Source organism: Anopheles ziemanni, chromosome 2 (genome assembly GCF_943734765.1).
Source record: "Anopheles ziemanni chromosome 2, idAnoZiCoDA_A2_x.2, whole genome shotgun sequence".
Classification (NCBI taxonomy): Eukaryota; Metazoa; Arthropoda; class Insecta; order Diptera; family Culicidae; genus Anopheles; species Anopheles ziemanni.
In genome coordinates this window covers 56812154-56956332 of record NC_080705.1, presented here as the reverse complement: position 1 = coordinate 56956332, position 144179 = coordinate 56812154, and the positions used below count along the sequence as shown (strand labels likewise).

Below are 144179 nucleotides of genomic sequence, written 5' to 3'. Positions count from 1 at the left end.
GTAAAATTTTCAGCAATAGTTAGTCCAATTTCGTTTTTCAAGCATTAAATGAAATCTTAACATAGGAAACGCATCAAAATTATGTTATTTAAGATGATTATCAAACATATTTTATTTGAATTAATATTTCAAAGTAACTTCTCGCGATTAAATTCATTACAATATCTATGCATGGTATTCATAGCAATCAATTTTGCCATCGACTTAAAGTTTTCTACACTAACTCTTACTATAATGGTGTTAAGTAAGATCCAGTGTTCATCTACAAAACGTGTTGAAAGTTACAGTTCAGTATGTAAGTTAACCGGATATTCTCAATCATTACGATTCTTAGCTGCTCTGCAACACATCGCCATAGTTAATCGTGTTTTATCACATAATTTTTACATGTGCAGAAAGAACGGAACAGCACGTTGGTCTAGGATGGTTTAAGCAAACCGAAGCTATTACGTATTTTATCCCAACAACGTGCCAAACCAAGCCATCAGTACTATCTACGGACTGACCAAAGGTTGTTTTGTTCAAATGTTGGTTAAAAATTTTGCACAATACACTGCACTAAATAAGTTGGCAGTGATTCCAATTATTATTACCATCCTTTCCAATTATCAACTTTCAAACTTGTTACTGTAATGGCAATTAATATGAAACTCAGTTTACGTGTGGTATCATTTTCACCATTTGTTTCATTTTTAATGATGCCATAGACGCGACACATTATAAGCTTAATTAGCTCAACAGCATGCTAAGATGCCATGATCAGCAAAGAAGACATTACAAATCATTGGACTCCTTTCTGGAAACATGGAGCCGTCAGTCAGCGTTTCGCTATCATATGCTCTTACGGGGTTGAGTAACTGACGAGTGGGATAATATTTATGGGTCAGTGCGTTGGAAGAAGAGATAATGTTCGGTTTCAGTTACTCATCTACGCTACAGAAGTTGTCGGAGGGATATTTGAAACCATGTAGTCTGGTTATGCTCTGATAATACTTTTTAACATCGAAAACCAAAAAGGCACATTGTTTTAATATCACACTCCACCAATTGAGAGCATTTGCAGTAAATATAAGTAGATCTAATTATGAAAAGCAAATATCTTTTACCTTTCACAAAACTGAAAAAAAACAAATGGAATGGATTAATCAAGATAACATGCGTTTAAATGTAGATCGAACATTAAAAACCTAAAATTGTAGAATTCAAAGCAAATTACATTTAGTCATGTATGCTTTGCATGAAGATAATAAAAAGCCGGTTTATCGATAGGATTTTTATAATAGATTATTAACAGTTTATGTCGAAAAGTTCCAAATCCTTGGAATTTTTAAAGTAATCCATTCGCCCATGTCAATAAAATAATACAGTTGTTGATATCTTGATATAGTTGTTTCTTTTGTACTGGTAATCTAAGTCCAACTTGACTTTTCTTGCTGAACGGTTTTCAACCAAATAAATAATATTTTACATTTTTTTCTTTTGAAAATTTGACAAAACCAGAACATCGCACCCTGTAAATTTTACGGTGACAGGAATAGCTGTTAATTCTTCTATCAAATATCTTTGGGTTCCCGGTAAAAAGTTCTCTCTTCCCGGCACATTTTGCACTACAGCCTACATTTTATGTTTCAATACCATTTTTCCTCAACGTCGCATTAGCAGAATTCCCGCTAACGGATGGAACGCAGCTTCTCGACCAACTTTCTCGCGTTTCACGGACGAAATAAGCGGGTACACCAGGAGGTATTCTCTTCCACGGGACAAGACAGGTTTCGGTGACAGCAACAAACAGGACGGTGGCTTTTTCGCTAAATAGTGCTCAGGTCGGATATCTTTCGGCAACACCGTTGACCGCACACTCAACGCTGAGTTTTGCGGTGCTAGCGGATGATTTATCATGCAGCTCACCATTTGTTATGTCATATTTATGTAAGCTGGCAAATTATGAGCACCGTTCATGACGGAGAATAATTGCCCACCAAACGGTGGTAGTTCCAAAGGACCTCTGGGGCAATGCATTCTCGTTGGAAATGTGACAAAGTCGGTGTCTACTAAGGAAACGAAACAGTGACACTGATGGCAAAAGCAATTGCTGCAATGATCAACTGGTAAAAGTATACCTCATAGCAATTTGATAAATGTCTTATTAGAACTAAAGTTGCAGCCGACAAATGTTGTTTAAAATTTAAGAAGTTTCGTCTGGCAAGTTTTTACTCGAGCATTCTCCATTCATCGATTTCCAGAAAATAATGTGAGGATGAAAAAAATAGAAATCCTTTTTTCACACACTCACCGTGGGTGAAAACTCCGCCATTTGCCAAAAACTTACGAATGCCATCCACCACAGCCATCCTTTCCGGTTGAAACGAATGTCTTTCATCTTTATTTTTACAAATCACCATACATCCTCGTTTCCTTCGGGCATAATTTTCTGCTTAACGTGGCAGTTCTCCAGAGGTTGATTTGCATCATTACAATGCAAAACACATAACACGTTCAGGCTTTGAAGTGATTCCCGAGGGAGTGTTCTACAACGATATTTTAATATTTCTAAATGGCTTGGGGGTCCGCGACAGCCGAGCGGTAGCGCCGGTTAGAACATCGGCCCATGAGCGCCGGGGCTCACCACCTCGACGGCGTGGGTTCGAATCCCAACCGAGACCGGACCCTCCCCTGTACGAGAGGACTGACTATCCACGTACAACAGGGAAACAAGTCTTGTAAGCCCTTAACGGGCAGGCATGACCAAGAGTTCGTTACGCCAAGAAGAAGAAGAAATGGCTGTACTTTTATGTTTCCTTTTCTTGTCAAAAGCTAAAATACCACTCATACAGAATTTTCAGAAATGTATATTGAAAAGCATTGGATGATCCACCAAATTTAAGATTATTGTCGGTAAACAAGAGATTCTTATTTGCATGGAGCATGCCATCATCAAATTAGTGTTTTATTGGATTTTAGCGAATTTTATTTTTATTTGTTTGGTACTTTGTTTGTCCATCACTTCCATATTACCAGTCTTATGTGTGCTGTAGAGTGAACCCCGATGCGAGCTTTATAATCAGCAACTTGATAAATGCAAAAAGGCACAAAATTTTCTTAACATGGATCAAATCACGCCAAGGTTATTTAATGTTGGGAAATATTCATTTTGACTATTTATTTTTTCTTGCTGCTGAAATCAAGCACTGTCAAGGAGCTTGTTGTATAATTGCTTTGGATCATAAGCATGATATTACATCTGATATCAACAAGAAAAGTCAGGATTTGTGACAAACATTTGAACAATATTATTATTAATATCAAACGTATAATTGCACGGTGTAGGTATATACTTTTATTTTTGAAAAAGTGTCGTTAACACAAAAGTATTGTTCATACAGTCAAACACTTAAAACCTCCGTAGGCACTGTAAGGCTCCAACGAAGCTCAGGTAAAAAACATCGTCATAGCAGTACAGGACGATTGTTTAGCACTTCAAAATGATCGAATGAAGCGCCTGCGGTTTCTTTTAATTAGTACCAAAAAATTTTAAACGCCAAACAAGTTTTTATCAACACTTAACTCCTATCTGTTAACTAAATTTCATTCAATAAATAAAACAATTTTAGTTTTAATCTCCAGTTATTGAAGAGAAGCGAGCTATACTTATTACTAGCAACTCATAGATTAAAAATATATTTCGAAGGTTTTGTTGGTCAAATAATTGCCTGTGAAAATGTAATTGAAATTATTATCTGAATGAAATAGTACCATTATTCCAAAGTACAAACTCCAAGCTCATTTATTATGATGCGTCGCTGACGGTTATCGTTTGATGAACGTGTATGGTTCGTTTCGTTTCGACTTGACGTGACACCATTTTGAGACCATGAAAATCACACAAACAAAACTAAACATTCGTAAACAAGGCTGAACATTTTTTGATATACTTGGTTTTGCTTTCAGTTGCTACCACTTTCGCAATAGTAGAAAATTTTTGTGTGGTTTTGAACCACCATTTTCAAGAGAATTTGACATTCATTTAGATTGACTTGGGTAATGCTGCAAACGAACTTTTATTTACAGATACTATTTTTTCTTTTCCTCACATTTCACAACCGTCTGTAAGTTACTTGTCCACAGAGGTAAGAAACGGCCAGCGGTAGAGAAAACTGTCACCCTTAGTGGAAAATATGGTCATGTTTATGCGCAATAATAATATTTTACGAGGAGAGAAAATGGGGCAAGATATGATAAAACTTCCCGCATACCAGCTGGAAAAGGGTTCTCTGGTAGCTGCCCGACATGTGGTTCGTTAGCACGGAGAGTACTACCTAACGAAAAGAGATAGTAACGAGTCTTCCGGGTAGGCGAGGAATGCGTGTCCACATGAAAGATGGCCACGGTGCACAGTTTTATTTTCCATTTCCTACGTTGCTTTAAGCTTCGTCGTCTGGAGCGACACACAAAGGTATTATTATTATTTTTTTCAATGAAGCTTTAACATCCACGAACAACTCAACCCAAAGGGCGATCTTGTAGCGCAAAAGGAACACTATAGTGTTTACCGCGCCTTCTACAGTGCACACTGGAGAAGAATTGAAGCCTTTGGTTTAGTGGAGAACGGAGGTGGGTGGAAAGTGTAACCGAATCTAACCATCGAACTGAAAACTCGGAAAAGCTATTCAGCGATGGTTGCTCCACTCCGGGAGATAATAATGGTCTTGCCATAAAAATTTTAGAAAAAGATGAGTGAAAATTGTTCCTAAAGAAAAAAAGGGAATGAATGAATATGTATGGAAAATTCGTGCCAGTGTGGTAACCTACTTCCCAGTGGACGCCCTTAAAATGAAGACGAGCACTTGGAACCGGAAAGACTCTCGAGAGATTCGGCTTTGGCTTACCAGCGGGAGGTTTGTCCTAGGGCCTTGCCGGGAACTCGAAGAATTTGCCGGAAAGTTTCTCAGGCTGCCAATGCACACTGATCCTGATTTATGATCCAAAAGCTCCCAAATCGGTTTCCCCTAGTGGTTCCTTCATTCACCCGTCTGCTTTCTTTTACATTCGTGCTCAATCGGTACAGTTTGCCGCAGTGAGCACATTATACATAGCAGCGACTTGTTGCTGCAGGCGGGCGTCTCTAGCGAATGCAGAAATCCGAAAAAGAAAAATGTAAAACATGCCTGGTTGAAAAAGAAAGCGCCATCGAACGTTGAATAAAACATGAATACTGCTTTCAAATGGGAAAATGATCAACACGCGCGTTTTCGCGCCGGAAAGGGTTCATCCATTTTCAGTTTCCAGTTAAACTGTCGCTGGAAAGTATCTCGGAATGATAGAATAAACCACCAACGATACAATAAACAACACATCAAAACCATGCTGTGCTACTCCAAACATACTTCTTACAAACCGTGTTTTTCGATCGATAAAAATTCACACAAAGATCTATGTGAAGGAATAGTGGAACACTGTCGAAAATCTATAAAATTTAAAGAGCATCTTATTTCTACATTTACATCTTATCAGATGCAAGCAGTAAAGCTAACAGTATTAAAAAACGTTCAAAAAAGAAAACAAATAACACGCCACAGCATTTCTCTTTAAACTTATTTGATTGCACTGGTAACAGTGAGAAAGGTTGTTAGGGATCTGGTTGGTACACGAGCGTCTATCCTGACTTGTTAACGGTTGGAAAATTATATTTCTGCTTCATGGTGCAGAACGGAAAACCTGCTTTGTAGGTGTACCCGATTGAAAATGTTTATAACAAGTTTATGTGTGGCAAGTTTAAGTTATATTTCTTTGTCCTTTTCATGTTTGCAAGTCATGTAGAAAGAACACGTATCGTTACTTCACATTCAAATTCGTTTTCGATAAAAAATTTACAAACTCTTGAAAATTCACGGCATTCCGAGCCGGGAGGAGAAGTTTATCTTTATTAGCTGCAGTGTTTTACGATAATCAAAGCGATTTAATTTTGTTTTAATTTAACACACCTTATGAAAAATTCCACCGATTTGTCTTTCGATCGGAGTTGAGGTTTTGATCTAAGCAACACAACAAAACTAAGTAAAAATCATTAATAAAACGCTATTATCCCAGTGCAAACTGCAACTCTGTCATTGCAGACCGGTATGTATGGTGCTTATCGCTTTCTTAATGGCACCATAAATTCATCCTTTTCACCGCCCTAATTGCGGGGCTGAAACAATTTCGTTGTTCTTCTCATTATCTAGCAACCATGGTGGGTTTTTCTTCCGGTTGGCACAACTAGAACTTCCAGATTCTCTTTTTTTATTATTTTTTTTCGTATTTCAACTTTTTGCTCGGACCGGACGTTTCAGTTTCTCTGCAAACGAACTTTTTTTTTAGTTTTATCAAGAGTAACCAAATACCATGGAAAAAATATTAACAATCATTTCATTTAATTTTGTATTCTTTCTTAAAGTTATATGCAAATTTATTATTTTTAGCGATTTGGTTTAGACTAGAAAAATATAACACAAACAGTTTGTAAAGCAATTTTTAGAGCAACATCAACAAAAATTTGTTGACTCAGTTTTGATTTGAATGGATGTACTGAATTGAAGAGACAAAACATTGAAGGTCTTTTGAACTTCTAGCAGTAGAAGAAATGGTGGCAGGGTGGAATTAAATGCACCTGCACTTTTAAAGCTGATTTAACCCATTTAAATCATAATGAAGTTAAAGAACATGTTCATTTGTGTACCTAGTAAATCATATGTGCATTTTACGCCACAACAATATGGTTTAATGGAGAAAACGTTAAGCATGCCTGAAACCATGTAAAATATCCCTAACATATTCCAATCAACCAAATATTCATGTAGTACCACAATATGTTACTAAACAACTGCTATTTTACTGATCAAAATATCCATGCACGAAGATTGCGTAGGGCAAAATACACTGCTGCAAATGTTAGTAAAACATTCAAGCTTTTTATACTTATTCAATATGGCACTGTCCCAACTATATAAACTCAACGTTGATCGTATTTTGCAGCCGCAACTAACAAATTATGCGTTTTAGATATTTCATTTTGAAACATATTGTTTTAAATGAATCGCATAACACCGATCTATCAAAATTTGGGGTATTTTCCAGTAAAGATCTGCGAGAAATTAAAAATAAAGTTGCAACGAAGATAGATACATGTATTCGAATGCGTTGTGTATCATTTGACGAAGTGAAGGCTAAGGACACAAACTATACTGACCAAACTTCAAAGAATTGTTTGTCACCGTATTTGGATTACTACTAGAATATAATAATGTGAAGTAATGCTCCATGGAAACAATAAAAAAGAAAAGCTTTTGAATTATAATAATGCAAAATGTGGTGTTATCAACACAGTAGCTATTAAATGTCAGTCTTCTATATTAAATGTTTTATGAATTCGTTTTCAATTAGTTGAAAGTTAAACATAATAAAAAGATATACAAGAAAAAATATAAGGGTTTCTATTAAATAATAAATGACATTTCAAAGTTTATGTTAGTGCAGACACCTGTGCCTTTACCCCTTACAACCAAGGGTGCTAAAATCAATACATTTCATGTCAAAAAGATTCACAACAATCACGTATTACTTTGCTGAAATATTAAAACCATTTTTTTGAAAAACCTTCTCTGTTAAACTCAGTCACGATTTTCCGAACACTGTATGATAACGGATCGTGTACTAAACCATGCAAGCTGGCTCTGCAAGATTTCTGATTTTACTGTTCCAATCGCCATTTATTAGGAGCTAAAACACGCCTTGTATTGGTCCGTTCTGGTTGTTCTCAGAATACCATGCACTTTGTACACGGATTCAGTACGTGTCTATTTCTGGAATTGGGGCGTGACTTAGCAGAAATAGTCGTTGTAGGTTGAACCACCATCACCGTTGTAGATTCCGCGATGCACCGGCGGCTACTGCTACGTGGCGGAGCGTTTAATATGTTTCCGGGCATCTGGGTCACATGGTCCGGCCGGAAATTTCCACGATGAGTGCTGACCTGATACCGCTGAGCGGTTTAGCTTCACACAGCTGGTTACGAGCCGCTTATCATGAGGGTAATTTGTTCAAACAAAGCAGTTGCAACTTTGTTGAATTAACTATTCACCTAGTTCTTTTGTGAACATTTCTTTTTTGTCTATTTTCAATATTTTGTACAGAAGCAGATCAGGAATTTTCAATAGAATTCACTTCTTCAAAACATTTTAAATAAATCAATAGGTAGGAAATTACGAAACCGTATAAAATAAATCACATGCTTAACTATTCATTTGTATTACTATTCTTGGTCAAAGTGCCAAATTTTCAAAGTAATTATAAAGTACTACAAACACCACTTATTTTAAAATGAAAATAAAAAAACCAAATAAATCTATGCAATTTGATGAAACAAGTGCGTCCAAGTGAAACTTTAACCATTTTTACAGGAAAAAATATAGAATGCGAAGCCTAATGGCTGTCTGCCAACTCATGCTGCACTGGTGATCTCGTTGGAATTCCGTCTCCGTTGATAAAAAAAAAACTGTCTGAAATATTAAGAATCGTTTCACAGTGCGAGTTTTTTTTCATAATATTGATGGTGACAGGAAAAACCTCTCACTAAACAGATCCTTGGCTTCGAGCCAGAGACATAAGAGATCCGGTGTGGCTCTTCTCACATTTCAACAACTATGATGAAGTGACATACCAACCAATCTTGCTAGTGACGATATGTACAGCCTTTCAACCATAGCAGAAGAAATATACTTTCGTTTAAAGAAGCAGATCTTCGGTTTTCTTTTCTCTCTGTACTTAGGTATTATTGATCACATTCATACGTTCTGATGCTTTAAATAAAATGACATATGCTCTCGCCTTACAGAACTGCTGTAACATGTAAGCAATGAAAAACATTTCCCGTTGATAAACAAATGCCAGAGATAAAAACAATTTAATCTCCTTTAAGTACTTTGTTATTGACTCACTGATAAGGCACGGAAGGTCTGCAGATTCAAGGCACAGGGTGTGAAAATAAAACCACACATGCCTCAGAAACATGGGCGGTCCGAAATAATGGAAAAAGTTTACTGAACACCGAGAGGATTCAGTTTATTAGCTTGTTTTCCGTGATCGGATTGATTTGTTTTCAAAATATGTCTAATTGCACTTATTATTAGTACGGTGAAACTATATTTTAAGCACGATTTGTTTGTAACAAACCTTTGCTTGAATTGGAACACCGTTGAGTTATTTTAGACACAGATTTTTTTAATTTCTTGCAACATATATTTTGAAGAAGCAATCTTTGCTGAGAAACTTTAACAGAAATTGTTTCAATATTGCACTTCCACCAGCTAAATGGTAGTAGCTCATAATTTACCCTGTGAAAGTGGCTCATAATTTATAAAAATACTTACTTATAGAAATTATGTAGCCAAAAGATTGCCTTTCCATATGCATATGTGTATCACGAAAATGTTTATCATGAGAGGAAATTCATGAACTAAGAACAGCAACCATGAAAAAATGTTTAAAAATTAGCATAGCACCACTATGTGTCAACTGTTGGAACACGCACTCGGAGCAGCATTGTCGCAGTGCCCGGATGTCCCTTCATACGACAAAGAGTCCGGACCGGAAGCTCCATCTGTTTTCCCAGACGATAGAAAACGTTAGTCCCCTTCGGCGGCGCAGTGCGGAGTCAGCACCGGAATTGCACTTGTTGAACCTTATGCTGCTTCTGCTGAGGTTGTTCTTTGAAGGCCTGGTGGAAGCCGCATGCAGCATCGGTTTGGTCGCCTACACGTCCGGTTCCTGTTGCAGCTGTGCAAGCATACCGAAGACAAAAAGAAGGCATCCGAGTCCACCATGGCGTCCAATTATTCGTCCACCGCATTGTGCTTCCACCCTTTATTTGGCGTAGTGTTCACACCCAACCGATCGCCAAAAGATTTCTGAATTCATTTCAGCACATCAGTGCCTGTATGTGAGACCCGAAAGAAAAACTAAACCGAATAAAGTTTTCTGCATCCGTAGACCATTAAACAATACCCGCTACTGGGTGTATGGTTTGCTTACGTAGGAGTCACATGTGATATCTTAGGTTTGGCTTTTGCTCTTAAACTTGGATAGTACCTCTGAATTTGTGGTGTAACAAAACTTGTTTTGCATGAAACTCACAATGCAATTACATTAGAACGTCTTTTGAAAACCTTTTGTACTCCGCAACACTACAACATACGGCTGACGGCACGTAAGTTTAATGCTCACGACCCTTTAATGTTGCGAAACTGTTACCTTTTTTATAAGTAAGTGTGAGCAAGTTACTGTCCTGTGTTTTTTGCTTCAAAGGGATATAATTGTAAAGCATTTACCAACACGTTAATAACACATTAGCAATATTATTTAACGGACACTAAAGACAAATTATTTCGACCCGTTAAATTTTCCAGGGTGTTCAATCTAAAGTTATTCTATTTCTTTCAAAACTGAACTTAATTCTTAACTTGCTGAAAAAAAAAATCAAAGTTTGAGCAACTGATACTCGAGCTGCCATCATCGCGTTGTTGCAAGCCTCTTTTATTCAAATAGCTGATAAATGAATACTATAACTTATTAAATTCCTCTACTAGACATCAGCTATTTGTCACGGTTCAAAAAGATGTCAGAGATTCTTCAAATTATATTAATACTTAAAATCCTTAAGTTGTAAAGCCATATCTAGATCTAGCAAAACTGAAAAAAATAATAATTTTTACTTTTACTCTGAAAACTTCAGTAGAATCATGTTACCATTTATGGAGGATTATAATTACACTGAATGACGTGCTTTCAGTAAATTTCAATCATAATACTGGTTTTAATAAAACCGAATAGTTTCACACAATAATGAGTACAGCCATATTTTAAAGCTACCAGGGAAAACGTAGGGAAAACACCCGTTGGCGCATAATGTCTCATTAAAAAGAGCTGTCTGGGAACCATGGCAGCTGCATTTAATCATCGAGGATTACAATCATCTTCATGAATATGCCACCGATTGATTGATACGCGGTCGGATATGGACGGTTAAAAAGCTGCAAGGCGACCAGACGGCAGCAGCCGCCGTTTCCAATTAATGAAAAAATATGATAATCAATACGGTTGGCACAACGGTATGGAAATCCAGCACTATTTACCTGAGCTTACCATATGGCAAGAGCAATGTTGGATACCACAATTTGATTTCGCTCGATGAGTGTCACAGCTTTTCTGGTTTGACTTAAAGCAGAGCTGTATGTAAATATCGTACGAAAATTTGATCTCACAGTACAGTCTTGGCCAAAGGATGGTGGAAGCTATTGGACATCCATTTTGTCGGAACAACCGATAGCATCCTTTCGTCTAGATAAGCAAAGATATTTTCGCTATTGAAGTCTTGAAGATTTCCCAGACCGCACAATACACGTAGGAAAACAAATGTTCATATCAAAGTTAGTCCCAGCTTATCAGTGGCGCATCGCGCTGTAAGCCGTAATCCAAATCCACCGAGTGTCCGGTTGGAGTAGATATGAACCGAGGCATGAAATATTTTAATAAACAAAACCACCTCCGCGAACAACGAAAAACTTTCCCAACGTAATCTACTGCACAAACACTCCATTGTGAGCAGCCCGACATCCGAAAACAACCCCTGGGCAAAGCGCAACATGGTCTTTATCTGCCCAACCCCCGACTACCGGCAACAAGCAGGCTGACCAAACAGAAAGGCAACCCTTGTCAGGCATTATGCCGGCAGAACCAGAATGCAAATCCGGCGCGTCAACAAATCAGCCTATCACTCAAAACCAGCTGGGGAGGAAAAACTCTGAAGGACTTTGATAGATTCTTCGTCCCTTCGGCGATGCCAACCATGTTCACACTTCTAGTTTTTGTTGGGTTTGGTCCGTGTCTCATAGCACCCGTCATCCAATCGTTTTGGCTGGCACAATATTCAGCGCATATGCAGAAGGTTGGATTTGGAGAGATTTCTGATGATTAATAACCTCAATCAAAACTAAAATAAACATTGGTTGTAAAGAAAAGCCAGCCAAAGGACAATTGTATCATCATGCTTGGCTAGCTGTTGATCGTACATTTTAATTCTCGTCATCAAAACATGTTGTATGCTGGAGAAAGAATTTTGGTATAAAGTATCAGTAAGTAGTAACTTATATTTTTAGTACGATTTTGTCCTGCCATTACCGGAAAGGCCATCTGTCGGTTTCGCCCAGACACACCACATTCTTCCAGGCAATGATCACTGATATCGATTGAAATGGATTTATCCAAGCTGCGTTGCCTTCACAGCCCATGAAGGGGGCATTTTCATTCATTTTTCCCTGTATTATCATACAAATTAGATTTCCACATCAAAACCATGCTCGCACCAAGTAACAGAGTAAGCAATGTTTCCCATTACTTGTTATAGCAACGAGGCCATGGACATGCACATAGCAAGTAACAATTATTCTTCGATTTGCTTTCGGTATTCCGTCGATGAGGGTTGCTTCTCCTTCTTTGCAAAGAAAAGTAAGAAATGGCGATGGTACGATTGTGAGTTTTTACTACTAGCATACATACATTCTCTCCGAGCTGATGGCACTGCTGCCATCGAATGATGTCATTGCCATTTCTATTGGCATGGAAGATGGTCGCATGATGGAAGAAAAATATTTTTCACACCAGCATATCAATATTTATGAAACCTGATGCATTTTCTCACATATACATGTAACGTGCGTGGTGCATGTGCAAGGGGAATGTTATATAAATCAACAAACCGTCATAACTTTGCTTCTAGTTTTTTATGCTTTTCAAACAACAGACTTTACCCATATTTAGGAAAACAGTCTAGATAGAACTTATGTTATTGGTATAGTATGGTGCTGAAACATTTAATTAGTGTTGAAAAATCAACAACAAAATTAACTCAATTTGTGCTCATTACGCGAATCCCGTTCCGTTGTTTTCTAAAACCCGTGCTGGATAGTATGTAATGATTTTCCGGTTACATCCGTCCGGCGTACACTTTGTTTGCCTTATTTTATTTTCTCTCGCCCGCTTGAAATCGTTTCAATTTTATCCACCGTAATTAACATCGCCAGGCGAGCGATGCAATTACGTCATGTGTGCAATCAAATCGATACTGCATTACTGCAGCCCGATTCCGCTGCAGTGATTTTCAATCACACAATTTCGGTCTCATTTGCACTTCCGCCCGCCTGATCATTACGCAAATGTGTTTTCCGGAAGCAGGAAATACTATCCATCGACCCATCGGGTTGATGCCGGCAATTGTTGGTGATTAAGCGGGAAACTGTGTGGAGCGGACCGAGCCGTAACTTTCTGCAGGCCAAACGTGACTAATGCTGCGGGTTGCGCGTGGTTAGCCATCGACTGTTTGGCGTTTGGGAAATGGGGTTCAATTTAATTCAACCAGTGAAAATGCTGTTCCCATTGCTTTGGCAATCGCAACTGACCCCAGTTTGATTTGGCTGTGAATGTTGTGTTCAAATGAGCGTAGTTTCAATTCGTCTACCACTTACAATGTTACTCTAATTTTCTGCGCTCTGAAACGATCAAGCCCTTTCAGTTGAATTAAAATAGACAATTGTAATTTTAGTCAAAAGAATCATTCCGATCCAGAGACTGTTTTTCAAAATCCCTTAAAACAATAAACAACATACAAACCAAATTTAAAACGATCACTCGCATCAGGAAGCTTTCGAAGTTGGCTGTGGCGACACGTCCAAGAATATGCAGAGTCAAAACAAACCAGTTCAATTTACGAACGAATTTTGAAAAGTTTTGTTTTAATTCTACTCGCATCAATAATTGAATTTAGGTAAATTTTCATACACATACACGAAAATTTATTGTCTTTCATCATTTCATCAGGCTGCCACGAATTGGAACGTGATGATGGTGATGTCTCTCGAATGATGTGAGCCTTTATTCTACGCGCACATTTGATGCATGGTGTCTTTTTCTCAAATGACAGTGGCAATTGATTTCTAAACATTTCCGCCCATTAATTAATGGCTCGAAAACGTGATTGATTGCTGAGCTACGATTTGTTCCACCATTTTCATTTTGCCACATCGTACAGATCTGACTTGCGTGGGCCGTGTTGGTGTACCAATGCCGATTTGCCGACATTCGTTCCGAATGCGATACTGCATCTTGTATCCAGTTTCGGATCTACTATTTACAAACATTTCGCACGCTACGCAACTCTAATGCCGTTTGCAATCACGATTGTCACCAAGTTCCAATTTTGTCAGGAAGGTAGCCGAGTTTAGTTATGCAGCCATCGACGCGTTTCAGTGCACTTCCGATTCAGTGCATATTCCTTTTTTTCACGATAGAGGCCAGTAAATTATTTCGTACGTTCTCTGGACTGCTGGTGAATCTGAGCATAGAACGGATCGACAATAAAGACTAAGCTCTTTTCAATGCTACTTTAGGATTGTTCCCAAGTAGCACTATGTTTGCCAGGATGTGCTGTTCTTGATTTTGTAAGACAGAATTTAGTTCACCATTTACAAGTTTAAACTCCTTTTGTTTGATGTACATTCGCAAACAATTCTTATATACACAATCTGACCACAATAAAGTCAACATTAAAGAAGTATCATTACATTGTCTCGGAAACATATTTAAGCTAAATGAATTCAAATTTTTCTGCGAAATCATCCCTTTAAACCACGAGTGAAATTTAAAAAAATTGGAAATTCCAGCCATCCCCAAGAGCTTTTGTGTGCTCAATTTTTTATTTGTTCATCGGGTTTCGGTTGATTCCACTGAAGGACACAAAAATTGCTGACACTTCTTTGTGAAGTGTTGTACTTTTGATCGACAATCTGATAGCAGAGGTATTAAATTGCCATTTCTTTGCACTGGCTCGTTGAAAGCAGGTGTAGCGTGTCGGAATCACTTTGTACAATCGTTTTTCTATGGAAGAAAGGGTGAGGGGTATGGTGGCGAAGGGAGGAGGGAAGGGTAGAATATCGATCTACTATTGGTAAAAGTATGTACTGGTAAACAGACTCGGCGCTGAATTCGTATCATTTCTGTGTACGCACACGAATGTCGTTGCGCTTACGAATATCGGTACACAGGGAAAAGGATAACGTTGAACCTTAGTGGTTGCAGTGCACAAATGTTTGTATGATAGTGATTTCTTTGTGGTACCCGTGTAATGTTCATTCGTTCGTCTACTGTTTTGTTTTGTTTACATAAATGTTTGAGCAAAATGTTGCATACCTGTTTTTGCATGCCATTTACTTTTTTCTATGAAGCTAATTTATTTTTATTAAAACAAACTGTGAAGTTGCAAACTAACAGTGCGAAAAAGAGCGATGAAAAAGTTTTCCACTGCCATGATACAAATTTTCATGCCTATCCCCTAGCCACAACGAACAAAATTCATATCCATGAAGCATACGAGATCTTTCTCAATGTGCTAGAATGAAAATATGGGCTTGTTGCAGGGTAAGTTTGTTCGTATTGAGAATTCTGCCGCATGAAAAAAAAGAAAAGTGGACGACAGATAGAAGAGCGAGGTAAACGCTGTACATCGTTTTCATTGTGCAAATATTTTATTGCCTTTGTTCACGAAATTACTTGCATAAATTCCACTTTGTTGGTGGTGTTCTCTTTTCGGTTCCGGTTCGAGAGAAAAGTAGGAATCCCAAAAAAAAGTCAAATAAACAAAACTGCACACATCACATCGCCTTGGGCTGAAAAGTCCCACAGGGCGCTCCTCCGTGGCGAGGATGTGGGTGAAAAGTTTTTGGCTGGTTCGAAACTGCAATCTGTCTGACATAGGACACTTGGGTGGTCGGAGGGACCCATCGGACAAAAGTGAGTTTGTGGTTTTATTTTAAGCGTGAGGTTACGAAAGAGGCGATGGTTGGAAAAGTTTTTCTTTTCGCCCCGCGGGGTTCGACTTGCTCTGAACGGTCATATATTGTGCCGCTGTTTTGAGGTTTTGAAATGCACTATGTTCATTGTCTTCTTTCCAGTGTGATGTCCGCGTTACATTACGCTAGGTAGGTCAGTGTTTGTGTGCATGTGTGAGACACTGGTGTTTGTATCTGACTTTTCCCTAAGACTCCTTTTAACGGCTATAAAACGTTTCAGCTTCCTGCAACACACTTCAAAAGCAGTTATGATGTTTGTATTTTCTGAGAACAGTGGAAATTTAGAGTTGAAAATGCGTAAAAAGTAATGGACATCATCACAAGGCGTTACTAAAAATGTTATGACGTGATTCAACTGGAAAAATTATTAAATCTTCAGGTAGGGACCCAGTTTAGGATGAGTTTGTAAAAACTTTAAAATCAATATGTTCCGCTGAATGTTAAAAACCTTAAGCATTGAGAACAACTTAATTTCATTAGTCTTAGAGGCATAAAAAGCAAAATACCCCATCAATGGTTCATAAACAAAACTGGAAAAATCATGTGTTTTGTGTTATACTTATTAAACAATGACAAAACTCTCAAACTTTGAGTTTTTCAATGTTACTCAATAGCTTACCGCGAGTTAGTGCAACCGTGTGCTTGGTTTAATCATTTAAATTAGTGTTGTGCTTAATGAATCTTTTGGCGAGATTTATTGAAATAAATCTTTCACCTAAGGTTCATTCAGATGGATTCATGAATCTTTTGGGATTCGAATCTTTAATCCTTAATGAATCTTTCGAAACCTTAATTATTTATTATTAATCTCTACTCATTTTTGGCCCATCACTTTTCACCAGTTGATGTCTTTTTGGGATTCATGACTATCTCAACAAAAGATTTTTGTATCTTTAAACCGTAAAGAATCATTCAGATTCATGAATCTGAATTACACAACTATAGTTTAAATTCAAACTCGCTCGTTGATCAACACTGTTTCAAAGGTTAATGACTAGCAGCAATACATACCTTAAGTAACCGTTCTTGGTCTAATCTTTTGATTTGAATGAAACTATTCCTGCAAGGTCCGACCTGATCTTTTCACAAGTTTTTACGAGCTTCCGATGTAAAACATGTGCTGTATGTTGTCCTTAGTAAAGGTTTGAACTAAGCCTATACCTCAGCAGCCAGAGTATCTCGAGAAGTTTCATTCATCGGATAAGAAGCACGAAATATATCGGGAGCTTTTGTTTGGAATCGAACAAAACGGAAACTTTTTGGCCGACGTGACTTTGCACTCAGCTTAATCCTTCTTAGAAATCAGCGGCGAAAGGTAATGGAATTACTTTCCCTAGCACCCGAATGCGAATTGACATTTCGTAGAACGCAGCAGCGTTCGCTTCACTGCTTCACTTTACTAACAAGACGTAAAGACTGTGCCAAAAGATGGATTATGTTTGAATATTCAAAGATTTTGTCTTTAAAAAAAATTCAAAAGCCTGTCGCCTAGGTCCCAAGGTGTTGTTGTTGTTTCTGGGCATTATGATGTCCTTGGGCTATTCAGGTTCTTAAGCCAACGGAATTTCAAATGGAGTTGAAGTTATGAGGTATGTCGTCGAATTGATTCAATTTATCGTGATTCCTACTAAAAGAAAATAACTTGTTCTTGAAATGTATTCTCCCTTTTGCTTTGAAATTACAATTTCGAGTCTGTAACAAAACCTACGTTGTAGACTATGTCATGCAAGCTAATGTATCAAGAACATCGTCTTCTTTAAAATTGACACAATGCATCTTGTTGTTATATTTTATTAAAAACAATTGACTGTTTTACTTGTGTTCTGAAAAATTTTCAATGAGGATCTGAAAAAAACTACAACAAAATCATCAACAGCTATATGTTTATTATCTTATGTCGACTCTAAAATCTCACTAGATGTAATGTGTTCTTCCGCGAACAGCGAAACAGAATCTCCATAAGCTGTGAAAAAAGTTAAGAAAAGACATGGTTGACGTTTACTCCCAGAGAGAAATGAAGCTTTAGAAGCTGGCGTATGCGATGATACCTAACTGCCAACAACGGGCCGGAGGAAGCGATGTGAAGTGATGAAGATGAAGTGGTGAAGAACTGCTTTCATTTCCTCGCCAGGCCGGAAGAGCGAATGAAAAATGATATGAATGCCAAAGTAGAGGAAATGAGAAAATTTCGTCACGTTTCCATAATCAGTCGATTGAAACTTCGGTGCTAGCTTCTGGGATGAAGTCAGTTTTCTTCGGAATGAAAAATCCAGAGAACTCATTCTGGCGGAGGTCCATGCACATGTCCATGAACCGTCTGGAAATAGACTTTGCCACATGCCTTGAGCGATTTTTTACTGTATACCATCCTTATTATATAACCAACCTAAAAATCCATTAAGTAACGCCAAACTTACTATCAAAACGCAGGTTATGAAAAAATGAATGGTGGTTTCCAGGCTGAGATGAATTTTACATCAATGGATGGTGAAGATTAGAACACCTAGCGTGCTTAACGGGTAAAAATAAAAAATATGTACAACAATCGAGGAAACAACAAACCTAAATTTCGAAGTGCAAAGAACGGTGAAACGCTGAAAACATCAACATTTTTAATGAAAAATAGAAGCTTGTTCAAATCTATCAAATATATTTTTGTATTGGTTGATAATTCTTAAGGAGATGAATTATACCTCCAATTTTTGATTATAATTTTGTTTTTGAGGAAGGAGCTTATGATTGTTACATGGGATCGTTTTAGCTATGCAAAGGTTCTATGAAATTATCAATCAACTTAAACTTCTGTGAGCATAAAATAAAAGTGAGTCAACTTTTCTTCGTTCGTGGGCCTTTATTGCAAATGGCAAATTTATTGTTTCGGTGCACTGGATGCTGGAGATAAACTCAATTCCATGAATGGCACTGTCTTGTCTACCAGATATTGGTTGGGAAGGAATAGCATTTTTCCAACCCATCGAATAATAAAATTGGCGTAAAAGGGCTCTAGCTATCAAAATAGTGGTAGTCCTGCGCAGACAACTTCATCATAGTAATAACCTCACGAGTCTTTCGAAAGGTTTAGATAAATAAGGGGTAATTATTGAGTGTTTGATGGGCTCGAAATAATCCATCCAATCATCTGCCAAATCCATCAACCCTCATTTGATACCAGACGCATTTTAGTAGATCATCGTGGTAATTAAACTCTGGGTGATTGTGTATTTATTGCCAACCTTGAGATTTCATCGTTCCTGTTGGCAAGAGAATGAGGTGCGTTTTATTTTGATGCTGCATAAAAAAATTCGGCAAGCATAGCCGAATATGGAAGTTGATCTATTGATCATAAAAATAAACGACACCAGCAGAGCCCGATGAAATGATCCGATAGTGAGCACTTTTGGCCATTAGGTGCATTAATCAACAATCAATATCATGAGCATTAAGTTTTCTCTGCAGCATAGTTTTTGTTTATGAATATAATATTTGTATGCAGCTGATTGCAAATTCTGTATTTATTTTTCTGATATTAAATAACCTTCATATAATATAAAAGCACTAAGAGAAACAGCTCAAACCTTAGAATTCTTGCTGCCAGAATTTCAAATAGAAAATTCCCTGCAGCGAACTGTTAAGCATTATATCTGGCAGTTATGGTTATGTGAATCGTTGGTCAGCATGGCAGTGTGGAAAGATGGTTTAAAAAACGAAATTTTCTACCGCCCACTCGTTAGGAGTACCTTAGAAGATTCTTGAAACCAGCACTTACGCAGGTCGTATACAAAAATAATGTACCATAACGATAGCTTCTGGCTGGTCGTTTCACTGTTGAATGGATCGGAATCATTAAAAATCCATTTGTGATGTTATCATAACATTTCACATAACACATTGAAAAAGTATTATTATCTGCTCAAGAAGATGATTTTATGATGAAAAATGGTGATGGCCTTCATTGTCTTTATTGAAAGAAAAAAACAATACTTAGGATCATGTTACCAATAGTGGCGTGTTTAGTCACATAACTAATAATATGTGGTTATTTATGATTGTCAAAAACTTCAAACATCCCCGTACACCGTTCCTTTCTAGCCGAATGTTTCTATAATGGTGGTTTATATATCCAGTACATATAGTGGTGGTAATACAGACAAAATGGAAATGACTGAATTTATTTCGCTATAATTTATGTTTAACACGTTGACTGCCATAGGAATATTTTTTGATAGCCATCTGTCATTAGTTTTAAGAAGTTTTTGGCCCATAAACAATTGAAAATGGAACATAAAAATTATCGTAATATTTAATATCAATTCTTTGGGAAGCTAATCCTTTGTTTAGCTTTTAAAACCCGTCGGTTTAATAAATGTTATGACAAATTTTTTTTAAAAGATAGTACCAACAAGTGTGCCAAAAACGCTTGGCAGCCAACGTGTTAAAGCACATTTCGAACACCAAATTACTCATCGACCAATACATTGTCATGATCAAAGACCAAAGCATTGGTCTCATAGAATCCAGCATATTAGTGCAACCTGGTTTGATGATATGAACATTCGAGCCTCCACATTACGGAGTGGTAAGGTTTATCTTTTGAACACTCCATAGAAGATCAAAGAGCAGTTCATACTAGGACAAATAACACTATTGTATGTGATTGCCAAACAACCAATATTAGTGTTGTGCCTTATGAATCTTTTGGCGTGATTCATTTATATGAAGCTTTCGCAGAAAACCTGAATTCATAATTTATTAAAACTTGCACTGCAGGAAATTTAAATTTTATTTGTTCAATAAACAAACAAAACTAGATTTAAAACCAACATTTCATTCTTTAAACTTGGGCTCAACCAGGGTTGCTCGCTCACTGCAAGCGCTTTAATTAAATTAAAACCAATAATGCACCGAATCACCATTAACTTGAGGTTTTCAGATTTTGTAAAGGTGCTTTTATTGGATGTGCATCGATAAATAGGATAATGAAGGTGAAACATAATTATGTTGTCTGATGTCTGCGCGTGGCAAAATAAAACAGCATTTAAATTACAATATCCCTTTTGAATGTTATCATCAGGCGGTTACGACTTCATCCCATTTCATATCAGATGATTGCGATGCTGTAGGTAGCTGGAATATCTTTTAATTTTAATTTATGACCTTGCATCATGTGAATCAACGGTGGATAATATTTACTATCTTGCTTCTTTTACATGGTAATGATAAATAAAATGTAATGTATGTTCAAAAATGCAACACAAGTAGCCTTGACTATGCGAAAATGACGGTAAAAGCGAGCCGCATAATTGATAAGACATTGAATTTATGTATGGGCTTAAGAACTACTATAAAATCAGAAGTGTAAATTTCTATCGTAATTGCCTTCGATTTCTCCAAATTTCAGAGCATGAACAATAAAAAAAACCCGAAATATGTACAGGGTGGCATCGTAGAAGTGATACACTTTGTTTATGTGATAAAATTGAAACCAGGTACGATATCTCTTCGAAATTGATTTAAATAACTTCTATTACTACTTAACTTGCATTTGACTCAATTTATTTCAAATCTTTCACCTATGAACTTGATAACGGCCCGTAGACGCTTTTGGAAGTCATTGAAGGCCGCACGCACAACTTCATCCGACATTTCTTCCCATATCTTTAGCAACCGTCTCTTGATTCCGGCCAAATTCAAACGTTTGACGTCGCCTAACTTCCCAAGCATGTATTCCTATATGCTGAAGTCCAACGGATTCAAATCTGGAGAGGCAGCAGGCCATTCCGATGCGTTGATGAAACATGGCAAATGTTCCTTGCACCACTCCTGAACGATTGAAGCTTTATGGGATGGAGCTGAATCCTGTTGGAAGCAAAAGCTGTCTTTGCCAAAAAGCTTCATAGCGTATGGTTTCAAGTGGCCTTGGAGAACGTGTTCTAAATAATACTCCTTGTTTATCTTCACGCCTTTGTCGATAAATAACAACGGCAACTTCCCTTTGGTCGAGATAGCTCTCCAAACCATTACCGCTGACGTATTTTGATACCGCTCGACTGCTCTTTTATCGCCTGGTATATCCCGAATAGATGCTCCATAGACTCGATCATTCTGCTTATTTAAGGGAGCCTCCAGAGTGAACAGTTTTTCATCCGAAAAGATGATGTTGTGGCCTGCGTGCGTCTTCAGTAGCAAGCGAGATCTGGTAACCCTGTCGGCAATATTGTTGGAGGTTAAGCCGTGAATTTTCTGCTTTTTAAAGGCTTCGTAACCAAGGTCCTTTTTCAAAATGCATTGCATGGCAAAGTGACTCATGTTCATGTCACGCGCCATTTTTTTCCCGAGCGAGCTGGATTCCGCCGGACACGTTCCTTTACCGCTTTAATCACCGCTGGAATCCGGACACTCCGTTTTTTACCCGGTTTCTTCTTTGGAACAACTGTCCCTGTCTCCTCGTATCGCTTGATGGTCCGGTAGACAAATAATCGACTTAAATTGAGATGAGACAGTTTTTGCCAAATCTGAATGTTTGTCAAACCTTGCATATGCAAAATTTTTACTTGCTCGCGACTTGAATTCATAGTAGTTACTAGAAAACTGAACTGAACACTGAGTGTACGTTTTGAACATAAATAGTAAACAAGTAAATCTGTCGAAATATACCCATTTGTTTAACATACTGGGTACAGGGGTTTGGCAGCAACCGCTCGAATAAGTGTATCACTTCTACGATGCCACCCTGTACGTTTGAAGTTCCAATTAGATGCGAATGAACAAGTTGACTGAATTTAATAAACTCTTTCTTCTACGCTTTGTACATCCCGAACCCATTGTCCATTACCAACACTTTTACTGTCACCCCACGTAGTCCATTCATTGACGCCATCAAGTTACCACTTAGGGCATGTGCAGTTTAAACGAATGCATTGTCCCTGGGCGGAAAAATATGATTATGTTTATGTTTGAACAATAATAGTATTTTACGTTACAACGGGTGGAACCAGCAATGATAGTGGAAGTTATAAAAACTCATTCGCCCAGGCGCTTGGTGATGGCCGGTTTAGTTGCCGTTCCTCTCCGCTGGGTCGTAGTTAACTTTTCACTTTTTCTTTTATTATGTTTTTATTCTTTGTTTTCACTACTTTACTCCAGAAAGCGATGAGTATGACTCACACTTTCAGTTCCCATTTTCCATTCAGCATCGAAATAACAAAAAACTGAAGTAAAACAACAAGTCAAAGCCTGGTTGAAATAGAAATAATCCAATTTCAACCAATGTGGTTTCCCAGCGGACCATGTGGCATTCCACAAGTTGCTGCTCTGCTCGCTGCATTGTGACGTTTTGTTCGTTTTTGTGGCGTAGTGGTGGTGCTGGTTGTTGTTATTATTCTCACTGTTATATTTGTTGAGGATGCGCATCCCAGCAGCGTTCGGAAGGAGCAAAATAAAAAATATATACAAGAACTCCGAACGTCCATACGTGTAGGTGGCAATCAGAGCGGAACGTAAAAACCATCCTCAAATTAAGAGCATCCAAGGGAAGAAGCGGATGAACAGCGAACCACTAACTGAAACCACCGGACGGGCACATCCGGCCCCGGAAGGATACGACGAGCTTCGTCGCTCCAGCGCAACGGAGTAGACGTATGAAAGAAATAAATTGGTTTTCCTGCGGTCAGAGGAAGTTGAATATGCATTAGTTTCGTTAAATTTGCTTTTAACCAAACAAGGCGTTGCTGCTTGCGGATCGGAAATTAATATGAACGGTTAAAGAACACAAATCCTGTGTAGACGTTTTTTTTAAACGTAGTAAACGATTTTTAATTAGGTTCACACGGTTGACAAACACACACATACTTAATACGAGTTTGGTAAGAAAAGAAATCTCGGCTAAGATTTTATTGAATGCAATACGAATTCCAATGCAGTAAACCATGGGTCGTCAGGCAGCACGAAGTGAACAAACCTGTTTTTTACTTCATATCTACTCAATAGCGATATCATGTTTTGGTTTGAATCATTTTTAGTCCCACTATCAGCAATGTTAGTGTTATTATAACAATGGTAAATCATCAAGAGCCTTGTTTCTGTGGCGCTTAAGTAGCTCATATCCCTTTTCGGCACGAATTGTACATCAACTCATTTCATAACAGCTGGTTGTTGCACCTTTTCTCTGCCGGTTCTTCTTATCTACCCAATCTCGTTCAAATATCAGGGTTACACTTTTACTGCTGCTATGTCCATGAAACACGTACCCTATGTCAATCCTTTTTTCTACAGCACAATCAAATTTTTGGATCTTAATTACTATCAGTTTCTTTAGTTACTGGTGGGCCACAGTTTTATGAACCTTAAAATATGATGATCAGAATAGCAACTAGCTGCAATACTTCAAAGATCTGTTGAACCCAATAGGTCGGTGCAGTGTTACTTTGTTTTGGCTCACAAGTCAACTGAGATTTGTACCTTCTTTTGGACACGTTTTTGAATTTTTTTCATCACGATGAGATGAAAATGACAATAGATTTGGTAATATTTAACACAGCATATCACCTAACATTAAGAAGATGTTAGATATGTAAATCAGCTAGGTAAATTCTATATAACTTATACAAAAAGTGGAAAATGTAATAAAAAATTTAATGTTTTTCTTAAACAAATGCTCTTGATTAGAGATTTTGGAAAGGTGGTTATATTCTTTCCCGTCATTAATTTTGTTTTTTGCTCTTCAGCAACTGCTCTGCTTCTATTCACGCAATAAAACGGCATTCGAACTTACTCTTGTTTTTGTTTGCTTAACTGAGTTACTCATCGCCTTGGTCTATGTTTTCATTGCATCCTAACAACTCCAACCAATTTATGAAAAAAGCTGCTGATTTGGCTAGGCACTTGTTTGCTAGCTGGCATTCCTCAACAGCTAATGTCCACAGAACATTATTGAGCACCTTGTATGCTGAAAATTAAAAGGGCTGAATACATACGAATAAACGGGGTAAAAAAGTCGGAAAGTATCTTTGATGGGAAGAAAAAATTAGGCATTTGTCATTAAAAACTGTTTTAATGAATTGTTTAAATGAAACATGATGATAAAAACATCACCCATCAACAATACGACAAAACCGGTTTCATCAAGTTAAACCCTACCAAATAAATAAACTCAACTCATCCTTTTATCTATGCTTGTTTTGTTCTCTAGTTGTTCAAATGTTTTCACAAATTCTTGTTCAACCGAAAGTAGTGAGGTTTTTTTTAAATTAATGTGACAATCTATGTTGTACGTATCATCCGATTTGTCACAGACGTGATGTGGATAACCATTTTTTTGCGAAGCGCGCACAAAAGTATGCCAATCTCTATTCAATACTGTCTCAATTTGGCCACGAGAATCGAAAAATAGATCTCAAAAGATGATTTGTAAAAAAATAAACAGAATGACAACTAGTGAAGTAAGTTGAATATTAGAGATATACAAATGAGTGCAGGAAATGATTAAAAGAACTAAAGCAAAGTATTCTTCTGGATAGTAATCTGGGTACTACTCTACTCTATCTACTTGAATCGACAGAAAAAAATTGTTTGCCAAAAAGACTCTATTCTAAACCAAAAATTTTAACGACTACTGAAGCAGTTCAAAAACGTCACTCTTTCTCGCGATTTTCTTTTTTTTTTTTATCAAATACCAACGATTTAGCGAGCATGTTTGCTGCACCGCTTCTTGTACATCAAATGGTTTGACATATATGTTCACCGTTACAAAAGCGTCTCTATTAGATGTCAGCAGTTCCCATGTACTCAAATGCATTTTTCATTATGCTCGTCCAGTATCAAAATTGAATGCACGCTTCGAATAAACACGCATGATGTAATTCTGTGACTAACATCTGACATCTTAGGAAGATAACGTTCTCAATGCCTCTCGAGTATGATTGTGCTGTTTCTAGAAAGGATTTATGCACTGCAGATTCGGAATGGAGTATGAAATTTTGACATGAAATGTACAATCGAAACCATCCTTCAAAACCACGGTAAAGGTAGTATTGTTAAGAACCTGTATCCAGTACTTTGTATGTATACACATTACCGTATGATAAGAAGGCAGAACAAGAAAAGAAAAAAAAGAGCTAATTATTTCCTCTAACTAACTAAACCCAATTCTAGTGCTTCTCGTTTCCAGCTACTTGCAGTTGAAACAAGAGTGTTAGATTCTCCGCTTGCCAACTATACCCTTTAATTTTTTTTGCCAACGTTTTATGGCCCGAAATCAAAACATCACCACAAAGTGATTTCATGCTAGCAAGAAAAAAAAAACAAACTCATGCAAAGTGGTTCGAACTTATCAGAATAACATGAATATGAAAATGAAATATTGTGGCGATACGAGATAAAAAGTGTGGCGGAAGATAAAAATGCAAATGTACGAACGTGCTACCATTCGATGTCTTTTCCTTGGTGATGGAATCGAGCCGTACACGTAATTTATATTTCCAGATCCACCTCGACGTATGTATGTACCTCGACTCTTTCTGCCAGCATCCCTTTGATGGTATCCATTGCTCGTTGACGATTCCTATTCGTTCTATGAGATCGCGTATGATGAAGTTTTCCATAACTTCCGGAGCCGGAACTTTTTTTCTATCCTACTCGGTATTCGGCACGGAAACGTTTTTATTTCTACCTTTTTCTATAGCGCGAGCAACTCAAGGCGTTTGTGTAACCGTTCAGAAAAAAGTGGAAAAGATTGCTCGGCACAGATTCTACTCATCATGGTGAACTTTTTCCGTTTCTTACCTATCGTACCATTCCATCTTTGGTTCCGGTAAATTATTGCTTTCGGTCTTTTACGGATAGCGAACAACGTTCCCGCTTTTCGGGAAAATATTGAAAGAAAAAGACATAGGTGTGATCTCACTGATCAACAACAGATCAGATGCAGGAGGGATTGGCCTTGAATCGGTGTGGTATCGAGTATTTCATGAAACCAATAATATTTTTCTCATTACCTTTGTTTGGTTAAGCTGAAAAATGTTTGAATCCCGTTTGAAAACGGCAAAACATATCCGCTAAGTGCGCAAGCCCTATAGATAGATCGAAAACAAAAACAAACAAAAATCTGAAAAACATCTTTTTCAATCAGTCATAACCAAATGTTTGTTGCCGATTGGTAGGTATTTTAAAAATAGCACTTACCTTACCTGCTGCTAATTGTTAGATGTTTAAAGACGGGTTTTAATTATTATTCATCGGAAAATGGTAAATTAAACATACATGTAAAAGTTTTCTTATTGTAGTACAAAATTGGACATGCACACGTGGTAAATTCAAACCCCAAAGCTGGAGTTCAAATTGTCCTTCCAACGCCATCTATCGGGACCACTCACACATGCACAGGTGATATGGGATGTTTGTTTAGCCACTGGTTACACTTTTCCAAAGGTTTCTGATTCCTTTTTGCTATGTTTCCCATCAGCTTTCCATCCCAAATCCCTGAGATCCTTGAAAAGGAGAAAAATCCGTTGTGATAACTCACATCTCACCATTCGCCCCGTAGTGTGAGCATCCTCCGGATCGCTCTCTCGACGCACTGTTGGATGCTGCGTCGTGACTCGGCATCGAAAATCGACGCGCCAGGACCGAAGCAGGCTGTGGTTTTAGTACAACACCCGAAGATACTGCTAGGAAGCACTGACGGTGGCGATGATGATAGCGTCTGCGGGTCGCAAGCTGCTCGGCTGAAATCGACTGCCTTAGTACTAAAGTAGACGTCAGCCGTGATGGGCGCGTAGGCACGTACGCTCTCGTTTGCTGAAGAGAAGCTTCATCATAGTAGGTGAAAAACTGTTATCCTTGTGCAGCGTCCGTGAATACAACAGTTGTACTGGCTGAAGCGAACACGCCCTGGCGTGCGATTGGCGCTTACCGCTGCAGATCCAATTAACTGTGTTTAGTATCCTTATTAAAAAGTTTCGAACGCACATAGTGAGCCACTACCCGGTGGGCGCTATCTAGCCAGAGAAAGAGTGAGAATGTGCGTAGGTTTGTGAGCGCGCGATGAAATAGATGCCACCGCGAGCAGCAATCCTCAAAAAAGCCCGCAACGGTTTCTATGTGTGCTTCGTTTGTTTGTGTATGTGCTCCCAAAACCACCGGAATGTAACGTTCGGTGCGCGGTGCGAGGTAAACAAATGGAAGTGAGAAAATTCGTTGCTTGAAAGCGGCAGCTTTTCGGGTTGACGAAAACGTACGCTGCGTGATGCGGTAGGGAAAAGTTACGCATCGTGAAAAAACATGGAAAGGAAACCCCAACGACCAACGTGGTAAAGGAAAAGTTGGTGGATCATTTTTCATGGCCCTGCCCTCGTGCAACGCGCGTCAAGTCGCTTTGTGGCAAGTGTCAACCCAGTACCGAGTGCCATGGGCCAGAAATTCGGCAAATAACTGCCAACATCGAACAGGCAAAGCAATTTCAAATTTTGCACTCTGAAAAAGAAAATAAATCATTTCCTTTCTACCGCCCCTTGCCTTTACCGCCTGCGACGTGCCAGTGTTTAGGTGTGTGTGTATTGGAGTGCAAGGATGTTGGCACGGTGAGCTTCGATTTCCCAAATGAATTAAATCAAACCGGAGCCCAAAACTACTACCGCACAAAAGAAAAAAAACCGAAATCAAACCAACATCCGGCCAAGCCATAGTCTAACGGTCACCCGGTGGAATAGCAGGCAGTCGCTGGAAAAGTTTTTCATCCCGAGTTGGCGAACCGAGCGCGAAAGGCTTTGAAAACTTTTCCACCTTTCTCTGTTGAAGTGATTGAATACTGTGGGTGTCGCGAGCCACCTTCGGTTTGGGAATTTGTGACTTGGGAAACCCCGGGTGGTTTGGTGTGTTAATTGAATTTTATTGAATGGAGCCGATCGTGAAGCATATGAAGTGACGTGAGTGCGGTTGTTTACGAAAATTTATCATTTAAATTTATAGTGCAACTGGAAATGAAAATTTTACTATGAAACATGAAAAAACAACAACTTAGCTAAGAGATAAATTTCAGACAATTTAATGTAAACTAAAGTAAAATGGAACAAATCCAGTGGAAGTGGAAAAGGTATCTACATAGAAACAAATAAATCAATCCACGATCGAACTCAAGAGAGTGTAAAAATAAAATCCTTGTTCGCAGAACACTCTCGGAAGTCGCAATTCGCTTGACTTCAACGATGCGGGCTGTTTAAAAAGGAAGAACAACAACCAGAACGCCAAAAAATGAAAATAAAAAAATAAGTACGCACAAACAACATTACGCTGCTTCCGACTCGTCACGGCGTCTTTCGAGGGAAGTAAAGCGAAAGAAAAACTGTGGCAAGCACAGTAGAAAACTTCCCACGCACGTTGGGTATTGCGCGGTGTGTGCACTTGAATGCTGTCGTTTTTGAGCCCGCTACTGCCTTCTTGAAAGTCAACGACTGCTAGAATTGTCTCTAAAGCCTGACAGCTCGCAGTAGGGTTCGATATTCAAATCAATGTGTCATGCTAGTAACAATTTATTGCGCCAGCAGCATTATTGATGGCGCCTGTGTGAGTGTGTTTGGATGTGGGTGCTTTTTATACACGTGATGGAATAATAGATTTGTTTTCAATGTTTGACACTTTGAGTCGTGGACAAGAGATCCGGTTGAAGAAACATATTTAATAATATGAATTAGTTTAGAATGAAAGTAACAATTATCGAATGACATTCAATACGCTTAATAAACAACTTTTCTATGTATAAAGTAGTAAAAATGTTGACCAAGAAGGATTCTGCAAAACTTAAGCTAGAACAATTTAATGTGTGAAATTGGAAATTTTCCTTTTACAACCAAATAAATCAAGCAAAAGGCAAAATGTTAGCTCAATGAAGAGTTGATGGAGAAGTTCAAAATTAAATTGTTTCTTTCCCTCTCCAGCTTCAGTGGTGAACTAAATGTCCTGTTAGAGCAATTATCGTCCTAGATATAACGAGCATTAATCGTTGCACGCGAGAGAGCAAAAACGGGTTGCGAAGTTGTTAAGCCGCTTCGCCGCAACGCATGTGTGCAGGTGTCTGTGTGTCTGTTAGTGTGTAAGTGAAAGTTGGAAATGTTTTCAGTTCACAACAAACGAGAAAAGAAGAACAAGTGCAAGCAATGTTTTATACTGCAAATGTCATCTAAGTGTGTCACTCGTATTCGGCTTCCTTCCTGTGTTGTGAGTGCTGCAATTTACTTAAATTGAGATGATGGCGATTGCAAATTTATGAAAAACAAGTGTTTAAAAGAAAAGTAAAGCGTAGGCTAAAGCGGGAAGCAGCCGCGTCTGATTGTTTGAATTTACCCGAGCGTCAGTCCCCGGGGACGCACGAAAATCGGAATCCTTGGAAAACCGGAAAGCGAATGCAAAACGAGCGATAATTATGGGATTAATCACAACAGTTGCCACGCCGACAAGAACGAGTAGTAGGAGTTCGCAGGGCAGCAGGAGTACCGCTCGGAGACCGCCCGCAATTATGCAGCCATTAGCCGGAGTGCTGTTGGCGGCGATGGTGTACTTTGGCCACATGCAAACATCGGTTCTAGCCAACGCACAACCACCAACCGAGAAGATCCCATTAGGTAAGTGAAGCATCCTTTTCCGTGTCGGTCGATTAGTATTATTTTCCTCCCATGCCCAAACGCCCAAGGGTCACCCTAAAGTCTTGATGCCATTTGCCAAGAAACATCGAGCAAGGCAAGAAAACCAGCCTGTCCCAACAAAGCCTTGGGCCGGAGCGGATTGGCAAACTGATCTGTCAACTGATTTGTCCGAATGACGAATGACTAGCGTACGATTTTCCTTGGCCAAAGTAACGACATAATACCGTCCGCATGATTCACTGTGGTGGAACCGAAGTCGACGGATTTCTTTTCTTCTATTCTGATAGCAATCGAGATCGCCTTCATAGAGCTATATAGGATTTTTTTGTGATAGCTCCTCCTTGTGCAACACTTATATCACTCGTACTCAGTATTTTCAGGCTTCAAAAGCTTCTAGCTTTTCTCTCACTCATTCTGTCCTTTACTACTGAGAAAGTATATGTGCTTGCCTGCACGATTTGGGATTTGATCCCTGTTTCTTCGTTTCCTTTTTTCTGCCGATCCCTGAAGGGGAAGTAGAAGCTAAATAGACGCTAACCAAAAAAGTAAGAAGAATTACCATTTTATGCAAAACAAAAAGATTGTCCCAAATACTATAAATTTAAAAATACAACTTTAAAAATATTAAGAAATACATCTATACACTAATTTTTAAACAAAAATGGGTTTTCAAGATAACTTCTATGGCTCTACACGCTATATAATATAATGTCTCGGGCTTAAATGTCTAAGAATCCACTGAGTAAAATATTTTCGATGAGTTGCTGGATACGCATTATATCAGACCTTTGATAAATGTACATGAGCTCGTTATATCATATGTTGACTCTTGTACGGTCTATTTTGTTCGACTACTGCATAATACCACAGTTTCCTTTACATTCGTTAGTTTATCATTCATTCTGTCTTCTTTTAATGGCAATTGGAATGGTCCGGATAGCCACACAATGGAAAACTGGTGATGACGGCAACGATGATGATAGATATGATGATGACGAGAGTTTTCTTCACCCGGGACCTACAATGTTTCAAGCGGTGGACAAATAAATTGCCTCTACGTGAATCGATGAGCCATGGTTGAACCCTTCTTTAGGAAGGGAGGAACCTCACTTGTATTAGTCCCTCCATCATCCATAATACTTTATAGAATTACTTGTTTAAAGGAACTGGATATATGTGGTATTCTGGTCCAAAAGGGTACAACATTTTGATTAAGCAACATCTTGTTTTTTGAAATTTAATGTAGTTCATGGGTAGAAAAATAGTCTGAATCGAAAAGATTGAAAGCAAGCTATTTTACTTTAAGCGTGTAAACAGTTGTAAAATGAACAATGACTTATCGATAGAATCTATATCGGTTGTACTGCTAACGTACATAAGTTGATATTGTCACACGATTATTATTTTAAAATAGGATAACCTCAGAGTTTTGAGCCCATTTAACTCAGCATCAAATTTGTTTAGAGTGTGTTATCAATCTTTATGGAGACGCCTAGTACTTCACGAGCAATATCAAAGCATGGAAGAGTCAAATTTTAAGGTGCGAAATGAAATAACAATTTATAAGCACTTTACTTAATATTTATTCACATTAGCATTTTTAACTGCCTCGATAGGGACAGGTGGTTGCTAAAAAGAATAAAATCTCTTTTGAAAACGATGACCAAAGTTTACTTCGCCATTATCTTTCAGACAGTACGTGCGCAAGTTCTTGTTTTGGAACTGCTTCCTGGAGCTGTAGCTTTTACCTATTTCAAAACTGCTTGAATTCTAGATTTTGACATTTTAGATTCATCATTCGTTTCAAGTACCACGTTTTGTACTATCCCATGATATGAAAGAGTCATCCATAAAAATCTCACTTCGCGGTAGCAACAATCACCTGCAAAAAGCACAACTCTGAACATCGCCACGGTGCGATAGGTTTCATTGTGTGCAATAAATGGTCCGCTAGTGCAGGAAGCCATTTTTAGCCATAGGCGCAACAAAACCGGGTCACATAAAGCAAGCGTGCGAACGGAAGCACCGAAACTTGCGGCCGTCAAAAGAGTTTCCGTTTTTGTATGCGTATTTGGCATTCTGTATCGATCACCGATTCATCACACGGCAATTCGTCATAGGCGCAGTTGGTTTTTGCCTTTCAATTTTCAATGATTTTCCCACTACCGTCACATCAGTATTCGAAGCAAGTATTCTTTCATCCCGACATTAACCAGACTTTTGACCGATTTCCAAAAGGATTTTTGGACCTTTCACATCGAATGCCGAGCATCCTTTATCGGATTCGTTCACGAAGAAATGGAGATGTGCGTGTGTGTGTGTAGTTTTTTCTGTACAGTCTGAATCTCGTTCTACTGAATAGAACGGGTATAGATCAACTGCATGTTGATTGGGAGCTACATTCATGAAAACTGAAAAAATGGAGCTATACGTGCCTCCTTATCTTGCTGTGCAGTGAGGTTCGTCAATGTCAAATCGATGCTACTTTTCAGTCCACTTGTGCACAGATGTCTTCTGGCTGACTTTTATTCGGCGGCAAGCTTCCGATGTTGTTTTTGTACCCGGTTGCACTTTCTTCTAATTGCAAAGGGAGTTTTGCCAACTAGTGCGCTTCGACGAATCGTTAAACCGTGTGGAAAACGCTCGATGAAGTGTTGAAAGGAGGTCTACATCCAACGTCCATCTGTTACGGGGAATACGCGTCATTTTCGAGCCTCTCTCTGAATATGAGTGAGATGCACAAAAGCTCGTGTGACTGAACCGATCGTTTGGACAATTACGTACCATAATGAAAGTTGGTCATTCGTAAACAATAAAAACTAAATGATAAAAGCTGTATTATTCACAACAAACATATTTTGAAAAACATCAAACAAAAATAAAAACGCAATAGATTCTTCGTTTAAAGTTATGATATAATATTCAGTGGGTAATTACTTAACCTTGGAAATCCACAAGAAACCATTTTCAATGCGAGTTTCCCGTTATGATAAATTATCGAAATCAGTAGAAACGCGACAAGGCAATACATCTTTAAGCCATGCTATGAAGAAGTTTTTTGAGATTCTTGAAATGGACTATACATTTTAATTCCATCATAAATCTATTGTTGAAGTGCAAAACAAGCATATTATCTGTATCTTCAGAATCTGTCTGATCTCTTCTGCATGCATCAGATGTAGGAAGAACTAAATTTTTTATCGAGTTTTTTCTTTTTTTCTAAAAACAAGCCAAAACTCACATGCTACAGAGTTAAAGAGTTTTTCTAAAAACTCACAGCAGCAAAAACCAATCTTTAAATCTTATTGCATTCAAAAGATAATGTTAAACTCTTCCTTCATTTAGTTTTACTTAAGTATTGGATAAATCTATAAGCACAAGAAAAGTGTAAAAGGAAGGTCAAACAGATAAAAGCCAATTCAAGTTGCTGATGATATTATTGAAGTTTCAAAATTAATGCTATTCCGCTGTTTGGGTCATGCATGGCGATGAACAATAAATAGAACAAGATAGCGGAAATATCTAAAAAGTTTTTTATAATTTCATGCAAGTACAATCGAAATCGATGGGTATTTTGATCATTATTGGAATGATCAGATCAACTAAGAATTAATCGGATGGAATAATACTGCCTTAGGAAAAAACATGAAAATTGATGGTGAAAGAAAATACGACCGTCTGAAATAGATTCCAAGTTTTGAAAAGTATGTTTGAAAGTTAACAGAAGCTGCTTATTCTTTCTAAGCGAAGTGCCTCTGTCAGGCATACCCTGATTTGGTAGCTCTGTAAATTTAGCGGAAACTCAACTTATCTGTGGGAGAACAGTTTGCATTGAGTTTCGTTAATTATCGTTGATTGCCAGGAAATTCTGAAAGCCTACCCTTTATTTGTCCTCCCCTGAATAACAGTTAGCAAAGGAAATTCGATTGAATTCAACATCTTGATGTGATTAAAAACTTCCTCGCTTCTTGAGGATTCATATCTAAAGGAACTGAAATGGTAATGCCACACAGGAAGTTCTCGAAATACGTCTGTGTAAGCTTCTACAATCGTGTGTATGTTTATCACATCTCATGCTGGCGTCGGAAAGGATGTCAAGAATGTCGAATTGATTGTTTATAATTAATTTTCAAACCGTTCTTGACGCTCGTACAGCAGCAAAGTGATGCCTCCGGTGTAATTTACATACTCAACTTGACTTGGCTGAAGTCAAATTCTCATTTGATGAAAAGGAAGCGACAAATGTTACCAGTCTAATTACATCCATTTTGAAAGAAACTCAACCTACACCAACTCAAGATATGCTTATTCAGTTCTTCTCATCCATGAAATAGTGTAAGTTTATTGAGACAGATTTAGAACACTTGAGAAAACATTTGTATTCGAAGTGAATTGTAAACTGCAGACCACATTAGCTATTCCAATGTAAGTCTGTCTATTTATACCTCAATCAAATGATTATATGCAAACGACTTGTGTAAAATATTCGATGGATCATTTTTTCATTTTTAAAAAAGCGTTCTTCTAAAATGGCAATTTATTGATGTCCTTTTGAGAAGTGTTCTAACGCAATGCATTTGTATCGTAGGCGGATTTCAAGTCCCAACAAGAGAAGTATACTTGATTTACATTTGAATTACTTCAGCTGCGTTGTTTTACTCTACATTTTTCTTTCTTCTCAAGGCATTTGTCTGTTTTACATTTCCATTTCAATTTACTTATGTAGGGTAAATGCATATTCTATCGAAAGCTGTGGAATATTCACCAAACCAAGCATCCTGTACACCACACATTTTGAGAACTTGCTCGGTGTGACTCTCGGGAAGTTTCTAAGGACTTTTTTTTTTATCTCAAACCGCTTTGCGGAACCGAAAGCTGGAACTTTCCTGCTGTTGAAAGTGCTTATTTACATTATACACCACAAACCACCACTGCAGATTCTCTCTGCACGACTACAGATTTGTGATACTTTTAGCCAAACAATATAAAGTTCAGCCCTTTTCTGCTTGTCGAGTTTTTACCAGAGAAATACGTAAAAGCGACCAAAAACTGCCACAAATAAGTGGCTTCTTCCGCGCAGGAATCGTTGTCCGTGCGAGAATAATCGGCCGAGGCGGTAGATAAGAAAAACTCCCCCGGAAATTTGTTCCCACTCCAACGGAGTAAAAACTGTGCAGAGCAGTGATAGCACAAGCACCGGAAATCTGCAAGGCTAAGTTTTGAAAATGGTTAAAGCGGTGTGACCTACAGTGTAAAAAGCCATCATGCGAAAAAGGGACGTCCAAGAAAAACCTAGGAATATCCAACAGGAGGTGAGTGGATATAAGAAGCTGTAGGAAAACACAGACATTCACACGCACAAATTGTAGATTGTGTAAAGATAAATATCGGACCAATTAAGATAAAAATTTGAAGCTGACGGTAGCAGCCTTCGGTTGTTCTAAATTAGAAAAGATTGTTAGTTAAGAGCTCGATAGATGACTAAGTCGAACTGTATACCCACGACACTTTCTTTGCATTTTCAAGGCAGAAATTTGTTGGACGGTCGGGAATAGATACAATTTTAAAATGCAGTAAAGAAACACTTTCTGTGATGCAAACATTTTACAGGGTTTTTTTAGATTTAAACTTTGAGAAGTATCGTGATAGGGAATTTATTATATTTATATGAATTTATTTTACTAGGGTAAAGGTACCAATAGTGGTTCACTTAGTAATGTAAATAACAATATGATGTAATTTATAAGTGTTAAGAACATTGTGTTTACATATTTGCACCAAATATGATCGAAACACGACGTTTCTTTTGGAAAACATCTATTTTCACTGAAAAACATTAAAAATAGACGAAAAAAGCGTATATATCTTCCCAGTTGGTTGCTCCTTTAATTGTGGTATTCCTATAGTGGGGGTAGTACTTGGAAATGATTGAATATATTTTGACTGTGACTTATTTTTTTAAGCAAATTTAAAACAAAATGTCCAAATTACTTAGGCCAATGCATTTTCTTGGTCATAGACCAATGGATTGGCCTCAACCAATGGTTTTTGCAGCGATTTATAGCCCTAAGGAAATCGTGGCATACCTGATAAATTCTTAAGAAATCCAGCATATTAGTACCACTTGTTTGGAAAACATCAATTTTGGAGCCTTAGTTTATTACAAAATGGGAAGGTTTATCGTTTAAACTCTTCGCAGAAGATCAAATAACATTTCATAGAAGAACAAATGTCTCCATTGTATTTATTTCGTCGTAGAGCTGGGATTTTGTTCCACTACAACCAGTGGCGTCTCGTCCACCTGAGCAACCTGTGCACTGCACAGTCATGAATTTTTAAAATGAATCACAAAAACATTTGTTTAGTTATGGTTTTGTAATTTCCTCCCACAACAGTTGCGTTCAAAATCTTCTTAACGCTTTACAACGTTGCGCTGGGCACTTCTGCTGGTACACTGCTGTTACAAACGAGCATCTTTAATCAAATAAGAACAGTTCTCTTAACCACAGTTTCATTATACCATTCTCATTACGAACGGCGAAGAAGCGCTAGTTTTCTTATTAGCAAGAATCAAAATCCAGTTGAAAAGTCGATCGGTTTAGTTTTCGGATGGGCACTTCTGCCAGTGCACTAGCTAATCGTATATGTATACATTAGTTCTCTCGTGCATGTGTTGAATGCGTCCATGTGAAATTGTCGATGTATAGGTGCCTTTCCTGTGCACCTGTGTGTCTGGCTTGCCAAATAAGAATTTGATTTACAGACATTGACTAACCGCGGATATATTTATCGAGTAGGTAATGTCGTTCGTCCGCGACAGCCGAGCGGTAGCGCCGGTTAGAAAATCGGCCCATGAGCGCCGGGGCTCACCACCTCGACGACGTGGGTTCGAATCCCAACCGAGACCGGACCCTCCCCTGTCGTGTGTCGTGTCGTTCTGGTTATAATAAACCACGTTATATGGTTTACCTAAGAAGGTATTACTTTTTTTGAAGGTCCACAACCATCTCATTTTCTCACGAGACGCCACTGACTACAACCACTATTGGTACTAGTACTAGTATAGGAGCACTTACCCTACTTTGTTATTATTTAAATATGTTTTTAATTTAATTTATAATGTACTAAACTTTTTTATAATAGTCTGTACACCGGTGTATAGCTCATATGCGGGAAAATTATTTCAAACGTTAGGTATGAGAATACAGTTTAACTACATCTCATGCCTAGCGGCTTCATTATTTTTGAATAAATGATGTCTTTCCCATTTCATATTTAGCTTTTTAAATCTATATTTATCGCGTATAGTAACTTTGTGATAAGAAATGTTATAATGTAAAGGGGCTTCGTGACAGCCGAGCGGTAGCGTCGGTAAGAAAATCGGCCCATGAGCGCCGGGGCTCACCACCTCGACGGCGTGGGTTCGAATCCCAAACGAGACCGGACCCTCCCCTGTACGAGAGGATTGACTATCCACGTACACATAGGGTAAAAAGTCTCGTAAGCCCTTAACGAGGCAGGCATGACCAACAAGGTCGTTACGCCAAGAAGAAGAGAAGAAGAAGTATAATGGAAAAATAAGTTAACCGAGCTATCACGCATTCTAAAAATGATGATGATGATTGTCCACCTCAAGATTATTGTACAAGATTGAAATTAGACGTTTTATCATAATAATATAAAGTGTTATACAAAAATGATCATAAAACATTTTTCGAATGAATGATTTGAGAGTCACACTACAAAGTCCTCGTAAGTGTGACCATCTTAAAACAAATCCTTACAAGGTGAGTGACATACAATTCCATTTGGCGCTCGCATGTATCAATTCTGTTCAACCTGTTACAGTAAGAAAAGTATCATAAAAGTAAAAATAAGTCAAAGTGAATTGTTAATAAGGTAAAAGCCCATCTCATACCGCACCACTAGGTTGATTGAGTTGCCGAAACCGAGAGAATAGATTTACGCTAATTACTAACATACTCTATCCAAAACCAAATTACTCCTAATATACATCGCACACAATTTATCTAAATCTGGTAGTGTGCTCGCACTGCCAATAGTTTTTTTAAATTTCTTGTAATATTGAACACCTTTAAATACTATTCAGTTTTTGTGTTCCTGTCACAAATCGTGGTATTGTTTGGCACGAGGAAAGTGAAAGCTTTCTTTTGCAACTTTTGAAGCCTAACTGGGTTTTGGAAGGCAGAAACAGGATTGACTAACAAAAGACAAACTAAGGCATAATCGATGAATTATGTAACTGAGTCCTACCAACGAAGCTTAGGTCACCCTTATTCTTCCCAAGACACCACACCACTTTGTCATTCTCTTTCTCCAATTATCGATGTGGACTGTAAGCTTGATTTTCTCGTCAATGAGAACTCCTAGGTACTTCATCCCTTTTACAACCTGAACCGAAGCACCACCTATGCTTACCGATGACAAAGATACTTCTGGCCTTCAAGAAATCCCCAACATAATAGTCTTTGACATATTGCTTTTTGTTTTAGCCTTTTGGTCCTCGTTGCGACGTGAAACCGCTTAAATTTTAGATTGATTATCGTTAAATATCACTGTATCGGCTATAATAGATTTATATCACAGTGTATTTTCTTTGTACACAGTGCTACTCTGCAGAAATAAAGCTCCCAAACATGGTTCTCTGGGTTCTTCCCCAAAGGTATTTTTAGAACCAATAGAATTCCTTTCCTCTTATTCAAAACTTCTTTAAACACCCCAACAATAGAGGGCGTGATATAGTTCTTTTGAAAACCAAAAAGACAGCAAGAATAACGTGTTCACGATTCATAACATGTTTACACTTTGCTTATAGCACATTCACAGTGGTATTGTATCAGTGGCCTTCCCAGTATCCCGACTGGTCCGATATCAGCAACTGGATACTGGGCAAGTATTTGATGAGTCGTTCTTGAACTACGTCCAGAGCCTTTTTAAGTATTATCAACATGTTAATGGGCCAGAACTTGTCTGCAGCGACGGCTCTAGGCACTTTGGAAATATATACTATCACCGATTTTTCAACGTGATTGAAAAAATATCACTCATGATCATCACAGATACACTTAGCTCATGATCCCAGGACGTCGAACTTTTCCACAATTCATGCCAGAAGTTCACTATTTTGTAAAGGGATGCAATAGTATAACAGGACGCCAACAGAGATTACCGAGGCTGCAAACGTTTTAACGGCTGCTAACTGCTCTATAGTCGAGTGCTGACTGGTCTTTTTTGTGTAGGGTCACGTTGATACCACCACCTCGTTTATTTGTTTATTGCTTACAAATACCTTAAGATAACCCGGCAATCTCAAACTTATGTTGGGTTAAGAGGTGTGGTTCATCATCATCATCAGCGACTCATTCACCATGCTAAGTAATTCCGTTCCGATGACATCAAAATTGTCCTGTACAATTAGAGAATTAACATTACACAGTCCAGCCGTCCTTCTCAAGCCAAAGCATACCGTTTGCTGAAACCAATCAGAGGAAAAAGAAACTAATATTCTGTAGAAGTATCGTTACTTAGTTCGACCGACTCGAGCTCATGGCTGTAGTAATGTTTTTAGCAACTTCCAAAGCTCTTTACTTTTATATCTATTTTCATAAATTTTGGAGGCGTAATATTATGTACTGTAAAATACTCACTTGAATACCTGTTTCTGAATTGTCTATATACTCCTCAATCTGTGGGACTATTGCTTCTCAAAAATTGTTTATAATTTTAGTTCCAATTACTTTTTATTTGATCCAACCGTTTTGAATACCACTTTTTATTAACGTTAATATTTATCTCTTTTTCATAAATCAATTACTGCATACTTTTTTAAAGAGCATGAACTATTCTATGAGCTCTCTCTTCAAAGCTGTGAGCTTCAAAATCTAGGCCCTGGAACGCTAGCATTTGGAGATTAGTTGTGGGATATATGCCACAGTATTTTTTACGCTTTATACTGGACGTGAACTGACTACCCACAAACCTCCAATCAACAGTCTATTATGATCGGATATCCTAAGTTCAGGATGCATAAAAGTATTTACAGACTCGTCGCATCTGAAAACATAGTCGATTAATCATCGTTGCAGCTGAATAGATACAGACGCATTCAGCCAGTTGATATTAAAGCCTCCGACTATAATATTCAGTTTATCCAATTCCAGAAATTCATTCAGCTACGTTTCAAGCACTTGCAAAGACCGCACATTTTTAAGCTACGAGAATCATAAACCAAACCATATCGCCCAGCCTTAACCGAGTATAAATATTAGTATCAGGCATAAAAAAAGTCGATGATACAAAACATTTCCAAACTGCCCACAGTTTACGTTGAAGGGCTTGTTTAAAGTGCTTCTCTGGGATGAACGTGATTTATGCTGAGATAATCGGCTTATTTTTTTCTCACTTCGTGCACACTTCAATCCTTTAAATCGCTCCACTCGCGCAGTGCATCACAATACCATCTGCACTTCACATTTCCCACTTTCCAGCAAATTCTGCATCATACGATTCGAAAGCTAGCAGAACACGAACCACAACATACACATGAAACTGTTAGTGAGCTTTTATTTGAACATTACATCTCGAGAGGAAAGTCTACATGCTTTCCACTCGTAGGAAGCTGTGCACCAATGTGTAACTTGGAATTATCTTCGTTTTTGTCTTTCGCTCCAAACAAGTTTGATGGAATTGATGTAGTTTTCGACAGCACTCTTACCCTTCGATTTCGTTCATTGTACATACTGACGGTTGTTGTACGTAACATTATCCACTCTCACCGATTTTGCATTGAAAAGATTTATCAAATAAATAAATAATACTGACATAATTTCAGTGTTTTGTGTAAATAATTCAGCCCGGAAATATGACGACTCACGAAATGTTATTTATTCAATCGTTTCTTTAGACATCGGGCTATGAGTCTAAATAACGACTTAAGATGTAAATGTTACACATATATTGCACAGTTCGACGGCGTGGGTTCGAATCCCAACCGAGACCGGACCCTCCCCTGTACGAGAGGACTGACTATCCACGTACAACAGGGAAACAAGTATCGTAAGCCCGTAACGGGCAGGCACGCCAAGAAGAAGAAGATATTGCACAGTAAAGACGCCAAACTAAAACGTAGGATCTAACGTAACCGAGATACACACACGTGTAAATCAACGGAATACCTTATCTTATTATGTGCATGCAAACATTAGGTAAGTTGATCGCTGGTGCTAAATTTACTATGAGCTATATACAATACTCCACAATACTTATGCATGTATAATTTTCGGAAAATGTTGTGCAATACAAAAAAGAAATTGCAGATTCAGGCATGCAACAAAGTAACTGGCTTGAATGTTCATATGGCTCCTTAAATTTCTTTGACTTTTTAAAATATTGCGACCCATAAACGTACGCAAGCGGCAATGCCATAAATCATGACAGGGCATTGATAAATTTCTATGCTTGATGAAAGCCAAAACGCCAACCCATAACGTTTCTTCCTTGGAAATGGTTTAATCCTCGTGTTAGCTAAAATCCATCAATCTTGCAATAACCGTAGCCGTAACGTGATTAACGATACCATAAAATTGTTTTTCAATACACTTTTTCTCTGGTAAAAACAGGCCGGAAGAAATGTCCCAACCCAAACAATAACATCCGTGATCTGGATTCCCACGAATAGCATGTAGGACCACACGGATATGCACGAAAATAAATAATTCAATATAGGAAGCGTCCAATTGTTCGCGCCTGCCGGGAAAGCGTATGCCTGGAAGGAGGAAAAAATATTCAAATATCAGGCTTGTCGTTACACGTCAGCAGGAAAAAGGAAATCAACGGCACAAGCGTCACGTTCACAATCGGTTTCCAATCGTTTGAAGATCGACGAAAATAGAGGGGCAAAATAATGCGCAGAGTACCCCGCGGCGCACAATTTTCCACCTCTTTGTATCACTCTTTTACTCTCTTTTTTATGGATCGGTTAAGATGGATGTCCTATCCGAACCGTAGGTGATGAACTTTTTTTTCATCTTTGCATCATGGATGGAGCAAAAATTTCCATTTAAGCGATTTTTATCACGCCTCAGTGACAAACATCAATCAATTTTGATCAAGTTTAACGCCGATAAACGGTAAGGTTGGTCGCCTCTTTCGAGCGGTTATCATTATTTGTTTTGTTTTACTTTGCCTTCTACCTCAACGCTTTCCTCATGCGTAAGTGCTTCATTTGTTTTAGGGGTCTTTGTTAAGCTTTTTGCATCACTTTAGGATATTAAAGGGTTTTACGAACAATGTATACCAGTGTCTCTCAAACGAAAAGAAAAAAACACTAGTCGTGCCATTTATGCACGTTATTGTTGTTTCCAACATAATACAAGAAAGCTTCCTCTCCAAAGAGAAGAATGTGTTCCGCTTGAAATGAAATCATTCCTTTGAGTCTTGTTCTACAGCTTGCTCACAATCGAAAATATTTCGGATTTATTGGAACAACAATAATTTCATGTGCTCCATGTTCTAGTGTTTGTTGGATTTACATCGTCCAGCAATGTTCCAGAGTTTGCCGGGAGAGGAGAAGATGCGTTTAACGAAAGATTAAAGAAAATGAAATAGTTTGCAAAATTAATTGAAATCTTCGAATCCAAGGGACTATTTGAAACTAATAGGAAAACAAAGAATTTTTTGACGTGAAAAAAATGTGCCCCTTCTTGGACATGGTCAAAAGTACACTCTGGAAAACACTGTTGATTAGTATGATGTATTGACATTCACCGATTAATTGAACCTCGTAAAAAAGCCACTAAACAGGATTTTAACATAATTCAACAATTATATGGATATTTTCAAACTTTGTACAACTTTCTTATGGAGTCAAAAACACCCTATCGGGTTGTTCACATCTACCTGCATTTTTTCCATGCTAAATCCATTGAGCTTGACTGACAAATTAATTACGTTTCGGGTTCTTTACGACAGAAAAAGTCCTACCGGGAACACATTGTCGAATGATCGTATTGTGCCAAAAAGTTGTTCCCTTAATATCAATCTTCTAAATGCGTCCTCGATTCGGAAGAGCCGAATGAGTACAATACCGCGGTTGGAGCTGTACGTGATGAAAAATAACGCCACCGTACCGTGCACGTCTCACAAATTACCGATCGATCAGCGCAATTGACTCAATTAAATTTTCACCACCATCGAACCGACATAAAAGCGCCTTGGTGCGGATCTCAGAGAGAGGAATTTGAAATGCCGGGGTCAGAATGATGAGATTTGCCAAACCGTGCTTCCAATCCGCGTGACTTTGACGCGAACCTCAGTTGTCGAGATAAGGGAATGAGTGTGGGAAGTGCCGGTAGCGGAAAAGCGGTGGCCCCATGAAAATCAGTGATCTGAAAGGCAGAATCCAGCAGGGCCAAAAACTGATAGCATAGTACGAGCACGTGATCCAAAGCAGAACGAAAATAAATCAACATTCCGTCGGAGCAATTTTATCAACATTCGTCGTACTTCCTGCTTGAGATTCGCAGCAGTAAAAAGTTCTCCGCATGAAGCGGTTTATTTTATGATTGTTTATATTCCGTTTATTCGTCGTGCTGCCTTCGAGCCTCTTGATTTCGTTTCACTCCTTTGCCATTGATCGAGCTGCTGCTGGATTTCGTTGAATGCTGTCGGAAATCTTCTAGAACGAACAAAATTTCGCTTGCGTTTCACTCATTTCCAGCATTTTCAAGTACAACTTCCTTTTTTCCATTTTGCATTGTTGGAATTTAAAAACCCCGCCTCCATTCGGCAGATTTGCGCTCGGAGACATTTATAAATAAAAGTTCCGGAGTGGTGAAGTTGAAAACTTTCTGAATTGCTGCAAGGCAACGACAACCTTTCGGCGATCGTGAAATTGATTTCACTCCACCCACCGAAACAAACACAACACGCTGTTCGACAAGCGATCTGCGTAGATTTGTACAAATGCCTCTTTCCGGCGGAACAATCGTAAGAGACGGCCTGCGTTTCAACGAAAGCGAGCCGAAAAAACTAATTGTTCAACTTTTAATCGCTTTTATTTTTCCAATTAATGTCTCTGGCGGATTTCTGAGGGCTGGTGTGATATTTTTGGGTTTTCTTATTCTCGTTCATTTTTCTGCAAAATTATCATTCAGGAAACTTGAGTATCGAAAAAATGCAAAAATGTATACATCTTATTTTAAACATTTGGAAAATTGCGTTTTTCGGCAAACACATATTTCACAAACAGTAGTTTTTTTTGACATGATAATCATCGATTTATTTTTTCTAAACGGCTTCTAGAAAATGCAGATTGAAGTAAACAAATTCCGCAATTAAATGCGTGTCTTGTGAACAACACCTGGATTTAATTGCAAAGGAACTCAAGAAATGTATTTAAATCTGTTATAAGTATTTTTTACCTTTTACGATTATTTCTGGTCAAACCAACTTTGAACGTTTCAATCCAGTTTTCTAAATAAATAGCATCCTTACAATTCAGTTATGTATAATATCTGAAAACTCTTTTTGATGATTCAATTCCATGAAACAAAAATAACACAGCTTGAAAAATGTTTTTAAAAGGTCCCGTCGCTCCTCAAGAGGAATAAATTTGCCACAAAACAAACAGGAGCTGAAGCGTCACATATTCCGGCCAATCACATGTTCGATCCCTACGCTTTTGGATAATCCGACACCATGAACTTGCAAGAGTCACTTCCCATGCCGCTATCGTGGTCGGGGTCACCGGCACGACCGCGTTCGGATCGATTTCCACCTCCAATCAAACGCCCACCATGCAGGAAAACCACGCTAAGCAAATTATCCTCCATTAATCATTCCGAATCGGTTGCTCCCGAACCGGCAGGATCCCACATGTTGTGTTTCGGACAAATACAGCTTTCGGCAGCCCCCCCATCTGCCTTGTAAACCCCCCTTCCCTAGCGTCAATGGGTTCCGCAGCTCCGTCACAATCCTGCATCTCGAAAAGCTACCGACACTGGGATCATCGTCACTATCATTATCGTCAGCAGCTGGCCGGTGTGCGAGCGTTCGAGCGTATGGAACTAATTAAATATCATCAATCTAAATTAGGATCTACTGAGCTTATTTTTCTTTTACATACTGCCTTCGAGTAGGAACAGCTAGGCTAACGACGTTTGGACACATTTTGTCGCCAAGGGTTCGGGAGTGTGCGACAACACTTCCCGAAAAAGAAACAAACTATGTGCTTTGGTTAGGTTACTGCCATTTGCACTGTGAGAGCAGTTCCGCTTTTCCTCCACATGCTTTACAGTTCCACAAGCCTTCTTTTTTTGTTTTCGGCAAAACTTCCCTCATACCCCCTTCCAGCCAACAGTCAGCAGAGGAGTCGAGTACGTGCTGTTGTTGATGAGGCAAGCTCGCGAATTTCGCCCCCGACGACGAGTGACTCGCCTAAATATTTCATGAGCCTCCGGTGTCCACCAAACGCTTGGGCGCTCTCTCAACAAATCACCTTCAATTAGATGACGCCATCCAGCTCGGTCACGAGCCGGCTGGTCCCGGGTCACCGGCCACTCTGCGCTGTGATCCAGGCACATCCGGCGGAACATAATCGAATAATGTTGCCACGGAACGGAAGGTGAAATTGGATGGAATGTTGGCCTTTTAGAACACCACCAGGTTCGTAAGGCCCCCAATTTGGGGTTCATCGGTGGCCAACGGTGGCCGTTTGAAGCGCATCGATCCAGGTGGAGTCCAATTTTGTGATGTCGCACAAATTAGATTTCGTCCAGAGTACACGTTCGTATGCTTTGTTTCCTATTGCGTGCTGGAGAGCTTCAAAACTGAAAAAAAAACTTGTTAATTAAAAACACGCTAAGTAGAAGTCTAATGATGTTGCTTTTTAAATCCGCTTAATTTCTCCTCTGTGGTATCAATATTTGCTTCTAACTTAACAGTTTTTGCCAAGCAATGTGAGTGTCCTAGTAAATGCCTTTTGCTATTAAATCATGCTCCGTGGTACCACATTGAGGATATGAAACGTAATGAAAATTACAAGCATCTTACGTGTTTTCAAACATGAAATGACAACATACAAGAACCTGCTCATAGCGAAAATACATGCAAACTGATGAAAATATATTTGGCTAACTGTTTATAGTTACAGACAAAGCGCAGACTGTAAACCATATTTCCGGGCTGTCCGCTAAATAAAACAATCAAAGGAGAATTTTGTTGGCTCCGGAAAGTCACCTAAGAGAGACGTATTTTTGTATCTCAGCTATTTATTTTAATTTTAAAGAAGTTACGTTTCGCTACTATAATCAATTTTACCCTGACCACAGTTGAACACAAAATAATTGGCATCACTGTTTATGATCGTCAAAAGAAAAAATGCAATTACCTAAATGATCCTCTTATGTTTATAATGACGAACCGACTAAGAAAACACACTTACCCCACGTCAAAATTTCCGTGGTAAAGTTAAACATTGTTAATGACTTTTAAATTAGAAGTGTAAGAGCCAATCTTGAGCCCTCATTTACGTATAAATGTGAAAAGCACATTTGACTATCGCACTGTTTAAAATATTGTAGAAGAAGGAATCTATAATAAATTGAACAATATTTTATTTTTCATTCAATTTTAAGCCTGAACCAATAAAGCCTCTACGATCGGTTTTCAAGGCTTTAGTTATAATTTACTTACAAAATTATTATTTATACCAACCAAACGTTGAACAACACTCCATGTTAAGCCGGTACAAGGATGGTCGTAAATTAAACAGCTCGTTTTAATCGATATTACTCATTCTATAAACACTCACCACCCACCGTCCACAAGCTGGTTTGGCGCGACACAAAATGTTTGACTAGCTAAAAGGTCCTCAAGAGCTCCAGCTCGAGGAGAAGCCGGAGCTAAGTAAAACAGTCCTGGACATGAGAGTCGAAAGTCTGTGAGGAAATAATACTCACCCGGTCAATAGTCGTTCCATTAACGGATGCCCCGTTCTTCCGTTGAACGAAGGGCGAAGCGAGAACGATGTTTGAAATAGCAGTCGCTTTCGTGTTTTCTGCTGGTGGTAATTGTAAAATTAATTGTTATTCTGCTAACTGCTGCTTAAGCTCCCCATTTTGTTTACATTCAACCCTTAATAAAAGGTTTATCACTCTAATTCCGAAACAAATACAGCCTCGCAAATGAAGCTGTCTTGCTTACGGAGAATGTAAACCCCTAGGATCGGCCGGCAGTTCGAAATTATTCGAATGATAATGGTAATGGCTTAGGTATTTAACTGTTTGCCCTCGACTCAGCTCCTGGTCGCCTCCTTTAGCTCGCCGAGATGATCAAATTATCTTCTGCAAGGTCTGTACAGCGGTAATTATCCTGGAACGGGCTCATACTAAATGAAGCTACTGAGGAATACTTACAGAAATTTAACAAAGAGATTCACGGTGTATTAGCTACAGGGAGGAAAGTTTATATGAATTGTTAAGGAAATCTAGTCGTAGACCATTGTGCTACCAACCAAAACTACATGAACGACTTATTAACGCTGCATTGAAACTATTTTGTTTTTTGTTTGCTATCTTTGTTCGTTATAATGAGAAAATAATGGTATCTTTTTATTTTACGCCGTGTTTTGCTTGGACACTCAAATCAACGGAAGCACTTCGTCGTCAACACTTGCCCCGATAGTAACATATTTGATTGCTCATCGGAAGTGTATCATCACCGCTGTGTGCTATTCATAATTCAGTAGTCAATAAAAGATTCCGCACTGGCGTGGAGTGCTAACCGCAATTTCATCGTCTTCGTGCTCCCATATCCGACGCCCTGCCCGTTGGCAGCATCTCGTCAAAGTCAATCGAACCAAGCCAACCCGCTACATGCATACATTAATTAAATTCTTCTCACGGCGCGCAATAATCGAGTAGTGTTAGCACTTAATGGTGGCTTAATTGCGAAATTATTATTCGGCGCCTACACACTTAGTGAACCTGTTTAAATTTTCATAACCAATGCTCGGTTTTTGGTTTTTCATGGAAAACACTCGCCTGCCATCCCGTTCAGGCGTGCCTTTTCAGCTTGATCGTATTTTGCCCGACTTTTCAATGCCCTGTGCGCGTCCTCCGTCATCTCTCGCTGGCCCTCGGACGGATGGTGATGGCTTTTGCAAAATTCATCATTCAGAAGCGTCCACCAGCACCGAACAAGAAGACACTCTACGCTCTCTAGCCGAACTGATGCACGGATAGCAGAATTCTTTGGTCGCGGCGGGGAGTGGGATGAAATTTTAATTAATTTTTATCCGTTCCATGAATAGATCGTTTTAAAGCAAGCGATAAGCTGTGGTATTTTTTTATGTATTCCTCCCCACGCGTTCTGGTTCCCACAAAAGGCGGAAAGACAATTGTGTAGTCCCAAGCTTTGGCGAGGGCCCAACATTCCTGATGCTTATGTTTTATCGAGTGATTTTTTTATCTTTTGAATTACCATCGTTTTCACCAGCGGCCCTCACCATAATCCCAATTTTTCGCCGTTAGCAGAACTTTAACTGAGCCGGGTGCTTCAATGCTGTGAATTTCAATTTCGGTCCCAAAATTTGCACAACGCGAATAAATCTGCTCGCCACACCCCAGCGCTGAAGAACGCCTCGGCACCGGAAAGTGACCTCAGAGAACCTGGTTCTGAGAGATCTTGCCTTGCCGCCGGTAGAACGGAAGATTAAACGAACGTACTTAGCATATTTTGAAAGCTAATCAATTAACCAAACAGAACAGCTTATCAACGTCACGGTTTTCCGGGTGATGACCGTTGGTCCATCAAAACACCGGAGTCCATTCAAGGTGTTTTCGGCGCAACACGATAAGCAACTGCCCTCGAAACTGCCGTCCGGGAACCAGTTTGCTTCTTTGATGAAGTTATAATTAACTTTCGAGGGGCGTATAACTCATGGTGTCGGGGTTTGAATCTAATTGCCCGCATGTGTCCTTTTGAGTGAAGCATAAATTTGTAACTACTTTGCAGTCAAAAGGTGCCTCATTATTGATATTAATCACGCTGTGAATATCAAGTATTACAGCCTTTGAACAGATAGCCTTATAATTGACCGATTGTTTGATGGAAAAAATGAAAATGTGTATTTTACAGACTACAGGCAATTAAACTATACCGTAATTCAGCAACAAAATATTTGACTGCTTTAAGATCGGTTTGTTGAACTTTACCACATGCCAACAGACCAAACAAGTATAAAATTATTTGTTATTTGTTATTTTGTTATTTTTGTGTTGTTATGAACTGTTTAAAACGACTAGTGTGAGAAACTGGCTGCGTTATTGCTTTATAAATTGCTCAAAAAATTTCCAGGAGTGTAATAGTCAAAAAGTATTAAAAGTGATATCGTGTAACATAGCGGATTACTCATAGTTTTCATGATCTTAAACTATTAAACGATAGTGAATATTTATCTGATTTTGTTTATTTTGCTTTGAAAGCAGAAGAAAATTTTACGTCAAATTAAACCAAAACAGTTTTCAAATTAAGTGTTGTAAATTTTTTTGACAGCTGCTGCATTACGGTTTGTACTATGGCCTTAACTTTCTACAATCCGTATCATCATTCCTGCTAGCTGTTGTTTCAGTCAACAGTTTGAGATGGAACAAACACCGTTCGTACCGGATCAACTAGAAGTTAACTGTGTACCAGTCAACATATTGTTTATTTCCGTCCCTTCCACTCACACACATCTCGCCCTGGAAAGCCCTTACCTTCGTCCCTGTAGGTTGTAGGAGCCATGCTCAAAATGAAGTCGGGAAATAAAATACGGTACGAATCAACGCGTGGCGTAAACAAGGTATACCGTGTGGTTCGTTAGTCACGCAACAATGTACATCACCTTCGGATGAGCGATTGTGACAATAAGCATCGACCGGCATGAAAACTCTGCTTACCCATAACTGCTCCAACCACCCCTCTTTACATCCCGAGGAGAAAGCAATCCCGGGCCGCACCTCAAATCATAGTCCGGAAATTGTTTTCTGAGCAGTTGAGCTGAGCCGATTTTCCGCTGCGAAATGTGCGTGGCGTGGTTTTTGTAATTTCCTTTTGTTTAACATCTCCGTTCCAGAAGCACCGGTTTCGGTCCCGGCGTGCCCGAAGCTAGCCGAAAGAAACGAAATGGCAAATCAAATGACGTTTGAAAGGCACTTTTTTACCCGACGAATTGCCAGCATTTTGCGTCCCATGCAAAGCAGATTGGAATGGAAATGAGTTCGCTGATGAATGAAATCATGGTTGGCCACATTTGGGAAGCCCGTTTCAGCTTCCGACCGTTTCCACCGAGCGCGAGGGGGCAGGTGCGCCGCTTGGGGGCGGAAACCGGCATCAAATTAGCTGTCGGCCCAATTTGCGTCCCCGGTTAAGCTGGCGGATGATGTTCCGTTGTTACGCTACTGCCGCTTCTTTTGCCTCTAGCCGGCTGGAGAAGCAATTTCATTTCCACCAGTTAACCACAAATAGCTTATGATCTTTCGTTACCGGTAAATGATTGTCTGACTGCTTCACTTTTACCATCTTCCGTTCAATTAGGGTATTGTTTGTATGTTTGCAGATTTCGTTTTCCCATTTTCCCACCACTAATGATCGCTTTCGCGTTGGGTTTTCTCATTTCAGGAGCAATATTCGAACAGGGCACCGACGAGATCCAGTCGGCATTCAAGTTTGCGATGCTCAACCACAACCTGAATGTCACCGCGAGACGTTTTGAGTTGCAGGCGTATGTCGACGTGATCAACACGGCCGACGCCTTCAAGCTCTCCAGACTGAGTAAGTATAGGATGACGCTTCCGCCGTCAACCGTTAAATGTCAGGAATGAAAAGATTGCTGTACTCCTGTGACATCCTGAGACAACGTTTGAAGGGTTTGAGATTTTTAATGGACGCTTATAAACGCATTTTTATTGGATACATATTTGATCAAGTTTATCAAGTAAAAATTGTGTAACAGACACGCGTTCTGTTAGAACTTAGAACGCGCCCTTTACCTTTGACTGTAGCCTGCTTTAGCGTTTTACATAACCCGTTCATTCCGCGTGTTGGAAAAGTTTTCCTTCTCAAGACTTGATTTATACTTTATGGCTATTCCAAGAAAAAAAGTCTCCTGATACAAGAATCAAATGGTTGGTGGCCGTTGATCCATATAAATGTGTTTTTCATCCTGGTTCAACTACATTTTTGTTATACAATTGAATTCAAACGTTGGTTACGAATTTTTGTTTAAATTATTATAAATTCAAAGCTAGCGCTATGTTTACCTGTTAAATCGTTCGATGTGACTCAACCTTAGGAATAACCTTGTTTGTAACGCTATAAATTATGTTTGACATAGAAAACCACAGTTATTTTCAAACAAAGTTTATCGAAATTTTTTACGCCGAAACGCTTTTAACCGATCATTTTGTACCAACTTTATTGGAAACAGCACTTTTCATCCTTTATTTTTAAAAATAAATTACCTAACCAGGACCCATTTCGCGCTTATATTAAAAGTGTATACCGTCAAACAGAAATGTTTAAACACGTTCCAAGCTAACCGTGCGCTTGAGAAGTGTGTTTACAAAAAAGGAAGGTTCAAGTTGATTCTAGGCCTACATTGCGAAATTGTTTACGGCTGTGCACTCAATTTAATGACACACTGTATATTTGTTTTGAATGTTTCATTGGAAGAAAATTTTATTCATTCTCTTCCGCGCCGCGCATCACACACGCACGCCTGCACGCTTTCCAACATCAAATGGAATATTATGCCTACCAGGCGCAAAGTACAGCGCCGTAAAGAAACGCAAAATATCACGCCGGCATACTCGCGGAGATATTTAAATATTTGCCCTTTGAATCGGAATTTCAGATCAAATTGAAATTGCAGCTGACTCATTTCGTTTTTCTATTACAAGTCGCGCGACCAACTTTGGGGAAGAAAAACTTTGAATAAAAATCAACACTGCACACTGGCAGTGAACCTTGGGCCCCGTGTCGAGATCGCTTTGGCGCTGCAAGCTTGTCTACTCATCGATGGTTCGACAGCAACATCCACTCGCAGCTGCTTCCATCGCCCTCCGCCATTTGCTCATACGCTTTTCGCGGCCCGTTTTCCCTTTTGTCTTTGAACTGCTCTTCCGCGGCAGGCGGCAGACAATCAACAGAACTAATTTTATTTGAAGTGCCTGTCTCAAATACACTCTAATGAAAGCGCTTTTGCTGTTCTTGGGCAAACTTCGTCGGCAGCTCCTCCCATCAGCATGCATCACAACTTGCCCTCGCAAGAGCAGAAGGAGCGAAGTCACCGCGCCTCATCATTCTCGACAGCCCTAACCAGCCGCTAATAAATATAGATATGCGTTTTCTTGTGCTCCAGGCGTGTTAGGTGGGGCGCCTTGCAATACAATAACCCTCCTATGGGTTGCTTATTTGTTATGTGTTGCTGTGCGTGCGTGTGTGAGCCACAAAGGAACCGAATTTCAGCATCGCACAACGAAGTCGCCTAACAGGCATCTTGTTCCATTCCGATGCTGCCGCACAGCAAACCAATTCCAAGCCTTCTCGACGCTGTCTTCCGCTGGATAAATACAACTCCCGCTATGGCAAGGAATTGCCTGCGGATGCCCCCGCCCCGCTGCCACCCACCCGGGTGCAAGCTGGCGATGAATGGTAGTATCATTTTATGCGCCGAATGTTTGAAGCCGGCTGACAAACAAAACAGTACTAAATAATGGAAGCATTGGTGGCATTCGCAATTTTCTGCTCGGCAATGCGGACGCGGAATACAACGAAAAGGAAACGCTTTGCCACCATTTTTTGTCTACTTTTCTGGTTTCCTTCCACTCAGAATGTTCTTGGGCGTGCGAGGAAAACTCCTTCCCGTGTGCACATATTTTGAGCAAATGTTTTGGCTAACGAAGGTGGAAATAAATTGAATTCTTCAGTTTGTGTCTCTCGGGTGGCGTCGCTTGCCGGTTGCCTGGTGGGCCGAGGGAAAGGAAACCAACAGTTGAGAAAAAGGGGGGCTCCACTCCGGTCTACGGGAACATGGGAAAAACAGCACACACATACGTACGCCTACGCCCCAGCCAATAAAAATATTAGATACCGTACCGGCGTACCCAAGACACCGGTAGATGGTTGCTTTTGATGAAGTACCGATGCGAAATTAAATTTGGGCCGCTTGTTTTGCATTAATTGAATAACGAGCGAATACATAAAAGGGTTGCGGGATCGTAGCGCCGGAGCAATTAAAGCAAATAATTTATGCTACATGTTTGTTTCCTCCGCTCTTTGGAGTGTTTGTTATCCCAAAATATAGCCACCCGGCTGGGAAGGTGAACATTTCAATATGTTTTATCACCTTAATTAGAAAATTCGCTATAGAAGTCTCTACGGAACTGGCAATTATCTCACAAACATACTTTTTCACAAGGATGCTTCTTTTCTAAGAGCTAGTTTCGAATGAAAACTAATTATTATTCCAACAAAAGTATTTCGCGAGTTCAGAAATGCTATATCAAAAACGCTATTTCTAAGCTCAATTACGTTCATGAAGGATTATTATGATTACTCAATGTAGTCCCAAGGTGATTCCTTCATCTTTGCTTGTTGGGGGGCTTTGGGAAGATTCCAATCTTCCCTCGTGCCAGTGGCCCGGGTCGAAGATGATCTTTTCAAAGATTTAGGAGGGGCAATTCGATCAAATCGAACCAATCGACGCTGGATGGAGCCCGCGGGCCATATAATATTGTTTCATCAGTGCGTTATGTGGTGTGAAACGGCCCGAACCATCGTCTTGGCATTTGTGACACGAGAGGAGCTACCTTCAGTTCTTCCAGCATGTCAGACTAACAAGCGCGTGTCATAATGGGATTAAATTCTTCCCAGCCCCTTCTTCCAGCAGCCAGTTCTCCTTACACGAAGCACACTGCCGTCAGTGCCGCTAGTGGAACTACCTGCTATAGGGCCCGGGAAAAGTGACCAACCAACAAACCATGTTGGCACAAACTCATCTTCATCCTCATAAGAGCCTCGTCTCGCCTTTATTGCCACACGCGCCCCAGCAGGCGAACGCGTGCCGGTTGAAAATAATTCCATTTGTCACAAGGCATCACCTTCGCCGACAGCGAGGGCACACCTGCGCCTCAAGAAGTCAACACCGTCAGCATCAGACCGTGCATTTCGATTAGAATACGTTAGCATTTCGTTTTCCCTTTCATTTCTGTTTCCTTTCGCCATAACTCTACCAACGTTTACTTCTTATGGCATCATCTGCTAACTTTTGATCATCGTTGACTTGCGCCGGGGGCGGTAACTGAATTTATCAAACCACCACGAACACCATCACCAACTCTTGCCTTTTTACTCTCTCCTCCTCCTCCTCCTCCTTCGACAGTTTGCAACCAATTCTCCCGCGGCGTGTTCGCGATGCTCGGAGCCGTCTCGCCGGATTCCTTCGACACGCTGCACTCGTACAGCAACACCTTCCAGATGCCGTTCGTGACGCCCTGGTTCCCGGAGAAGGTGCTGACGCCGTCGTCCGGATTCCTCGACTTTGCCATCAGCATGCGGCCCGACTACTATCAGGCCATCATCGACACGGTACGCTACTACGGTTGGGATCGGATCATCTACATGTACGACTCGCATGATGGTAAGTAGAAACAATGTTTCGTTAAAAACAAAAAAAAAGAAAAAGACAACCCCTAACAAACAAAATAAGTCCTTTCTGCGTGAGCTTCGCTTGCGTTTATCAAAATACGCTTCTATTGGTTCATCGTCACTTTTATTTGGGAAACACTTCCATGATACAACGGTTGAGTAACAATTTTGGAAGCTATTTATCTGATAAACGCTTTCTCACGCTATGTACGCTTTTCATAATAAGTTATGTTGCTGAGTAATCAATCAATCGAGCGCTTTCCATTCGATTGAACAGAACAACTAGTACTTTATCAAAACTTGAGACACTGATCCGATCAACAGCTAAGAAACACATGGTTATCACCTCACGGCGTTTGCAAAATCGCCAACAATTTATTCCAATATACTGCGTTTTCAATTTGGTACACTCGACATCCCCAAAAATCGTACATCGTTACGAACACATGTCCCAACGAATGGCAAGTTAACTGAAATTATCCAAACAATAACATAACTTGTTGAGTTCGTGCCACACACGGGACTGCTACTGAGGGTGGCCTGGCTCCAAGCATGCTCCCAGCACCGCATGTACATTATTCCCATGCATACCAAAAACAAACACAAACTTTTACGCCCGCTCAATCTAGAACGTTCGGAAGAAGTAGAAAAAGTGCCTGCAAATGGGAGGGGCTTGGACAATCTATAGCTCGCTTTATGCAGAACCGTTCTGACGTGATCGGTTATCGGAAACCTCTTCCGTACCAAACACGAACCGGAAGTGCTACTCAGGCTCATACTTTGTTTCATGCACCCTTGCAACTGGTGTATATTTTTTGGGGTTTCATGTTATGGTGATGTGGGCTGCCCTCTAACGACAGCTTGGCACAGGGATGTATGCCTGCGGAGTGGATATGTGGCTAGTTGAAGGCTTGGCGTTGTCGAGTGGGTTCCACCTAACAATATACGCCGTCTTAAGCCGATCACAATGGACTCTCAGAAGTTCCTGAAGGCCTGATCCGAGCGATATGAAGCAGGCGAATCGCTTCTCAGTGGGTTGCTGAAGCGCCTAAAGCACTAGCTCCAGCAAGTCCTTCGGTGTTTGGAACCGATTGTCAGAAAAACAATGTTCGGTCCGATGCAAATAGACAGCACTTCCGTGCAGTTCGACTCATGCGAATGTACCCTAATTGAAAAAGTTTCATTCTAGTGCTTTGTTTTTCCCATTGCCCGCACACGAAGACGTAAATAGACATAGGGTTTTTTCCTGTTTGGTTTTCAGAGCACATATGGATCAAGGCTTGAGCTACTTAATTTCAATCTGCTTTGCAGCAGAAAGAAGACGACTTACGAGTATGTGCAGATTTTTTCGCATCAAAATGATCACAAAATAAATTCAGCTCTCAAACGAAAATCAGTTGCAAAATGTCATATAGTTAGTTCTCTTCAAAAATCACGTTAAAATTGAAGTTAAAAAAGATTTTGAAAACCCGTTAGAATTTAGCTAAACGGTCCAGTATAAGTTTTGATTAACGCTTCACGTTGCTTGTCGTAAGCAAAGACAAATTTTCTCATTTTATAATTAGTGTGTGTGTAAATATATATTTAAAAAACCATCTCTCAAGATTTATGATTCATGAGGGCAGCTTTTTTTTGCATTACGTGTGACGCAAATATACCAATATTTTTGGCATAATCCTCGGCACAGAAAACGAATAAGCACAGGCTGAAACGCCAAACTGTAAGCCTAAGCACAAGGTTAGGCGTTCAATCGTACATGGACCTGCATCAGTGTATGCTGCATAGCAATGGTTGTTCAGTTATTTCTGCAACGCCAACACATCTTTCAAACATCGAGTTGAAGGCAGTGTCTCTTGAAAGGATTATACTATTTTGCACGTGCAGCCGAAGCGTTTTTCTGTCGATTTTCATTTGCTGTCACTCGTTCAATACTATGAGGAGTGCGGGTGTACGGCTCGTGCAGTAAGAGGCGCACAGTATGGCAAACCACAAAAGCACAACTTCCCCTCGGGTGTGCACCGAACATCTGGTCTGTTCGGTCTTAACCACACAATATGCAGAGAAAAGCTCACCAAACCCGACCCAGCAAGTAAAACAAACTGCATCGTCTATTAGGACGATCTTGCATCTGACGTTTGCGGAGTTGAGACACAAAGATGGTGCTCGCTATGCCGATATTGAATAAAAATTCCGTTTATGTGAAAATAACACACGTTGCACATGAACTGCGATTTTAAAAATCGAGTAAAATATATTCGGAAACTGTCCATGTAGAAGCTCTCAAAAATGTATTCTCAATAGAAAGGCTCAACAGTCCAATTTAAAGCGACCGCTTGTTCTTGACTATAGAACAAAACACAGTAGTACCAAATGAAAATCAAAGCGCAACTTATGCACTATCTTTCGCAGTTTTAATTCTGCTCTGTACTACTTCGAATTGGCAGATGTTCGCCAAAGGCTTTTCTGCAATTCAGACTAAACGTCAGTTGAGTTCGATTCTTCAATAAAGGCATACCAATACTAGGGGCCGTAGTGATGAGACGGCTTCCGGGGTAGGTTAGCGTAAAGAAGGGCAACAAATTGCATTCCAAAGTTTAACTGCATGCAGTCGCCTTGATGCTATTGCTTCTCTGCTTCCCGGTTCAGCGGTTAAGACTTGCTGCAGTAGTCCAACTTTTGCGGCCAAATATACCGCCGCACAGCAAAACTCCGCCATTAAACTAGGCCACCGGTACCTAGTACCGGGCTCGATAAATATATTTCCGATAAATATTCAATATCATCGACCGAAGAAAGATCTCACAAATATCGTAGCACAAGGATTAGTTTGCCCACAGCGCAAACTTTATCCACGAGGAACAGGGACAAGCGCGTGGTGAAGGTGGTCGGAGAAAATCGGTTTCCGACAGAAATATAATTGTTTCATCATTCCATTGCGAATCGCCCAAAGCCCTGTTAGGCAACTCGATCCTTTCCTTGCCAAGAAAAGGGCTGAAGGCTGCCGAGCAATTATTTTTCTCCAATCAGTTTCATACCCATTTTTTCTGCAAATCTGCAAATGCAGCTTTTCCGCAATATTTACTCGATCGATTGTTTGAAGATTTAATTTAAAGACTTATGCTGGCGTTGGCATATCCACTATTTCTTGTTGACTATGGTACGGAAAAAAAGGAAATTCACTCTACACAACGTCGCACCACATGTAAGAATGTTGTCGGCAAACTGATTTGGCGCGAAATATTACAAATCCAGCATTTGCAGAGCAAATCGAAGCAAATTTTTCTCCATGTTTCATAAAGTTCAACTTGTACGACCGTTGAATAAATTGTGTTACATATCTTGCCCGACCGTCAAAACAGCATCAAATAATGACACAGTGCAACACCACAACTTCTGCCTCGCTGACGTTGTTTTGCGTCCATGGCGCTTCCAACGAGGGCGGGCCCGTTGCTGACTTCCGGTTGGCAGGAAGTGGTGCAACAACCGGCCGAACTTCCTGGCCTAGCTTTCAGCACAGCTCTGCAGCTGTAAATGCACCCGGTGTGCAGCGGAAATAATATTCTCGGCAAACTGTCGGCACCCCCGACGGACCCGGTTGCATCCATTCGTCAGCGATGCAACTTTGTGCGGCAGGAAGTCGAGCGGACAAGCAAAATCGTACTTTAAATCTCATTTCCCCGGGCACATTGCCCCGTGGCCGGAAAAACGAGGTAGAGCGTTTCCCTTGCCTTAAGGCGGGAGTTACTGCTCGTTTCGCGATGCAAAATCCTTGCCCCGAGCTGGTCGTGGATGAAGTCTAGTAGTGCGCCCTCAAGCGTAAACTGTAATATTTTTGAAAGCGTGTAGGTGTTTGCAAAAATGTTAAGTTCGCAGAAGAGTTTTATCGGAAAGCAGGAAACGGCTTAGCTTGAACTGGTCACGTAGCCAACTTCGACTAAGTAAATTTGCGACGAAAAACGCCTTTCAGTGTTCTTTTGACATTTCACTCCCGTGAGGACCGGCCATCCTGCGCGAGTTCCGCCGAAGACGGGCCTACTGGATCCATAAGATAATGTACGTCATCCGTCGGGTGGCGAGGTCGTCTCGCAAACGGGAATATTTATTGCTGCAGCACGGTCGCTGTCACGGTGGCTTAGAACCCGCGGAAAAGCTGGAGCAGGAAAGACAGCGGCACGGTCCGCAAATGGAAATCCTCCGGGAGGACAAAACATCTCTCATTTGCGTTCGGAAGCTACCCAAATATAGCAGTCCTTTCTGCCTCATGAAGCGGGCGGTCGGCGAGAGGAGCTCACCAAAATGGGACCGAGGCCGGCGGAAAATGCCGCCCAGACGGTGCTTCATCATCGTCAGCGCAATGTTTTAGCTTGTTTAGACTGCAGATATGAAATTACGCCCGGGCCCGCGCGGGCACGCTTTGATGCGGGCTTTGCTGGGAGGTAGTTTGAGGGGGGGTGATGACCCTTTCATCCTGCGGGGTAAGGCGTAGGACGGGCGCACGCGGGTAGATCACTCACGCTGAAAAGGACTTCAACAGCGTAGATGAAATGAAAACACGGACCAAGAACAAATGCAAACATTAAGCACCGACCGTTTCGGGGAGGGGGGTAGACGGAAGGAAGCACGAAGCAGCCCAAGAGTGGAAGGATGCAGCAAAAAAAAGAGGGAACATCCTGGCCGAGCAACTAAACAGGTACACAGCTCAACGGTCGCCTTTGTCTAGCTCCGGTCCCGGGACATTCGGGATGGGATTTATCACACCGTCACGCCAAGCCAAGAGTGAGGCATCTCGTGGAAAGACTAAATTGCACCCTTCTTTCTCAAGTTGGCACGAGCCGGGGCATCAGGAGTTTAGGGGATTAGCTAGTGGATTGCGCCGCGGTGCCCGGTTCATCTTCAAGTCGACGCCCGGCCGTGACGTTGCACGTTTGGCCGCATGAAGTTAGATGAATGGCACTGCGCTGAATGGTGCTCCAGTGTGTGCGTTCTTCTCTGCCAAGACAAATGGCACTCCTCCCGGTGAGGACAACGCGCTGGGTAGGTAGGTGACTTTTTGAAGTGACAGCCAGCATTGAACATGCGTTTTACGATGACATTCGCCACTAGTGTGAATGTAGCACGAGCACGGAGCAACAACGATCCGGGCTCATTGCCGTCTTTGTGTGCGCTTCTTGTGCACTTCCGACGAAGAATTGTGATTAACACTTAGCCGAAACAATATAAACTTCAGCACTATAACAACTCCGCCCGGGTGTTGGAGGTGTTGGATAAATCCGCCAACATAATCCGGGGCTGCATTAATTGAAATCCACAGCTGAACCGCCCCATACGTTCGCCGAGTGAACCTTAGAGCGTGACTTCTCAAGCTGACAGATAAGAGATGGCACTACGTAGGGGCCTTAATTATGTGTCGGCTTCGCACAGCGTACACATACATAGTTTCAGTGGCAAATGGTAAGCATTTACGCACTTTTTATGTTGCACTTCAAGAAGCGAGCGCCCGTACTTTAAAGCACCGTATGGTGAAAATCTAGTCTGTGTATTTCCACGCTTAGCAGTTTCGTTTATGAACCTCCGTAAAGTTAAGAGCTGCGTGTCTGCACAGCATTCCAAATGATTCCAGCTTAGCAGTTCAAGTTGGGATTCTTGCGTAAAGAAAGTTGTATTCTCTTCCATTTAATACCGCCAGATCGTAATCGAATCTAGCACGGAAAACTTTTCCACACACACACACACATAACATGATAACATACTCATGGCGAAGGCCAAAGGTATCTGCTATGTCGATAGAAACATTGGCACATTTGCAAGCGACAGCCCGCTTCGATAACTCAACCAGCTGCCGCAAGCGCTTTTCCATACACACGCACGCGTGCAACCGCATCAATTTTCATCTTCCTCCCAACATGACGAGCGCCACTCTGTCGATAGCATACTGTCCCTCTACCACCCGAGCCCACCCTTCCGGGCTTCCCCCCATTTCCTGCACGATCTCCGGTCGCACGCCGGATCCAGGAAAATGGCCATCATTTTCCAATATTTATTGTAGTTTTATGTTAAATATCAGTGCCATGATTTATGCAGTCCCATTTCCCCACCCAACCCTCTCTCGCCGGCAGAAACGGTACGTTCGGGTGCTTTCCCGCTCTCGAAGCTTCACGCTGACGACTTTGGAGATTGGTTCTTTTTTTCCCCACTCGTTGTTGCTTTTTCCCGTCCCCCACCGTCACACACGGTCCAAGTTCTGAAGTACGAGAGCTTACGCGGATTTTCGGTGGCGCTTCGGGTGAAAACCGCGAATGCTTTCCCCCCGTAGCCGTTTCGGCGCTGAGTAATGAAAACACGTATTCGTACTTTGTGACAGATCATCAGTGGCTGATAAAGTCAAATTTCTACAAATTGCGACGGTCGACGGGTGTGAGTGCGTGCGCGGAGGAGTGGGAAAGGATTTTCGATGGATTTATTTTCTTTTTTACTTTGGCCGCGATGGAAAGAGTCCCACGCTCTTATTGCTTCGGGTGCGATAAGACGAGTCATTTTGCATGTCGCTATGTCGCGTAAGCACACGCGCGCAGACACACACGCACACACGCATTACCGGGGGCAACACGATCATGATCCGGCCGCCCTATGGTGTCACGCGGGCGTTTGTTGGATTGTTGTTTCTGAGGGAGTTTATGTAAATTCGTTGTAAGCCTAATCTCGGCTCGTTCATAACTCATATCAGTCAGAAAGGGGGGTAAAACACACACATACACAAACACACACAAGCACTCACAAATCACCGAAGCGTCATAAAATGGGGAGAAAGGAACCTCGCCAACTAGCACCAGTTAAGATAGATGCTGCGTACGAACAGATTGCTCCAACGGCGCTCCATTCTCGGCGTTAGCGGCTTAATAAATCATCGTTAAATTGATTCATCCGCGACGTGGGCCAAAGTATCATGGCGGTGGTAAAAGTTTTCTATCTTTTCGGAAAAACACCGTTGCACGTGTAGCTGCCACTCTGTTGACAAATCTTTCGCCAGCAAAATATGACCCCCGCTTCATCGGCTCGCGTTGGAGTACCGTGACTTCGGTGATATGCTCGTAATAAATGAAACATTCTTAAAAATACAGGATGACCTAGTTAAGCTTTAAAATATAAGGGAAAATTCCTTTTGCTATCATATAAAAACCGCAAAATATTAAACACACTGCACCAATATTGTTAAGCGCGGTGAGGCGACAGTACAACGTGACTTGCCGCATCCACTTCGTTTCATTTTGTTTATGCATAATATTTTCATTATTCATCGTACATATGCTACCGCACCATCCGCACCGGAAAGTATTTAATATGTGTTGAAGGCGTAAAGAGCCATTGACAGATACTTTCAGCGTGTACGCGGCCGCCGGTTCAAAGAGTACGTGATGAAAGTGGCGCAATGGCATGAACGTGAAACCTTTCTGCAGGGGATATTATGTGAGAAGCCCCACAGACACACACACACACACACAAACGTGTGCGAGGAATTGTGAATAGCATTATCAGAAATGAAATAATTTAGAGGACGAGAAAAAAAAGAGCTGTATCTTTTGATGTGCGCTCGATACACGACGGATCGCCTTGCATCGCTTGAGCATACTTTGGCAAAAGTTGCTCCTGTGCTCCCGTTTTTCGGAAACTGCTCAACTTTGGCCGGGACCGGCTAAATGTCTGGCGAAAAACTTACATGGCTGGCACCACCGGCAACGGCTCTGGAATGCGAACCAACAGGACGAAGCTGAGGATTGCCTACCGCACCTTACCTTTCTGCTGCCGCAAGATTCCACCGAGCCCTCGTAAGCGAAGGATAATATTTTCTCCCGTCAAGGTGGGCGTGTAAAACTTTCCCCATTATCGTCCCATTTGGCATTCCGGAGGACAGGATCAAAACCGACGCCTTGTTGTCGTCGTCTTCGTTGGCCTCTTGTTTTTTTTTTTTCATGTCGTGCGCTTACCAGGAAGACCGCATGGCTCCGGTGGAGATAAATCACGGGCCCCGTCGTAGAACATGGTTGTGGGATGCCACAGCGATGCTGTTCCGGGGGGTTCCGGCGATGTCCGACCAGTTCCGAGACACGCAACAGTCTCAGAAGGTCGGGAACAAATGGTGAACCCAACGTCTACGGGAGGTTGGAGGGAGGATGTCCAGATGTGTCGATGAATGTGACTTCCGGCTTGGATGCACTCCTCAACCACCTCACCCGCACCCGGTACTTTTGATCTTCGCTGGCAAGATGTGAAGGATTACACAAAATTTCTACCACATTCCAGGAGAACGAGTTCATTCCACGTACCCAAAATGGTTAAGCTAACATTCAGCATGGTCTTTTCGTGTTGCTACTGGCTACTTTGGGCTTCGCTATGGGCAAATGGCGACCCTGTCGGGTACCGGTCTATTCATAGGGGTTTCAGTACCACGAGGTAGAGTGTTTTGAGAGTGATAACGCTTTTCAAAGAGGTCAAAGATGCAGCCAACCAGTCCTTATCCCATCCTTTTGGACATCGTACCCATGGTATCAAATTATACATCAGTTCAAAAGGATGAAGTAAGAGTTGAAATTATGGTTAAATTTTAACACAAGCCAGTTTTCTTAACAATCTGCAATTCAACTAAGTGTCACTTCAATACACACATCGCAACGATGTAAAACGATTGCAAGCAGGTGATATACCTACATGTTGCTTATCTTCCAATTATAATTATATTTCTCCTTCTCGGAAAGCATTTAATTAAATGATTCCCTACGAAGCATCGACCAAAGGGTTGAGTTTAGTTTTGATATTCAAAGGCTTAAAATTTCCCAGTATTTAACATTGTTTGATTGCGCTAGCCCTTCGATATAATCCATCCTAAAGTTAGGAAAATTGGCTCATGCTTCACTAGGTTGTAGTTGAGTTATTTTGCTAAGGCTAACGGAAACTAAATGCAACTAAGTATATAACATTGCAGTACAAATATAAAGCCCACCAAACAGCGAGAAAAGACATCCGCCAACAAGGCGAGAATACGATCAAAATGTTGTTATTCTCTAACTCTACTTGTTTGCTGATGTAAAGTGCACAACTTTCACACACACACACACACATGCATCAATACCCGTCGGGCAAAACATACATCGCATAGAGAAAGGATATTTGAGCTAACTCAATGTAATCAAACCAACCAAATCAACTATCCAATCCAGGCCAATGTCGTGTAGCAACAAGCACATACTCCACTTCGAACCTTGGCGTTGTCATGCTATGTCGCTATCCCGGAAAACACGTTGCGAGAAGCAGAGCAAGTTGGAAAACCGGGAATGCAAAACTAGACTTGAAAGAAAAAAGAGCATCTGGATTTTCTTGTTTGCAGATGATAGACAACACAGCCAATTGAAGGCGGAATCAGTTCTTCCAGTTGGTACTCATATGTATCTTGAGAAACAGGAAAGAAAATGAACCCTTTTCTGCCTGAGAGCAGATGTACTCACACTACCGAAGGCTATTTATTAGGAAAGGAACATTCTTTGTGCACCACTTGTGAGGTAATTATTAAAAGGGTTTCAATGGGATAGGATGAAGAAGATAAAATAAGCTGGAATTAACAAGTAGCATAATTTAATAAAGTTCAATTTAATCCAACATTCCATTAAAATGTTGCTTTTAAATGTCCACTACAATTAACATTTTCATTGTACTTTGGAAATATTTATTCAGTTTCGCAAATAAAATTGTGTTAAAATAAACCTAATTTGGTTTTCTTATAACATTTCATATTTGTAAAAATCTGTTCGAAAATGCTGAGGAATAACAAACAACCAAACGTATTGGAACAATTTATGTGGATTTGAACGAAAAACAACCCTAGAACATTTAATCTATCCACTTATATGCACGCTTCGATTCTGCGAAGGATAATCTGGATCTGACTGTGCTCGGGCATAAACCTAAAACGAGACCAATCCCTTATTCCTGGAACAAAACTCTCAGGCAAAATAATATGGCATATGGTTTTGTTAAGGTGGCAGGTCGAACCATTTTTTCAAATACAATGCCATGAAACAAACCGGAATGGATTTTGCTGGAACGAATATTTATGTAACATTCATTCAAGAACTCGTTCAACAGTTCTTCAGAGATCTCGTTGTTTGAAAAATCATCCACTCAAAATAATGCACCTACTTTGCGAAACTCTTTCTATTTCTTAAATATCTTACATTTAATAAGTTCCGGCAGCGTATGCGGTAAAATTTCCATTTGTTTGCATATTAGTTTAAAATTGCCCAAACAATTGGAAGAATTTTTTTAAATAAATTACCATACGTGCATGACATGTTTAATGTTTCAAGGTTTATGAACTGCTGGTCAAAATCTCATAACCTGCACTTCATGTCATACAAATAATATGCGATTATTATTGCATAGCCGAGCTGTAATCCCCTACCAAATGAGCGCCTAGCTTCATATCGAACATTGTTAAAGAAACAGTTTAAGTGAAAAAATGTGGTTTGAATGTTTGTGGGTTTGGTGGCCGTACACAATATACCTCCTTCGTGGACATTTGTTTGACTTTACACAGTGCAAAGAATACCGAGAAAAGTTCTCGGATTTCGTCAAAAATACATCGCCATCGTGTGCTCCGGGAAGCGCTCTCCGTTGGCACTTTCAGCGTTCTTGTGAAAGTCTCTTGTTTACTTTTCCGGACACCAGTGGTCCAACTATTCCAGTGGCTCTAGTTATGACAAACAGTGCAACGGAAAACTTTCAACACTGACAGGCGTTCCGGAAAGCAGAAGAAAGGTCCACCTAATGTCCAACTTGGGCGTTGGGTTGAGGACGCCCCAAGTCGGCGCTGTGCGAGCGTGTTTGTATTTGACAGTATTTACAGAAGCACAACGCGCTCAAGTTTCTCACGCTACCACAGGAAGCGCCCGGTGTCAGTATGGCGTGTGTGGTACAAACCAGGATATGACAACGGGGCTCTTTGAGTTGGCCTGGCACCGTTCAATCAAACCCCGATATAGTGAGTGAAAACGTTCGCCTAACGAACCGTGCTCACAGTAAGAGACGCTGTCGTGGAAGAAGACTTCTCAACTTCACCATTATCAACACGAAATGCAGCGCCAGATCCGCACCCAAACATGACAAAAGGTCCCTTGGGTTCCGATTTCGGAACGCATGAGTTGTGTCTCATAACGTGCAGCTTACACACTCTGTGGCAGCGTTACGCCGAGGGCAACCCGCAGGCAACCGCAAACGCTCGCAAACCGGGCTGAAGTTCTATTTTCTCGTTAGTAGCACCCTCGTGTTCTACACGCGTCATATGGGACGCTGGCGGACTGGAAGACAAATCAAGTCATCGGAGCTGGTGAAAAATACTCGAAGGATCGAGAAAAGTTTGGGACGCCGGCGCGGGCGGTTGTTGATTTCATTTTGGTATTTTTATCCCCCATTTTCTAGATGCAATAAGCTTCCCTTTTTCACGACCATCGTCTCATGGTTCGCCACCAAAGGTCAGTAAAGTTCCTCTGGCTGAGTGCTGGGAAGGGCGCTAGCATCGCTCCGAAGATGCTGCTGTGGCGGAAGATACGAAAAGTTTTCCTTCAACAAATCGTTAAAATGTGAAACGGCGGGGCAAGAAAACATTTTTCTTCGCTCAGCTCTTTTGCAAACTCCAACCATTCACAAGAGTCACACCACTAACGGCCCCTCCCCCTCCCCAAGGGATGCTGGGTTGATGGAAATGGGAAAAACAGAATTGGGCGCACGTACTGGCGGGGAAACAGATATGGTTTACACGAGGGGGGGGACGAGCGGATTTGAGGCAAAGGCCGGTCGGTTAAAGGATTCGGCTATCGGGATTACGAATCACATTTCGTTCGCCATCCCCATTTTAACGAGAAAGTCAACAAATCGGCAGCATAGAAAAACGGATTCCGCTCCCAGCTCGTAGGGCGTCGACGGTTACTGACGGTGACCCATGGAGGCGTTGGCAGTGGTACCACGTTGCCCAAACCTCACATCAGCAATCCGTTAAGCGCTTTCCGCTCAATTCGCCACCAATGGCGTGTTGGTGGTTTGCGCCACGTCGTACGGGAATCTGGCGTGATGCGGGACGTTTCGTCGGGAGGAGAAGATTTGCTTCGTAATCCTCATCCATCATATTTTAGCGGAAGTCGTTGTCAATTAATTATTTTTATAACAGAAACAACACGCACTGCGCTGTTATTACTAATTTCCCGAACATTTATTCCATATTGCGTTGGTTGTGTTTGATTTCTATCGAAACATGAATAACTTTTAAAATTGTGGTTGGCGATTTGACGGAATTCGGAGGGTGTTTATTAGAAGCATAAAATGTAAATTTTTAAATCATCTTTCATGCAACGAGGAACATCATTTTGATCCTAAAAATAACCAGGTCTTTAAATGTTCGTGCTTTGAAAGTCATATTTACATAAAATACAGTATGTCCCATAACAAAAAAAAATGCGAAAATCGGAAAATACCTGTTTTATCATACAACATGATAAAAAAAAAATTGTTAGGGAACCGTTTTTTAAGCCTTTGACGATTACATTACTCAATAGGTCTACCATTTTTCTCGATTAGCCCCTCCAGGGGGGACAGAATCGAGAGCATACCATCTCAATGTTTGAGTCAGTTTTCGAGATCCATGCCTTGGCAATTGAAACTATCAGTTGTCCAACATTGGGAATAGAATATTCACAGGCCTTAACCTGAACATGCCACCACCAAAGGATTCAAGTCCGGACTGGTGAGAGGTCAAATGTAATTGCCTAAAATTCCATATATTTCTTCAGCCACGCTTGAGTCCTTTTTGAGATACGTCACGGTGCTCCGTCGTATTGGAAAATTACGTGTTTTTGTGAAATGGCTTTCACTCATGGTAGAATAGTACTTCAAAATATTCATACTAAGCTCGGTATTAAATTTTAGTCCAGCTTTGATTAATGCTGGAGCCATTTTTAAGCTATTGGCCGCAACTGCCCTAAACGATATGACTCCGGCCGAATCTTTGGTTGTAAACTTGATTTTCAGGTTCTCTGGAACATCCTCAATCTTATTCGGCGATATAAACTTGTCTGTACGTGTGTTAGATACGGGATCGACGATGAACACTTTTTCATCAGAGAATACGAAGACGGTATTCTTTTATTTTAACGTTGAAACCAAATGTTACGAAAACTCCAGCCGTAGTTGTTCGATTCGGTCTGTTACAAGGTGACGCTTTACTCTGACTCTGGACGAACATTTCAAGTCATGTTTGATTAACTGATTAGCAAATTTCCGGATCGATCTACTACGATTTTGCCTCACTTAACCTCTCATTGATCTGATGACCTTCGGCGAGCGAGTGGTCCGTGGATAGCCACTTCCTGGCTTCCGCGGATGTGGTCCATCAAGGAGCGATCGTTGGATACAGTAAACGGTAGTCAGGTGGCATCTCGCAATCGGTGAAATTTGTTTTACGCACTTTTGGGCGAGCAACATGTTTTTAAAATTAATAACAATCTCCTTAACGTACATTTTTCTCAACTACTCTTTTGATTAACATTAACTCAGAGTATACTACAAAATTATTACGGTAAAAATATTCACGGTAAAAATAACGTTTAGAGCTACCCAAAAATGAGTATGGAACATTTTCGCATTTTTTAGGGAACATATTGTATCACGCTACTTGGTTGGGATTTGTACAAACGCCGCTAAGGGTATAACGCATAAACCAAGCATGTTATAAGACAACAATCAGAACTAATGTTATAGTTATTGGAACAAAAGTGACAATTATATACAACATAATTGTAAAGATCCTGCTCGAAAGAATGACTAGAGGGCACATGTAGCTCAATAATGTTGCCAACACGATATTCACGGCGCTTGAAAGTAATACCGTACCACGTAATCTGCAGCTCAAAAATCCGGACGATAATAATACAGCTGTTTTGATTTACGGGCGGTGCCCTCACCATTCACCTGCCCTCTAAACCGACCCCTCCCCAGAAGTGTGGGTATCTCGAAAGCATTAAGATGGAACGTAAATACCTAATGTTTCCTCGGGCAACATGCATACGGAACAATATGCTTCAGAATATTGCTACCGCAACAATGTATAGGAACGTACCGTGAGGGCACGTACGTCCGCCACCACCATCGAGTCCACCGGCCATGGGTATTAGGAACCGTTTTCGAGATCCTAAACATGAATCCTGTGCATCTCCTTTCCCCACCCAGCCTTCACTGCTCGAGTCGGTTCTTTCGCATTGTGAGGCATTTCTGCTATTCCCGTGCCCTGCTGACCAAGAGAAAATACTATAGCATGCTCCTACTACCGCTGGCGATGCTGTTCTGGCCACGCCAGAATAGAAACTTTCGGTCTGCAACATACATATATCCCCGACGGCCTGGCCTCCCGGGGTCCCCGTACATCATTTCCCTGTTTTATGCATGACAACGTATCGAGATAAAGCAGCTCCAAGCAAGACCAACCGTGCGCTTTCTGTGACTGTGTGTGTGTGTGTGTGTGTGTGTGTGTGTGTGTTTGTGTATGTGAGTGTTTTGGGCTCGGGTGCTTTACACAGAGGTACGAAAGCTATCAAGTGCATTCCGATTGCTAAAATGCTACTAAACGAAAGGCATCGCTAGGAGTTTCCAGCGAAAACCCATGAGGCAGGTTCTGCAAGGATGACACTTTCCAGCGATAACCGAGACAGGATCCGCTTGATGCTGGAATGTTCAACCACTCGTTCTTCATCCGGTAGAAGGGTGCGTCGGAGAAGCCCGACAACTTTTCACACCAGCCTAACGGAATAAGTCTCACACTCACGCAACCTCCACCCAGTAACACCTCAACGACGCTGTTGACCAGCGCCGGCAGCCGACGATGGTGTCGCCCGTATGTCGTCCTTTGTGGTATTTTCTCGCATGATGTAATTAGTATGAGAGTGTCGTCCGAGCAAATAAATAAGCTCTTTTCCCGGCATTCAGCCGTTATTTTCCCTGACCCAAATCCCACAATTCTTCTCCTCGAATTATCTCCTCACGCCCTCATCGCCCCAACAATGCCTCCGTGTTCCGCCACCGTGCGGCTAAGCCGTCCGTTACTCCGGGCGATGGGGATGAAAAGTTGCCAAGGGGGATGGAAAAGTTTGTCCAGTTCCGTTTCGTTCTTTTCCTATTTCCGCTCACATACCAATCCCCGAGACACCGCGTGATAGGACGAATGAAGAGTGCTTGGTGTTGAAGACCGTTGCCCGGACATCCATTCGAGTGTCTTTTTCGTTCCGACCCGGCGTACCTCCGCCGAGCGCTTCCTTCCATGCTTCCGGAAAACTCTTACCGCACGAAACAGGGAGGGACCGCGTTCCCCCGAACGCTCACGTTGAGGTGTTAAACGAAGCGCTAAAGCTGAAAAAGCCGGATTAGGCAACGCAAAAACCGCACCAAAGTAACGTTGAGCTTTAGATGTTCGCAAAATACTTGCGTTCGGTGCAAATGCTGGGGTAACGCCCAGTGCTACCGTTCGTTTCCCACTTAACGTTTTCCAATTGTCCGTTCAGGGCAAGTGTAGGCGGTACGACTTTCAGAGATCTCTTTTTCCGCTAGGAACCGTTTGTTGAAATCGCCGTTGTCCGAAAAGTTGGCGATTCTGTTTGCACGCGTTAAGCTTCAACCACCCCCAAGGATGCTAACAGTTGAATATAGCAATTCAGATTGCAGTTCCCTATGGCTCATAGACGCCTTTTCTAATGTGCATCAGTGGAGATTGGAGCTATGAGTTTGAAGAGTACATGTTCCAGTATCGAATCTGTTGTAGGACGGATTCAGCGTGCTTGTTCTCCTACCAATCGGATTTCAAGCTTAGCTAGTTTGAAGAAAGAGTTTTGAACGTCCTTTGAGCGAATCTAAATTGGCATTACACAAAGTGAAGTTAGTTAAAAAAAGTTACAACTCCAGTAACTAAAAAACACATTCAATTCGATTGATACGTTATTTTAACAATTCCGGAATAGTTTTAACCATCTCTACAACTGATATAATAAATACACAGATTGAAAAACCTCGATCGAAACCAATCGATTGTTCAGCTGAGCATGTTTAAAGCCTCTCCGAAACATTCAAGTGGCCTGGTTTTGAATTACAAAAGAATTTTGAAAATTCAATACATCCGAACGGTGCAATGCCGATGAAACTCATAAATCATTCGACCTTTTCTCTTTGCTGGAGAAAAGAATACCAACACAAATTCTTCAAATAATATCCCCTGGACCGAAGAACCCCCCAAAATCTTTGAACAAAATTACAGGCGTAAATGTAAAACCCACTCGGGTACAAAACACTTGGTAGAAACTTCGGCAAACAGGCCCGGGTTGGGGGCTCGTTTGCGCTATTACGTTTGATGGGTCGCCTTTCCGCGAACGCGTCCCATCGTTTCTCGATTCAATCAATTTCATCTTAATTACTAACCCGATGAAAGGGTTCGGTTCGGGGACGTTGGAAGCGGGAGAAATGCCGCGTTCCCCAAATCGACGCGTTTTCCTTTTTAATTATTTAATTTTTTAAGTATTAACTTCTAACCAGAGCTCAAACTTTTCTTAAGCGGGTATTACTATGTTTTGTCTTTAAACCCATGTCAAGAAAATAATGACCCTTCAATATTATTAATGAACTTTTCTCGCTAGCAGACTTAACATTTTTCCAAAATCGAACATTCAACGTAAATTGTAAAAGTGTGATTTTTTTCGTTTGCCCTTTTGGCTTAACGTTATTGGAGATATACACGGCTTAACATTACTTGAGATGTTTGTCTGCGTATTTTTTTATATTTGTCTTGTATTTTATTTGTTATTGTCCATTGGAATAGAAATCAAACTGAGCAACATTTGTCATATATTTTAGTAGTTTTTGTCAACTTTATTCGAGACATTAATATCCACTGAAATTAAAAACGCGATTCACGTCCGTTATGAGATTTTACCTGCATGATTAAACCAAATCAAAATTTGCTACGAACAAGATATATTCGATATTAGAATGTGTTTGTCCTTTTTGTGTTTGTTCACTAAAAAACTTTGAAAAAATTAGACTCGGTTATGTAATTGCAGTGTTAAATTTGAATAATTTATAATTTCTAATTTATGTTTCTGGAAAACATGCTTTGTTTTGTGTAAATACAAACTTGACTTTTTCACTTTGATTCCAACACTGGTACGTTCTATTTGAAGGCAACAAAATGTTCATCCATTTTCACCTTTACCCTGGTCATGTTGGGTTTTCTCTGTTTTTTCATGTTCGCTTTGGCTACAACTCGTAACGATTGTGATACTGCCGAGCCGTCCCGCAACCCTTCGGTTGCGTGTCGAGCAACTTTTAACTCAATTTAATTTAATTTACTTTATTTTGTTCTAATACGTAGGGAAGTTTGTGCTACTTCCATTTGGAGCTCGTTCGCGATTCAGGGCACCGTTTCCATCGGTTTGGTAAAAAAAACTCTTGCATTACCTACGTCTGGCAGAAACCCTGAAAATTCTTTCATAACGTGCGCTGCGGACCTTGTAAAATTTATCTTCCTCCTTTTTCGTCTCTCACTCTCTCGTTCACATTCTCTTACATTTTCTGTATTCTCTTTCTCTTCGAAGAGTTTTCACACGTCTATTACCACAGAGCTAAAAAACCGAGAAAAACCCTCCTCTGCGTGTAGCCCTGGACTAGCTTCCCTACGCAATTTGGGTTTCCCCAAGCAGCTTCAGCAGCCGACCGAAAGTTTACCGACTGTTGTAGATAATTTTTCCTAGGGCACGCTTGGCTGGGATCTGCGCCACCAAGTCCAGCGGACACGGTTTCATTCTGCACCCCGAGTCCTAGCGAGTGGTTTTCTTCCGCTTTGTGTGTCATGTGTTTTCCACAGCGCCATTTTCTTTCGCTCTGGTGCTATTCGTTCCTCTTGCTGGGAGAAAACATTTACCCACGTCTTCCTCTTCAATGCTCACGTGATGGTGGCACTGTATTTTTACTCTGCTTGTCTTTTTCTATACAATCACACACCAACGGGTTTCGGTACGGTCCCCCCTCCTAGTCACCGTCCATCTTAATAGCTCCGGTGATAGTGGCGGAAGCAAAAGTACCATCGCTAGGAATATCAATGGTTGGTAGTGGAAATTTTTCTTTTATTCGTTGTCCGATGGGAAAACGACATTCCCTGCCAACCTGGCGACCTAGGAAATTTCCAACCAAACACAATACCGGCTTGAGTTAAGCCATTTGGGTTCGCTATTGTTCCCACGAGCCGGTTGTCAGAGTTTTCGCAAAAACCTGCTCCAAGAACTACCGGGAGAGGTAGATCGAGAAGGATGTGCGGGTAAACGCCAGACAGAACAACCCATCCTGGAAAAGGCAAAGGACACTTCTTGCCTAAGATTTCCGTTCCATTGCGGAGTTGATTTTTTTCTATTTTCTTTTATTTTCATCCCATTTTCCACCCCGTAACCAGGTTTATCCTGTTGGGGCGACTCACAGGGCTTTAATTCAATATAATTTATTCTCTGTACGTATGCCAATTTTCATTTGTCACCCTTGAGCCATTGAGGCCGACTGTAGGCATCGTACAAAGCGTACCGGTGTCCCACATTGGATGCAGGCCAGAAAGACTTACCGGTGGCCTCGTGCTATCGTTTCCATGGAAAACACTCCCAGGCACCGGATCCGCATCCTAATGGGCTTCATGGAGAGGACACTTTTACCTTTACACTTGTCAATTAGCATCACCTTGCCGGCCGATGCACCTCCCGTGTCTTCTCGAAATGGTATGCCTTCGAAAGGTTGGAAAAAAGTGTACCAAGGATGTTCTTTGCAAACTTGTCGAGGGTTTGTTCATTTCATTTATTCGTTTCTCGTTCTGCCCGAGATGTCGCTCTTTTCAAGCGTCACGGATGAAAGAAGCCTTTGCGAGGCATTGATTGAACTACTTCTCACTGTCGTTCTGCTTTTTTTTTTTTAATTTCCTTTCAACCACCTTCTTCTCCCCAGGCCTACTAAGATTGCAACAGATCTACCAGGGGCTCCGGCCGGGCAACGAGACGTTCCACGTCGAAACGGTAAAGCGGATAGCGAACGTGAGCGACGCGATCGAGTTTCTACGCACCATCGAGGGACTGAACCGCTGGTCCCGGAAGCACATCGTCCTGGACTGCAGCACCGAGCTCGCCAAGGACATCGTGGTCAGCCACGTCCGGGACATCACGCTCGGCAAGCGGACCTACCACTATCTGCTGAGTGGGCTGGTAAGTGCCAACGTTCCCGCTTCCATCAAGAACGGTTGCGCTGCTGCTCGTGTGCCGTTTTCTCTCGCCGACCTCTTGAATTTTCCTTTTATTTCCCTTCCGAGGGCACGTAGCGGCCGTGGGTGGGGAAAGTAAAACACCAGTCGATGGGCCGAACGTTGGATCAGGAAAATATAAGCATTCGATCGAACCATCCATCGGTTGGGAGTGAAAAATAGTTCGAAATGCCGTGCAAGTGACACCAGACTCGCATACAATGCGCAGCAGCAGCTGGAAAATGCATACAGGTCAGAAAGCACAGGATTTGGAATTAATTATAGAGCCTAGCAATTAGCATCCACCGTGCAGCCCAGTGAAAGCACTTTTGTATTTCCGGCTCGAATGCAATTTTAAATTAATCGCGTTGACTACAGTTAACGTAAACCCCGTGATACATTTCCAGCAATTTCCACCGATCTGGCCTCACAAAAGGATAGGTTGCCATCCGAAGGAGAGGGTGCTGGAAGGTTGGTCGTGATAAATGCAACCCCCGATAGCAAATGCCAGCAACACAAAGCGTTCTGTTGCGCCGGTGGACGGAGGTTTTGGATTTCTTCTACGGCTGGCATTATCTCTTCATCTGAAGAAATCGCTAGCTGGAGCGGATTCAGCTTCGGCCGGCGGAAAAGCCAGCGTGAACCACTTGGAAGGGGAGATAATCACACCAATCTGAGAGCTCGTCCCGGGTACTGAAGGCACCCACATACACACGCAGCAAACAACCCGTGCGGGGGATGGAATCGTGTACTGGCGCTGGCAGTAAAACTAGTTCTACCCAGGTTTTATGCTTTGCCACTTAAGCGACCAGCCCGAGCAGCCCGGGTGGTGGGGCTGAATCTCGGTGGCATCATCTGTAAGCCGGGCGCCACTTAGATGCAAACACCCACACACAGGCACACACGAACCAGAAGACAGCACTTTCGGTGTGCGGTGCCTTCCCTGCCGGCCGGCACTGACTTCCCGAATGCATCCCCTGGAAGCTATCAAAATCAAATTTAATGCTCTTTTCACGCCCGATGACGTCATTGATGGGAACATTTCAACAAAATCCACACCCCCGTTCCTTCCATCCTTTCGCCCGCACGCATCCACGTTCCACACACTCACACCCGCAACGCTATTATGGCTGTGGAAGGGAAAAATCTTTACTACCACAATAAAGCTACCGGATTGTACCGGAGATTTCGGTTTCCATTTGGTCCGCAGCCATCCTCCTTCCATAGACAGCTTCTTGTGGTCTTCTGTTTAACATTGCATGAAATTACCTTCTATTTCGAGCGAATACCGGTTCGTGTGTAATGTGCCTTGCTTACCGCAGGGTGTTGGTGTTGATGGTGCTGCGTGCTTACCTACGATGGAGAATAATCTTGCTCCCCTCGAAGGTACGTCTTGGACGTCAAAGGTATCTTGCAACGGAACCAATTTCGCCAGAAGACTCTCTCTGGGTTTAAATTCTCCAACGATTCAGCAACCCGGGTATTCACCTGCGCTGAAAGGGCAGACGGTTTTTGTGATTAGCTGAACCATAAAACCCACATCGACCGACGATAGTCATCAATCGAAATGTCGAACGCAAGCGGTTCATGCAAATCGACTGGATCTAAAAGTGAGGAAACTTTACCGATTACAGCGCCGAACGGAGACGCAGAGAACACGCTATCCGGTTTTCCACAAGCACAACAATGTCCCATCCATCAAGACAGTTGTCTCGTGCAACTTTCCAACCAGGCTATATTGCACGAGGCGTGTGACGAAACACATTTTAACCGATGGATAGATGGGTGACATTATGGGCGGAACTTTTGCACCGCTCGGTAGTTAACGGCAAGTGCCAGGATGCGCACCAACACCGTGTACGTCGTCGCCGGTACCATCGGTCCAGGTGGTACAGTTCAGTTGCGTTTGTTATTACCACAGCATTAAGCAATTTTGTGCTGAAGCGAAAACGCACCGACGCCAGACGGTACAGCTTTCCGTCCGTGGAGCCCTGGTGCCGGCCGGAGGGGGGAAGTTTGGCGCAGGGGAAGATTAATGGGAAACTCCATCCAGCAGTAATTACCATTGTTCAAGGTGCTGATTTCACGTAAAACTGGCTTAAGCCTCCGCCACGGCACACTTTCGGCATGATTTATTCGGGAAATTTCACCGACACTCTTCAATGGGTCTCCCGGGGTTGAGCTGGGGCCATGTTTTGACAGGTATTAAATAAGCATAAACTTGTGGAAATATGTTTGGTGAAAGGTGCTACCGAAATGCAAACAGAGCCGAAACAGAAGAGGACCGGAAAGACGATAACACCTCCACTCCGGAGGCAAGCGGGTATGTCATCCTGCCCGGGAGGAACGTTTCAAACCCGTTCCGCAATTAACGTAATGCAGAACCGGCCAAAGGGGTTGCTAGGCGAGCTAGCTAGCTGGTTGGACCTAGGGTAAGAAAGTACATATTACACCGCTCGTTAAACCGGATCGATCATCTGGAAGGCACAACGGTCGACAGAGACTGGCAATAATACTATCCGACCGTGCTAGCCTCTGCCCTTCATTTCAACTCATTAAAAATAAAGTAATGCACTCGTGGCGTAACGAAGGGTTTGTAGGGAAGCAACCTGACTAGCTGATACCGGATCGCCGTTGTGTAGGGGGACGAAAGCAGGGGGCATGGCTTGGTTTATATTTAATATTTCAATTAGAGCGTATCATAATTTAGGAGAAGGACTTCCGGCCCCGGGAAACAAACCCTCTTCGGGCGTTTCTGTGTCCGTGTGTGTGTATATGGTGGAAGATTCATCCAGTGGAAACTTATTTATGGTTTCCCGTATTCTTCCCCTCAGGGATGGTCACGAGTACCTAAGAAGAAGCGCAAACACAGCGTCGAACTGGCGTGCGATGAGCAACTTTAAGGAGGTGAAGGTTGGGGCTTCATGAAATAAACATTAACGAAGGGAACGCTCGGCATGTGGATAGTATCAGCCGAGATAGTCAGTCCTCAAATGTCAGCTAGAAAGGACGTAAGAGTATCTTGGGTTGGATTCCAGGACGTAGCGGGCGTTACGAGCATTCCTGGATTATTCGCTCGGTCACCGTATGTCAACATATCCGCACACGAAGGGTCGATTAAGCTGCAGGAAAGAATGTATGCGCTTCTCTGTACGGTGGATGTAACACTGGCGTACGCTGGATACACCATGAAGCCCACACTTGGCCCAGTGATTTCTGTTCGGATCATGTTTACCCACGTTGTTCAGCATTTCCCACGTACGGCAACTATTTTATTACACCATTCTCGTCATAACACGCCACCGATGCTCTCATCACGTCGGAGGCGGTCAACCCTGCAGTCGGCGTGGCTCAACGATGTTCTTAGCAGATACTGTGGGATTTAAAACAGCTCTACTTTAAACCACAAAATGAAATATAATGCCTACCCGTACCAGCATGGATGGACCGCCGACGGTTGCCGTCAGAATATGTCTGATGGTACATTAGTAGAAAGGCCCAAACCGTTGATAGGAGAAAAGAGAAATGAAAGCTCGTTGGTTCATTAACAAATTACTTTTCAGGCATACTCAGTTTGAGTAGGATTAGTTGCCTGAGCCTTGTAAGCCTTTTATGAGCAGAGAAATAAACCGCCCTGGAACAGAATTGAAAAAAATAACATACATGTTTCCAATCCGTTTCAAACCGAGGGGTTGGAATTAGTTATAGCCCTGAAATTTAAGACGATTTTTTTTTTACTGATCCAAAGCAGATATAAAAATATTTGAAGAATATACGCAACATCCTTCATACTCATGATTAACACTTACAACAAAACAGTTTGAACGCCAATGTTAATGATACTTTTATTGTTATAAGGAGCATACAGAGGCGGTTTAACGGTTCAAAGAGCCCAAAGAAGCTTTAAGTTAAGGACCAAAAAACATAAACTACGAAACTTTTTTATCTCTAAGATGCTTATGAATGTTTAAAGGGTGTCCCAGAAAGTATAAGCACGATTTCTAAATTACGTTTCTGGAAAACGGATGACGCCAAACAGTTGATTCTTCGGGTGTTTGATTGTTTACATTCAAACCTACTAGATAGTGCATCCAAACTATTTTTTCAACCGTTTCTGTTAAAATGCGAGGCATTTCCGTCAAAAAGCGCAAAAGCGTTCTGCACAAATGGTGTTCGACTCCTTACATTTCGCTAAGGAAATTGGCGAAATCAGTAGGTGTGAGTATCGGAGCCGTACGAACCGCCATCCAAAAGTTTCAGGAGGAGTCCAGCTTCGAGGATACGCTTAAAAGTGGTCAAAAACCTGGTCCTATCGACCAACAGTTGAACCGGGAAAGAACAAAAGCAATCAAGCAAAAATAGGAAAGTTCCATTCGCGATGTGGCTCAACAAATGGGTACGTTAAAAAGTAACGTCCAATGAGACAAGGTAAGATTGAATTTAAAATCGTACAAAATCCAAAAGAAATCGAAACGGACTGCAAATTAGGCTGCATGCATTAAACATCGGGCCCGGAAACTGTACGACAAGCTGCTGTGTGGTCAACCCTCATGCATCAGTTCGACGAAGAGTCGACCAAGACCAGACCAATTGAGATATTTTGGGCGCTAACGAAGGCACACTTGAGAAAACATGTTAAAGCTACGGAAAACATCAACAGTTTTCAAAAAAAGTGTAAAACCGTTCAAAAGTGTCGAAAACCGTTCACGACAAGTATGTGCTGAGCCATATCGGAGGCGACAGATCAAAAGTGCGGTCATTAGAATACGATTAAATTTTTAAAATTTTTATCTTTCGCAAATAGTCCAGAACAGAACCCAAACACAATTTATGAAACAAAATCTCAGTTTCTGGAACAGGTTTTATTTTTTACCTAATTTTGAAATCGTGCTTATACTTTCTGGGACACCCTTTATTATAACAAAACAGACATTTTACTGCCATTCTATTGAATACAATCACGCTGTTTACGTGCTTTTTTCATGCGAAATCGTCCATAATTCCCGAAGAGCTTATTGAACATGTATTTTCTTGGAAAAGGTTGAAATAGGTTAAGTCAAATCTGAGTAAAAAATGATGAAGATGATTTTTATGTTTGATCATGTGCAAGAGATTTCTTTTGTTAATCTATTTACTTCCGTAATCCTTAAACCCTTTTGATAGTTTTCTTCTTCTTTAAGCCCACAAGTTGGTTCAAGTAAATACTGTTATTTTCACATTTGCAGAAATTAGTTTGATTTAATGCTGACCACCCCCTAGTATGACGAATGTCCAACCTCCAATAACCAAAGTACCATAACCACCAGTACTAGGTCATAGAAAGTTTCTATGACTCCTTTTTTTCTCCTCAAAGAAATTCTTTCGGTAAAAAGTTTAGGCCGAGGAATCAAACCATATTAAAGCTTAATAGCTGAATTTCACTAGGGGTCTGATATATAAACACCCAGACAAACGAAATATTGTTGTATGGAAGTTAGATTTCAATGTTTTAAGATATCGGATGATCAAAAGCATCTGGAAGAAGTAAAACCTCATGCGATTAATTCTACCATGGCACATAAATACCACAAAACACACACGTAAACGGAAAACCCATCCTCCAAGGTAAATATAACAACCGATGGTTTTGAGGGCTCTAACCGGGAGTTCTCAAGCACAACGCTCACGACGACGGTGGACGTATCACAAATTGTGAATTTAAGGTGCAACTAGGGTCAGCTGCTGGATCCATGCTGATGCGATGATCGCTCTGCATGATCCGTCGGGAGAGCGATAAGGGTAATGTAAAACGGTACGTAGGCAGTTCCGTCATGCGGAACGAGCCCGTAAGGACGTGAAACAAATTGAATTTTATTCAGCTGAAAATTCCTATTTGCATTCCATTTGCTTAGAAGGAAATTGCTCTTTCTGTGGTTGATATTGTGTGAGCCCGGCTGCTGTATCCGGTTTCTCGACGTCCTTGCAAAGCTTCTTGGTAAACTGACCAGCATGGGCAAATGTTTAGCCACGAGCTAAAGGCAAGAATTCAGGGGAAACAGCTACGCTTTGTGGTCAGGAGAACATCCGTTTATTTAATTTTTTTAATAACACAAACCGTTCGGTCGTTCGATGCTTTCTTTCAAGGAGAGAATAGATACGTCACTCGTAATAAGATACCTCACTCGTACACTTGGCAAGTAAGTGGTCAATATTTTTTTACGAAAAGATGAATATAAGTTTCACTTAGCGCAGCTTGCATTGGTATGCGAGATTTTTTATGAATTCCTATATTTTAGTATGAGGTTAGTTCGAATTCACTAATACAAATAGTTGGACGATGTGAAGTCTTTAAATTATGATCTACTTCAATGACCCATCTCATTCGCGTTGGATTCCCAGTACAATGCGGTTACATAAATGTCAACATGCTCATTCAATGGTGGTCATGTTTGTGACCATCGCTTGTTGATGGCAGGGTTAGGTTTCACCAGAAACAATCGGTCCGGTGATCCTACGACCGAACCAATGCAAACGTTTCGCTTTTCCCATCCATCACTCGATCATCGTGATCATCGTGAACGTCAAGGACACTGGCATCAGCGTCCACCGCGTTGTGTTACGCTCGGCCCTGAATACTTCACGTTCCTCATCCGGCTTCCTGAAGCCAAAAACATAGCCACAAGTCGGTTAACCGCAGCAAGATTCGCAAACAAACCACACCTGCTACATCCGGTCGCTCCAAATTCCCTCGCGTCACATGCTACACTGATGGTACACGGCGGGTTATGCTGGGCTGCTATATGTTGCGTGTGTGTTCGACAAACGAACGAATGTCGAAACTCGAATCCCAATGGCTGGGCTGTGTTTCGCTCAATCGTTGGGAATGTTTCGAGCGAATAATCAAAGGTTTCCTTTTCTCTTCCTCTCTACGTCGCGCTACCCGGTCTAACCTGGCAAGAAGCGAGCTTTCCTCTTCGGTGAAGCCGCTTTCCACCATTCCGGTCGATTGTATCGGTTCGTTTGTTCTGTGACATAATGAGAGGCGGGTCCTGTGTCCATGGTCAAGCAACCATTGCAATCCATCCGTCATTCCTCTCTCGAGTAACTGCTTCCTTACATCGGGCAGGAACTCAGCCGTGTCTGCTACGCGTCCTTCTTCGAGCGATTTTCAAGCAGTGAGCCGATCGTTCGTTCACCGAAAGGTGGAAGGATGCTTAGCCGACGGAAGCCGCCTACGAGCGTCCTAGGGAACGCCGCAGGAATCTTGCTAATTGCTTTAAACGTAACACGCCACCAACCGCAGCCAATACAAACCGTAAGCCGCTCGCATAAGGTACGCTCGCTTGATATCACACCGAAAACAACTGGCCCAAAGCCACGGCACACGCTTCGAGCCGTTCGAGGCGGAATGGGAAGGGATTCGTTTTGTCGCTTGAAATAACATTTACGCTTGGCGTCCTTCACATCCGGCGCCCGTGGGGTGGAGGGGAGAGAAAATTGCAAACCCAGCACACGAGGAAAACCTGCCTCATAATGACGTACAAAACCGCACCCTCTGAGAAATCGTACGGGCAATCGACACGCCGGCTCGAAGGGCAACATTATGCCTTCCGTTGGCACGGGCTTCGGTTGTTCAACAAATTACCGTCACAGAAACCGTATGTGCAGGTAACCGCAGAGGGAGCGACCCAAATAAGGCAACCGGCACCGGTCCCGGCCGGGCTTCATTACGACGCACACTTACTTCAGAGGGCAGACCACGCGACATCGGTGCGACTGCAACGGTATTGGAAAAAGCATCCCTTCGCCGGCGAACAGCACCTCGTTTGTGCCTTCTTTCCGGAGTCGTGCGAAGCGCCGTTTCGCTCGACAACTTTCACAAATTGAATGTCGGAGAGAAGGAAGACAGGAGCCACATTAAAAAGAGTCGGTTCCTGAGGCTGAGCCCGATGAGTGCACTTTCGTACATGAACGTCGTGCAAAGTTCAAAGGTTTCGACAGTTGTGCCGATTTCTCGAAGGCCAACGAACAGTCCAACGAAATTTCCTTCGTACCACAACGACGGATGATGGAGACACCTAGTGGCGCATAACTTTGTGGCATGTTTATGTGACTTGCCACAACTGAAACGAGCTGTTTAAATTTATTTTAACGTTTGCATTACAACTAATAGATCAATTTTAACGGGTTTTCATGCTAAACCGGAAAATGCTCTCAATTTTATTTTGAAAGCAATACAAAAAGTAGCATTTTATGTTAATTCAGAACAAGTTTGACAACTTGTTTGTATCATTTAAATTAAATACGCCGTGGACAAAACATTGAATCAACCTCATTTGGGCCAGAAGAGGCCATTTGTAAATGTTAAGAATAAGTTAGAAAAGATAGACATTGCTATACAGATGTGCCAATCGAGGTCAGTTACTCAAACAAAACGACTCGAAGCTTCTTTTAAACATGTCTTCGAAAAATCGCGACAACGTGATCATCATGGATGTTGTAGCTTATTTGAAGCTAGACGGTGATGAGTGGTAAAAAACAACCTGGTACTTAATGTTTCTTTTGAAGCATGTTGGAATATTAATATACCCAGTACTGCTAACCCTCCTTATACCTCTCAACTACAACCATTGGAAAACCATTAACAACTCTTAAAGGTAGGACCCATTCCAACATCTTAACGCCTAAACGGAGAAGTATTTGGTTGGAGAAGCATGAAGACCACACAAAAACTGAAAAACATCCCAACATGATTGGCTGAAATTCAAGCACCGTAAGGTTGCCTTACTTGCCGTCGGAGTATTTTGATAAAGTAGTAAAGTGATGTAAGTTTATAATAAAAACTACTTCATACTGACCACCGACGAAATTTTGTCTACTTTTTTAATGTAAACTTAATTGTGACTAGTTAAAACGATTACGATAAAGAGCACAGTATTATAATAATACTCAAGTCAAAGCTTTTGTTACCTATGAAAACTTTATTTGATAAAAGGAGGAAAAAGGATCACATTAATGTAGTTTTTAAGTGAGACACCATGAAACATTCTGCGTTTCAACGAAAAACAACATCGAAAATTAGAAATGATTCTTGATGCAAACAGACAGGCGAGAGAGTGGGGAAAAGTGAATGAAATTGAGAATTATCCAATCTAGAGCGTTGACCCGGGCGCTGTCCCGGGGAATGACTAGCAAACTATAAATTCGAGCGCAACAGCGCCTGTTAGACATAATAATTCCTGGAACAAATACTTTCGCTCGCATACAAAAATCGTTTCCAAGAAGAGAATTTGGTTTGGATTTGGATCTTTAAAGTAGAGGTTCCTGGGGTAATACGCACCGCTTAAGGAGAACTGTTGAGTGTTCAATGTACTTTGTTCGCGATTGTTGATTTTATAAATTCTTTTTGATTCATTAAGGTTCGGGCCTGTTGAGGAATTTCTACTTTTTTTGTTAAACAATCATCAATTTTTCAGTTTCTACAAAGCTCAATTTTTTATAGATCTGTATCTGGTTGAGGTAAAATTCACCTGTGCTGGGGTAAAACCCATCTTTAAAAAGGGACAATACGAACCACAACAAACGGGCAATACGCACCAAGCTGTGTGACAAAATGCATCCTTCCGCAAATAATTTGGATCAATGTAAATGTTCAAAAAAATTCCTATTGTGTGACCCGAAGCAAATGAAATTTAAAGAAAAAAACAATATTTTTATCAATCAACAACATTGTTTTGAATCATAAAAAATCGTTTAAGCTTATTTACAAACCGATCCAGTTTGCTGCGACCTACGGGGTGCATAATGCCGTCGTTAATGGTTGAACACATTTTTAATTAAAATACGAGTAAATCTTTATGCTTATCGAGATTCTAAATATTTTTGCAGTTAGAAGTTCGGATTCTTATTAACAGAACGATGTATGCCATGTATAAAAACAACGATTTTTGCACTATTCATTCCTTCCCGGAGTGGTCAGCTAAATGACATCAAAACATGTCCAATCCGATGATGTTTTTGTTTTGCTTGATTTCGCGTTTATGTTGATCTAGAGCTATCAAACTCAAAGGTTTACCAAACTCTAGTTCACTTTTGCTGGGTTTGTTTACGACCAAAACAATTTTTTCATAAGAAATTTGAAAAAGTGCGTTTTGCTCCAGGGGTGCATATTACCCCAGCCAACCATAATGTACTTGTTCTGTTTCGAACGTCTCTTAATTTACCAAAGCTATTTGAGTTCATATGGGATACTACGGTGACTTTTTGTTGTTGTTTGTACAATGTTTATTTTTTTATAAAAATCACTTTACACCTCTAATGTTCCGTTTTGTGTTTTAAAATAGTTTGCTGACTAAACCAGTGATACATATCAAACATTTCACTAGTCATTTTTGTTCTTCACACCATTTTACACTGGTTCATATCTTAGAAAAACCAAAATGTTCAATATTTTCGTCAGGCAATAAATGGAATGGAAATTTTCTTCGCGCATTCCTATGTTAATTTAAAATAAGCATCACCGTTTCAAAACCCACAGCACCGGTATCAAATAAAGGTGCACCTAAAAATACATGCTAACAGCCTCGGTGTTACGTTTCACGCCCTTGAATCGCTGCCCTTGTGGTGATGCAGGGAAATGTCTGATTTTACGTAACCAAAAAAGAGTGTAAAAATAGGAAAGCAAAGGATAGCATGGCAACCATTAGTAACGACCTTCGACCGGCCGACCCATCTCGTTGATTATGTATCGTTTATCTTATATGCTTATTCCATCTATCACTTACCATCTTATCTATCTTTTACGGCTGCTCGCTTTTTATCGTTTATACTGCCCATTTCCAGCCGTGTTTTCCAAACCGGTGGTGGGATCGACTTGGGCAAATTTCACCCTGGCACTCTCCGACGCTGCGGTTCTTGACACAGGGTGCACCCCATTCCTAATGTGTGTGTGGGAAAACCAATCGATCGAACACGTTCGATAGGATTGCCGAATACTGGCACGATACTTGCCGGAACTTTTACTTCGCCCCTTGCGCTACCGAATACGGATGGTTTCGATTCAGCGTATCGTATTTCACATGACATGGACGGATGGAACGGGCGCCTATCTTCTCGCTTCACCGCTCGCATCACTCCTGCTCACGTTCCGGGCACGTTCGATGTAGGGATGTGTTCCGCCAGTCCCCGCGGGAGGTCGATAGTCTTCAGTTTAATAGAATCAGGAAGCGAAACATGGTACAACACCACCAGTCAATAGATATGATTTAACATAAATAGAGTGCCCACTCTCCCTGCTCGCCTGCTTCTGACATGCGGCCTCCGGGAGTCTCCTGCCAGAGGACCGACTGGGGCTTCCACTCTGGCGTGCGCAAACCGTTGATGTGCCGCTTTTTGCAAGTCACATCCGAAGTTTGCTTTATCTATTATCTCTGGCCATACATAACACATGCTCGCTAGTAGCTGTCAGGGGCAACCGGTCATGCACAACTACGATATCGATGGTGTGTTGCGTCGTCGTCGTCCTCCTTCTTCTCGCGTCCGAGCAGCCCGACCTACCTTCGGGCCGGTACCAGAACACGACAGCTTCAGAACACATCCTTCCCCGAACATCTTGTTACGCTTTTCTAGGGCGATCGGAAGAAAAACGGCCACTCCAAGGTTTACTTAAACTGCACACGCATTTGCTGGCGTTGCTAAGTTCAACCGTCTTTCTACGAGAAAAAGTTTCTACGTGCCTGGGAAGGAAAAAATATTTACAGACGACTGATTTCAGCAGGCGGCCGTGGGATGAAGGTTATTTTAAAAGCGAAACTGTTCGGAAAATTACACGTATCGATGTCTGGGCCGGGCAGCGAACGCTCGGCCGCAAAAGAAATCAAAACCAACTTCAAACGATTAAAGTTTTACCCGCCTTTCGAATTTTCGCATCACTGCCGGCCAACGCCACAAGCCGATCAAAAGTTTTCCATCCCGGGCCAACGCGCGTGCAAGGAGTCGAAATTTATTATTTTGTACCGGAAAAGCGAAAATCGCTTCGCAAATGCCTTCCGCGAATGAAAATAAAACCATTCACCGCTCGACCTTTTAGGTGGATTGGAGCCATTTTTCTTTTCCGCGTACCAAACGTACTCTGCTCACGGTTTGTTTTTCATCTCTTCCCCCTCCCTCCCCTCTTTCCCCTCCTTCGCAACATCCCTGCAGGTGATGGATGATCGCTGGGAAAGTGAAGTTATCGAGTACGGCGCAATCAATATCACCGGCTTCCGGATCGTCGATACGAGCAAAAAGTACGTCAAGGAGTTCGTTGATGGATGGAAGCGATTAGATCCGACCACATCGCAGGGCGCCGGCAAGGAGCTGATCTCGGCCCAGGCGGCCCTGATGTACGACGCCGTGTTCGTGCTGGTGGAGGCGTTCTCCAAGATTATGCGCAAAAAGCCGGACCAGTTCCGGGCGTACACGATGCGCAACCGGGGCCAGCCGTTCAACCTGCCGGCGAACGGGACCCGCACGCTCGACTGCAACACCTCCAAGGGCTGGGTGACGCCGTGGGAGCACGGTGATAAAATTTCACGCTACCTGCGCAAGGTAAGGAAGGGGGAGCGGGAAATTTTGGGACCAGTGACCGTACCAGGGTTTGCCAATCGGCCCACGGTAGGATTTATGAGACCATGATGCATTATTATGGCCACCGCTCTTTATTTATACTACCACCATTGCGTGGCGCACCCGAACCCGAAGGTTGCTGTTAGCTAAAATCGTTTTGTATTTCTTCTCTCTCCCTCCTCCCTGCTTTCTCTCTTTCATCATTGCCAAATGGTACAAATTTTACAACATCTCCGTTCCTGCCGTGATTGGACTTTTGGCGTTGGTCCAAATGAAAAAAAAAACGCGCGCACACACACACACACGCACACCACTCTCGGATAACGACGGCATCGGTTGCTTTATCGCTGGGTCCACCGGGATTTTACGACCACCCGGACCGGTACAGGTGGAAATATCCGGCCTAACCGGCGACATTCGCTTCAACGAGGACGGCAAGCGGCAGAACTACACGCTGCACGTGGTCGAGATGACGGTCAACAGCGCGATGGTGAAGGTGGCCGAGTGGAGCGACGAGGCCGGCCTGGCCCCGATCGTCGCCAAGTACACCCGGCTGAAGACGGACATGCACTACGAGCGGAACAAGACCTACATCGTCACCACCATCATCGAGGAGCCGTATATCATGCTGCGGCAGCCGGAACCGGGCGAGACGCTCGAGACGAACGAGCGCTTCGAGGGCTACTGCAAGGATCTGGCGGAGCTGGTGGCGAAAAAACTCGGCATCAACTGTACGTACACAGCAGGGGTGGGGCTGTTTGTCCACCTCTCTTTCTCTCCCTCTCTCTCCCTATATAGCTTTATGCCGTTCCAAATCCTTCGACAAACGCCCGTTCGTGCAATCAGAGACTCGCCGAGGCCCCTTCGGGGATGTCCAAGAAGGCATGTTCGACTTTTCGATGGGCTGCGAACTTTGGCAAACGACAGCGAGCCCCTTGGGCTCATGTTTTCCTGTTGACTTGGCCATGTTTGCGAAACAATTTCCGATGCCTACGCCGGTACCGCTGGCGGCGACATGTACCTGCAACTTCGAGCAGTCCCACTTGCTTGGACTCGATTTTTAGGCTTCGCTCAAAAAGCCTAGCCCCGACTCGGACTCGCCCATTTTGTTGCTGTGGACACTTCATTTACGCTTCAGGTTCATCGTTACGAAGTAATTAAGGCCGGTAGGACTCTCACCCGGGTTCGGCTCTTCCAGTTCGGTAATTTTTGGAAGTTTTTCCAGACCCCTGGATCCCCAACGCCTGTATATCATTCGATTCGGCTCGGCACAGCCAACGACAATCGGCCGGCAAAGGTCGGCCTTTGTTTGGATAGTAAAATGGAGCTGATAATTTTACCACTTTTAATTAAAACCTCACTCCGGTTCGATGGAGCCCAGCTCCCATTTTCATTAGGGTTCGATCGGCACATCATCGGGTCATCGATTATTCATGCACTTGCTTGGAAACATGCAAAAGTTGTCAGCAATTGTTTTTCTTTCACCCTACCCCCTTCGGTTTACTGTTAGAGCAGCCCTACGTTGATATTGCTTGACTTTTAAACAGTGCCGCAGTAAGGGTTGGACTGCTTCTTCTGGCAGCGAAGCTCAAGCACGAATGCTGGATTGGGAATAAAATCTACCGAACAGCACCATTGATGCTACGGAATATGTTCATTGTTCCTCTTTCCAACTTGGACCCTGATTGATACACGGAGCATCCACCTTCTATTACGGAAACAAACACTTCAAACTACAGGACGCCGTAGGACTCTAGCGATCAATTATTCACAGAGTATCGCAAATCAATTTTGTTACATCATTCTAGCTTGGCTCGAAGGCTCCATCTTTCGTAAACAAACAATCACAAGGTGTCAAGAGAAACTATGTAGGAAAACAAACCGTCTTGCAAGGGGCAATAAAAAATAGACTGTCCCCTGTATCTCATGATTTTTTGATATTTATCCTTGACAATTTTTATCTTTCTTTTTACAAAACAATTTCTTCCTAAAAGCTTCAAAGCTCGTTCAATGCCAAATTGTTTGGTAATATAGTAAATATTTTGAAATGTTACGTGAAAATATCAGACTGTGTCAAAAATCTCAGATAAATAGACAAATTTGAATAGTTTTTTTGTATAACTACATTGCGCGCAACTGAATAAACAGTTTGTGAAACGTGTTTAACAATTGGATAAACCTGTCTATCGGTGTCGAGAACGGTTTGATATCATTCATAATATAAAACGGATTGGAAATGAATAAGATTCTTTTTACAACCCACCTGCTTTTTATACAGGTTTTTTATGCAATCCTTTAATCCTTTGAATCTTTTCGTTACTAATCCTTAGAAATCATTAAAAAGCTGAATTTAAACTGTTATCGAGTATGGTAAAGATAGAAACATAACAAAATTTACAGGGCATGAACTATATTTTACTTATTCTGCTTCTAAGGAAAGCAATTAAATTTAAATTTGTAATTTTACTTCCTGATCAAGATGTTTTTTCCTATTGGTGGTGTAGTTTTAGCAATCATTTTAAATCTGAAATTTAATTTTTAGTTAACAGATTACTATCATATTACTGAGAAAAAAGTTCAAATTGTGTTGAAAACAGTCTACAAGCTTACAGCAGAGGATTACATAAAACTGTCCAATATTGACAGTTATTTTGTTTGTATCTCTCAATAACTCTACCGCCTCCTGTCCTTTGAAGTAGGTAGTACGTGCCTATATTCAAATGAAATCCTAAAGTAAACACGACGCTTTAAAAAAAACCCTTGAACAGCTCGTTAGAGTCAATAGAAAACTGTGTATGGATTATTATTTCATTGCTGACAAAACACCTCGACCAGCAAACAAGAATCGATTCCAATCGCATTTCCAACCCTCTAATTAAACACCCCTCGCTCCAACACCTCACCTTTCCTATCCACTCCATCTCTTCCGTTGACGTTCACGTCGTCAACAATGCGCCAAACTAATGAGCATCATCACACCGGACATAAATACACCTAATGCGCCCCCGGCACGTCAAAAGACCATTCCGGAGCGATTCACGGTGCACTGAGCAGGCTTCCTCCTTCGCGTTTCCGCCACCCGTTACGAGACTCCGCCGGGTCCGCCGAAACCCATCGTCAGCACGATATCATCCCACAACAAGCCGCTAATCGTGGATTATGGTACAATATTTTAGCGTATTGTATTGAATATGAGCCCGAATGGTGATTCCCTGTTTTGTGCCAAAAGGTGCGCACGGCATCATAAAGGGATGCCACGTGCTGCCGATGCCACTTGTTTTGATTAACACGTATATGGGGCCGGGATTAATGTTAAAACCGAACACCGTACCGTGCGCTATATTTTCATTTGCTGCCTCTTTATGTTTCACCCGCCCGCTCCCGGTCCCTTGTGGCCCGGTGGCTCCCTTTCCCGCGCACGCCCGAGTTACCCGGGCGAAACTTGGCGGCCCAAAACTTTACCCGGAAGCACCATCCGGTCCGAGGCTGACGGGTAGATAAAAGTTATCACATTCGAACCCCGTCCCAGGTCGGGCGATGCGTACATCTCCGCATTCGTGCGTAGGTCGAAGGAACTGTTCCCAAATGTGTGTCCCCACCGCACCCGTACTCCGTCTTCCGGCCCGCGGCCGACCGAGGGAAGATATATTTCATTAGGTAATCAAAGTACCATGAAACGATTTGCCAACTCCCGTGGTCGACCGCTTCGTGCCCTGTTTTTTCCCCCCCGCTGGTCCCAGGTCCCAGTTGTGTTCCCTTTTTCACGCCTCCTTCTCGACTGACCACCCGAAGCGCCGGTCAACCCTTTATCCCCCGATGGGAAAGTTCGGGACCGGGACGGACGCTAGCCCAGCTGGAAAAAGGGCAAAACTTTAGCGAAAGTTTATATTTGAAAACTTTCAAATTAGTTCCCTAGATAACGGACAATTTTCTTTGCCGAACAGTTGCAGAGCCTTTTGAAGTCGGAAGCGGCTGCGTTTGCTCTGCCGAAAATTATCCCCACTTCCCGTTTGCGGTTTGGCCACGGCTGGCCACGGTTTGGCCTGTGCCCGGACAGTTTATTTATTCATTTAGATGATTTTTTTGTTTCTCCTCTCCTTGCTTAAGACAAGTGTCCTTCCATGGCTAGCTACTCGAAAAAAAACTTCATGCTTCCGAGAAACATCTCGCCCTGAGACGCTTCCGGTTGATAACAAAGAGACACCGTAATATGTTAAAGATACAAAAATGCCCCTCACTTCACATCCATGTCGTTCTCTCCTCCACGCGTCCATTTTGCAGACGAGCTGCGCATTGTCAAGGATGGCCAGTACGGATCGGAAAACCCGGAGGTGAAGGGTGGCTGGGACGGTATGGTCGGGGAGCTGGTGCGCCGGGAGGCGGACTTTGCCATCGCCCCGATGACCATCACCTCCGAGCGGGAGCGCGTCATCGACTTCAGCAAGCCGTTCATGTCGCTCGGCATCTCCATCATGATCAAGCGCCCGGTCAAGCAGAAGCCCGGCGTGTTTAGCTTTCTCAATCCGCTGTCCAAGGAAATTTGGGTAAGTAGGGGGAGCGGTAAGTGGGCCCACGGGTTTTTCACGGCCCCCCTTCCTACGCACACTAATGAGTTCAGCTCGCTGCAGCTCACTAGGAAGGGAGGAGGGTCCGGTGTTCGGTTTCGGTAGCACCCGCCGGCAAACATCATTAAATGCACGCCGTCTGACGAGCTGCCACGCCGCCAGCGGACATACTGCGAACCCGGTAGCTTCAGGCTACCGTTGTTCCGTGGTCGTGGGGTCGCATTGCCGTCCTTCTGCGCTACCTTTTCCGACCTTCTTTCCAAGAGTTATCTCGCTAATGCTTGCGGGTGTGTGTGTCTGTCTTCCATCCGCAGGTTTGCGTCCTGTTCAGCTACTTCGGTGTCAGCATCGTGCTGTACATAGTGTCACGCTTCTCGCCCTTCGAATGGCGACTAGTTAATTATAACGGTAATTAATTTCTACGTCCAAGGCGAAGTCGTCCCTCCCGGAATGGGGCGACCCATTACGGTTGCAACGCACCGTGCAAACTTGTTCCCCACACCCGCTGGAAAGTGACCGGAAGTGGCCGGAGTTGAGTTGTGAACACATCCGACCGGAACACGCTGCACACACGTTGCAACCCGGGGGGCGCACCAGGCACACTTATCTCATATGTTTACTCTCGTTTCTCGTTTCCAAACGCTTCCATTGCACGGATCGGATGCCGTGACACATTTCTGTCGTTGCTGCCCGTGCTGCTGCTGGTGTCACCGCTTGTGCATCAACATCCGGCCATGATACGGGACGCCCCGGAATCCTGCTTTGTGACACACTTTATGGCTTGGTCCCGGGACACGACTGCTGCTTGTCCTTTCGGATGACACGGAAACAACGGCGATGCTGCTGCTGCTACCACTGGACAACCGGAAATGTCCAGGCGAGCAACCGGACGCAGTGCCGCAGGCGACGGTAAATGAGTTTAGCATTCTCAACTCGTTCTGGTTCGCCCTGGGCGCGTTCATGCAGCAAGGCTGCGACATTTCGCCCCGCTCGATCTCGGGCCGGATCGTCGGCTCCGTCTGGTGGTTCTTCACGCTCATCCTGATCTCGTCCTACACCGCCAACCTGGCCGCCTTTCTCACCGTCGAGCGCATGGTCACACCAATCAACTCCCCCGAGGATCTGGCCTCGCAGACCGAGGTCCAGTACGGCACGCTGATCCACGGCTCGACCTGGGACTTCTTTCGGGTAGGTCAGCAGCAGCAGTAATCTTCCAACACAATCACACACACATGAACACACACATACACCCTTCTCCCACTGGGAATCGGTCTCATTAATTTAATTTTTCCCCACCCCTTTTCTACAACCCCCCTCCCCCCTGTTTCGCGCGCCAGCAGAAGTCGCAAATCTCCCTGTACAGCCGCATGTGGGAGTACATGAACTCCCGGAAGCACGTCTTCGTGAAGACGTACGACGAGGGCATCCGGCGGGTGCGCACGTCCAAGGGCAAGTACGCACTGCTCATCGAGTCGCCGAAGAACGACTACACCAACGAGCGCGAGCCGTGCGACACGATGAAGGTCGGTCGGAACCTGGACGCGAAAGGATTCGGCATTGCCACGCCCTTGGGATCGCCGCTACGGTAAGTGTGTGTGCGGACGGGCCGATTTGTCTTATCACTGATGTTAGGGAGGGAGCGCCGTGGTAGGCGGAAATACGTTATCCTTTCCCATGGAGCGGATGGAGTGAGAAGCAGTAAAAAATACGTGCATGGGTTGCCTAATCGGCGAAAGACATTAAACGAAACGTAAATTGCATGTTCGCGGTGGGTATGAGTAAACATGAGTATACGAAAGCTCGTTCCAAACATTACACGGTTTGTATGTCTTATAAAAAAACGGATCCTGCGGCACGAGCGCCATCTTTAAGGAATCCGATGAAGCTTCGACTCCTTAGCAGTATGTTTCGAAAAAGGAATCGCATCTTTTCGGAAGTGGCGGCCATGCTGAGAAAAGCTTCGTTCAGGAAGCTTTCCCATTACCGAGTGCAGTACTGGAATGTTGAAGTTACGAGCGATTGCTTCGAAAGCTTGAGTAGAAGATTACAGTGCAGCTCACATTAATAACTGTTATGGATTAACAGTTTTTCTGAAATATCAGGCAATATTTGTCCGAGTTTTTGATAATTTTTTCCGGATCTAATTTTACAAAACATAAGCGCGACCAAAGTTCAAAACATGTAGTCCTCTACATACATATGAAAAAAGAAACGAAAATGTTTTTATAGTAACTGTAGGTTCTACGCACGTTTTTCATGTGATCGCTAAACAATTTCTACTATTTACCGCTTGTCTGATAAAGTTTGCACCATTCAGTGAAGTAAAGATTTAAACTAATTTATACGATTTAATAAAAAATATAAAAATTATTTTATTAATATTTCTTTTTGATTCCGACGAGAGATATTTCTCGCAGTCTTTAACGACGCTAAAAATTCATCGAGACGACATTTGCTACCATTTGGGCCTCCAAACGCTTTTAAATACACAACAGGTCCTTAAAATAAGCTTTAATCAATTTCCCTCCTATTATGGGTCAATGATTGTTCGAGGGTTGCTGTAGTTGGATGAAGTTTGTATTAGAGCTTAATCTTCATTTCGCGCGATATATACTGACCGGAAATCCTGATTTCCGTACTTACGTTATTTACTTTTGAAATAATGAATGACATTTAAACGATATTGCAAACATTGTCACACATGCGTTGTTGTTAAAGTAATAAATGTTTTTATAGGTAACAAATGCTTAATTATAAATTAAATTTTTTGACATATTACGTACCGAAAGCTTTGATGTTGTTAAAATGTAAATTTTCAATTATTATCTGAGTTGGTATATTTTTTTTATTTTGGTCCCATTCTCAGATATTTCAAACATAAAAACACTTAAGCGAAAAATTATTCAATTCCAGCCAAATCGTTTGAGTACATTTTGTCTGTTTGTAATTACCCATAAGATCTAAAATACAAAGGTTGACATATTATTTTGAATTCATCCTCCCCAAGGAAGAAACTGAACCGATAAGGTAATTTTTTTCTATTTTGCATTTATAAGCAAATCTTATAGAAACTGAACGACAATTAATAAGGAGAACTTGTTCGATCGTGTTTCGGAAGCTTTTGTTTTTCTACTGATTTATATTATGCTCACCCAGTGATTTATTACCAATCCTTATTACTTTTTATTTTTATATTTATTCCATATGAGCTTATAACAATGTCAACAATTTTATGTGTTAGAATCGGGAGGAAAAAAAACCGATTGTTATTGCCTCCAACAACCTTAAATCTCGTAGATTTGGCTTACAATTCCAGTATAATTATCATCAAAAACACGTTACTAAGCGTAATCGACTAGAAAAATCTGTTGCATGGTGTTCGAACGTTAAAACAGTCCCAAAGTCGTCATTTGCTCAACATAGACCGGTCATACTTCTTGCCAAAAGAAACTATTTTACGTCAAGCGTAGAAAAAAGTGCATAATCATAGTTAAACTAACGTCAATACTGCTTTAATAGAATCGGTGAAAGGTATTCCTTCTGCATTTACTTCCCTCAGACCAGATTTTCGTGAGCAAATTAAAATGCACTGCTAATGCGACCGGGAAACGAAACCTCGCAGGTTGGATGATTTGTATTTGGTTATGACCGATTCGGAACAATGAATGCCAACAACAATGCGGTTGATAAACAAAAACCATTCCCCGTTGGCTAATCACTACGTGGAGGAGGGGGGTGAAAGCAGCAAAATGCACAAAACCCCCTGGACATTTCAAAATATTTACTCTACCTCGGTGCATGTTTCATTTTGGTGTGCACGCCGTCGGATCGGCGCTCCGCGTGTCCAGGGCGTCCAGCACTTTTGCCGGCGACCTTCGGGTCGACAAATTGTGACAACCACGCCAGGCATGCACGAGGCGTGGCTTCCCATTGACTGCACGCAAATCCGACGACCGAACGCGTCATGCATCGTGCATTTCTTTTCCTTTGTCCATTTGAAGGAATTCCCGTCCGTTCGTATTTTTTGTGCAGCTTTCGAAGCGTTTTTTGTTTGGAAGGACGAATAACTGTAACTGAAATTACCCTAGTGGATTGACTTGGACATGAAACTAGCAGAAACAAACCCTCGGCCCGCTCAGAGTGTCTAAATTTATTCCGAAACGACAAAAAACTGGCCCCGCATCAAACGGGGGCAGGGAAGAAAATAAAAAAAACATATTTAAAAAAACGGGCAGCGTGCAGGATATCTAGCCTAGAAAAGGAAAACGAATCGTCGCGTCATAGAAAACGCGAAACCAACTCAAACAAAATCCAACCGACCGTGTCCCATTAGTGCCGCACGAGAAGCTCCGCGATGGCAGTGCAGTTTTGCTTTCTTCATCCAGTCTGGGGCCCGGGTTGAAACGCGAAATGGAATGAAAACAAACACACATGAAAAATCTCGGATGTTCCTAGATGCGAGATGTCCGCGGGCCGGCGCGGGGGAAAAGGATTGCACTCATTCCACCCTCCAAAACATAGGATGGCCTCAGGGGTGTGGGAAAGAGAGAAAGGAGTAGATATAAAGAAAACAAAAACACCCCCAAACCTCCGGGGCTGCTACCCGTTGGGGTTGGGATGGGAGAAAGAGGCACTCACAGCAACCCGATGCGGCCATTGCTACAGTCGGCTGGCAGTAGGTCATACGAAGAATGGAAAAAAGCGCGGGGAGCCGGTAGCAAAGGGGCAGAAGGTAGGAGGGTCACCCCGAAAGGGTCCCGGTGCGACACTATTTCACTGCGGCATAATGAAGTAGCTAGCAAGGCTTGGCCTCGTGCGATTGCAGTGGTGCTATTGAGTTCGAGAGCTGAATTGCCACCGCTTTTCGTCACATGTGGAATTCCTTTTGGCACGGCCCGAGCTCCGACGGAACAATTAGCCACCATCAAATGCGATTGTGTACAGCGAGCCCTAGAAAGGCCAGAGCACTGCGAGTGAGGAAGTGCACGTCCAGTTCAAGATCCGCTTCAGACACGGCAGACCTGGCAGCTTCCTTCGCCCCGACTGGTATCTTCTGCTGGTGGAAAGTCTATTTTACGAAGAATCGTACGGCCTTGAGGGCATTCGTCCGCAGCCAGCTCGCCGGTTGCCATGAATCGGATTGAGATGAACTGTGCTAACATCGCTGCATGCACCGACGTCAGCGGACACCGCCGAATGCCCCCCGGGAATCTGCTCTGCGAACGGAACCGGAACTGACATCGTGCGCACCAAGCTGACGTAGAGCCTGGTGTCTATTGCTACTTATGACCTACACACACACACACCCATACTTACGTGGAAAGCCAACTAGTTTCACCAAGTGCCCAAAACAAACACTGCGAAACAGTGTCGTAGCCCTTGGGTAAGAAAATAAAAGACGCTCTCCAAGCTACATACCGAACCCAACCACTTCTTCCAGCGTCCCAGCCATCTTCAATCGACCAAATTAGTCGAATAGTAGGTAGTTGGATAAATAGACTACAGTGTGGCGGCGCCTCTGCAGTGCGATGAAAGAACTGTTCCGGGCGGCATAATTTGTTTGACAGGAGAGCTTTTCCAGTCGAGGTTTTCTGCGCCCCGCTAAGCTTATATGTAAACATCCATTGACGGCAGAGTTATGTTGCTGCTGAGGAGAATCTTTACATCCTAGCATACTGGCATTTCTCCCGAAGCACACCCAACTTTTGTTATTATTGTTGATTCTCAATTGAAAGATTCAATCTTTTTCCCGTTGATTTTCATATACAAATGCGAATTTTGATAATAATTTAAGTTCATTAGTATGCGGAATAATCATAAGTGAGTTCAACCATTCAGTATGTTGGAACAGGAATTGTGCACTGGTCAATTTGCTTGATATAGTGCCAGATGATGTTTGTGTGATTCATGATTGGAAATATTCTTTTAATATGTTATCATTTTTATTTTTATTTGTCTATAATAATGTTTAATTAAAAAACAATAGGTAAATTTCATCTACTTTTCATGCAAAAACGGGAAACGATAGCAACTGTCTGTTATAAGTAAAATTATTTCATGCTCATTACATTTCATTTCTTTTCAATTTAGAACAAGCTAGACAACTGTATTTTTTTAATTAAATCCGCCGTGGCCAAAACTTTAAACCATATACATTTGATAGTGTGTTAAAACATCCAGCTTTATCGCGGACCACGTAACCATTATTTAAAGCCAGACGCCAGGCAAGTGGCAAACAATGCTGATATTTAATATTGCTTTTGAAGATTTTTACAATATATTTAAAATGTTTAAGAGTCCCTTAACTCCCATAGAACGCCCTACCGTGGCTGAAAACCAGCGAGAATGATTTGCACAAAGTCTCTGTTCTTCCTGTCAAGACTTCGGGTGTATGGAGAAGTTCGTAGTGTGCAGTATCTTCCGGAATTATGCAACTTTATCAGAAAACATCAAAAAGAAGACAATTCAATGGTTTGGATATTCCTGACCACTGTAAATCATGCACACAGCGAATCCGAGGACTTGAACGGGTCAAATATAATTTAAATACACTGCCAACTCTCCTTATGCCAATCAATCAAAAAAACATTTACAACACTTAAAGATAGGACCTATTCCAATATTTAAAGTCCTAACGGAGTAGCATTTGGTCATGAATACCTCACAACAACTGACAAACAGGCCTACATGACTGGTTTTGTCCGCAATAACCAAAAATTTCGGCCAAGTATCGTAAAGCCGCCTTACTGGCCGTCGGAATATTTTTCAAAAGGTCTTAAAAGATGTAACTTAGAATAAAATTTACTTCATTAAATTAGCTTGGTTAACTTTTTTCTTATCATCGATGCAAATTTGTCTACTTTTTTAAATGCAAACGTTATCTTAAATCTATGTGACATACCATGTTGCAAAACGAAACATTACAGCTGGACAATGCTTACCTGGGCTCGAAAACGGTGTAAGATGTAAGAAAACAATGGATTAAATTAATAGTTTTAGTACTCAGCAAAAATTTTCGGTTGATTTCTTGAGCAGATTTTTGAGATGGTATTTATTTAGTAAATAAATAAATTTAGTAAATTTATACGTTTGCAATGTTCCACAGATGCTCTGTCAATCTTATCCGGGATGAGTAATGTGGGTAGCACTGTGACATGTCCTCTCTGGCATGTGTGTGAATTCCAAACGAGGCCGGATTTAGCTTTTGCCGGAGAAGCAAAGGAATTCTTCAAATTAAGAACATTAAACAGTATATTAAGAAAGCAATCACTATCACAGCTATTAGCTTTAAACGAAATGTTCATTCAAGAGTGGCTTTGAATTTTTAGATTCATAAAGTTTCCATCAAAAGAGTTGATCTGCAGCTTGCAATGCTTAATTTATTCAAAATAATAAATTATCTATATTTAATATATTTGGGCGTACTATTCAATGAACCAATTAAAATATTTGTTAATGCAATAAATTTAACCATAAAATGAATTAATATGGTTAATAAACAACTGCTACTCTTTTTTTCATAATCTCCACCAGAGATCCGATCAACCTGGCAGTGCTGTCGTTGAAAGAAAACGGAGAACTCACCAAACTCGTGAACAAATGGTGGTACGACCGGACGGAGTGCAAACACACGGATAAGCAGGACGCGTCCAGGAACGAGTTGTCGCTCAGTAACGTGGCCGGTATCTTCTACATCCTCATCGGGGGTCTACTGGTGGCGCTGGCCGTGGCCCTGGTCGAGTTCTGCATGAAAAGCTCCGCCCGGTCGAGCAACCGCATCCCGCTCTCCGACACGATGACTTCGAGTTCCAACTCGAAAAACCGGCTCACAATGCCACCGACCGCGCGGGAGTACGACAACGGGCGCATCGGGGTAAGTGGAAACCCACACTCGGCACTCCACCCCTCCCCTCGGGGGACGGGGGACGGAGTGGAGTGCCCTTTTGCACGACGAACCGCAGGGACAGCAACCGAACCGTACTAATTGCAGTATCCGTTCTAGTACTACACCCCGGCGACGCACACCGACCCAGACCCAATCCACGCCAACTCGCACACGCAGGTTTGATGCAAGGAGCCGCCGGAGCTGCGCCTATGACGTCCACCGTACGCGCCCACCATCCGACAGATCGTGGCCAACAGTCGCCACGATTCGTCCACGTTGCTGAAGCGCGACAACGTCCCCGGCGGACTGCCCCCGGCCGTGCACGACAATTCCTGTCTGTAAAGACCCCGGTGCCGAGTCTCCCCCCTCCCCACAATAGGTGCACCTTGCAACGGTACGCTTGACCACTGGTGGATCTTCCGATCTTCTGGCCGCTCAAAGCTCCCTGCTGCAAGTTGACCATCACTGAGCTCAGATATCATTGAAGGAGCTTTCGGGCGGTGCGTGAGTGTAGGGCGGATAGAAACTATCGCACACCTACATCCACCCCAACCACGCCCAACAACAACCAGACGTCATTCCGTTCTGGCACGGCTAGAACGTGCCGTGACCGACTTGTACATAGATTAGGCATTACATATGACACCTTTCGTTGTTTTCGTTGCGTTCCATTCGTTCGCTCCTTCCACGCTGGTTCCTTTTTGGATGTTGGAATTCTGTTACAAATGAGATAATCGAATTACTACAAGTAAACACGATGACGGTATCACAGGAGCACGAGAGCCGAACGAGCACGGATAAGACAACATTCGGAGCCCTTTGTTTTGCCTGTAGTTAAACGGTGAATTTGAATATCGAAATGGACTGTACGTGTGCGTAGGTTATGGGTTACTATTGCTAATCTGAGCAAGCGCATAAAAGGGTACCTAGAAGATAAGGAAAATTGAGTAAATGTTGTTGTGGTTGACCTTCAAAACCAAAACGGTGAACCGTTATTGAAAGGAAAAGAAAAACAAACAGAGGAGCTAGAAAAATACTGGATGCTAAAACCAAAAGAAAACTAAAAGCAAAACACTAAACAAAATGAAATGAAAATAAAACCACAACCTGTTTGTTCGGTATCTTGGAAAAACAACTAAAAACAACAATAAAACTCTGACTCAAAATCAAAACGCAGCCTAGTCATCTAACATAACAGAATCAAACTGACGAACATTTCGACTAAGAAACTATTAATGAAAGTCCATCGAGCAAAAGAATGATTTACGGAACAGATGTAAAGTTATAAAACAGGTCACATCAAGTGATTTACTCTGCCGAAAGTCACAAGAAACCGGTCATGGCAAGGAAAATACAAATCTCCTAATTATTCTCTGTACTTCTACTCTTTACGAAACAAAAGACTATCGCACAGCAGTGAAATTAGATCAAAAGAGACAAACATGCTTGGAGAAAAAAAGGGAAATGGAGAGCCGTTATTAGTAAGGTTGAAAGGCGACAACTATTTGAGAACTTAAATCAATTCTTCGGCCCGTTTTGTGCCAAAACAGAAGAAGAAAACTTTGCCAACAATCTATACTTACACCATTTACAAAGTATTCCCCCCCGCTCGGTCGGATGTGTTCCAACGAGCAATTCGATTAAGGTGAGTGAGAAGCCAAACCAAGAAAACAAGAGTAAGCAAACTTTAAAGAAATATAAATAAATTAAAACCAAAAAAATACAAACCGATAGAAAATCTAACTGACTGTAACGTGCGGCAGCGTGTAGCGACGGATTGCCCCGAGGAGGGTGGGTAATCGAAGAAAACAAAACCACAGGAAGCCAAACAGCGAGTGATCAAAACTGTATAGACTAAGAACACTGCAACCAGTAAATAAAGTAAGCTATTAAAAGAAGGAAGTTGAATAATGAATCAAGCCAATGTAATTAGTAACTTATCCCAAACAAAAACAAACAAAACCTAAATCAAAACTGACATGAAAAAAAAATAACACACACGAGAAACAAAGAGATAATGCAAAAACCACGAACAAAGAAGTGCGTCAACATCGGCACTTTTGCTCGAACAAGCACACCCGCAAATGGCAACCCGGGCGAGAAGGTTCTGGTGAACCCTTCAATCAATACTATCTACACAACTAACACATACATAAGGAAAACATTATTCATACCAGAAACGAATAAAACTGTTCAATAACTAAGCTAGTCGGTAAGCATTGGTTCAACCTATACAGGAAAACACTATACGTTGACTTTTGTTTGATGCAATCGTCCCGCAACGCGGACGAATAGACGAGTTGCCATAAAGTTTATTACTCGATCGGACAGCAAAAAGGTTCGCCCGAAGGTTCGTTTCGATTCGTGTCATTTATGTGATCTGTTAAGTTAGTGCAATTTGCCAAAGTGAAAGGGCAACCAACCGTAACGTGTGTTTGTGTGTGTGAGTGGGACAGGCAAAGCAAAAGAAATCATACAACATTACGAACATTTGTTGAGATCGTTTGAAATAAAATCGAATTCCATAAGAAAATGAATTTATCATGCCGGAGAGTATGTGTGTGTTTGTGTTTATTCTGCCGCAACCGTCAATCTAACGAGCGGAATGTGTCACTTAGGCACTTGCGTCGTAAAAGAATAGGCCGTAAAAAGGTTTACTTATTACCAGAAAGCCGCAGTTTTCGCAGAAAGCCGTAGTTGCTGGTGCGAGAATCTAGGTCAAATTGTGTGGAAGTAAAACATCAAAGCCTATAATTTAATCCTCTTATTATGATGAGACCATAAATGTGCCTGTGTCAAACGACCGGAAGGTTTTAAGCTACCGCAAAGTAGTTTCAATCCGACCAAAGATTTAAACCACCAGCCAATCGTTTCGCCACATCTGTTTCAACAAAGGAATTCAGAATGGCACATTTACGCGTAGTTTTTATTTGCTGGTAGTTTGTTCGAACTACCAATTTTAAAACAAAGATTTCTTCATCATTATGGAAAAACCGACATGGATCCGAAATGTGTTACACAATGCACAAAATACTATCAATTTAAAAGTTATTTAATAGGCATACTGACCCAAGTTTGGTTAGTTCTGCTTTTAGTTATTTTTAACGAATTTTATTCCTTTGTCTAAGTGCTGTTTATGCTGCTCACAATTTTGAATGCATGCGTTTTTGAAAAGGGTCACTTCAGCACACGAACAACCGTCTCGTTGATACATTCGCTGCAGCTGAATTTAAACGGGATATTATGGAGCTAGTTCGAGCATGTTCATTTAAATATAAATAGCTTACGGACGAATTGCATCAATCTCCACTGCATCTAGATGCAAAAGAGGAGTTCTATTCTGCACGTTGTCTGTTTTATTTTTGGTGTGCATGGGAAAGTTTGATGTATCGAAAACGTTTTAAATTTTACCACAAGGGAAAACTTTCACCAGTGATTGAGTTTTGCTGCGTATAAAATAAGCTTCATAGTATAAGTGCACGCTTCTAAAACCCATTTCGTGAGCAACCAGGCGCCTCCATCGGCGAGATGAGTCAAAAAAAAATCGAAGTATTGTTGAAAGTAGAGCGTTTGTTTTTCTTTCTTGCACTGAATAACATCACTTCACTAATGGATGATCTCTTTATACTCTTCAAAACAGTTCCAGCGCCGAACGCGGGAACGATCCACAAAATCCCCATTTCATATTTAATGAATAACAAATGAGGTCAATCCCATAAAGCATCCTTATCTATGCTAAATGATTGCTAAATTAAATGTATAAGATCCGTTATTTTCGGTCACCCACGGAATGGAATCAATTTGACCCTGGCGTCTCGCCGTGAACGGGTAGCGCTATTGAATGGTAAATGTCATGAATAAAAATCAGCCGATCAATTATAGAACGGAAACGGCACGGTCTCTCGTTGTGAACCTTCCAGGGGGAGAGGGGGGAGGGTCATGTGGAAACCTGCGTCACAAGGGCAGCCAGCAGCGTTTTTCGCCACTTTTCGCTGCATGGTGGGGTAAAAAATATTCAATAACCAGCCCGTGCTCCAGCCGACACCCCGAGATCTAATGAAATGGAAAAGGGTTTTAACGGTGGGATCCCGCCTAAGCTCGACGGCAAATCCGTACGGTCAACCGGACGATCCCCCGGAAAGCGTCGAGGGCGCTGGGCGGAGGAGGCGGCCGCAGTACAATCTAAAGGGCCACCCATCGGGTAGCTCATCCCATGTCAAATGCTTATCTTTCACTTCCCTTCACTGTGACAATGGGGGTTGGTAGGCCGGGAAGGACCCACACGGACGAGGGGGGGTGGCCTTTCGCACCGAGCGGTTCTTTTGATGAAGCGCCGGAACGAACCCACGGTGGCCTATAAACACGATTCGTTTTTATGCTGCCGGGTGTTGGTTTTTGTTTCGCTCTCGGGATATCTGGTATTCTATCGTTTCATGTGGTAAGCTTGTTTCCTCAGCCTTTTTTTTTTGCCATCTTGGTACTTCCTCCACTTGAATCCATCGTCATTCTTTTTATGTTTGCCTTTGTCATCGCGTCCGCGTTCGGATTACGAATGCGAACGGCATTGCGGTGGGAAAATGTTTCACCAAAAAGCATCCACTCACTGCAAAACATGACCAACAAAAAAAAATCCATTCAACATTGCTCACAGAAAAACAACTGCATGTTCGGCGAAGGGAGTGCGGGAAGGGACGGTAAAAAAAATAAACAAACAGCGACTAACCTCCCCGGAGGGCAACAGCGATAGTTTGAAATTGGAAAATAAATAACTGAAAAGGAAACATAAAGATTATATCTTATCATGGAAGGAAAACGTGACATGAAACGCAATTGTTCGCGTCACAACGCGGATGGGAACAGGGAAACAGAAACCCTCCCCCCTCTCCCACACCCAATGGGCTGAGTAAAGCCGAAAACCCCGAGCGACATCCGCGAAGGGGCAGGAATAAAAATGTCGGAATACTTGTAAGAACTTCTTAGGACACCTTTGTTGCCGACACAAGCGAGCTGCTTAGCACCGAGAGGCCCTTGTTACGCCGGTGTGGGCGAAACGACGCAATAGCATCGATGGCGGAAGTGTGCAATCAAAAATGAACCCGCCACCCCGTGGCTTCTATTTCCGGGCTCGAAAAGCGTCGCAGTTACAAACACACACACTGTACCTGGGCACTCGGGAAAACAATTGCCGATGGCATCACAACCACCTACGTTACGCGCTACGTTTAAAAAGGAAGCGGAAATTTGAGTCCACCAAAATGGAGCCACACCTGAGGGGAGGGGGGAATTTTGGTCCGGGCCGACAGGAAACGGTACAGCTTGGATGGCACTGGATGGTCGTTCGACGCTTCCGGTCAAAAGCCAATCACCGAGCGCGGAGAGTGGGAGAACTGACACGTTTTAGCCTACGGTGCTTCTTTTTTTTTTGTACAAATGTCCACGTCCAGTGCGTGTAAGAAAATATCATAATCGGATCATGAACGGCTCCGTTTGGACAGGCGGCTTTGGGTTGGATATGGCAAGCCATAATCACGGATACGTGTCGAAATTAGAGAGACAGAGAGACAGAGAGAGAGGGTCCCACCCTTACCTGGCCAGTATGATGGTAGTGTTGTATTTGTGTTGAATTTCACAACATGTAGCCTGAATGATCGTACCGCACGTGAAACCATCACACTGGTTTACTGCCCCAATAAAATCGTGCAAACCCAGCGTTTGTAGTACATTTGTCTTCGAAATGGTTGGATGATTTTGTTTTCTGCAAAAACTTTTATAACTTTTTATATCATACCTATGGAACATAAATGGACGAATAAATATTGTCCAGTCGTTACATTTTTAACATTGTTGTCGCGGTACTTTTTCAGCTGAGTTTATACAATTCATTCGAGAGAAGCCCATCGCATAAATTCTATTAAATATGGAGCAGATCTGAAGCAAACTAAAAATTAGTTCAACAGCTTAGGAAGTAGAGTGCATCATTAAAACCTTATTTAAACAAAATCTGATTTATTAAGAAAGCACTCTTCTATGTTTCGTGAAAACCAGCTATTGATTATAGTATTTTTCAAAACAAGGATTTGAAAATACTATGTTTTAAATACTAACGTTCTCCTCGATTGATCCTCGTTTGTATCCTTCTATTCACATCAGAAAGAACGTTTCGTTGAACCTTCTGATAATAAAGATGTACAAGAGGAGTAAAACATACATTTGCACACACACTTGTTTAAACAAATTCCATACGCAATAACAAAACGTCACGAGGGTCGCGCATCGGTCGATCACGCAAATTAAAACGCAACATTAACTTAGCTTAGAATATTCGTTTGGACTCTGTCTCTATTGCTACACAAATCTGCATAGACCAGCCTCGACAAATGGGTTTGTACAATCATAATTACGTGAGTTACCATTAGCATTGCAAAAAGATGTGCAAAAATATTAAAAAATGATACTGATATGAGTCTTCATCCACAGGTGAAGCTATTTTCTTATAATAACCAATAAGTAAGGCTTGGTTCATTTAGAAATGGGGCAGTTTGTTTGAATGATAGCGGAGCCCCCCGTGAACAAAAATGTAAAATTTTTACACCGTTTGGTGACAAAAGTATATACTTTAATTGATCAAATTTTCACGCCAATAAGTAATTCCTGCTCCAAGATATTCGACATGCAAGAGGAGAAGCGAAAAATAATTGTGCACAACTATCTTCAGAATCTATCAGTGTCATCTCGGGACCTAGCAAAACGGTTAAGTTTGCTAAAGCGACCATTGCGTGAGTGATTTAAAAGTACAATAAAACACAGACGACTGCCCGGAAGGTGCAAATTAAGCGATAGAGTGGAACTGTGAATCGTCAATTGCGATTGAGAGTCATTGCGATTGAGAGTCAAAATCAAAGCTAACCCAAACATCTCGGACTATAATTTGGCCAAAACTCTTAACGCCGACCGCTCTTCTGAACGGCAAATCCATCCTAAAAGGCTTTAAGTGTTTTCGAGTCAGTAAACATCCAAATTGAAACTTAAAACAAAAAACAACGGTCAAAAACCCGGCTCGGAAGCTGTACGATCAAGTGCTGACCAAACCGCATGGTTGCATTTTCATGGACGATGAAAGCAACGTGAAAGCTGATTTAAAGCAAATTCCGCGCGTTAAATTTTATATGACTAATGCTTGTGGCAACGTCCCCAAGAGGTTCATATTTGTTTTCGCCGATAAATTCGCTAAAAAAATATGATTTGGCAAGGATTCCGCACATGGTGCAAAAAGACGACCGTGTTTGTGACGAATAAGAACATGAATTCGGACTTGTATAAGAAGGAGTGCCTTAAGAAACACATTTTGCCATTTGTTAATGATGGTCCAGTTATGTTTTGGCCTGATCTAGCAAGCTGCCATTAAAGCAAGGACGTGCTACAATGGTACAACGATACTGCTGTGAAATTCATATAAAAATGATGAATCCACCGAATTGCCCCTAGATCCGCCGAATAAAGCGATAATGGGCAATAATGAAACAAAAACTAAAGAAGAAGAGAGCAGTAACTAAGGACATAATACAAATGAATAGTTTTTGTAATTTACTGGCCAGAACAGTGACTAAAACTGTTGTGCGTTGGTTGATGGGCAGTATCAACAAAAAAGTTCGAGAATTTCTTCGTAAAACCTGAACTTAATTTTTTTAAATATTTGTTTTAAACATGTTAAATCAAAACCTACGATTCATTCAAACAAAGATTTTTAATTGGATTAATGGTATAAAAGATACACGCAATACAAAGTGCCCCATTTCTAAATGAACCAAACCTTAACCTTTATGACATTTATTTGATCATATTTCCTCAATACTTCCAAAGTAGAATCACCAATGTTGGGTCGTTTCACTAAGTATTGATACGAGTACTTGGTAAGAATGAATGTGTGGATTATTGTTTTAAAGCAGGATTAATTCTACCTTGCTTTCTGTGTTGTCAGAACAAAGAGAACTTCTCCACTCCCTGACATCATTGAAATAATTTAGATCGGCGGTCAGGTGGTAGTTTGTTGTAGGTATGGTAAGAGCTCTCGTTTATATAAATTCCAGTCTTCCTGGAACCGGTTGCATCTTTTTTTTTATTAGAGCTAAAACACTTTTTTTCTTCATATGTGGGTAAGGTTTACCCCAAAAGTAAATGACTTCAGTTTTTTGTAGTGATCTTAGTTGTTGATCAATGTTTGTTCATACTGTACCATCATTATAAATCAATTCTTGTGCTTGATTTGTGCTGTATTCGATCCATTGTGAGATTGAGGATCGAATCCCTGCTTGGATTGATCTAAAATCGATCCCGGATCGAAGATCAAATTTTGGTTCAGAATCTCGAATCAGATTCCTTGGTGTCCGAACCAGAAGTTCGTTTCGTATTCGTATCTTATGTATGTATCATCTTAAGAAATTGAGGTACAAACCCACCAGATCGCATCTCAGATGGAATCGTATTTTCACATCACTATCGTACACGGCATGGATGGGATAAAAACCAAAAAAAAAAGTTTCTAAATGATGTGTCTCCTTTTTTCTCATATTCACTTGGGGTTCGTGCCATCATTTTTTTATAAAGATTATCTAACTCATATTGGTTGAATTGTAGTATAAAAGCTACGCGAGCGGCATGATGCTATTCCAGCAGTTCATTAATGTTGGTACATTATTTAAGCCCAATAGAGAATAAGGCAGTAAAAGCTTACGTCTCTTCTTCACTAAACAAACGATCGTCGACATCTTTCCTAGCCTTTTTCGCCATCCTTAGTCCTTAGTGGTCAGAGAGGTTTCCGAACATTTCCAAACGATCAAGTGCGTTGTTTTAGTAGGATCAGTTTTCGAGTATGGACATTAGTTTTGCCATTTACAGTTTGCAATAAAAACTTTTCTCAACCTTGTTCTGTGTGATGTACTCCTTACACTCCATGATCATTCAAATTGTTTCTTTGTTTTAAATTCATTTAATTACGTCGTAATAATATATTTGTCATAATCAAGCAGAGTGTTGTTAATTAATCATTCTAAACGACTTGCTATGATAGATACTTTAAAGAACGTCAATCATATGTGACAATACCTTGTTCTCGTACACTTTTTTAACACATTTGTGGGGCTAGAAAACACTCATTACTACTATCGCCCCTGCGCTATGTGTTTCTCGACCACCAACGTGCATGAGATAAGATTTGGGCAATCGTGCCTGCGGTGAAATATGAATTATAGGACAAACGAGCTTCGACTAAAATGCGTCAGTTCGGTGAACGTGTCATTTTATCATTTCAACGCATTTTTCCTTCTTTTTATTGTATTATGCCTTCCTTTTTTCATGACGTGAAAGTTTCTCTACGTAATCATTACCAAGTTGGACGTTCTCGAGTTAGTTCTGAAAGAGGGAATAGAAAGAAAACGTGCCTTTGAAAACAGGTGACAAAAAAGCGACCACCGCTCATCAGTCAGGCACACCTTTCTCGGAATTAATGCTTGCCAGGCGCTTGGCCTCCGGGAGGCAGGAGCAATTATGGCAGCTGGTCCAGGGCAGCGGCCCTGGAGCGATCCCATGAGACGAAGCAAAAATATAAACGACAAACCGAATAACGATTCCAAAATGGCCGTGCGAAGTTGTGGCCGATTTTGCTCCACTTTGTATGATTTTGTCGTTATAATAAAATAATGAACGTGATCCAGTATCTGCAGGCGGTGGGCTCTGCAATTGTCAGCTGCTACAAACGGTAACAAACCCGAAAGAAAAACTACCCGATAAGGAATCCTAAAACACACGCAACCGAAGAGTGCTTGTGCCGCATCCTACGCAGCCTCGAAAGTGGACCCAGTTGGGTGCCGGATAATGGTACCAACCTTCAGCCCGCACCCACGCCGGACTCGAAGCGTTCTTGGTTCGGAAATAAACAAAAACAGAAGGAAAAAACAAGCGAAAGCACATAGCGGCCTGGCAGGGCATGAAAGGTGTAGAACGGAAAAAATTAATCATTTCTCAAATTGAGCCGACCCCTCGCGCCACGCTCCATGATGGATTGTCTCCAGCGAATGTGATAAATTGGGTTTTTAGCTGCGGAGATGATTCGGATTTCTTGGCCAAATTTCTACTTGTTTCCCTGGTTGCTTGTTTTTTTCACCGTTCGGTTGCTTGTACGGCATTCAACGCAGCGACAACACGAACCCGACTTGCTGCCTTCCCGCACCAGACCCTTACCCTAAACTTTCAAGGAAATCCGCCACGCAAACGAATCAGCACATCGTTCTCAATCTTCATCATCGGCAGTAGCGTTTTCGAACAGCTAAAAAGAAACAAACAATCCCTCGCTTCAAACACACAAATCATCGAGGATGAACATAATCGACATGAATAATGTCAATGGCAATTACAGGGTGCCTGGAGGGAGATGCCGTTTTTCGGAGGCCACTAATGGTGGCAAAACGGGCCCCGACGCAAGCTGGTGGGTGACAGGGTGAAACGGTAAGGTCGCTAAATAAAAATGTAGTCATCGTCCAAAGACGTAAATAGTTTATTTTTATTCATTCCATGGAAACGATTCGCGAAATGTGCGTAGGTCCATCAATCAATAAATTTATCTTCCGTCAACAATTTGCCTTAAATTGTTCACTTTCAATCCTTACTTCGCCAATGAAATGATTAAAGGGTATAGCAATGTAAATATAGAGAATTTTTAAAGAGTTTAAGTGCATTGTCACAACAGGTAATACAGTGTAATACAAATACAATGTAAGTTTACGTAATTTTACCCAACGTCTGTTTTACTTTCTAAACTTGTATTCATAACAAAATGATTTATATTTCAATCAAATCAATAAAATCTGGCTTTGAAAAACTTTGTGTTAAACGAGCTTGCTTTTATATTTCTTGTTTTTGCTTTTATTTTTCTTTTTACATTATAATCCAGGTCCAAAATTGTAGTCAAATTAAAAATAGGTAGTGTTTTGTATAACCTCCTTTGGCATGCAGTACAGTTTGCAATCTTCTTGACACTTCATTACCCACCGTAAGTTTATTTAAAGACTGCGGTCTAACGATTTGGGGAGACGCTTTGGGTTACTCAGCGACATTATTCAATAACAGTCGCGTACGACGTAACAAGTGAGGTTTGAACCGATGACCCCCCAACTGGAGGCAGTACATACGAAGTAAGAGCAATCAGTTCACGCCAAGTTGTTAGTTATGTTTCAAAATGTTCAAATAATCTATTTTGTCCAGGATGATGTTCATGGAGTGTGTAATTTAAATTGTTTATAAAAAACAATTTCGTTCTCTCTCGATTGTCCACACTTTCTGTTCCCCACTTCCCCTATAGTATCAATTTGAATTCCGATTTGTGAGGTACAGCTGTTCAAAAGGCGTAAATTATGCATTGCCTAGACACCTTGATGGTCTAAATATTGAATAACCATTACTGGAAAAATGAAAACAATTCCCTAAGCCGAGATACGCTTAGCAAAGATGAACCTGTACACTCAATTTTGCCATACAAAAAAAAACTGGTAGATTTTACTTAAGTTTCATTTGAAATAAATTCAATGAAATATCATAACACTAAATGCACATCTAATTTTTCATTTGTCAAAGAAATTTCTCATAGTTGTACGCTCAATATTACGACCGACTGTACAAAAAATAATATTTCCAAACTTGACGATACCACATTTTTTGGAAAGTTTTGCAAACTTGTGTTTGTTAAAGCATAAAGTGATTTGTTACTTATTTGTTGTAAATTTCTGTGCTAACATTTTTTCCTTTAAAACTTAACTTAACTTGAAACTATGTTTAAAAGAAGGCCGAACCTATTTGTCTTGTGTTCTTGACTACTCGACTAATACTAAATCAGTTTAATTTCATCTTCACAATCGACACGTGGAATTTTGATGTAATACCAGCTAGAGTTTTCTATAAAACTGACTATATTACCTTATTGTTTTGATAAAGAATCGTAAAGCATCATACTGCAAAAAACCAGTACTATAAAGTGGCTCGAGAGACCGTTAAAAAATTATTCGATTGAACGAACAACTTAATTACTGAAATGAAAAAGCGTCGGTCGATTCGGTAGTTTCGCTCGGCATTTGCCGGCCATAAATCGTGAATTCCATGGTGGACGCTACCGGCCCTGCCATGAGCGGTTGCGGATATAATTGGTATTAATTAAATTAACTCAATTAATACTTACGATTCCTGGCGTGGGCAATCCCTCGAGTACCGTCGTTTCCTCGCGCAACCAGGTTTCTTTGCGGAAAGGTGAAGTATGAAATTTCAAATTGTTGCGATGGAAAATTAGCTTTTGAGTAATGAAGTGTCTTCCAAGAAGCTTTTCAATCATTTTTTTAGTAATTGATGTTGAGGACGAACGGCACCAGGAGCGTTGCTACTACCATTATCCGCCCAAATAATTACCTACAAGACGGGTGTGTTGGTCGAACATCCCAAAACATAAGAAAAGAGAAAAATTCGGATCATTCTCGCCCGGATTCATCCGCACCCGACACATTCGTCTCGAGCCAACGGTCGAACAAACTCCGGTTCCCATCAAGCCAAATGGCCAATAACCCTCCGCCCTGTGTTTGATGTCCCTGTCGTCGCAAAAGGGGTGTGACGGAAAAGCACCATCGGGGTAGGAGCAGCATTTTCGTGCAAAAATGCTTATGCACAAAACGAGAAGGGGTTTCCGAAACCGAAATCCTGGGATCGAAAGGGCGAAACATCTTCGCAATTAACTACTGGCAGTGATCCAAAAACTCCGAACGGCCCTTTGCCATCGAGGGTGATATAATTGAGAGTGCTTTTTTCCTCCCAAACAAACCCTGACGGATGGAACCGTGGAGACGAATACGGTCGGGTCGGGGTGACGGCGGGTTCGAGGAGTTTGAATTTGGAGCTGAATTGGAATTGGGACAAGCAAAAGTAGCTTAGCCTTACAGCTGGGAAGAACGTCTCGGTTCAACTCGTGCGGCACAAAGTACCCGCCTGGTCGACCCCTGACCATCCACCGTGAAGAGGTTTCGAAAACTCGTTTCGCACCACGTATATCTAGAGGAAAGGAACAACGAAAGAAAGGATGCAAACTAGTCAAATGACCACCTTTTCGTTTAGCCACTTAAAAGACTCGTGCTACAAGGAATCCACAGCAGTAGCTGTCGAGGGTTTCCACTGCTTTCTCAACTCTCGCTAAAGTATGGTCCTTTCGAGGTGTCACTAAACCGTTGAATTTCAAAGGAAGTGTTCAACAAAGAACTCAAACCATCCTCCCTTCGCTGAAGCAGACATCGGCGCAAGGGTGTGTAGTGTAAGTTCAAAGGAAAAATCTCAAATAATTGGCAATCTTCAAGTGCTCGAGCGAAGCTTTCTCGACCAGAAACTGCTTCAGGTAGTCAGGACTCTTCATGGCCTACAGTTGACATTTCGCACTATTCCGCTCACCATTGCTCGGGAAGTGAGACAATTCATTCAATTCATTCAAATTACCCTTTTCTCATAGATGCTTCTGACATCCACAACCCAAACTTATACCGAATGATCCACCCACATCCGAAGCATCGGTACTTTGCTTTATACTTTTGCGCCGGAGCTTCGCGCTTTCAAAGTGGCAGTTTGTTGCACCTTCGGAGAGCCTTTCAAAGCCCTTTGCTCTGCACTGCAGCAACATATTTTTTTTTTAACTTCCCATCAACATTTGCATGAGATGAATGAGGTCGGTCGGGCAATAAAACTGTTTACATTTCCAGTGGACACTTTCAAGGATTGGTCGCGTTGAACGATGGATATGAGAGTGAGCAGACACATTGAGCTATATATTTGTTGACAATTTTTGGCGAGTCCGTAAAACCAATGAGGCTAAGAAGATTGAAAAAGTTGAGTCCCCAATAATATAGAAAGGAATGCTTGGTTTTGACTTCATTCCATTTCATATTTAAAATCTAATTTCGATGTTAAAATTAAAATGTTATGATAGCAACTTTTTACTATTGTTATAGAATGAAATAAGTTCAATAATTTTTTGCATATCATAAATAGTCAAATAATTTTCATAATAAAATACAAAGACTAAGAGAATACTGTAAGTTATGTTTCATAATTGATGTGTCTATCTTAAATATATTGTAGATTTATGCAATAGAAATTGCTAGTGCTAATACCAACACATATGTTATGTACAAGCTGACCCAACGAACTTCGTCCAAATATAATAATACACTAATATTGAAAAAACAAAGAGATCCATTTTTAAGTCGCGGCATATCAGACAAATCGAAATTTAAAAAAAAAATAAAAAAAGTTTTAAAATTCACGCAATGGTCTGGCTGGAGTCATTAGCATAGGTTTTTTAAGCAGCCAAAATCAAAATTGTACGTGCACTCAATCAATCTTAGTTTCGATACTATGGGGCATTCACATAAACATTTGTGATAAATCATTTTTAGTTGAAGCGAATTGGCAAATAGCGGGTTGACAGCCCACGTGCCTATTCACGAAGCAAAACGTTTTTAACTTGACGATTGGTGCTGGCTTTTAAATTTCAGTCAAAAGAATGCTACTCATAAACAAACTCACATTTTCAATCAACACCAATGCTTAATTGTAAATCATTCATTTCTTTATTCAACCCCTTACTCTTGCTTTTGCATAATCCCCTTGCTGGGCACCCTTGCTTTTGCAAAATCATTTTTCCGGTGCATTTAATTCATATCCGAAGTAATTGCGAATCAAGCAATAATCTTGGAGTAGAATCACTGCTGCTAGTTGGAATCTTGTTTCTAATGTTTTTTTTGCTTGCTGTACTCCTGACTCAAGAGTTCTTGGTGAATTCCTTAACCATTCTTCAAATCGACTGAACATTGAGATAAAAAACAAAATCTGCACAACAACCTATCGGCTCGTTTAATACTTATCTCATCTCCTTCAATGCCAAAAACCGGCATATCCCTTCCGGCGACGTACTTACAAAATTGTTTCATAGATTTCCGTGAACTTAAATACTCAACATGCACATGTGCTTAGCAACAAAACTCGGTCGCTTGTTGATTAACCGAGCTAAAATTATTTCATGATCTGTGAATTCATACTCATGATTTGTCACAATTTAAATCGGTATGGTTAAGAAGGAAAAACTCATCCCAGAACTTCGTTAAGATTGATCAAGCGGTTTCTTAGTTTTAGTTATACATAGTACATTTGTTTTGATTGTATGGAAAATGCAATTTTTACAGATCATTTCGTTTTCCTGCTTTTTCTTGGAGAATGTTAAAGTTTTCTTTTCTTTAAACCATCCATGAATAAAAATGAATAAATAATCCGATTAAATCGTCAAAATTGGGTCAGCCGATTTTGAATTTTTTTTTGGAAAAAACATTTTTCGATTTATCTAGGTTTCTATCTTTTCCTAAGGATTTTTTTAATTTGCATTGTTTTTATTGGGCCAAAAGAAACATATCATTAGAAGACTTCGTTGAGATGAGTCCAACCGTTTTAATAATTATAAATTAAATAGTAATTTTTTTTTCATGGATAAATGCCATTTTTATCGAATTTTCCCATTTTCCGGCTTTTCCTTGGGAATTTTCAAATTCTGTATTTTCCTAAACCTTCCTTGAGTAAAAAAGAACAAATCATACCAAGACGTCATCAAGATTGGTCCAGCCGATTTTGAGTTTTAGCATCACGAACATACAAACATTCATTTTTATAGATATAGAGAAGAAGAGAAGAAGAAGAAGAAGAGAAGAAGAAGACGAGATTGAAAAGTAATTTATGTTAAGCCTGTGATAGAATCACCTCGACTATACATATTATTGCATAAACAACAGGCGCTGGTTGGCGCAAACCAATTGGTTAGCATACGAAGGGTTTACCAACAAGCTAGCTGGTAAACAAGAGGTAAACGCACTCAAAGTGCAGCGTAGGCTATGTACTAGCTCGCCCCGGAAAACCACCCTTTACCACCTTGACAAATTACAACACAAGTTGACATCATCTAGCCGAGTCAACTATTTCGGCAACCGTCACAAACACTTTCCTAAAAACCGTGTAATATCGTTCAAAAAGTTGGTATAAATAAAGAACCGATAGTTGGACAACGGAGCCAGTTCATCGGAGATAATGATAAATTAAACCTCGCGTCTATTTATTGATTTCTCCTGGAACGTCGAAGTCCCCCTACCCGAGGTAAGGCCCGACGCTTCCCAACGTTCCGTACCGTGTATTTGGGAAACACCTTAAGTGTTTCCATGCTGTCCGGTCAGCAGAGTCCGCCGCGACTCATGTGCGCGTAAAAGTTCTAAACGGTTAAAGTTCGCGACGCAGCAAGTCCACCACCTCCACCATCTACCACATGGCGACCGTGACGGTGTGATGGGAATCCGTGATGTGCATACTGAGAAAGAACGAGTCAAGTGATTAAAAAGACTCGAATCATCGTGACGACTGTTCAGTGTGATCACTAATGGGAACCATCACTGAAGAAGAGAAAAATATGAACCTTGATGGTTGAGAGTGCAGAAAAGTTCAGTAAATAGATGCAGTGAGTGAGCTAAGTGACCTTAAGTGCACGATATGGTTCAGGTCATGAAAAAAAAGAGCCGTGCTAATTATATTGGTAGCAATCTTTCTTACGGATAGATTGTTAAAATACACCTATAAACTACTGGTAGCCCAGGAAAGTCGCTCTGTACGACTTTTGACGCTTCCCAAATAAAATAGTGAAATGGACACAAGATGCCAAAGGGAAGCTAAAACGATGAAAAAAGTGAAAAAAAACCCAGACTATAAGTGAAAAAAAAAATCCGAGACTATAAGTGAAAAAAAACCGGACTAAAAGTGAAAACAAATTGTGCCCGTTTGCACAAAACCCCTATGGAGAACCAGCGACAAGCGGAGAACCAGCGGCAAGCGAGGAACTAGCGGCAAGCGGAGAACCAGCGACAAGCGGAAGACCAGCGGCTTGTGGAGAACCAGCTGATATGCAGAAATCGAAGCAGTGCAGAAATCGAAGCAGTGCAGGCCCGAAGCAGTGCAGACCTGAAGCAGTGGCAGCCTGGAAGACTAGTAGCAGCCGTCAGCAGAAATGACGAATGATGACTTTCCCAGCAATAGCAGTCTATCAGCGCAGAACACCGGCAGCACAATGCGTAAAAGATAAGTAAAAAACAAAAATGTACGTTTTTCCCTCTGAATATGACGCAACCGCAAGAAGATCTGAGAAAACTAGAAAGGCTACTCGATAGAGTCAAAGATATTACCAAATGCCATAGAAAGGTTACTTTAAAGGCAATTAAAAATGCAGCTGATGAAACGTATAAAAATTTGCAGTGCTTTTTATTGAAACATGAGAGCAAATATAAAGACAGTGAGGTTACAGAGTATATGCTCAAAGCAAGGAATTTCATTACAAAAATAACAGAGTTGATCAATCTCCATTTGTCTAAGCCACAACACGTGCAATTTAAAACAATAGTACATTGCATAATAAACCTTCTTAAAAGACACAAAAAAGTCAGAATGGCGACACTTACAGAAACGCTAAATGTTATCACCAATCTCGTACCAAAGTATGATGGTAACGCCGAATCGTTAAATAACGTGATAAGAGCATTGACAGCATGTAAAGATCTTGTTTCTGATGCAAACCGAAATGTACTGATCCAAGTGATACTATCCAAATTCGAAGGAAAGGCAAGTCAAATATTTACAGCGGTTCCGACAACCATCGACGCTATCATTGACAGCCTTAAGCAGAAATTCTCGGTTAAAACAGAACCTCAAACAATTATTGCCAAGCTTTCAATTTCGAAACAAAGAAAGGATTTCGCTAGTTTTGCAGACGAAATAGAAAAACTAAGCGCAAAGCTCGAACTAGCATATGTGGAAAACAAAGTCCCACAAGATGTTGCAAAGACTCTAGCAAATAAGGCGGGAATTCAAGCTTTGGTTAATGGTGCTAAAAATGAAGACACCAAAAATACCGTTAAGTTTTCAAAATGCGAAAACTTAGCAAAAGCAATACGAGTTGCGACAGAAAATGAGGACACCATTGATAGTGTGGAACGCACCAATGTTTTTTATGCGAGTAGAACCAATAACCAGCATAGGAACAACAATGGATACCAAGTGGACAGATACCGTCAAGACAGAAGGTCAAACTTCAGAAACGGAAGAGGAGGTAGAGGAAGAAGTGCACGTTGCCAAAATTGCAACCATGCACATAATCAATATCCATCTAACCTATCCAATACCTTCAACCCCCCTGAAACAAGCAATCAAAACCGCGGAAAAAACATTCCGTACAGGCAAAATAATTCCGGTCGTGGAAGAAACCATAATGCCTACGTTGCAGAAGCAACTAAAATGCACCAAGAACATACCAATAACGGACAGAACCACCCTTTAGGAGGAGAATTGGGGCAGCTTACACAATAAACGTAACTGTCTCAAATTTCGTAAACATCAAATTGAAATTTTCAGACAGTAGATGTACCCTATTGGTAGATACCGGTTCTGATATATCCATAATTAAAGCCTCAAAAGTAAAGTTGGACCAAATTTGCTATCCAACCGAAAACTGTTCTATCAAAGGAATAGGCGAAGGGCTTGTAAAGTCGATAGGTAGTACTCACACTACTTTAGATGCGGAAGGAAAACATATCCCAACCACTTTTCAAGTTGTTGGTAAAGATTTTCCGATACCAACGGATGGTATATTGGGAAGAGATTTTTTTAAAAGATATCAATGTAAGCTAGACTACGAGTTAGGAATATTATTTTTTTAATTTTGAAGATGAAACAATCAGTATACCTATAGAAGATAATGTAAATGGAGCCATACTGATACCACCAAGATGTGAGGTGATAAGACGTATCAGTACGCTCACAAAGTATACAGATGATCAAGTAGTAGAACCCAAGGAACTTACAGAAGGAGTTTTGCTTGGAGGTAGTATCATAAATAAAAATTATCCATACGTAAAAATTATCAATACATTAGAAAAAGCAATATTATTAAAAGATTTAAATATAGATTCAGTACCATTACAAGAGTACACGATTTACAAAGCTAATTTTGGATGTAAGCAAAATGATTATAGAATCAATGCCGTTAAAAAGCAAGTAAAAACGGGTAATATATCAACAAAAGGCAGAGATGCGTTCGAAAAACTCATTTCAGAGTACAACGACATTTTTCACATGCCTGAAGAAAAACTAACGACGAATAATTTTTACGAGCAAACAATTCAACTGCAGGACAAAACGCCTGTGTACATACCTAATTACAAGCAAATCCATGCTCAAGGAGCGGAGATCAAAAAACAAATTGATAAGATGCTCGATGACGGAATTATTGAAAATTCTGTCTCGCATTATAATTCTCCAATATTGCTTGTACCAAAAAAGTCATCAAACGAAAAGAAATGGAGACTTGTAGTTGACTTTCGTCAGCTAAACAAGAAACTATTGCCGGATAAATTTCCGTTACCAAGAATAGATTCTATACTAGATCAGTTAGGAAGGGCAAAGTTCTTTAGCACCCTGGACCTTATGTCAGGATTTCATCAAATTCCATTAGCAGAAAATTCAAAACAATATACAGCATTTTCTGGCCCAGAAGGACACTATCATTTCAACAGATTACCGTTTGGACTGAATATTTCTCCAAACAGTTTTCAGAGGATGATGACCATCGCTAAAGCTGGACTATCACCAGAATGTTCATTTGTTTACGTGGACGACATTGTAGTGATAGGATGCTCAGAGAATCATCATTTGAAAAACTTAGGGCGAGTATTTGAAAGGCTGAGACATTACAATCTCAAACTTAATCCTGAGAAATGCAGTTTTTTCAAAACTGACGTTACATATCTTGGACATAAAATAACAGATAAAGGCATACTGCCAGATGAATCAAAATATGACAGCATAAAAAATTATCCAGTTCCAACTGATGCAGACGCTGTCAGACGATACGTAGCTTTCTGCAACTACTACAGAAAATTTATACCAAATTTTTCAGAAACAGCACAACCTTTGAATAAGTTGTTAAAGAAAAAAGCAGTGTTTATATGGAGCGACGAATGTCAAAAAGCATTCGAAAAACTCAAGAAAGCCCTCATTAATCCTAAAATCCTACAGTATCCAGACTTCACTAAAGAATTTATATTGACTACAGACGCTTCAACTACAGCCTGTGGAGCAGTCTTGTCACAAGAACATAACGGAAATGATTTACCAATTGCTTTTGCAAGCAGAACATTCACGAAAGGTGAAATGAATAAGGCGATAATCGAAAAAGAATTAGCCGCAATACATTGGGCAATTCTTCACTTTAAAGCATACCTCTTCGGCAAGAGATTCAAGATAAAAACAGATCACAGACCACTAGTGTATCTATTCGGAATGAAGAACCCGTCATCAAAACTGACGAGGATGCGTCTTGATTTAGAAGAATTCGACTTCGATATCGAATATGTCAAAGGAAAACAGAATGTAGTCGCAGATGCTTTGTCAAGAATCCAAATAACATCAGATGAAATAAAAAACGTTAACGTAATTACCAGAAAAATGGCAAGCAAAGAAGAAACGAAAACAATGGTAAAAGACAAACTAGAGATTGATCACCTCAAAATGTTTAATGCTTTAACCTTTGAAGAAATAATGAATTTACCAAAACTAGAGCTAGCGATGCAGGAGAACGACAATACGTATGAAATCAGAGCATGCATAAAAAACAAAAAGCGCACAAAAGAAATAATGAAAATAAAAGAATACTTCCTCAAAAGAAGCAATAAGGAACTTCTATTAGTAGAAGATATCCGGTTCAGTGCTGAAATCTATGCATTAGTGCAATTTTTCAAGCAATTAGAAGAAATTGCGGAAAACAGAAATATAAAAATGCTAGCTATATCTAAAGGCCAAGATATATTCAAGAAAATTCCTGCTGAGGCAGTGAAAAAGGCAGCCAATGAAGCGCTAAAAGAAACGAAAATACTAGTATACGAACAACAAAAAGTTATAACAAGACCAGAAGAAATCTCCGAGATTCTGCAGAAAACACACAACACCCCAACTGGAGGACATCTAGGTCAATGTAAAATGTATAAGAAGCTAAGAAAAGAATTTGCGTGGAAGAACATGAAAGATACAATCAAGCAATTCGTAGAAAAATGTAGACTTTGTAAACTAAACAAACACCATAGACAACCTATAGAACAATTCGAAAAAACAGACACACCTGAAAAACCATTTCAAATTATTTCAATAGATACAGTTGGACCATTTCAAAGAACAATAAATAATAACAGATATGCAGTCACAATACAGTGCAATTTAACTAAACATATAACAGTTATACCGATACCAAACAAAGAAGCTAAAACAGTAGCTAAAGCATTCGTCGAAAAATTCACATTGATATTTGGAACAAATATTTCAGAAGTACGAACAGATATGGGCACAGAATATAAAAACGAACTATTCGACAATATTGCTCAACTATAAGCACAAATTTTCCACACCTTATCATCCACAGACAATAGGTGCACTGGAACGAAACCACAAATGTCTAAACGAATATCTAAGAATTTTCTCAAATGAACATAATGATGATTGGGATGAATGGGTAAACTTTTATGCATTCGCATACAACACAACCCCAAATTTAGAACACGGTTATACACCATTTGAATTAGTCTTTGGAAGAAATGAAAAAATCAATCAAGAAGTAATCAATGCTAAAATACCATTATATAACCCCGAAAATTACGTTAAAGAGCTAAATACCAGATTACACATGGCACATGAACGAACAAGGAAATATATCGATAAGGAAAAACTCAAAAGAATTGAAAAACAGAATCACCTAAACCCTGTAACATTCAATATAGGCGACGAAATAGCCATTACCAACGAAAATCGCAAAAAATTAGATCCTATTTACAAAGGACCCTACAAAGTTAAACAAATAGAAGGTACAAATTTAGTAATCGAAAACGATTTAGGAACGATTCAAATAGTACACAAAAATCGAGCTATTAAACTTTAGAATTTCTTCACTTCAAAATTTTGCGTTACGAAATTCTTTTAGGAAGGGAGGTGTGATAGAATCACCTCGACTATACATATTATTGCATAAACAACAGGCGCTGGTTGGCGCAAACCAATTGGTTAGCATACGAAGGGTTTACCAACAAGCTAGCTGGTAAACAAGAGGTAAACGCACTCAAAGTGCAGCGTAGGCTATGTACTAGCTCGCCCCGGAAAACCACCCTTTACCACCTTGACAAATTACAACACAAGTTGACATCATCTAGCCGAGTCAACTATTTCGGCAACCGTCACAAACACTTTCCTAAAAACCGTGTAATATCGTTCAAAAAGTTGGTATAAATAAAGAACCGATAGTTGGACAACGGAGCCAGTTCATCGGAGATAATGATAAATTAAACCTCGCGTCTATTTATTGATTTCTCCTGGAACGTCGAAGTCCCCCTACCCGAGGTAAGGCCCGACGCTTCCCAACGTTCCGTACCGTGTATTTGGGAAACACCTTAAGTGTTTCCATGCTGTCCGGTCAGCAGAGTCCGCCGCGACTCATGTGCGCGTAAAAGTTCTAAACGGTTAAAGTTCGCGACGCAGCAAGTCCACCACCTCCACCATCTACCACAAGCCATCTTTAGTAAATCAATAAAAAATTTAATCCTTAAAACGTACTTTTCTGAAGCAATTAATAAACAAGCGAGTACTGAATGACTAGAGTTCACTAAGTTTGTCTGTATGATATTCCATTTATTAAAAGTTAACACGCATAATTTTTCACCCATGTTAAATTTTCAAGCACACAAAATACGTAGAATTAATGATAAAATTATTGAAAATTAATGTGTAACTTGATTTTGTCCACCAAAAATTTATAACATATACATATAATGCTACATCTGCTTGTCATATTTCTACTTACCAGAAGTGAGCTATGCAGTCAACCTTCTTGTAATATGTTTCACTTGTCTCCACCAGAAAGTTCACTTTGCCTGGGCTCGTGATATGATATGTGCATGGACGGCTTTGCGTTCTTCTGGATTTTACTACCAGCAAAACGGAAGTGTGAAGGTTTGAAAGTACGAAGAACAAATACAAAGACTGCAAACCAACCAATGCTCACCCTACACCAACGTACCACCCTACCGCTATCCCCTGGACACAAGACGATACAGCTACGCTTACAATAATAGGATCACTTGCTTAAAGCGTGCTTGGAACTTAGTCGGATGTTATTAATTTATAACATCACCTTTTGCACTCCATAATTCACAACCATGCAACCCTGAAACGAGCAATGGAAGCCTAGCGGTCGATACAGACGCCCTGGCAAGGGATGGCAATGAGGAAGCGTGTGGCATTAAGTCGCTTTAAACTCGAGCCCTGCATAATAACTGAGGCGAAGACTTGTGGTGCTAGGGAAATGAGAAGGTTACCCAATGACGATAGAGGGCTAGCTTTATAGTGATGAAATCATATTCGCGCTACCTACGATTCCCGAACCACCATCTGGTTCCTTCCCGCCAGCCCCTACCTTTACTTTCTTCCAGAGTCCAATGCTCTTCATTTCTTTGCTAGACCTTCATCATCAATGTGAGTATTAGGACGCATTCTTACTCTTTGATGATCTTACCTTGCTTCATTTATTCTATTTTCTTATGGACCAACCAACCTCCATGCCCATTTATTTCCCCGCACGCCTTATGGCAACATTTTTACAAACTTATCATCATCAGCTTAGTGTTTTATTTTTTCTTTCCCCACCTTTCAGTTGGTCAGTTGCTCACTCTGCACTGGTCCGTGTGGCGTTTGTGCCATCTTCACCACTGGAAAAGGACCGACGGTCAACGGGGTGAACAAGAACAACATCAACGCTTCTTCTCGCAGGTAGTTTCAGCTCCAACGGATCTCGTCGCACGCAGACCAGCACTGGAGATACAATTTTCGACATGAAAAGCGGGGAGAATATCGAGTTCAGAGCAGGGTGTCCCCTGCAATCCTTCTTCGGTTCCTCCAATCAACTCCTAACGATACAGCCGGCCAACACTAAGTATCTGAATATATTCATGACGAGCACGATGACCCTTCACCACCTCGAAACCTATTCCCGCTCGATTTCGTTGAGCCTTTCCGCCCGGGTCTCTTTCTCCCTCACACAGGATTTGTACTACGCTCTCTCATTTCAACTCGTACGTATAATAGACTAGTCCTGTTGGGCGTCCTGCTGAGCCGACACGCCGGTTCGAGGTCCGAGCCTCAGCCGTTCTCTCCCCAGCAGAAGGGGCGTTTTTCACCATCCCCAAAACCACCCTCTCTCTCTCTCTCTCTCTGTCCCCCTCCCCTTCCCTCATACCCTCTATGTATATACCCTCCCACTCCTCTCTCGCTTTGTAGCATCCCGATGCGCCTGTGGATGCTTCAGAAGATACAGTAATTATTAATAACCAACATTAATTATTAACGCTCGCATATGCCTACGCCGCGTCACTCTAGCGTACGCCAGCTGTACCGTCATCATCGCCGTCATCGTCATCAGTAGGAAAGCGCACACACACACAAACACATAAAACATAGCATGTTTTCCCAGCGCAACATGGTATCACTTACGCTCGTCAGCAGACCGACGATCTAGGTCCAACCGCTTTTTTCGGTCGGCCACACCAAGGCCAGTGTTTCGTACGATTTACAGCGCCTCACGAGACGGGACATGAAAGCAAGAAAAGCGTTTCCATTCCACCCCACTTTGGACGATTTGCCTGCAAAATGGAGGAAAGGATAAGAAAGGGGCAAAAATCGCACATGTTGAAAGATGCTTCCAATATGGCTATTTGCGATAAATGCAGTATGTTCTCATTTCGTCTCACTAAAGTGTTTTTTTTTAATATTGGTCACAGATATGAGCTAGTTTGGCTTGTTTCATAAAGCTGCTACTTCAACAACCAATCCTACCTCATGTAAGGAGAGCTTAAAAGTAAAAAATAAAATAGGTTTTAACAAAAAAGTACATTATTTCTTCTATTGCTAATTCATCATTAACAGATGAGAAAACTGTGCATTAAAAATAACAAGAGGTTTATGGACATTTCTGACGTCAAATTTATGGGTGCATAGAAAAAAGCATGTATTTTTCAAGTTATTTAAACATGACGCAAAATACAAATTAATAATAAATTGCTACTGAATGTTTTGTTTGAACTTATCGCGGAAAGGATAACAATAATAAAGTGTTCCATTAAAGTTAGAAATCCATTGAAATGACGGGTCCCGAGGTGTTAAAATGTTTTTAACCCAAGAATATATTACAGAACAAGTTTTTGAAACTAGATTCGTACCTTCAAGGAAATGAATGTGTTAAGCCAACAATTTTACAAAACTCATAAGTTACAATTCGATTAGGATAAACAAATCAAACAAGTTTTCACGAGTTAAACAATGCTAAAGAATTCAAATTGGGTATAAAAAATTCAAATTTGTCGTAAAAGTCTGATGAATAAATCTGAAGAGACTGTAAAACTCCGCTAGAAAAAGCTCTTTCCTACGAGCTGCGATGATTGCTTCTCTTTAAAATGGACTCATTTGAAAGAATCAATGCCATCTGTAAGATATCCCAAAACTTATTGATCATCCCATTATCACGTTACATCAGCATCACCCTTCAGAAATTGTTTTTTTTAAACACAAAAACACCTTGCCATGGGAATGATACCATCCGTTACCAGACTTTTAGAACCAGGGTAGCATTCGGGTGTGAGGCATTCATTATGACTTTCGCCAGCTGCGTTTTGTCTTCCGGCAACCCGGCCCATCAAATCGGATTCATCTGAGATCCAGTGTCTGATGGTTTCTAAGGACATAAAAAGGTCAAAGGTGAATTCATGTGGTATTCGGTGTAGCGGAAGATATTTGCAAAGTTTATTAGGAAAATTTATCTTATCCACTTACCTGGCTTGCGTGAGTTATGATTTCACACACTAGGATGCCTGTATAGGTATACATTTCCCTGTTCACTATTCATGCCTCTGTCCTTCGCTCATATCTGTATCCGGTCCCTAGCTGCACAATCTGATCAACAAAATGCGAATTCGGACACTAGAAGGTACCCTTTGTGTCCGTAAACTTACGGATTTCAAGCGAGCTTGAATGTGTATGTTCGAAACAGTTACTATGACGCAAGTTTTTGATCCGTTCTAACCGATAGTAGAAACAGATAGTGGCCACATTTAGTAATGAGATGCTGTAAAACGATAAAAAATGCAAGAGTGACATAAATTTGATTCTAGAATCTCAATTCCGAGAAAAAAAAAAGTTACCTATCCGGACGTAAACAGATGGATTCAAAAACCTTGTAAAGCTATATTTCAATGAAACATTTTCATTCAACAATTTTATATATCAGTGAAATAAATTAACTCCATCCGTTCGGGTTTCACTGCTCTCCCTCATCCATTGCATTCCACAGGCATTACATTTGGGTTCGCGGTGATTACTGCAGTGCACACTTTACATATTCATCATCTCGTTCCCTTTGATCGCTTTGGCGGCCGATTCGCATGGTGCGCCAATTCAACGGTGGCACCAATTACACCGTACGCCTTCGTACGCGGGGAATGCAAATTTGCGGTCACTGGAATCGCGGCCGATAAATCACCCGCCAAACAGAGCTTAATTAATGCATCAAATTTAACACGAGCTGCTCGATCGCTCCACTCAGCGTCCGAATAACCGACTGGCTGAATAAGTAGTAGGGGTAAGCAGAAAAATAAAATTCTAGAGAAAACCCGGGGTCCGAAAATCGTACAATTCGGACACCCCGTTACCAGCAAACGTTCTCCAGAGGTGGGCCGACATCTGCTTAACATTCATGCCTAACTCCCCGGCAGACGGTCGGTCGGTCGCGCGCGGTTCAATTTCCTATTCATCATACGCCGCGTGAACCTCGTGCATAATCTGCCACCGCAAAGTTCCCTCCGTTCTAGTAAGACTTACTCGTTCGGGATAAGTCAAGAAGAAGACTTGAAGCAGCTGCTTCTGAGGGAGTGAGATGAATGGTAAAACCCCATCTCATACATGGGGCAATGGTTTCACTCTACAAAAAAAAAAGATGAAGGTTGCTAAAGCAGTTATTTTTGCCATAATTTTTATTTATCGTGTCTTAACACTAGAATACATTGCTTTGGAAACTTGCCCGAACGCTTTTTAGGGGTCATTTTGACACCTATTTTGAAAACGCTATAACTTCACTATTTTTGAAGATTTTTCAAATCCGTAAACTGTTACGTTTTAGTATATTTATTGACGATCTTTTGGCGTTTTTTATTTTTTGATGAACCACTTTACCATTCCGCTAGCTCGGTGTATAGCGAAAAAGATCGATATGAGTCGAATTTAAATCCTTTTCAACTTTTATTCTTTCAAAATGTATCATGTAAATTCAGAAAAAAAGTGTGCGCTATGGTGTTGATATATTAGGCCACCTTTGAAAAATAATATCTTATTTTTGAATTAACAAATAACGCCACAAATTGATCTTAAAGATGTGGATTTTAACATTTTCCATAGTTAGTGTCCGTTCTGCGCTTTGTTCCGTTATTCCGTACGCGAGCGTTTCGAAGCGTTATGCGCGATGTTGCTCAACATACTAACTTTCTAGCGCACACTTTTTTTCTAGATTTAATTCAAAGATTTTGAATGAATAAAAGCTGAAAGAAACGCAGTTTCGACCGTTTTAGCTATACACCGAGCTAGCGGAATTATGAAGAAATGCATCGAAAAACCAAAAACGTCAAAAGATAATAAACAAATATACTAAAAAGTAACAGTTTACGGATTTGAAAAATCTTCAAAAATAGTGAAGTTATAGCGTTTTACAAGTAGGGGTCAAAATGACCCCTAAAAAGCATTCAAGGTATAGTCAAGTTGGTTCTCAGAACCGATCGAACAGAAAAATTTGAAATTTTTGTTTTAGATATAGCTTAGAATTTTAAGAAAAGCCTTATTTTTTTTGGAAAATTTTTCAGCCGTTTTCGAGATATTAAAATCGAAAATTGCGTTGGGGTCAAAATGACCCTCACGATGATGATTCTAGTGTTAAAATGGTAACCAAATATAATTCGATGTAAAAATGTGTGTGTTCCAAATTCAACGTAACCCACGAAGCCACGTATTTCGCTAATCGAAAGTCAAATTAGAGAAAACCAGAATGCTTCAAGCTTGTTCAACAACGTGCTAATAAGGCTATACCACCAGCCTATACCTGAAGGAAATTAAACGAAAGTCATCATAATAAAAACCTCATGCACATGGCTCATGTCTTGCTTGTGTCAGTGTCTGTAAGAAAAGAAGTAAGAAAATAAACAAAAATAAAAGAAAATAAATTCACATAAAATTAGACTGCCCACACCCAAGGAATATGGTAAACAAGCGCAAAAACAAACTTTAATCTTCCCTTTGCAGCACTCATTATTTTCCGAAGCGAGGCTTAGATGTGCGAGGTTCACCGAATGAAAGAAAAGGATACATAGAAAAAGCAAAGAGCTTTCACCTGACAGTAGGTCACAGCTCACACAAAGCTAACAGGGAAACGTTAGTGAGTGTCTAAAAAGCAAAATAGCGAACCACCTCATCCATGTCCTCCGAGGCGCCCCGGCAGCTCCCGTTGACAAACGCACTCGCACGCAAACAGACAAACGAAGGGATGGACTGTGCTTTCTGCAGACCGTGATTATTATTATAAGGGCAACACAACAACGGAACTGGCACACCACTCACGAGAAACACTCCCCGTGCTCGGTATCGGTGTTCGGAAGTAGGAAGATTCCCAGGGCTGCGCAGGCGCACCGATCGTGCAGAGTACCGAACCAGCCGGCCGCCAGTATGAGAAGATTTTTGGAGGTTTAAAATTTTTACTTCCCCTGCTTGATTCTCAGGCAAGGAGGTTAGTTTTAAGAACACATGTGTAGAAAACAAAAGAGCAAAAATCCAATTTTTGCTAAGACTAATGCAAAACATACAGTAACAAGCTTTGGGGCTGCCTACAAAAAGTGGGCTACCTACAGCGCAACAAAGTTTATCCGCATGCAAGCAACGTTACAAAGATGTGTTCAAAAGCGGTAAAATATTTGGAATGTCAGGCGAAGTGTCCAAAAGAATGACACATATAAGAGAGACAAAAGGATGAATTTGAGTGTCATTCGTGAGTAAAAAGAGAGCAAAAGAGAAAGAATAACATGATGGCCACTTCAAGAAACGTCATTTGATCTATTCCACCGTCGAAGGAGCCGTACAGAACGCAGAAGAATTAACCCTACCTACATCTAGCTCGTATTGTTGTCCTTTAAGTTTCATTTGGCTCGAGCTATTCCATTCCGATGCTCGTGGTAGTGGTCCCCGGGTTCGAGTGTGCGTTTCATTGTCGTTCCACTCTGTCTCTCATTGACAAATAAAAACACACATATACATACAAACGCCTCCCAGCCCACCGGGTCTTTGGAAGCAAAACTGTGAGGACCTCGTTTACTTTTCTTCTTGCCGTGTCTTTTCGGTTGTGTTTTCTTTTATTTTTATTTATATGACCCCCAAAACGCACCCGAAAACAGCCGAACTACGCCAGCCATAAAGCAACCCGGGGACTGAGAGATGAACGGCAGTGTTTCGGATTGCGCGTACACTATTTGGGGCTCCGGGCCGCCAGCGGACCATGCAGCATTCTTGGGGTTTGATTAGCTCACTGTTTTCGGGGAAGAAGGATGAGAAAGGCTGTTGTTAATGGAAAACCGAAAGGATGCTGAGATACTGGAGCCCGAAGGGTGATTGGGTGGGGGGTAGGGGGAGGGGGTTGTTCTTTGGGCATCGCTCCCTAGCTGCCACCCACGCGCCAAACGGAGGTGGAATGGCGAAATACGGTTTTGCGTCAGCTCGGGATTAGAGAGAAGACTTTTTTGCTGCACTCCTTCGCTCGCTCTTTCTCTCTCTCTCTATACATATTTCTTTCTCTCTCTCTTTCTTTCTGTCACATTCTATCTCTTGTTTTTGTTTTGGTTCTTTCCCACCGATGATAAAGAAGGCTAACTCGACGTCAACGTCAACAACGAGGAAGCGAAGATTGTCTTCAGGGATTCTGGGATGGCGTGCGTGTGAGCTGGTGGGCTTCAGACCGGCTGAAGTTTGGAAGCCTGCGTGATGGTGTGATGAAGATTCCGTTTTGCGTACGTGACGAGCGCCGTGGGAAATCTCGAGCAGGGAACCGGCCGTTCCAGAGTACCGCCACGAAAACCCTCAAGCTGTGTTGGTGCGTTGGTGGGTGCGAAACTTTACATTTCTTTCGGCTGAGAGTTTTTGTTTAGCATCGTTGTTTTTTACTGCTTCGCTGCTTACTTTGCTTTCTTTTTATTCATTTGTTTCGCAGTCCAAATGCGTTGTGTTGTTGGAGTAACAATGAATAAAAGGCCAAGGAAAAAGAAAAGTTCTCAAATCATGATGCCAGCTTGAATGTTTAGAAAACTATCAACAATTAAATTCTGTCCTCGATTGTTCCCAACTTTTTGTTAAATGCTTTATTTCAATGAAAAGATAACGAGGAAGATGTCAGAACTGGTTTAAAAATTCTGTGTTTTCGTAACAGAAAACTGATACGTATATTTCAACTAACTTTAACAAAATGTATGCCAAAATAAGATAAAACAAGCAATGATTTCCGCTATGATGAATGTTTTGGTTTCTACATCTTTTCAGAATTGTTTAAATTAAAAACCTCAGCACCAACGGTTTCGTGTCATAGAAGCGCTTTTAAATATGTTTCCTCTGCTATGTTACCCCAGCAAGGAGCGAAACCACTGCCGCAGAACGCCCTGAAACCTGGGTGCTTTTGCTGCAATAACGTAATCCAGCCCGGGTTTCGGTTCGTGGCGACCAAAGCTGGCGCGCTCGGGCGTTCATTTTATTACCGCATTTTCATTATTGATGCCAAAAAATATGGTTAATAAGGGCAGGATATTAAAAAAAAAGCAAGCCCACCAGAAACCACCCGTTTGCCCAACCGCACGGACCAAGGGGAAGCAGGAAAAATGTGGTCGGACATTCCGTTGCGTCTGCTGCCTGGATGCTGCACACCCGCAAACGGGGAGTGGGCCACTTTTTAGGCGGAGGGGAGTGAAGGGCAGAGGACGGGGACAAAATGAGGCCAAAGTAATGCTCAACCGCAACAAACATCGATTCCGGGTTTGCCAGTGCCGCGCCAAGGTGTGATGTAAATAAAAGGATTTAAACGAATTTTATGCTTCCCAACTCGGAACGAGCCACGAGAGCGATATTTGTTTCTTTCTATCCTGTACACCTTGCTCGCCTTCACCTTGCTTCCGGTCGATACGGTGGAGATTAAATAAATGTCCGTTCTGCTCGGATCATCATCATCATCATCGTCGGCGGCGTTGGTGTCGTTGGCTGCGTTCGCCGGTAAACCTGGGTTGCTCGCTTGGGGAAACATCAATTTTACCTTTTACGACAAATCATGCTCCGAGGTGTTTCATGAACCGGTACCTTAAACGCCACTGGTAGTTATTTAAAAAATCAGAAAATTAAGTATTCTCTAGAGTAAACGTAGCCATGGAAGAGCGTTTAAAGTTTGACGTCATTCTACGATTACCACATACACCCTTATAATGTTTGTTTCAAGGAACAGAATTTTATTTGAATTTGAATTAAACTTGAGTTTCAATTAACTTGGATTTGTTAAAAACTGATTCTTAATAGTTTGAATAAAGTATTTGAAACTAGTGTAATAGTCATTTAGTGCTGAAACTCTGCTTGAACACAATTTTTCTCATTTGAAACTGGTTCAAAATTTGACTCAGGGTCAAAATCATTGTCATTCAAAAGGAAAACCCTTCAAAACCCCATCCGAAGCGCTAAGAAGGTACCTGTGTGCTTGAAGATGACACTTGGCTGCGACCGAGTCGATGTTAAACGAGGCAGTTTAAGCAAAGTTTTCATTATACTTTCGCCCGCAAATACTTTATCCGACTACTCCGGCCGAGAAGTGTCACTCCACCGGGAGGCGAAAGTTTAAAAATTGATGCAAACCGAAACCGTTTGCAAATTTATTCCGAAAACTTTCAAATGAATCGCCACGTTTAATGACGGTGCCGGAATTTGCCATCACCGAACGATGATGGAGAGGCGCGCGCACGCTGCCGATGGAGGCGCCTGGTGGTTGAAGCGCTCGCTGCCGATGGAGACGCCTGGTGGTTCTAAACGACACACTCACAGTACGCCTGGCGCGTGGGAGGGTGGGAGAAGGCGGCGCGGAGCAGGCCGAGCGGGTCGAAAGGCAAATGTCGTACAACAATTTGCTGGCAAATCGATGAGGAAACATCGGTACCCACGGCAGCGGTACGGCGCGGCAGGAAGAAACCGGTCGCAGGCCGGGCCATCGATCCGCTTTCGCTCCCACTTCGCACCCAAATGAAGCTGTCGCAGTGTCGTCCGGGGCCGCCGGAAGCTTCAACGCGAAGAGCGCTGCTGCGTGGTGACGCTGACTAGCAGCGATAATAATTAGCAATAAATTATTATTAATATGATTTATGCTCGGTGGTAAAATTTGAAAGTTATTAAAAGTGCCGTACCTCTTCCAGCGCTCAAAGCGACGCATTCCATTTTGACGGCCCTTCTTGGCCGTAACGATGGAAGAACTCTGGGAAGTTGCTGTTTGAAGTGGATATATAATGCGTTGATTTTTACCAGTTGGCCAGAGTGGCTTGCAAGACTCGCATGACCGTCTAAACAAAAGCGATACGGGTTTTACCCATGTAAAAATTTGCTTTGCTTTCGTAAAACTATTGTACAAAGTGATTTTGGAAGACAAGAGTAAAACTAATACTTAAACAAATGTTTTCTCACCTTGGATTGCATTCTCATAAACATTTCACTCAAACCAAATAACTCATTACCATCATAATAAATAAATAAAATGAAACTGTGAAAGACTTAAATCAACAAACTGTATTAAAATACAAGTGGACACAACGATCTTCATTATGTCTCATATTATTAATACGCTAATATTGAAATAAAAAAAATATTTTAGGAGCTCAAGGAAAGGCCCATAGAACCAGTGTATGTAGATGTCAACACATAAAAACAAAATATTTATGTTTAAGTCGCGGCATATCAAGCAAATCAAAAGAAAATTTTATATTCCAGCTCTTCCTTAGAGCATTTCCAATTTTACCTTTCTTCTAAATCTCACTTAGATAAAAACCAACAGATCATTCGAAGACATCTTCAAGATTGACTCTGCCAATTTTGATTTTTTGACAAACAAACAAGCATACATATTTATATAATGGTTTTATGGAAAAAGTAGTTTTTCGAGTTTTCTGATTGTCAGGCGTTTCCTTGAAGTTTTCAAACTTTTTATTTTTCTCAAACTTTACTTGTACCAAAACAAACAAATCACCAGAAGACTTAATTGGGATAAGTATAATCGATTTTTAGTTTTCGTTAGTTTCGTTTACATGGAAAAATCCGTTTTTATTAATATACCCATTTACCGGCTTTTCCTTGAAAATTTTCTCATTTTCTTTTTAAAAAAACTATGATGGTTAACTAACTAATTAAAACTAAAACTAACTTGGTTTCAAGTCCAAGTTGTTGATTCATTCCATCACAAAATTAATGAGCAAATAAATTCTTTTATTAAAGCTTTGATTAACAGCATTTGTTTTGCTAGAAAATACCAATGCAAACGCTTAAAACTAAAGAGAAAATTAAACGAAGGTATCCTAAATATGGTATGCAATACAATAAATAAGCATAGCAAAACAGAGAGCAAAAAAAAAGAACTAAAAGTCGAAACTAACAAATTCTGATAGATCAAACACAAATAACATGCCGAAATGCTGCGAGCCAAAGGTCAATCAAGCAAACAACAACCGCTTCTCAAAAACCGAGACAGGTGGTTACGCTACTGCAGATTTGCGTTCGGGTATGAATGAACTGACGGGCCGCATCGTCCAACACGATAGACCGCGCTAGAGTTGCGACGCTGCGAGCGCATGAAATGAATATTTTACAACACTTCACTGCCAAAACATTTCGCTTCATTTTTCATGTTACCGAGTAGCGTCGGCCCTTGGTGCACCTCGGTTCAGGTTCGCTGAGTCCCGGATTTGCACGCCGCGGGTGGAGAATGTGCAAAGTTGCGCAATGGCGCTACCGGGGCGGCGCCATTTGCGGAAATGAGTTGTAGTAAGTTGTGTGGTTTACCAGTTTAGCTAACGAAGGAAGCGAAAGGATAACGGCACCGGTTACCGGTTCGACGTTTGTGGTCCGTAAGCGTTGCCGTAAGCCTGCCGTGCTTGTGTGTCGTGTCGGCAATGCGCAAGTGGGTAAATTTGCTACGAGCGTCACACACACACACACACACACACAAACAAACACATACAACCTGATCCTATGACCCACTCCCCTTTTTGGCGAGGGTGAAGGGAAATTCAGAATCCGGAAGATCCCATTCCCAGCGTTGGCGGCTGGAATGATCTTTCGTTTCACTGAAGAACGGGCAAAACGCAGCTAATAGCATATGTGTGTGTGTGTGTGTATGCGTGTGAGCGAGTGTGTGTTTCTCTTCTGTAGCTGGTGTGCACGACACCGTGTGCATATCGGATAAACTCCAACCATCTTCACACCGCAAACCGTTACACTAAACTTTCTTCTATCGACGAGCCGGTTCGTGCACGAGCAGAAAATTAGTAAATCGATCCTGCTCTCCCGGCAAAGGCTAATGCTACCACCGGAACGGCTCACTTTTTCTCGCTCGGTCTCGTTACCTTTTAAGTTCTTGCATTGCTTTCCACGTTGGCAGGAAACTAGGTGATATAAGCTTGTAGAAGCCACGCTTTGGGGCAAGGCACCATCGAACGGGTTCTAATTAAGATTAAGAGAGGTTCAGTTCTTGGGCATCCCACATATACACACACAAACACACATGCACGAACTCTCGGCACTGGCAGCCGGTGCGATCTCCGGTGCCCGACAGCGTTCGATGGATATTGGGTTTATTAAGAAATAATTTTCCTACTAGCACCACGCCAGCCCTAATGGATGGAAAAAGAAGAAAATAAACCGACTTAAACCATGCTCACTGCATGCACGAGGCAAATAAAAGGGTAGGAGTGTGAGAGCTTGCACGGTCGTGGGCGCGTAAATTATCTACTATCCGCGGTTCGTTAAATATCGGGGCCATGCTCGGGGTTCCACGGATAATGAGGAAATATCTCGTTCAAATTTACTGCTGCGACCGAAAAGGCAGCTGGAAACTGTCCGCGGAAGGTTTGCTCTTGGAAACGGGCGGGAATGAAGTAATTTTTGGAGTTACCCTAAAATGGTCCATCCATGGAACATTTCTCTACGAGCCCAGAAGTGTTGCTTTTCTTCATTTTGTTTCGTGTCACACCGGCGGGAAAAGTTTCGCTCAAACATTTTAGCTCCCTTCGCCAGCCGGCTCCCGGCCCGACCCGGAACAATATTAGCAATTTACGTGACAAAAATTACACCTAATTGCCTAAGCCGAAGACCGCCTGCACACGCCCTTTTGGGGCGAAAAGATGAGGTGCCGCACCGACGCCAAATATACTTTGTGGCGGTGATAGCGATTTTCTGGGAAAATAATTTCGTATGCTCACGGTGGCAGTTTATGGGTTTAATTTGATCCGCTATGCACGAAAAGTTCTCCACCCGTTGGTAGGACAAATGGAATGCATGGAAGATGGCATTGAAATTTTTATTTCACTGCTAACAAAATGGAGTGAAAATGATAATTTTTTTCTATACGACTCAACTTACACAAATGAAGTGTCCTATACGCAACGCTTTGAGAAGCGCCTGAAGAAGAAGAGCTAAGGATCTGCGTAGTTTTATACTCTTAAACCAGTTCGTGTCAAAGTTTTTTCATAACACGTATAAAGCGGTACATATGGAAGCAGGCTGACTAGCCAACACCTGACATAGAGTATTCCAAAATCAATCTTTGGATACCATGATGCTTACAATGATATGAGCAAAGTTCTTCGAATAGAACTAAAGTAGCGTGGAAAAAACTTTTTTTTTGTAGTCCTTTCGCACAAACGGATCACAGTTGCGTCAATCTGATTGAAACAAAGTCCAGAATGGCCTGTATTAACATTAAGTTTTTAACTTAGTGCCTCAATTTGCTATCACTTGTTATTATTAATCATAATTTTCAATTGTTTGGAAATTTTAACGAAAATAATATTTTTTGATATTTTTATTAATAAAATTTTCACCCGTCACGTAACTGTAATTTTGAAAAACGTATTCATTTCAAAATTTGCATTGCTAACGGAATACTCCAGTAGAATGAAAGGATTGTTTATTAAAATGAATATAATGACAATCTTTAGGAGGAAAATAAGCAATCTATTCAATTGCATATATTATTAGAGACACCCGAATGAAACCAACGGGCAGGGTTTTTAACACAATCGGTTAGCAAAACACAAAAAACTTTTCATTTTAGTTATCCTGCTCTAATATGGCTTTCATTAAATGCGTTTCTAATTTTTGAAATTGCTATTACAAACTCATCTATATTCTCTTACTCCAAAATTGGCAACATAGCTCGTATTTGTTTCAAATTGACTTAAAAAACTATGTAAGTTACCATGTGAACATATAATATGGTCTATGTGACATCCAACAAAGCCTAAGATACCTCGTGACATGGGAGACAAAATGTACCGCAAGCACGGCACACGCTGGCGGCAGAAAGTTTTCGCACAGCTTCTGCGTTTGGATTGACATTGGGAAAATGAATAAACTTTGTGCAATGTGTTTGTCGCTCACCAAGTGTTTCTGTAGCTGGTTGTGTGTATGTGTGTGGGAGCGCAAAACTTTATTCCTTGCACGGCATAGGACCCATCGCCTACAACCGGAGGAGACTATTTTTCGCGCCACCGGCCACGATGTGTAGTTCGCGGAGCCTTGTTTTTCCATTGCCCCGAACCAGTTCAGCTTGTGACAAAAATTTTCTATCACAGCAACACTGGAAAACCCGGTTGACAAATGGCAAACATGTTAGGGACAGCAGGGGAAAAGTTTGAAACTGACAGACACGACTCTAAGACGCTCGACAAATGTTGTTCAAATCAATCGCACGTCAGTGGTGGAGTAAGATGGTTACGATGGCCACACGATTCCCTGCTAGCAGTCGATAGCTACTATAAATCGCTCCAAAATAAATAGTTCAAACAAAACCTTTTCAAACTGAATTTTCCGTACCTGCTTTTCATATCATTCAGTACTTCTCCACGCCCGCATGCAACGTCTCCGGAATGCCAAATGCATACATCTTAATCTGCCACTGAAATGATTACATTACATAAATTAATCTAGACGAATGAATACTTTATTTTTATTTCGTTTCAACGGGACTATAAATACTTTCCCCCGCGACCACCAAACCCTTCTTTCCATCGTGTCGAAGCTCGTTCACTCGGACACAACCACGAACCCGCTCGTGCTGCACTCCACCGCTGACCCAGTGAACTCGATATGTTTTCGCCGGAAAGTGTCGAAAGCACTCATTGGCAGAAAAACCATTGGAGGAGTTGGCTGGTGGTGGGACACGAGCAGCGAACCAGCGATGTTACACGCTGCAGACAACTGTTCCGCACGGGGGGAGGATTTATGCAAAAGTTCAATGTAATTCAAACCACCCCATACCCTACCACCGACAGACTGCCAGGGCAAGGCCGACCGTGTCTTAGCCGTGCATATTTATTTTCGGCTGGTATGCGCCTCACACCACGTGTCGCTAGCATCTTGCAGCTGCTCAACAGTATGTGAGAGCTTCGCGCGTTTGCAAGCACAACGAAGCGTCACACGTCAACCGGCAAAAGGGAAGCCGAAAACGGACGGAGTGGAACTGTTCACTTCCTGGTTGACTTTGCCCTAGTTCTATATGATTATCATACCGGTCCACTTTTGCGCCCGGGTGTTCTCTGCCTTCTCACACCTTTTTTTCCGCGAGCTGCAAACCACTAGCCGACCGTTTCTGCATCATTGAAATTTTATGGATCAACAGTAAACTTATAGCCCGTAACTTTCCGCATGCCGGTTTTTATGCAAGCTATATATTTCGCTTCGCAAATTTCTCGAGCATCATTGCTCAAAATGTATCAAAGGTCATCCCGAGTACCTTCTTCAGATGTTATGAGCTTTCTGCACTCGGTGCCCACATCATGGACCGTCAACTTGAAATAATTGTCTGCGATGTTGTAATCCCAGACATTTACTTTTGTATCTTTTTCTTAGTTCCTTCCTTTTATGTAGCTTAATCATAGGTTGTTCAAATTAAAAAAATCTTAATCAAATGTTCAAACAATCTTAATCAAATGTTGAAATTTTATTTTAAAATCAAGTAATATTTTAAAACACATTGACGTCGAGAGTCGAGAGATACTACGTATATGTTATATTAATTTTTTGTCAATGCTTTATCACCTCTGTAATTTGTTTTCAAAATTGTAATTGTGGTAATTTTCTTATTAACAAAAAATAATTTTATTTTGTTTGTAATAAACAGAAGAAATTACATCCAAAATGTCTATTTTGGTATAAAGCAAAACAGACGAGTCGATTGTTAACAAAAACAACCTTTACCCAATTAAAGTTGAGTATATTCAATTAGCACATCTAACATCATAGCTTTTCCTTGCCGTTCAGATAACATGAACATTTATTTATCTCGGAGTTTACATAAGGACTCTGCACTATGAAAAAGAATTGAGAAAAATATGTATGGGAAATATAAGTAAAATTTTACACCAATTCTATTATTCATTCTACAATATAAAATCACAAAAGTATGTTTAATTCTATTTTAAAATAATTCTCTTCACCTCGTTGAAAACCCAAGCCATGTTTTAAATGTTACGTCCAATCTAAAAATGTATGCATAATTTACTCTCCTGCCGTGAAGGCAAGGCAAGGCAGTTTTTTCCCGTTTCACTCGACTCACGAATCTTTTAGCTGCTGCATCTAGTTTTCTTGGCAGCCACCTTAAACCCCGAAAAATCTTGCCCCGGTTCGGTACGATTGCTCCATTTTGGTGTTATTGCACGAAAGACTTACCCTCCGAAACCAGATCATCCTTCCGAAGCACACATTACTGCTCTCCGTTCGGTGTTTTGATCGTGGTGCCGTTCATCCGAAGAAAGGTTTTCGCTAAAACAGAGTCAACCGTTGGGAACTACCACCACCACCCCTCGCCAGTACCCTCGCCAATGAGGCAGGGCTGGAGGGAAAGGGCAGCCGGAAAGGACACCCTGGTGACGATCGGTGGTTCGATGCTATGAATAACCTCGCTCCACGGGGCTCGCGTGTATTGGTGCTGGAGAGCACTGCCTCGGCGTAAAACCCAACCCAAAGTTTCTGCACAGCTGCGTAGCACAAGGAAAGGAGAAGAACCCAGCACCAACTTTAGCCCGTGGGTGGGACAAGGTTCGCCTATCGCGGAGCCTGGGTACGGGAGCGAGCTGGACCGGAGCTGAGAGTAAGAGAGCAAATACAGGGCTGCGAGCGATGAGGGAAGGACCACCGAGCCGAGTCGGGTAGGACCCGGCTAGAGCCTAGCCAAAACGACACAGCTCAGTTCGTCGAGGAAAGCTCAAGCAGATGGACCGTACGACAGGGTCGACTGGTGGACTCTGTTAATTGTGAGTAGTTGCACTGCTACCCGGTGCACCCTGCGTGCAGGCAGTTTTTTGCGTATGTGTGTGTGTGTGCAGGTTGATGGTGTGCAATCAAGATCCGGAGTGTTGAAACCCCCACGAAACAGTGATTATGTTTTGGTACCATTGACCATTGTGACAAGACAGTGGAGCAACGCGTTATTTGTATCATTGTGTCCACCGAACAGTAAGGTGCACCCGCTACTTAAGAAACTAGAACTACGCCTCCTAATGGAACTTCTCGCTCCAAAAAACAAACGGTTTTCCCTTGACCATCCCCAACTAGGCCCCAAGTACCGAACGTTGAACGAACAGCGAACGCCACAGCCCAGCTAATAACGCCCATCCCATCCTAATTTAACGAGAAGAAAAGTGCAGAAAAGCTCCCACACCGCCCGCACAGCACAACCAGGGCATCCAGCCAGCTTCTTGGGCCGCTTTCATTATTCGTCCCTTTTCGGTGGCGAAAGTCTTTCGGTCGAGGGGTTTTTGCGAGCAAAACCTTCGCAATACCGCGCAGGTGCGCCGCTCGGGCCCGACCCGAAGCTGCCGTGCAAAGTAAAAAAACGTGCGACCAACGCACACTTATGTGGCCGAGCTGACGGACAACCCACCTCCCCCCCCCTCTTTCCTTCTGGAAGTGGAACACGCAAAAGCCCACACGAAGGTGCACGAAAGCTCCGAACGTAGCGGTAGAAAACACATCGTGCGTGCAATGTTATTTGTGGGCCTCGTGGATTTGTGTCTGTGTGTGTTTGTGTGTGTCTGCAAAGATTCAAGGATGGCTGAGTTGAAAATCATTTTTTTGGGAACGTTAAATCAAGAACAACCGTGGCGGAAAAATTGGTTTGAAAATAAGTGATGAAAGCTAAACTCTCGCCACGAAACAACCGTTGACTCAACGCTGCCAGATCGATGTGTTGGTCCGGGGATGTTAGGACAGTCCGGGAAATTTCTTTCACTCACCTCCCATCTCACGTTTGTGAAAGTAAACAGTGAACATTAAATCTCGTCCTATGAGTGCTGCTCGCACTCTTCTTGGCAATTTTGCAGAGAGAGAGAGAAAGAGAGAGATGGATAGAGAGAGAAAGAGGCACCTCTAGTCGGGAGAGTGATGGCAGTTTTGGATGCGTGCCAAAGGGTGTTATCCTCGATCGGAACGAAAAAGGACAAACGCACCACATCGGGAGCTTTTCTGTCACGTAACACGAACACGGCCGCGAACGGTTATCCTGTCCACAATAGGGAAAGTTCACCCTTATCCTTCTACACCAATACGCACCAGTACAAAAGTTTACTCTCTTGACTCACGCACGCACCCACACACACACACACACACATACACTTAAGTTGGCCTACACGTACTGTAGCGAGAGAAAAACACAACACGGAAAGCGTTGGGTGAGCTTTTCCCGAAACTCGGTGTCGGTTAAAGGGCTCCTCTGTGTGTAGATGTTTCTCTCGGTTTTTGCGTGTGCATTTTTTTTTGTTGTTTTTGTGTGTGTCCCACCCAAAATATTCCAGTCTGAGTTAGGGATCCAAGCAGCGCACCGAAGGATCTGGTGCGCTCCGTCCTAGCGAACGGTTGTGGTATCGTTCGCAGTATTGCAAAACTTGTACGACCTAAGCCAAGCCTAAGGAACGAACGGTTAGCAGCTTTTGCAGTCTTGAAAGTGTTTGAAAAAATTATATAAACCGATCTGCGTGAGGTGAGAAGCCCGCCTTGTCTAATCCCAGTGTCCAGCGAGCATTTGTTTCGAAAAGGTCATGAAAAGGATTTCTCAGTTTTCACCTCCAATGATTTTCAGCAAAGAATCTCACTAAGTAGGCCTAGGTTGTTCATAAAATAGGTATATTTATTCGGCTAAACTAGCCGTTAATTGCTTCGGTCGCAGCTGCTCTAAGATAATAAAATATTTTCGAAGGCAAATTACTACTGAAAAACGTTGACAAAAAGACCTCCTCTCGCCAAAAATTCACTCGAAAGCAGCTGAAACAGGTCGCGCAAGGACCCCGTAACCCAACCCAGCTCACTGGTGAAAGCTTACCTTGTGAGTTCAACCATGTTTTTCCTTTCCCATTTTATGTATTGCTCTGCTCGCCGATTATTTCAGGTGCCACTGGGTCAGTGTGATACACCGCCCGAAATGGAGGGGTCGCGATGTGCGAACGTGTGTGTGCATGTGTGAACGCGCGGTGAAACCCGAACCAGTCGAGCAACCAAGTAGCCAGCGAGTGTACGCGTGTGTGGCTCCGTTCGTATGTGGCCCGCAGTGCGATTGTGTGTCAGCGAAGGATAAATAGAAAAAGCAGCCAAAGAGGAGAAACGAAAGAAAAATCCCGGGCGTTCGTGTGTATGTGTGTGTGTGTGGAGTTTGTGATCGATCGAAAAGGAAACGGGAAAGAAAAGTGACCGGATAGAAAGAAAAATTGCCAGCAAAAGAGAGAGAAAGAGAGAGAGAGCGAGCACGAGCGTGGGAAAGTGTGAGAGCAAGCGGTGCAAATTTGCGGACCACACATTGCGTGGAGGGTAGGGGGCAAAATGTGCTAGTGCGGGGTGCCAGTGCCAGCCGTCCGTAGAGCCCCAGTTTCCCCTTCACGTTCGTCGATGCCGCGGGCCGGGGGCCGGAGAGCGGTGCGTCTGTGTGCGGGAGGGTGAGACCAGGTGCCAAGTGAAAGATGCCTTCCGACGTGGGCCGGAGCGCAGTGGAAGAACACGGTTTGTCCCTCGCCAGCCGCGGTCGGTGTGTGGCGTGTGAGTGTGTCGGTTCCGGTGGCCAGCCAACCCGGGCACTGGTGGTAGCAGGCGGCACCAGGGGCCTCCGGCAGGTGCGGTGAAATGGACACTGGCAGCTCCATCACGGGCAGCAGCAGCAGCAACACCAGAAGCAACAACACTGGCAACGGCAGCCGCATCCTTGCGGACAGCTTCGAGTTGATCGTAGTAACCTCGTTGCTAATGACAGTTCGGCTTGCGAAGCTGCTGGCGAGTGTGTAGCTTGGCGTACGGTGCGCTCGTGGCCCAGTTCGGGTTCGATCGAAGCGAAAGGACCAAAACCCTTCGCCGCCAACAACCAAACGGAAGGGCACACACGGTGCGTGCTTGAGGCTCGAGGCCAACGCAAAACAGTGGAGGAACAGAGTGCGATGAGGCGAACCTTGGCGTGACCCCCGTCGAAGGTGTACCAGTGTATGTGTGTGTATGCCCGGGTGCTGTGCGAGAGAATGATTTTTACCGCCCGCATCGGTGTGACACAGAACAAACCCAATAGGTAAAACGAACCCTTACCTGCCCACTCCTCAGCGCTGACGGTGGGCGAACCAAGTGAACCAGTTCCCGTCTCCGCACAAACTGAGAACAGTACCGCCGGTTCAGGGTCACTGCCGTACGAGCAGGGAGACGTCAGGCCGCAGGAAAGTAACCCGATACATCCGGCTTAGCCCAGGCCAGGCTCAGACTGGTGGCACGTGGAGCCAAACAAACACACTCCAGCGTACGGTGCGGATTCCCCGACGACAGCGACGAAAAGCGGCGAAAGAAGCAGCTAAAAGAGAAGAAGTGTGTGTGTGAGTACGTGTGTGTACGTGTGTGGCCCTGCAGTCATCATGTCGCAAACTATCGAAGTTCCGCATGCGAAGAGCCCCTCGTTGGGTGTCCTCATCCTGACACTCAACCTGGCTCTGTTCCTGCCTCAAACTATAAATAGGACACCACCATATGTGCTAGCGGGGTAAGTGTTTCGGTGCTACGGCTTTGCCCGGATCGTCAACTCCGGTTCTGGAAGCATCTTCATCATTTTTATATTGCCCCGAGTTTTAATACCTCAAGAATCAACTGCAATTTCACGAGGTACAAATATTGGGGAAAGAAAAGTTAAGTTCACTCTGCAATGAAGACGTTAGTGTTCTTAAGGCAGAAAGAAAACATACACACCACCCAAGCCCACGAGCTCGAGTCCTGCAAGTCCTCCCCCCACCCCTCCTCACCCCTCTCTAACTCCCCACAAGTAGGGTGAAATTTTCTTGGGCGTTGCTAACAATACCACCAATGGACCGTGAGCGAGGAGCGCACAGATACCGAGCGGCCCCGACCGAAACCGAGCGAAATGAGCAAGCAAGCCAGGCCTGGATGGTGCCGTGCTGATGCTGGTGAGCTCGCGGCCGTGCGCAGCGAGTGAGAGGCGAACCGAGCCGAGGCGTGCGTGCGTGTTGCCGTGTGAGCGCAAAGTGAGCAGTAAGGGTTTCGGGCGTGATGAAGGCCCTGATTTTTCCTCACCAACTTGAATCAATGCCAAACTGCACAAAGCGCTCTGCGGAAACCGTCCGCTAGCACTTACTGCCCCGCTATCTCTTCCCCCCGCGGACGGAGCCCGATTTGGGGCTCGATTTTCTTGCGCTCATCTTTCCTGCGCTGGCAAACTTTTTGGCCGTAACCGTAACGGACGGGGAAAACGTGCAGCCGGGGTCCATTCACGACCCTGCTCCGGCCTGTGGCTCTCTTGTCGGCGAGGTGGATGCCACCGTGCCGAGTGGAACCCATCTCACATTTCTCATTCTCAGGAGGGTTTTGGCGATGGGCAGGGTTTGGGCGAAGTCGAGTCGATGATCAAAGGTACCAAAACTGCCGAAAAGAAAAGTCGCTCCAGCGGATCAGAGTAAGCTTCGCCATAAAGTTGCTACCGCGTCATGCGTTGACTCGCTCGCC

The 144179-nt window shown here is 41.8% G+C and overlaps 2 protein-coding genes across 2 annotated transcripts in view; both read left to right on the top strand.

Moving 5' to 3' along the window:
• The first annotated feature begins 30441 nt into the window (after positions 1–30441).
• Positions 30442–99839, top strand: LOC131282030 (glutamate receptor 1-like). The gene is made up of 12 exons (XM_058311412.1): positions 30442–30544; positions 51248–51400; positions 55011–55268; positions 74333–74586; positions 86802–87188; positions 87595–87937; positions 91488–91750; positions 92086–92179; positions 92649–92959; positions 93112–93356; positions 99305–99644; positions 99774–99839. Exons 1-12 carry the CDS (start codon positions 30472–30474, stop codon positions 99837–99839), a joined length of 2787 nt encoding a protein of 928 aa, XP_058167395.1. The 5' UTR covers positions 30442–30471.
• Positions 99840–143080: 43241 nt separating this feature from the next.
• Positions 143081–144179, top strand: part of LOC131282933 (gamma-aminobutyric acid receptor subunit beta) — a 62968-nt gene continuing 61869 nt past the window's right edge. The window contains exon 1 of the mRNA XM_058312479.1: positions 143081–143205. Within this exon, the coding sequence (XP_058168462.1) occupies positions 143081–143205 (125 nt within the window). The remainder of the gene's footprint in view (positions 143206–144179) is intronic.

Coding starts and splice junctions, on each gene's coding strand:
- LOC131282030 (XM_058311412.1), top strand. CDS start 30,472: ATGGTGTACTTTGGCCACATGCAAACATCGGTTCTAGCCAACGCACAA. Junction 92,180..92,648: donor GCGACTAGTTAATTATAACG/GTAATTAATTTC, acceptor GGAAATGTCCAG/GCGAGCAACCGGACGCAGTG. Junction 99,645..99,773: donor ACGACAACGGGCGCATCGGG/GTAAGTGGAAAC, acceptor TATCCGTTCTAG/TACTACACCCCGGCGACGCA.